Source organism: Erpetoichthys calabaricus, chromosome 9 (assembly GCF_900747795.2).
Source record: "Erpetoichthys calabaricus chromosome 9, fErpCal1.3, whole genome shotgun sequence".
Classification (NCBI taxonomy): domain Eukaryota; kingdom Metazoa; phylum Chordata; class Cladistia; order Polypteriformes; family Polypteridae; genus Erpetoichthys; species Erpetoichthys calabaricus.
The window spans coordinates 77,098,111-77,242,289 of record NC_041402.2 but is presented as its reverse complement, the minus strand read 5'-3'; the positions used below and the strand labels follow the sequence as shown (position 1 = coordinate 77,242,289).

At 39.1% G+C, this 144,179-nt stretch overlaps 1 protein-coding gene across 2 annotated transcripts; it reads right to left on the bottom strand.

Annotated features, from left to right (window-relative positions):
* Positions 1–74,664: 74,664 nt before the first annotated feature.
* Positions 74,665–143,938, bottom strand: crispld2 (cysteine-rich secretory protein LCCL domain containing 2). Of its 2 annotated transcripts, none has more exons than XM_051931526.1 (15): positions 143,460–143,938; positions 139,578–139,849; positions 125,112–125,230; positions 113,365–113,497; positions 107,073–107,188; positions 105,672–105,772; positions 104,005–104,160; positions 102,493–102,553; positions 102,232–102,298; positions 101,867–101,997; positions 100,333–100,376; positions 97,565–97,637; positions 94,931–95,006; positions 88,981–89,114; positions 74,665–76,829 (listed from the first exon to the last, which is right to left on the bottom strand). In XM_051931526.1, the coding sequence occupies exons 2-15, from the start codon at positions 139,824–139,826 to the stop codon at positions 76,778–76,780; spliced, it is 1,512 nt and encodes a 503-aa protein (XP_051787486.1). In that variant the 5' UTR covers positions 139,827–139,849; positions 143,460–143,938; the 3' UTR covers positions 74,665–76,777. The 2 variants fall into 2 exon arrangements, with proteins under 2 accessions (XP_051787486.1, XP_028665621.1); XM_028809788.2 differs by having other exon boundaries at positions 139,578–139,905; positions 143,460–143,937.
* Between the last annotated feature and the right edge of the window lie 241 nt (positions 143,939–144,179).

Sequence of the window (144,179 nt, the reverse complement as noted above, 5' to 3'; positions counted from 1 at the left end):
TTTTTTTCTTTCTAATGATGTATGTATCATTCAAGTGATTTGAAGTCTTAAAGGAATGAGTAATTTTCAGTTCTTCACTTTCTCTTTAGTTTCCTTTTGAGTACTTAAACAAAATAGTGAATGATGAATACACACAGGTGGAAATAGAGACAAGGTAGATGTAGAACTGCTGGTTACTTTGTAATTTGCATCTTGTTGCTACTAAGGAGCAGTTAAAATAATAAATGCAACTGTTTAAGACTAAAATAAGCAGTTAAAGGTTCAAAATCATAACAAGCGAGACAATTAAAATGAAGCAAAAAATGTCACTTGAGCAATACGTGCTTCATCGTCAATGAATAATTTTTTATGAAGCAAATGGGTTGGAACAAAAACCTCAAGCCACTGCGGCCCTCCAGGACTGACGTTGCTCAGACCTGATTTAACGGGTCTGTGTCTTAAATAGCAAATAAATTAAATAAAGTTAATTAGTAGCAAAAACTAGTCAGTAATTAAGAAAATAGCTAGAATGAAAACCTGTAGCCAACGTGACTCTCCAGGATCAGAGCTGGCCGCCCTTGACCTAAACCATAGTCACTGAGAGAATTTCTTTGATTTATCTACAAATCTGACAACTGCTGCTCAAAATGGTGCCGTGCATGAAAAACAAAATATCCCTTCTTCACCACCACTGCTGCTCTCAGTTATCAGAAGTCCATCTGCTACTCTGCACAAGTCATAGTAGCCTCTATCAGCTATTTTATTTATTGATCTCCTGATGACCATAAGATGGCCATTGACTGGGTGATATTTTGATAGTGATCTCACATGGTACTCTAAAACAAACTACCATGACATGTAGTTGAAGCAGAAACTTTGAAAACCTTTAAGAAGAATCTGGACGAGATATTGAGACCACGTAGCTATTAGCTAAACAAAGGGACTTGATGGACTGAATGGTTTCCTTTAGTTTCTCAAATTTCTTATGTTTCATTAAACCCGTAACACTGTTATACATATAAACCCCAGCAGGCATTATGATCTAAATATTGTTTTGCTTCCTGTGTCCACTTCCCCATATAAAGCTAATTAACTCTTTGATCTTGGATATCCTTCCTAAGAATATTCCATACCTAAAATGCTGTCATTGATATGGAAAAAGGAAGTATTTGTAAAAAGTGTTGATCTCTGTAAATATATTTGGCTGTAGCTATAAATGTCTTGAAAATGGTTATGTCTCACTATATTTGTGAGATTGTTCTTCTTTTCACAAATGGCCCACAGTTAAATTAAAACAGAGACAGCTTTACTGATGTAAAAATATTCAGAGTATGATGGCTGCACACCAATGAAAATATTATGCAAAATATGCTAAATTCTACCCAGCTGTTCTCTTATCATCTGCTATATGCACAAAACAGCCTGTGTTTCATGCATGGTAGTAAGATCTTGGAAGACCTCAGCGAACACTTTTCACCACTATAATTTAATTGTATGCATAACTGAAAAAAGTCTACTGTGGAATTTAAAGTAAAAATGTAATTTCTAGAAGACATGAATACTGCTTGGAAGAGTAGCAAGCTACTCCCAGATATCAAGAAAACTGATTGGCAGCATTATTTACTCATTTTGTTTGCGTAAAATGCAAGTTTCCTAGAAATGCACTTTTCCCCCTAATCAGATGGCCTTGCTAGGTTCAGGGCTTTCAGGTAAACACGAGAATCATTTCAGTCATGTTAGTTACTCTATCTATTATTTAATCTCTGTCAATTTCTCATGATGCACCTTCAAAATTGTAAGTGAATTTTTACCAGTTTACATTTTTTTTATATACATGTGCATGTTAAATACTTTACCTTTGAAGCAGAACACACTTTGTAGAGACTGTGTGCAACTGGTGTGCTCATGTAGGAAAAGCTTGGTGGAAAAAGGGCAACAAAAGGACAGAGGAGGGTGGAGTTCATTTTAGTTAAAATAAGAGCTGCTAATTCCAAGATGCACTGTATTTTGTTAATGGTATGCTAACAGTATAAGAGGCTTATCTTAAGGAATGAATTCCAGTAAGTTTCGTGTTTTGGAATAGACAGCATGCATTCACATTTTAAGATTGTACTTAACTGTCACATTTTATTTCTCTGACCGTAGGTCTCCATTGTGCTTCAACATGTAACATTTTCTGTGTAGCTTTAATTGTTTCCACATGTTTCCATCTGATGGAAGTGCAACCAGTTCCCTTCAAGACAGCTTGATACGTCAACTATGACTTATAACTGTGCCTCACAGGCAAAACTTGTTAAAGAACTTTTCAGAATTCTGCTCTGGGATGAATTTAGTAAGAAATGAAAGAATGTGACTGCAACGTGATAACCCCACTTCCAGCCTCCCTAGGATCCCTGGCCCAGCCTCCACAAATCCACTTCAACCACTTAGAGATGTCTCTGGTTTTCAGTGTTGTATTTTGTACTTGGTCAGTACAAGGATTAGAAAGAAGCCCTAGGATCCCACAGGTTCATTTTTCAGATCTCATACAGTATATTTATGCTATCTAGGTTGAAACAATTTATTCTTTAGGCAGTGTTTTGTTTTCTTTTTTGAACAAATAGTACATGTAATAGAAGCAAGCTGACATTTTTTAATGTGCACAGCTTATTTAATAAATAAAAAACTAAAGGTGAATTAGGGTATTATGTTCTCCTTATTTTACAGTATTTTCATAAAAGCCCAATGCAGATTAAATGCAGCTTTGATGTTAAACCAGTCAGCCGGAGATCAGTTGATACAAGAAACCTTCATGATCTGGTTAGACACCTGGATTAAAAAATGATGAGCTTTAAACATTTTCTTTGAACCATTTTTGGATGTGATGTAAGTACTGATAGTTATCTATAAGTGTATCCATCATTGACGTTGAATCTACTCTCTATATATAAAAAGATTAGCAAAATCTTGCAATGTTTTCATGTAATGTTTTCATGTGACGTTTTCATGCGATTCTCATTTTTCTTCAAAACCATAAGTCATATAGTATACATCTTGTGGTGGGCCGCCAGGTCCCTTGCCCGGCCGGGACGCCCCTTCTGCTTATGTTCCGGGCGAGCCATCATGGACTCTTCAGTACCTCCCCCTGGACGCTTGGTGGCAGCATCCCTGGTTGACGATGGTGCCTCAGTTTCCCGCAGGGTTCCATGGGAGATGGAGTTCTCTCCAACCCTGTGGGGACCTGGGGTGGCCACCAGGGGGCGTGGCAGAGATCGTTATGCCCAGCTGGTCTAATCATCGGCCCCACCCGGGAGTGCAATTGGAAACAGGTGAGCAAGCACCAGGAGCTCTTCCGGGAGGGCCATAAAAGGAGCCAGAAACCACCACTCGGGGCCAGATTCGGGAGGAGGAGGATGAGGTTACCTGGAAGGAGTGTTGGTGGTGCCAGAGGAAGAGTGTGATCTGTGACTAAAGTGTTTTGGGGACTGTGTTGGGACTGTGTTGTGGCTGGAGCGATTACGGGGAAGACGTGCCCTGCAGCTGAAGAAAAATAAAAGATTTCTGTTCCTTTGACACGTGCCTTTGTGTAAATCTGTGCTGGGTCGGGCACTATACGGCCCATACCACAATCTATATCTTCACTAGGTGAATAAAACAATGATAATCTCATATCAATACAACCACTTTAACATGCATATGTCAAACAAAATACCTTATATACATCCTCTCCGCTAAGAATAATAGTAGTTCAGTTGTGTCTTAGCAGTCGACAAATAAACCCTACGTAATGGCACACGCTTTCAAGCAGTAAAACTACATAAACATTCAAATGCTGACAAAATCATGACCCGTGACCATGCAGGAGAAGTCGTATTCCTTCCATGTATTAACTTAGATACTGGCGATCCTTCAGCAAGTAGATTACCATTCATCTCGCATAGATGACAATTTCCAATAGTTTTTAGTATTTGCTATAAATATAAATCAATCTCAGGGCCAGAGTTTTGACCATATTGGAATATACCCTGGGACCAATAGCAAGCAAAGCGAGCTATTGATGGAGGGCTTGGGCTGCCATAAGCGGCCAAGAGGGCACACCCCCCAGCACAGTATATGAAGATTATGTACAATAAAAATGCAATAATGTACAATTGTGTATGTTATTTGTTAAAGCAGTGTGTTTTTTTTCTATTATTAGTGAGAGTAAGTGACTCTTGCTGTAACTATTAATACCCAGAATAATATTACGGAAGCAAAAGATATACCAAATGATGTCTTTATTAAGAATATAAAACATACATGAAAGAGGAAGTACAACAAAAATGCAAGCTGTAACTAAATACACCAACAATAACTCTTCTTCCTGTTACGATCCACTTGTACAGGTGCTGGCCCCTCTCTATCAGGTGGGGTGGCTTTGCAACTTGGCGAACAAAAAAGTTCCTTCTCACCTCTCAGTCCTCAGCTCACTTTCCTCCAACTCTCTTCTCAATTCCAGGATAAATGAAAGTTCTGACTTGAGGACATTTTAATTTTCTCCTGACCAAATCCGAAAACAATTTCTGGAGACAGGGACCACCTTGTTTGTTACGAGGACACTAGCCTAGAACACCCTCTAATCGCTAGTAACATCCCTCCTAACCCGAGCCTTCATTTGTTAATAAAGGCCCCTCAGCTACCAGTGACATAAAAGTAGTAACATAAAACTCTTCTTTCTGCTCAGTGACAGCATGTTTCCTTTTTTGGCAAAAAGAGAGCCTTCCAATCCTTCCTGACATCACCCCAGTTTTCACACCTAGTGGCTACAAATTGGTGATACGGCTTTCCCGACTTCAGAAAGAAGGTCTGAAATCCTGGACACTGGCTTCTAGTGTTCTTGTAGGTCATTGAATCTTTCTGCCCAGCTACTTGACGCCCCACCCTGTTGCCCTGCTGGAACTTCCTCTACCAGCCTACGCTGGCATGCCTAGTTGTTGTTGCAGAGGTTTCCTGTGGGACTGTTTCCAACTCTGTGCCAACTTGGGGGTGTCTTGACTCACTGACGTGGCTAAAGCACATTTTATGCCTCACTAACCACTTCTTTTTAGAAAAAACATATGGGTGGAAAAGCCAACTACTTTCAAAATACTGATGCAATATCCTCCTTTCTGTTAAATCAAAAGGAAATTTAAATTTAGTGTTAACCTCCCTCACTTCACATTTTGTATAATTCTTTTCTTAAATATTCCAATATTATCACCACAGCTCTCTTACAAAAGTAATTTAGCCTGAAGCAACTTTGTTTCCTGAATTTGACTTTAGCGACATTCTAAATTATGTGGATTTTCTATACGTTTAAATGCGTGTGAAGACCCCCTATCAATCATTCTACTGGAATTCATGATAATTATGATGGAAGGCTGGGAGGGGGCGACGGGGGGGGGTATTCCTCAGTTTCAATTATATAAATAGGTATACACTGTAATGAGTAGGGGCTTGAATTATGCATAGATTCATTTAGCTACATTTTATATTGTTTTGTTGTTTATTTTATATAGTTATGCACAAACAATATTATATTTGTGACATCATCATTGCACCTACTTTTTGCTGTTGTTTCATTTATTGTTTAATGGCTAAGGACATATTGTTTATGTTTACAATGCTAGCTGTGAAAACATCATTCAGGTTGTGTGGTCCATCCAAGTTTTAGATTAAAAACTTCACAAAATCTATTTAATTTCTAGCAATTTAGACAGGAAAAGGCTATTAGACGGTGTTTTGGACTCTGATTTTAGTGACTTGTTTTCTACATTGGTGATTGGTGTTTTTTGCCTCTCCTGAAATTTTGATCTCAGGCCCGTCTCTTCATATGTTTTGGGTTAGCCCCTTGAAGCTTTTAATTTCTTGATCATTTTTGTTTCTTCCAGCTACAGCACTTCCATTTACTACAAAGTCCTTTCATAAACCCTCTGTCCAATGTTTAGGTGGACTGATGCATCTGCTAACTGACCTTTCTCTTGAATTTTTTTTAATCTTTTATTGAATTTATTAAAAGTATGTAACATTCCATGCAATTAAGTCAAATGTAACAAAACTAAATTCAATTCAATCCCCACGCATGAGAAAGAGAGGAAGGCCAACAGCCAGAGTAAAACTTTGAGAGTAGTAAAAAGGGAAAAAGGTTCTTCTCCCCAATATACAGTAAGTGTTTATTCTAAAATATTATTGATTAGATCCTGCCAGGTTTTAAAAAGTTTAAAACTCTAGGTGAGAATTAGATTTTTTTCCAGTTTCAAATAGAACATAACATCAGTTACCCACTGACTTAAAAGAGGTAGGTTAGTATTCTTCCAGTTAAGCAAGACAAGTCTATGTGTCAATAGTGAAGTAAAGACAATCACAGGTTGTTTGTCCTTCTCCACTTTAAGCCCATCATGGAGTACACCAAATTCAGCTATTAATGAATTAGAAGGGATTGTGACACCAAGGCTCTCTGATAGGCATTTAAAAATGTTTGTCCAGAATGTTGTTAATTTGGTTCACATGTGGCCCAATGAGGCTGGAGCTTGATTGCAGCGTTTGCAGGTTGGATCTTTTAGACAAGTTTAAATGAGACAAATGTACTTGATAGAAGATTTTAAATTGAATAATTGAATGCTTTGCGCATATGGAGCTAGAGTGAATTCTGAGCATGGCTGCCTTCCACTCCTTTTCTGAAATGTTTTGTTTCCCACTGTACTCTGGGATCTTTAAAAGGAAGGGACTTTAGAATGGTTTTATATTTTATAGAATTGTCTGAATCTTCAGGATTGATCAGTATTTCTTCTGGAATAGAAATAGGTGGGAGGTGATGAAAATTGGGCAGATTTGCTTAGCAAAGTTTCTAATTTGTGGAAAAATTGTGTTGATGAAAAGTTAAATTTGGAGTGTATTTGTTCGAAGGATGCAAAGACATTATTTATATACAAATCTCTAAATGATTTAATTTCGTATGTTTTCCAGCCATTTAAAACTGTAAGTTTGAGAGGGTGGAAAACGGTGGTTGTCATGTAGTGGCGCCACAGATAAATATTCTCTAACTTAAAGTGCTTCCTACATTGGTTCCATATTCTGAGTAAATGAAGGACAATTGGGTTGTTAGTATATTGACAATACCTTGTACTGTATTTACTAGTGTACAAAGCAAGGAATATAAAGAAGTACGGCAGGATTTAATTTCCATTACTGACCAAGCTAGTGTGTGTTCATCTATCTGAGTCAATGTCCAGGTTTTTATAGCTTGTATAATTATAATATAATTATGGAAGAAGATGATTCGCTGTGGCAACCCCAAACGGGAGCAGCCGAAAGAAGAAGAAGAGGAAGCTATTTGTAATATAATTGAAAATTAGGAAGAGCCATGCCACCTTCTGATTAAAGTTGTTGTAGGGTTGCCCTTTGAATGCATGGATATTTCAAAGTCCAAATAAATGAAGTTATGGTTGAATCTAATTTCTTAAAAAATGATTTTTTAATAGGGCAACATTAACAAATCAGTCAGTAATTTCCCAACCCGCTATATCCTAACACAGGGTCACGGGCGTCTGCTAGAGCCAATCCCAGCCAGCACAGGGCGCAAGGCAGGAACAAATCCCCGAGCAGTGCACCGGTCCACCGCAGGGCACACACACACACCAAGCACACACTAGGGACAATTTAGGATCGCCAATGCACCTAACCTGCATGTCTTTGGACTGTGGGAGGAAACCGGAGCACCCGGAGGAAACCCACTCAGACACGAAGGAGGCCAAAGCAAAGGTGAATGGATAAAGTAAAAGAAGATTTGAAGACAATAATTCGCATTTAGTTTTTGGAAGTATCATCCCCAGCTCGACTGTTAGTGGGTATTATTCTTAATCTGGAGTTCAAATTTGTCAGTCACATAAATTCAGTTTTCAGGGGCATCATCTGAAACTAATTTCTAAGCACAAGTAGTTTTTCTCCTTGAAGGATTTAGAGATAGTCATTCATGCCTTTACAACCTCCTGAAGGGATTATTGAAATGTACTTTACTTGGGTCTTAATTAGTTTGCGGTATCTCAGCTACATTTAGCGCAGTGTGCAGCGGCTTGGATGCTCACTAATACAGAGAAGAGACTCCATATTTTCCACTTTTAGCATTGCTCCATTGATTTCCTGCAAGGTACAAAATTCAAATTAAGTTTTTGCTTTTGGTTACAAGGCACTGCATAGTCTGGCTCTCTCCCATCACATGGAGATACTTTGTCTAGCATCAACCTCATGGTCTTTAAGGTCTGAAGGACAATCACTTCTGACTATTCCTCACTTTCATATGAAATTGAAGAGCGACCATGTCCTTTCAATAGTTACTCCGCAGCTTTGGAACAGTCTACTTCTGCTTTTTATGACTGCTTCTTCTGTTAGGGCCTTTAAGGCCCAGCTCAAGACTTATTTCTTTTTCAAGGCTTTTCTAGGTTCTTGAGCCCTTATATTTTTTATTAATTAATGTATTTTCTTTGCATGCATTTTGATTATTTTACTTTTATTCTCTTTAAATTCTATTTTTAGATTGCTAATGCATTTTGCTTTAACTTTGTTTATTTAAAGATGCTATAAAATAAATTGACATTGACATTAAGAACATAAGAAGTTTCACAAATGAGAAGTGACCAGTGATCTGTCCAAAACTGGTGGGATTTAGAATAAGCCTGACTAGTGCATGGTTCAATTAGTATAAATGACATAAAGCATGCCAATATCACATAACTCCATGTCTGTTTTCAGAATTCCCATCACAGCATATTCTTCCAACTTGATACTTGTAAATGTACCATTTCACATATCAAAAATATAGCTTACCACTTGTGACACCCATCTTTGTGATTGTTTCAGTTTTCCTGATTACAGAGTATAGCAATGCCAAGTAAAGTGTTTCATGAAATACAATAAAATATACTTAATATACATTGTAATAAATTTAAAAACTGGTTGAAAGCACTTTGCTAGACTTTGTATGACTTTTGAAGGTACCTGTATATGACATAACACTGATACAAGATCACAGTTCTATAAAGTTGTAGTTGAATTCAGAATACTTTTTTTTTAGAATACCATATTATATATGGGAACAAATAAAAGTATTTGCCATGAAAATCCTGAAAGTTTTTTTCTGATGGCTCAGCTGGTTTAGTTAAAAAAAGGCCATGCGTCATAGGACAACAATGCTTTGATGTCAGGTAAACACACTTGTTACATAATAATATTATATTACATTACATATCAAGCTTACATCAACAAAAGGAGGGGTACTAAAAAACAAATCTTAGGCTTTCACATTATTTAAAAACAAAACAAAAAGATAAAAAACAAACATTTATATATTTTTGAAAATCTAATGAGGTAAGTAACCTTTTAGTACAAAGTTCATAAAACACCTTCATTTCATATGTGGCAATAGCCATGAAAACTTTGAAGAATCTGCAGCTGGGTTAACCAGAAGAAAATGAAAACACATTGCAACAAAAGCAAAAATGCAATATTTTCTTCTATCCTCATGATGCAATGTCACCTTAAAAATTCTGGAAACTCTACAGATTTAAAGTGCAGCTCTGTTATTAACTGAGAAAACTTTCTGCACCTATCAGTACCTGTCTGTGCTGTATGCCTCATATACTGTGGACCTCATGTGCAAATGAGAGTCATTTGAGAACTTGTGATGCTAATTCTAGATGATATGAACCTCATGAAGAACATCTCTTTTATTTTTTGGCATCTTGAATATGGAACATTTGATTACAGATGTTTTCACACAAACACAATGCAAGATTTATGAAGGATAGACCTCAAGATGAAGCTCAGAAGTCACAGACCAAAATTGTGGTCAGGAAGAGGTAAAGTCAGGACCCTGGCGATCATAACATAACATTTTACTAAAACCAAAAACGAAGTCAAAATGTCAAAAAGAAAATTTCAAAACCAGAAGATCCAACCTCTGGCCTAACTACCAAAATTAATATATTTAGGTATGAGGTGAAGGTGCTGCCATCTTAAATACATTTCACACAATGACATCACATATTTTGACACCATCATGTGTTTACCAAGTGGTGTTGCAATTATAAAAAATATTGCAACAACAGTGATGGAAATGTAAACACAAAATGGTGATACAATCACAGCACCATCATAAGGAAAAAAAGAACTCAGAAACAGCAAAAACATTAATAATATTCCTAAGAGCAGATTTAGATGAGGGTTGGGGTAAACAAGATTATCACTCTCTCTACCAAGGATTTTTGCCTTAAGATATTATCAAATTCAAGGCAAAAAAAAGCCTTGAGAATGACAAGGGCACTCTTACACCATTCCCAAAAGCATAATGAATGCCAAAGAGGCGGCTAGTATAAATTAAGGCACACACATGAGAGATGGATATAAGGAGTATTAAAAATACATAAAAAGTAAAAACAACAAGCCATCATGCCCCTCTGTGCTTTCTTTTGCGGTTGGTTACCCATTCTACTTATTGGGATACTGTTTTATTTCCCTCCTTAGTACCCTATTAAGCAACACTCTTCTTCAACACATCCCATGTCTGTATCTGTGATTGTCTGGCTTCACCTCCCACCAGCCAACTTGTTAACTCACCTCATGACTCCTTCATCACTGGAGTATCGACCAGAAGAAGGGAAGAGAACATTTAAGACTCAGCCAGGAATCACTTCCAAGTGGAGCCTTCTAAGTTCTCCTTGGGCCAGAGTACACCTTATGGATCTCAAACTAGTCCTACATGTTCCCACAGCTCTGATCCTCAGATCTCCATTAAAGGGCTTGGCAAACTCAGATTGCCTGCCCATCACCCTGTATAGCAGGAACCCAACTGTCCTGTTTAGGATCTCCTGTTGCTGTCTAACAGCTACATCTCTGGGCACCTCGAGTAATTACGAGGGGGAGTCAAACTAAAGTTAGAAAATGGGATTATTAGAAAATGTAATGAACCTTAACAACACTGATAATGTCATTTCTCAATGTAGTCTCCACCTTTCTCAATGCACTTGAGCCACCTGCCTGGAAGTGCCTGGATTCCAGCAGAACAAAAGGTTTTGTCTTGTCCTTACAATCACTTGTGCACCCGAGTTATTGTCGAACACTTCATGCCAAGGGGTACTACAGTCACTCCCCCTTTTACGTCTAGTACAGGAATACAGGACATACTACTAAAGTATATACAGTTGGAATATAGGACATGCCATATTTAACCCACCATCTCAACACAATGTCTGTTGCTTTTTCAAGTGTTTCTATCTGCTTTTCTATCAGGGCTCTGTAATGATGCGGGTTCTGCTCCACACTCACATCTTGCTTTTGGGAGCCCTTGAAACTGACACTGTCAGTAATGTCACCGATGAGCTCGACAGTGAGGCACAACAAATGGACAAGGGGATGGTGTAAAAAAAAAAAGTACCAAGTACTTTTATTAAAACAATAACAAAAACAAAGTGTCCAAATAAATAAGTGCAGTGTCTCCAAAATCTTTTAAATAAATTATCCAATAAAAACAGAGATGAAATAGTGGAGATAAAAACAATAAATGAATCCTTTAAAACGAGGTTAAAAAAATGGCTGAAAGCAGTCCTTTAGAAACACAAAGCCCAGTGTCTTCTTTTACCTGGCGACTCCCCTACTTCTCCCATCAGGCTTCGCAACAGGAGAGTCGCCCTACTTGCAGCTGACCTTCTTTCCACTCCTGATCTGGAGGCTTCCCGATCACTGGCTTTGGTTTAGCACTCTCCAGACTGAGACTTAGGTTCCCCAACGGACAGGACGCTCACGCTGGGGAATCCATCTCCCAAGCCTCACGACTCCCGCTGTCTACCACGATGAGCCATCCTTCTGCTGGTCACTCCCGCTCTCCACAACGCTCAGTGGGAGCGAGCACTACCAACTGCCCTAGGTGTTGGCCAAACACCCCGCTGGGGCTCTCTGTCCAGCTGCCTACAAGCGCTCACTCACTCGCTCTCTCTCTCTCTCTTTCTCTCTCTTTCTCCCTCTCACTCATGCACTGGCTTTCTCCACACTGCTTCCTGCTTTCTGCAACCTCCATCTTTTTCTTTGATTTTCCTCCCCCTTTGCTAGCCACCTCGCGTTTCTATATATTACGGGGACGTGGATCAGCTGTGGCAATTAGCAGCTCCCGGGATCAATTACGGATGCAGACGACTCCTCACCTGTGCACTTAAGCGAGAATCACCCGCATCACGAATCACCCCGGGAACCGATCGGCCACGCTTACACGCCCCCCTCTCTAAGCCACGAGTGCGGCAATTATTTATTTAAAACTGGCCCTTTTGACATGAACTATGGACTCGCTATACCACAGGCTCTTCCTGCTATGTGTGTCCCAAGTATGTCACCCACCACAACCCCCTCATCTCTCTGGCTTTCTAGAAGTGCTCCTCTGCCATTAACAGTTTCAAATGGATTCTTTGATGTGCCCCATTCTCTCTAGGTTTTTCCCTATTTTTGGCATAATATTCTCTGTTTTTGATATCTGGTCTTTTTCATCTTTTTATTAGTGTCTGCCAAATGCATTTTTGTTTTGACTTGTAGTATGGTTTTAATTTTTCATTGTACCAAGAAATTTTTTTATATAATTTGTTATAATATTGCAATCTTGTTTGCTTTTTAAAGCATTTGGTGAAAGTGTATGCTTAGAATGCTTTTATAAAAATGAAGATTAATGGATTGAAAGGAATCCAGAGGATTTATGGTCGCATTTAAAAAAAAAAACGGTAACACTGAAAAAGCTGTATGAGTTTATGGATTTTGTAAAATTATGTAGCAGTTTATGTCATCTATTGGGAATTCTCTATGTGTTACTCAAAAAACTAGGATTAAATTAGCAGACCGTTGTTCACATGTCATGTTTCAAAAGCCCTTCTGGCTTTTAGTTTCTTACACTAAAGCTGGCATTATAGGAATAGGTTATACAGTAGAAATTGAAAGACTGCTAACAAATTCACCTCTAGTGCAACAAAATATTAAAATTCTCACTGTGGCACACGGCTGGTGTCCATGCCCAGCCGGGATGCCCCTGCACTGTATCTTCAGGGGGAGCAGCCCTGGACGGTGCAATACCTCCCCCTGGACGCTAGATGGCTGCCCCCCTGGGTTGAAGAGGTGCCTTGGGCACCCGTAGGGCTCCACGTGAGTTGGAGTTGGAGGCAGCCCTGTTGGGTCCCGCAGGCACCGCCAGGGGGTGCTCTAGCTGGGACTCCTGCGCCCCTGTGGGCCACGTATGCACCACACCCGGAAGTGCAGCTGGAACAAGCCAATCAAGCACCTGGAGCACTTCCGGGTGAATTATAAAAGGGGCCAGCAGTCACCACTCTGTGATCCAGAGTCGGGAGGTGGAGGACGAAGCTAGACGGGAGGAGTGGTGGTGCCAGAGGAGTGTTTGTCTTGTCTTTAGTTGAGTGCTTGTGGGACTGTGTATTGCCTGTGGGTTTCACGGGGAAGACGTGCCCCACAGGTGAAGAAAAGTAAAAGTCTTTGTGCCTTTACACTTGCCTCAGTGTGAGTCTGTGTCGGGTCAGGCGCAATATAGTGTCTTTTACCACATCACAAACAAAAAAATGCAGTTCAGTACAATGCTTTGATAGTTTATAAAAAACGACTTTTTTCAGCACACACTTTCCCCTCTGTGAGAGTTCAGGGCCTATCCCTTTTTTAGCAGAACCAGACACTGCCTCATAATCACTGAGAGCAGACGACTGCTATCAAAAGGTATTTCTCCTTGTTCTTCAGCAGACACAAGGGGACAGCTGGAACTGGAGCAGGCACACCTCCTTTTAATATCTGTCTCTTGGGCTTGCTGTACACTTAAAAAGTCTTCTTAATGCCTTCCACTTCTGTTGTTAGCTTACTAAATTTAGCTCTTTTAGGTCCCTTTGGTGTTTAAGGATGATAAAAAGAGAAGATTACATGTCACAGAATGCACATGAGAAAGAGAGTTTCAGAATGCAAAAGAAAATAAGTGGGCTATTAACCTCAATTTGAACATTGGAAACAAAGCAATTTAAAAGGGCATTTGTTTGTTTGAGCATTGTATCTGAAAAGTTTAGGGAGAATTTTGAGGCTTTCAAACAATGAGCGAGTCAGTATGAATTCATTTTGGTTTGTCACTGCAGTTTGTTTATGTAGGATAATCAGTAGAGTGACTTAGTTTTACCTTTATATTTCTATAGTGATCAGCTGGATCTGGAAGAGGATTCTGAATGTGAGAAGGAAGTAGTTGCTTATCTACATTAAAAGTACAGTACATACTTACAGTAATCAGGTACTAAGGGTAAAACATAAGAAACATAAAAACTTGACAAACGAAATGAGACCATTCAGTCCATCAAACCCATCTGCTTAACTAATATCTGTCCCAATATCTCATCCAGATTCTTCTCAAAGGTTGTCAAGGTTTCTGCTTCAACTGCATGTGTTGATAGTTTGTTCCAAAATCCCACAACTCTCTGCATAAAGAAGTACTTCCTGGCTACAGTCTTAAATGCACTCCCCCTTAATTTCCGCTGATGTCCTTGAGTATGCAATTCACCCTTAAGCTGAAAGAATTCTGCTGGACCAACTTTTTCAATGCCTTCACACTTCTGCTCGAGACTAAACAGGTTTACATCTCTCAGTTCTTGCTTCCTGGGATGCTCCTGGTTGGTCTCCTCTGTACAGCTTCAAGTGCTGCTATGTCTTTCTTGTAGTGTGGTGACCAAGCGGCACACAGTACTCCAGACGTGCTCTTACTAGTGGATAGTTTGAGCATAATATCCCTTGATACAAATTCAACTGTTTTTATGATATAACCTAACATTTTATTTGCCTTTTTAATCACTTCTGTACATTGCTTAGTCAATGAAAATGTGTCAACATAAACCCCTAAATCCTTTACAGAGGTCGCTTCCTCTAGGACAGTGCCCCCCATCTTGCATTTATAATTGATGTTTTTTTTGCACTTTGCACTTTTCTATATTAAAGTACATTTTCCAGGTGTTTGCCCTGTTCTGAAGCTTGTCATTTTAAATTCTTTTTGTTGTCTTCTCAGTGTCCGCAATCCCACCAGTTTTTTTAATGTTCAAAAAACAAAACATCTACGTATCTGAGATAGAAGGATAGCTTCAGACTTTTGGAATATAGTGGTGAAATTGTTCCAAAGATCTAAAACTCAAGGACCAAACTACATTCAAAGAATATTCTTATCTTTGTCTTTGTTTATCTGAAGATCATTTAAGTATAACATGTTGGGACTTTCTTGAAGTAGATGGGATATGTATGGGTTTTTATTTTTACAAGCACATTCAAAAGTGTCAGATGAGTTATTAAAGTGAATTTGCCCTCTTTCAACTTGACTTAGGTAGCATTTGTCTTCATTCACTGTCAGGAATATATAATAAAAAGTGCTATTACAGATCTCATTGAGACTACTACTGTATGATGTGACATAATAAATCTCTGGCTCAAGGACAGGCTGATTGCAGCACATTAATGTTTATGAAAAACACTGAACCTCATAAGTACTGACTTGGGATTCAGTCTGTGGGGGCCCAACTAAGATTTGCAGTTTCTGCTTTCATTCCAAGTATCACAAGGAGCTGAACTGAACATTGTTGATCTTTGCATAAAAAAGAAAAAAAGAAAAGCCAAACCTTTTCATTTTCCTTTTTGCTTCATTTTGTTATCAAAATCTAGATATGCCATTAGCATTGTGAGGTGTAATTTTATATACAGTATCTAATAAAGTAGTTTGATTGAATATGGAGATATTGAAATGAAGGATTAAGGGCTGAGGGTGTTTAGGAAGTCTCATATTGACCTACTGTCCATTTAATACTTATTCCTGCATGGTTATGTGAATATGAAGTTGCACATAAATGTTTGAATAATACAATAATTCTCTTATAAATCTCAACTCGAACCGCCACCTTATCGTGGTGGAGGGGTTTGCATGTCCCAATGATCCTAGGAGCTCTGTTGTCCGGGGCTTTATGCCCCTGGTAGGGCCACCCAAGGCAAACTGGTCCTAGGTGAGGGATGAGACAAAGTGTGGTTCAAAACAACCTCCTATGATGAATAAAAACTTTGGACGATGTTTTCCCTTGCCTGGATGTGGGTCACCGGGGTCCCCCTCTGGAGCCAGGCCTGGAGGTGGGGCTCGATGGCGAGCGCCTGGTGGCCGGGCTTGCACCCATGGGGCTCGGCCGGGCACAGCCCAAAGAGGCAACGTGGGTCCCCCTTCCCATGGGCTCACCACCTATGGGAGGGGCCAAGGAGTTCGGGTGCAGTGTGAGTTGGGTGGTGGCCGGAATGGCCCCCCCGATCTGAACCCAAGTGGTGTTTTGTTATTGGACTTCTGTGCTTGTCACGGATTGTCCATAACAAACACCATGTTCAAGCATAGGGGTGTTCGAAAGTGCACTTGGCACCAGGACACCCTAGGCCTCAGTTCGATGATCGACTTTGTGGTCGTGTCGTCGAACTTGCGGCCACATGTCTTGGACACTCGGGTGAAGAGAGGGGCGGAGCTGTCAACTGATCACCACCTGGTGGTGAGTTGGCTTCAATGGTGGGGGAGGATGCCGGTCAGGCCTGGTAGGCCCAAACGTGTTGTGAGGGTCTGCTGGGAACGTCTGGCAGAGCCCCCTGTCAGAAGTAGCTTCAACTCCCACCTCCGGCAGAACTTCGACCACGTCCCGAGGGAGGTGGGGGACATTGAGTCTGAATGGGCCATGTTCCGTGCCACTATTGTTGAGGCGGCTGACCGGAGCTGTGGCCGTAAGGTGGTCGGTGCCTGTCGTGGCAGCAATCCCCGAACCCGTTGGTGGACACCAGCGGTGAGGGATGCTGTCAAGCTGAAGAAGGAGTCCTACCGGTCCCTTTTGTCCTGTGGGACTCTGGAGGCAGCTAACAGGTACCGGCAGGCCAAGCGGAATGCAGCTTTGGTGGTTGCTGAGGCAAAAACTCGGGCATGGGAGGAGTTTGGGGAGGCCATGGAGAACGACTTTCGGACGGCTTCGAGGAGATTCTGGTCCACCATCCGGCGTCTCAGGAAGGGGAAGCAGTGCAGTGTCATATGGTGGGGATGGTGCGCTGCTGACCTCGACTTGGAACGTTGTGGGTCGGTGGGGGGAGTACTTCAAAGACCTCATCAATCCCACTAACATGCCTTCTAATGTGGAAGCAGAGCCTGGGGACTCAGAGGGGGGCTCCCCCATCTCTGGGACTGAGGTCACCGAGGTGGTCAAAAAACTCCTTGGTGGCAGGGCCCCGGGGGTGGATGAGATATGCCCGGAGTTCCTCAAAGCTCTGGATGTTGTAGGGCTGTCTTGGTTGACACATCTCTGCAACATCGCATGGACATCAGGGACAGTGCCTGGGTTGGCAGACCGGGGTGGTGGTCCCCCTCTTTAAGAAAGGGGACCGGAGGGTGTGTTCCAACTACAGAGGGATCACACTCCTCAGCCTCCCTGGAAAAGTCTATTCGGGGGTTCTGGAGAGGAGGGTCCGTCGGATAGTTGAACCTCGGATTCAGGAGGAACAGTGTGGTTTTCGTCCTGGTCGCGGAACAGTGGACCAGCTCTACACCCTTAGCAGAATCCTGGAGGGTGCATGGGAGTTTGCCCAACCAGTCTACATGTGTTTTGTGGACTTGGAAAAGGCATTCGACCGTGTCCCTCGGGGAATCCTGTGGGGGGTGCTCCGGGAGTATGGGGTACCGGACCCTGTACAACCGGTGTCAGAGCTTCGTCTGCATTGCCGGTAGTAAGTCGAACCCGTTTCCAGTGAGAGTTGGACTCCGCCAGGGCTGCCCTTTGTCACCGATTCTGTTCATAACTTTTATGGACAGAATTTCTAGGCACAGCCAGGGTGTTGAGGGGGTCCGGTTTGGTGGACTCAGGATTGGGTCACTGCTTTTTGCAGATGATGTTGTCCTGTTTGCTTCATCAGGCCGTGATCTTCAGCTCTCTCTGGATTGGTTCGCAGCTGAGTGTGAAGCGGCTGGGATGGGAATCAGCACCTCCAAATCCGAGACCATGGTCCTCAGCCGGAAAAGGGTGGAGTGCCCTCTCAGGGTTGGGAGCGAGATCCTGCCTCAAGTGGAGGAGTTCAAGTATCTCTGGGTCTTGTTCACGAGTGAGGGAAGAATGGAGCATGAGATCGACAGGCGGATCGGTGCGGGCTCTGCATCGGTCTGTCGTGGTGAAAAAGGAGCTGAGCCGTAAGGCAAAGCTCTCAATTTACCAGTCGATCTATGTTCCTACCCTCACCTATGGTCATGAGCTATGGGTAGTGACCGAAAGAACGAGATCGCGAATACAAGCGGCTGAAATGAGTTTCCTCCACAGGGTGTCTGGGCTCTCCCTTAAAGATAGGGTGAGAAGCCCAGTCATCCGGGAGGGGCTCAGAGTAGAACCGCTGCTCCTCCACATCGAGAGGAGTCAGATGAGGTGGCTCGGGCATCTGATCAGGATGCCTCCTGGACGTCTCCCTGGTGAGGTGTTCCGGGCACGTCCAACTGGGAGGAGGACCCAGGGAAGACCCAGGACACACTGGAGGGACTATGTCGCGGCTGGCCTGGGAACGCCTCGGGATTCTCCCGGAAGAGCTAGAAGAAGTGGCCGGGGAGAGGGAAGTCTGGGTATCTCTGCTCAAGCTGCTGCCCCCGCGACCCAACCTTGGATAAGCGGAAGAGGATGGATGGATGGATGGATCACAACTTGCAGGTAATTTGCAAATGTTAAGTTAATAGTTATTGAAATGCTTTGTCAGGATGAACAACCTGTTCTCATCAAAAGTTAATTATATTGTGATGGAGGGTGTAAATGGGTGGGTCTCCTGTCTGGCATGGGGCATAGAACAATACCTGGGCAGGAGACCAGTGTGATGCTGGGATGGGGAAACAACCTATCAGGACTGCATGCTCTCCCAATGCGCTAGGTGGCAGCAACCCTGGGCAACACTACCTGTAAGAATACACAAAAGGCATGCTGGGAATTGTAGTCCCATGGGGCAGCCTTGTTGGGTTCTGTGGATGCCACCAGGGGGTGCTGCTAGGTTACATTATCCCTACTTTGTGGGGCTTCCATTTGACCCAGAAGAACTTCCAAAAAGTTATGCCCTAGCACCGGAAGTACACCTGGGTCCAGGATGAAAGAAGCCACTCAACCTCATTCAGGCAAGATGGAGTCAGGTGAAAGAGGACAAAGCTTGCCTGGAGGAGTGGAAGGAAAAAGAAAAAGAGAGAAGAAGAGAATTTTGTCTATGTTTATAATTCCAAGAAGCTTTTTTGTAAGGTATTTGTATAAATAAACATATATTTGCACAGGGACTTATGTCTGTGAAGTTGTGTCTGTGGTTTGGGGTGCTGCAATGCGACCTACTGGTCACATCATGTATATACTGTACCACATTATATATTATTACTAGCAAAATACCCGCGCTTCGCAGCGGCGAAGTACTGCTTTAAAATTTTAAATAATAAACTGAGGGAAATTATACCAATAATTATTTATTAAGGATCTCTTTGTATACCATGTTGTCAGTTCGCCCCTCCGGTTGTAATATGACCAAGTTGTGCGCTGAGCTTACTCTTGAGCATGCAACGTATACTTGGCCATGTGAAAAGCAAATCAAGAACAGCAAGACCGCGCCAGCTGCAGAGCTCAGCTCGGAGCAAAATGAAGTGAATGAAATGAGGTGAATGGGAGGGGAGATGATCACGTGACTCCAACACCCGCCTTAACTCTCCATCCCTCCACAAACACACAAACACAGTCTCTCGGATCCCAACTCTCCTTTATATATATAGATAAATAGCAAAATACCCGCGCTTCGCAGCGGAGAAGTAGTGTGTTAAAGAGGTTATGAAAAAGAAAAGGAAACATTTTAAAAATAACGTAACATGATTGTCAATGTAACTGTGTTGTCATTGTTACGAGTGTTGCTGTCTTTTATATATATATAATATACACACACACACATATAAACATATACATACATATACATATATAAACATATCTACATATATATATATATACATATACACATCCACATATATATACATATATATATACACACATATATATATATACATACAGATATACAGTGATCCCTCGCTATATCGCGCTTCGCCTTTCGCGGCTTCACTCCATCGCGGATTTTATATGTAAGCATATTTAAATATATATCGCGGATTTTTCGCTGCTTCGCGGGTTTCTGCGGACAATAGGTCTTTTAATTTCTGGTACATGCTTCCTCAGTTGGTTTGCCCAGTTGATTTCATACAAGGGACGCTATTGGCAGATGGCTGAGAAGCTATCCAGCTTACTTTCTCTCTCTCTCTCTCTCTCTCTCTTGCGCTGACGTAGGGGGGTGTGAGCAGGGGGGCTGTGTGCAGCTGCTTCCTGAAGGACATGCTGCACGGAGCTTCGCATACTTAAAAGCTCAAAGGGCACGTATTGATTTTTTTTATCTGTCTCTCGCTATCTCTCTCTCTCTCTCTCTCTCCCTGTCTGCTCCTGACAGAGGGGGTGTGAGCTGCCGCCTTCAACAGCTTTGTACCGGCGGTGCTTCGCATACTTAAAAGCCAAAAAGCCGTATTGATTTTTTTTTTGACTGCTTGCTTTGCACTCCTTTGAAAAGGAAGATATGTTTGCATTCTTTTAATTGTGAGACAGAACTGTCATCTCTGTCTTGTCATGGAGCACAGTTTAAACTTTTGAAAAAGAGACAAATGTTTGTTTGCAGTGTTTGAATAACGTTCCTGTCTCTCTACAACCTCCTGTGTTTCTGCGCAAATCTGTGACCCAAGCATGACATTCTAAAAATAACCATATAAACATATGGTTTCTACTTCGCGGATTTTCCTATTTCACGGGTGGCTCTGGAACGCAACCCCCGCGATGGAGGGAGGGATTACTGTATATATATATATATATATATATATATATATATATATATATATATATATATATATATATATATAAATATATATACACACACATATATATATTCACATACAGATATATATATATATATATATATATATATATATATACACACACATACATATATATATACACATACAGATATATATATATATAGCAAAATACCCGCGCTTCGCAGCGGAGAAGTAGTGTGTTAAAGAGATTATGAAAAAGTAAAGGAAACATTTTAAAAATAACGTAACATGATTGTCAATGTAATTGTGTTGTCATTGTTATGAGTGTTGCTGTCATATATATATATATATATATTTACATTTTACATTTACATCATTTAGCAGACGCTCTTATCCAGAGTGACTTACAACAGTGTTTGTTAGTTTTTTTCGCATACCCCTTGGGGTCAGAGCGCAGGGTCATCCATTGTACAGCGCCCCCTGGAGCAATTACAGGTTAAGGGCCTTGCTCAAGGGCCCAGCAGAGTAGGATCTCTTTTTGGCACTGACGGGGATTCGAACCGGCAACCTTCGGGATACCAGCGCAGATCCTTAGCCTCAGAGCCACCACACCATTATATATATATATATATATATATATATATATATATATATATATATATATATATATATATATATATATATATATATATATATATATATATATATATATATATATATATATATATATATATATATAATATATGTGTATGTGTATATGTATATATATATGACAGCAACACTTATAACAATGACAACACAATTACATTGACAATCATGTTACGTTATTTTTAAAATGTTTCCTTTACTTTTTCATAACCTCTTTAACACACTACTTCTCCGCTGCGAAGCGCGGGTATTTTGCTAGTATATATATATATATATATATATATATATATATATATATATATATATATATATATATATATATACATACACACATACACATATATATATATATATATATATATATATATATATATATATATATATATATATATATATATATATATATACACATATATATGTATACACACACACACACACATATATATATATATAAATATATATATATATATATATATATACATACATATACACACATACATGCAGTTTCAATAACATAGAAATCAATATAAACAACATTAACATCATTATCATATGAGAATATGAAGTAATATATAAGAAGCACATTTCATATAAATATAAATTATTAAACAGTAAAATCTTCTTCTGTAATTTGCTACCGTAGCTATTCGTTTGTCTGTCCAGGATTTTAAATCACCTGTAGCTCGCAAACCGTTTCACCTATTGACTTGAAATCTGGTACACATATAGAACGTCACGTCTACTAACCGCTTTATGGGTGATGATTGTATTACTCTTTTTATCCATCCATCCATCCATTTTCCAACCCGCTGAATCCGAACACAGGGTCACGGGGGTCTGCTGGAGCCAATCCCAGCCAACACAGGGTACAAGGCAGGAAACAATCCTGGGTTTTTATCTTTATTTTATTTTATTGTAGAATCAACTCCTATCTGCGCACACCAGGGCGGCCGTGGGCGGATGCGTATGGTGTATTCACTCCACGTTATCGTGCATTGCGCTGTCACTGGTATTTTGATAAAAGAATTTGAACAACATATAAGAAGCGTATAAATTATTAAACAGTAAAACATTAACATTTAAGAAGTAAAGTTACATTAAGTACTACTGCAGTGCCTTCGGGTATACCTCATTTTTTGTTTGCCCATTACATGCTTAAATGTATACATTTTTTGGTGCACCTACCCGAGAACACGCGACATATAACCGAGCGTGGGAGAAGCATGGATTTTAAACACGCGTTGAGTTCATCTGCTGGTCTCCCTCGTGAAATAACTGGTAATGTTTGACTAAAATCTACAGCGAGTAAAACTACATTACCTCCTATTTTTTTTTTTTTACGATCTCTGAGATCTTGCTTTTTTCGGTTCAAGGCTTCATAAGCTCTTTTATGTTCTATGGTGTACTTATCCCAACCCATCATCTTTGAATGTTGCAAGACTTTCGCCTTGTATGTAGATCGGGGTAATTACATTCATTGCATTCCTAGTCTGAATCACAATCTGATTGTATGGGTGGTTACCTGGCACTGTAGGGTTGCCACCCGTCCTTTAAAATATGGAATCGTCCCGTATTTGAGAATGAAATTGCGCGTCCCGTTTTGAATCAAGACGGGACTTGTCCTGTATTTTTTTTATCATTTTTTTTAAAGCAGCGTCTCATGCAAATCATCCCACACGCATTTTATGAAGATGCCTCCTTTCCTACTTTTGATTGGGTAATACTTGATGTCATCGTTAGTTTGATTGGTCTTTTTAACTGTCCAGTGAGGAAGGCGGGTCTTTTAAGTAGAGTCTGCAAAGTGTTGGCACTGGGATGTGGCACCCGCTGCAGTATGCGTCCCTTATTTTTTTGTATTAAAAGTGGTAACCCTACCTGGCAGGTAACACTTATGTTTGGTCATGAAGTCGTCTAAAATCCGCCATGTGCCCTCTTTTAATTGTGAGAAGCAGATATATATAGCCAAATTCTCGCGCTTCGTTGCGGCGAAGTACTGCTTTTAATTTTTTAAGAAGAAAATAAAACCTTTTTAAACGGATCGAAAATATACCAATAACAATTTGTTAAGGATCTGTTTTTTTGTGAACCTCGCTTTTCACAGCTGTCCCGCTACGGCGTGTGTTTCGTTTATTTGACAGTATGTAGATCGTGGTAATTAAATTCATGGCATTCGTTTTCTGAATCACAATCTGACTGTATGGATGGTTACCTGCCAGGTTACGCTTGTGGTTGGTCAGGAAGTCGCCTTACATCCGCCACGTGCCCTCTTTCTGTTCCCAGAAGCTGATCATAGAATGGTTTTAATAGTTTACTTTCAAATAATGCAAAGAGTATGCGACACGTGTTTCTCCTTAATTCTGGGCTCATCAGGCATACACACTCACTAAATCCCCTCTCGAGAATCGAATATCGTCAGCACCAGAGTTGAAGCCCCTAACGTTGCGGTCAGCAAGTGGGCTAACATCCGCCATGTGCCGTCTTTCACTTGCGAGAAGCAGATCATAGAATGGTTGAAACTGTTGCCCCTAATGTTGCGCTACGGCGTGTGGTTCGTTTATACCTCGTGTCTTCTCATTAAACTTTTATCTCGCGAATATGTTATTGCAATCCGCAGCGGGAGCGTTTCTATAAACTTAATTTAAACTTACGTTTTACACCGTGGTTTGTTTCCCTTATGAACATGCTTGTATGCTTCACTCGCTTCCTTCTCAATTGTTTAATGAATTTTTTGTTCTTCGCTGTTTGCGGCTCCTCCTTCATTTGTCCCTACTGCGTTCACAGTCTTTTCACGTGATTACGTGGGAGGCATGATGACGTGACACTCAACTCCTCCTCCCACGGCCATCGAGCTGCCGTCCATTACAGTATATTGTGAAAAAAGAGGTTCCAGTTATGACCGTTACGCTTTGAATTTCGAAATGAAACCTGCCTAACTTTTGTAAGTAAGCTGTAAGGAATGAGCCTGCCAAATTTCAGCCTTCCACCTACACGGGAAGTTGGAGAATTAGTGATGAGTGTGTCAGTCAGTCAGTGAGTGAGTGAATCAGTCAGTGAGGGCTTTGCCTTTTATTATTATAGATATACTACAATATATACACAATATATACTGTATTTCAATATATAATATAAGGTAATATAATTATAGTATTACAGTTTATAAACCACATGTTCCTTTAACTGACTGACAAGAAATTTTTGGCTTATTTGCTGACTTCCAAAGAAAAAATAGTTTTCACTAATTTATCTGTGGCTTTAGCACTGAGGCCCATAAAAATTCAACCTCATTAAAATGTTATTTTAAATCAAAGAAAATCACAGTGATCTTTCACAAAGGTCAAAAAGGTTGATCTTAGTGTCTGTCTAAGGCAGTTGCAGAATAGCACAGATTACAGTATGCCTGACTGCAATTCTGTGGCATCAATGCTTAAGTCCTGCCTTTATTTTGATCTTATTTATTACATCTGGCCTGAAGAAAGGGCCTGAGTTGTCTCGAAAGCTTGTATATTGTAATGTTTTAAGTTAGCCAATAAAAGGTGTCATTTTGCTTGACTTCTCATTACATCCATAATGGCTAATACAATACAACACCCTAGTACTACTGCCTTTTATACAAAAATATGTGCAGATGAATTATTATCAACACTACTTAAGTAATTTCAAAAGTAAAAAAACTGCCTATTACCACAAAATATCTTATCATAGGAGCAATAAAAAAGATATGTGCAACAGTCTTCTCATGTATCCATGTTAAGATCTGCACTTATTTTATATTATTATGTTGATAGGAACTAGAAGTATAATGATATTTTTTGAATTCATTTGTGTGTTCCATTGTCATTTTCTGTGTTCTGTAATTTAAACTGATTATTCAAGAAATCAGCCCTCATCTACTGTATCTATCCCTGCAATGTCCATTATTAGTTTCTCTCTGTATGGTGCTCTGACTTGCTCCTTCCGAATTACTTAGCTGGGCATTTATGATACTCATGAAGTTCATAGGACCGTCTTTAGTTTTATTACCCAACCACAGCATTATCTAATATTACTTTATACTGATTCAGAAATTTAAAGTGATGGCTTCTGATGGGAGAGTGATTTATCAATAAATATTACTGATTGTACTTTATTATATATACATTTATGTTACAAACTAGGGGTTTTCCCCTGCTCGTTTCACTCGCCAACCAGCCTGCTCTACATGCCAGCCACTTCACATCTCTGCCACTCGCGTTGTGAAGAGGGGGACTGAAAGCACCCGAAGGAGACGCGGTCGCTCCTCCGAAACCCCCTCTTAAACGGTGATACAATGGGAAACAAATACAGTTTTTTTTTTAACTCCTCTCCTCAGCTGCTGGCTTGCTGCTGGCTTGCTGCTGCTGCTGCTGCTGTGCCATGTGATCTGCATCTTGCTTTGACAATGCGGGTTCGCTGCATGCTCCCATCGTCCATCCAGGAGCCCTTGAACCCGACACTGCCAATAATGTCACAGATGAGCTCGGCGGTGACGCACAAACATATGGAGCAAGGGGATGGTGTAAAAGTGCAAAAGTGCTTTTATTAAAATTCAACAAAACAATCAAAAACAAAGTGCAGTGCATTCAAAATATCTTCAATAAGTAAATAATCCATAAAACGAGTACTGAGTGGAGATTAAAACTAATAAATAGAAAAAAACAACAATCCTTAAAAACGAGGTTATAACAATGCTGGAAGCAGTCTCTTTAAAAACAACAAAAGCCCAACGTCTTCTTTACCTGGCGGCTCCCCTGCTTCTCTCATCTGGGTCCTGCAACAGGAGAGTCACTCTTCTGCAGTAGCTGACCTTCTCTCCGCTCATCTGGTCTGTAGGCCTCCCGATCCCTGGCTTCAGTCACACACTCTCCAGACCGAGACTTGGCTTCCCTAACGACCAGGACACACATGTCAGGGAGTTCACAGTCACAAGCCTCCCGACTCCCGTTGCCTTCTCTGCCTTACGCGGCCAGCCGTCCTACTGCCGGTCACTCCCGTTTCTCCATAAAATACTCAGCAGGAGCGACCTCTTCCAGCTGCCCTAGGTGTTGGCCTAGGGCTCACTGTCCAGCTGCTTGTCTGCCTGCGATCACTCACTCGCACCGACTTTTTCCTCCTGCTGCTTCCTGCTCTCCTGCAACCTCCGGCTCTTTTTCTTCCCCCAAACCACCTCGCTTTTCTATTTATGAAAAGGATGTGGCAGCTGTAGCAATCAGCAGCCCCCGGGATCAATTACGGATGTGGACGGTTTCTCACCTGTGCACATAAGGTGAGAAATGCCCACACCACGAATCCCCCCTGGAACTGCTTCAGCCACTCAACCACCATGCCCCCTCGCTTTAAAACTGGCCTCTTGATGTGAGCTGTGGACCCGCTATACCACATTCCACCCCCTATAAGCTTCCAGCTGCACGGCTCCATGCCACTGCCAACCCAGTGCAACTGGTGGCCCAGGTCCACAGCTCGGCCACACTACCACTACATTGCACTAAAATCACTAAAATAAAAGCAATAAAAAACAAATCCCACTATAAAAACAACCCAAGCCCCCCTTCGTAAAAACAGGACATTAAAAGAATAAGAACTTTAAAATGACAATAAAAACAATCAATAAATAAATGTCCATTAATAAAGCTCTGTCCATTAAAATGTCCTCCTCCGGCTTGGTCCGTGGGATCTTAAAAAGTATGGCACCAATTCTGCTTGCTGCTCTGTCTCCTCTTCTGACCCCACTGCCAGCTCGTCCCACCGCTTCCTGAGAGACTGGAGCCTCCAGCTCTTTTTCTTCCCCCAAACCGCCTCTTGCTTCTATTTATGAAGAGGACCTGGCAGCTGTAGCAATCAGTAGCCCCCGGGAACAATTACGGATGTGGACGGTTTCTCACCTGTGTACTTAGGTGAGAAACACCCACACCACGAATCCCCCTGGAACTGCTTCAGCCACTCAACCACCACACCCCCTCACTAAGCTGCAAGCATGGCGATTATTTATTTAAAACTGGCCTCTTGACGTGAGCTGTGGACGCGCTATACCACACTCACGTGGCACTTCAAACATTTAAAAGCCTGTACAGCAGCTGTCCTACTCTTTGTCTTTTATTTCCAGTGGTTAAATCTTTTGGCACAAAGTCTCATCTCGTGGGATGTGAGTTCTTGATATTTTTTAGTTTATAATTTAAAAACGGAATAAGAATCTGAAAATCTAACAACATCACATTAAAGTTAAATAAATTCTGAAAAGAATGATACCAAACATATATATGTAGGTTTTAAAATAAGCCCGATTTAAAGCATGACAAAAAAAGTGACATAAAAACATCACATGAAATCGTTGCACTTTTAGACTTAGGATTTTATATATATAGAGTAGATGACATTTAATATACTTCAAGAAAACAAATAAAAATACTCTTCAGATAAGCATGTATCTGGACTTATTTTAAACAGTAAACAGCACGCCGCTATGTTATGAACTGTACCAACTTGCATAGTAAGACCACCTCCACAATGTCACTCAATTTATTAGGCATTGGATCAATACAGGCCCCATTCAGCATTCCTGTAGAAATTCTGAAATTTTAACATAAGCTAGTAGGTATCACAGTATTCAACATTCTCCATCAAACTTGGGCATGGTTGTCATAAATTACATTCATAAAAAAGAATGACAGAGGATGGAATCATTTTCCGGCTAGTATTTCCTGGCAAAAACATTCATGCTTCCAATTGTAGCAGTAATCTCAACTAATCTAAACTATTTAAATTTCTGTGGAAAATAAAAACATTCCCTTCTAAAATTAAGCAAATCAGAGTCTTGTCATCAGCATATTTCAGCTGTTTAACTGATGGATACTTGGAGGTCTGATTGCGAGAAAACGCAGAGAAAAGAAACTGAAAAAAAGAACTAAAGTAACTCTGGGCTCCCAGTCAGGGACTCTGACTAAAGAACCAGAGATACGTACCATTTTATAATTCCATGTAAATTTACTACAGGAAATTTTTGGATTTACAGTTTCAAATGCAGTATTAAGACCTGAAATGACCTTCTTCAGTTGACGGATCATGTAAAAACATATCTAATATATCTAATTTAAAGGTGTTCAATACAAGAATTACACCCTTAAATGTTTTCCTTATCTTAGGAGTAAATGCCACCGGTCTTGTCATTAAGGCAGGAAATTAACTGTTTTTGTGGATAAAGATAATTGTGGTTGCCTTAAACAGACACTGCTTTTTATTAAACTATGGACTGTTTGAATATGTCTGTAAACACAGGTGGCTGCTCATCAACACAGTGTTTTAGTGTGACGACAGAGATATTATCTGGTCCAGCTGCTTTCTGACAGCTCTGATGCTGAAGCAATAAAAATAGAGGGCCTCTTGATCTCTGATGCAGAGTTGTAAGGAGGAAATGGGTGGATTTGGGAGACATCATGAGGTGTGCAGCCACATAAAGGTTACTAAGCGGTAGTGGGATGCTAACCCGGCCTGCAGTGAGGTCAGTCAAGTGCAGGGTAAAATTGCATGTATAGTAAGCAATATTTTTTGCAGATTCTTCTAGAGTGAGATTCAATCATTGATGGAACAGTGATAACCCATTTTTCATTGTGTAACCCCCTGTGTAATCTTTACATTTATATTGTGAGTCACAGTTTGTTTTAGTTGCATATAGCAATGACTTTACCTCAGAATCCACTTAACACAGTTCTTTGCTTCTGGATTGGTTGACATTCATTTTTTTTAAATGTAAAAATAAAAAAGTCTATCAAGAAAGTCTCTGCTAATTTTGTGAAAAAGAACCACTGTGTCCTCCACTGACAGTTTTTCCCCATTTACACCATGTTTCTGTACGGGGGTCTCATTACGAAGTGCGCATGAGAAGGGAAACTTTGTTCTGGCTTACAATAGTATCTTCTTGCAAATAATTACAATAAGCTGTCTAGCTTTGTCATGATCTTTGTATCAGCTCCAGGGGCACACCATCTGCACTCTAGATTGCTTCACATCTGTGCTGCTACACTTGTCTTTCTTGCCATTATTCAGAATCACAGGGCGACCACATCTATTTAATTAACAAACAGCATGAATCCATGTAACAGGCTGAACAGTAACTCCCCCTCACTGGTGCACCCAGTAGAGACACACTTGACTAAGCCATTTCCCAGGGGAGAGCTGCTGGTTTCAGGGGGAGCAGACCCTCAAAATGGGAAACTGGCCCAAAAACTAAAATTCCCAAAATAAATTTACAAATCCCCTTACAGGGAGTGGTAGACCTCTGGCTGAATGATAAACGACAGACAAAAAATCTTTATGAAAAACAAAGATTTATTTTACAAAATGCTTTGTAATTCCAAAATGTTCCAACGTGCACAAAAAGTCACAAAATGGATATGCCTGAGGCAACCCTATAGCAAACAAGGTCCCAAAAACAGAATGCAGAATAATTGTGGTCAAAAACAAAGCAGAAGTCAGAAATCCTGTAAATGATAAATCATTAAAGACAAGAGAACACACCACACCCAGCGTAAAATAAAAAACAGAAGGTCTAGCCCGCCTTTATAGGGCTGAAGGTGGCTCCACAGAGAGACAGACAGGTAGCCCCGCCTCTTGGGGGACCACCCACAATGCACAAGAGGCATAGCACAGCATGTGACAACACGTAGAAACTAAACTGCATAATAATTAAATAATATAAATGGAACATAAATAAGCCTGACAGACACATTAAACATACTTTAAATTACACAAAGAGGACATAAAAAAGGAATTTAAACTGAGAATAAAGAACACAATCAAGCCAAACCAGGACACCTTACATTAGATTTCAGTTGTTCAGCATTTACATGTCACTTTGTTTGAAGATGTCCTTTCTGGTTTCCACTTTATATGCCAGTGGTTTCCAGTCCCAATACTGGGTGGACCCTGCGGCTATAAGTTTTTGTTTCAAACAGTTTCACAATCAGTGAGCCATTTTACCTCAGACTGATGCCATTGTTTCTTTATTTAACAGATAATGTTTCTTGTCTTATTCTGCTTTGAGAAATGAAGAGTGGTTTGAGATAAAAATTCGTAATAAATATTTTTTTTTGTTTTGCCATATTCTTAAGTTATTAACTCCCTGCTGTCATTTTCTAATTAATTCGCCTTTTCCTGTGGAGTGTGCTCCATTAAATGTACCGTACTAACATGTACACCTCTGCCTCAGTGTCAGGCCCACTAGCATGATCACTAAGAAATAATATCTTAAATAACAAGAACAGCTGTAAAAGCAAAATAAGCTCATAGCAATAATCAGCTTAAAAACGAAGATACAAAAACACAGTTATCTCTGTGTAACATACATAAATATACATTCCAATAACATTTATGATTTGGAAATTTCAACTTGCCTAGCACCCAACTAAACTTCTATTTAAGTTTATTAAATGAAAAACAGAAAATCCAAAAAAGGAAACCAAAATACAACAAAAGCACAAATGAAAAACAAAAAATAAACTCAATCCTACAAAAAGCCAAGTCCAAATCCAAAAAACCCAAAAAATGCAAACATACAACAGAGCCAAACTGAAAAACAACCCCATAAAGATTCAAATTAAAATGCCCTAATGACCAACGGACTCACAGACGGAAAGCACAAAAGGACAAAGGAAGGAAGTGAGCAAGCACAGCTAAGCTACTGTAGGCAGCCATAAAGTTCAATTAATGTTCAATGCATCATTGTGGTATGTGCAGGGCCGGATGTTCCTATAGGCTAACTAGGCTTCAGCCTAGGGCCTCAAGATCAAGAGGGGCCTACATTCAAATTGTTAGCAAAATTTTATTATCTCTCATGTAATTTACAAACTTAAAAATGGAAGGTGAAAGGGCCTCATAAGTAGAATACTGTAGCCTAGGGCCTCTTTTCATATAAATCCGGCCCTGGGTATGTGTTTTCAATAAACTTTGCATTCAGATAACCAGCTTATGAAATATTATTCTTTCATCTACCATTTCTACTTATGACTATGCTACTTTGCTTGTTTATACTTTTTAATACATACCCAGGCTTTTGTTTTCATTATTATACTGTCAGACAACATTTCTTGGCATGTGCCAGGAGAAACACTGATAAGGTCCTCTGTTCCCAGAGATTTTTGTGGTAAATTAATAATCTCTTAGCCCAAGTCCACATTGCTATGTTTTCATTTTAAAACACAGACATTAACCTCCATTTTGGCCTTTCGTCCACACTAGCCCGCCATTTTAAATGCTAAATAATAAACACTTATGAAAATGTTCTCCAGAGCCATATACATCTGAAAATACTGCCTCCATGCTGTAATGTGGAGGGGTGAATATTTTTTTCTTCTTCTTTCGGCTGCTCCCGTTAGGACTTGGCTCAGCTGATCATCTTCTTCCATATCTTCCTGTCCTCTACATCTTGTAGATCATCTTACACCCATCACCTGCATGTCCTCTCTCACCACATCCATAAACCTTCTCTTAGGCCTTCCTCTTTTCCTCTTCCCTGGTAGCTCTGTCCCTAGCATCCTTCTCCCAATATACTCAGCATCTCTCCTTTGCACATGTCCAAACCAACGCAATCTCGCCTCTCTGACTTTGTCTCCAAACTGTCCAGCCTGAGCTGACCCTCTAATGTACTCATTCCTAATCCTATCCATCCTTTTCACACCCAATGAAAATCTTAGCATCTTTAACTCTTCCACCTCCAGCTGTGTCTCCTGTTTTTTGGTCAGTGCCACCGTCTACAACCTATATAACATAGCTGGTCTCACCATCCTGTAGACCTTCCCTTTCACTCTTTGTGATACCCGTCTGTCACAAATTACTCCTGACAATCTTCTCCACCCATTCCAACAGACTCTAATTGCAGTCTGAATTATTTATACTTATTATGTGGCCTTTCATTCCTGACTAGAAGGAACCAAAATCCAATACTCTGGACACAGAAGAGTTGCTTTCTATAGTGAAGCTAACACTCCCTCTTAGTGACAGCTAGCTAAAGCCACAGCAGGAAACTTTGACAGCAGGTGGTGTTACACCTTGAATGACCTAAGTGAGTGAGGTTAAAGAGGACTGGGCAAAATTACAAAGAAAACAGTAAATTTAATTGGGGACAAAAAGGGAGTGCAGTTTAATTACAAGAACCAGGAAAAATGAAAAATACCGTAACACTTAAACAAAAACGTATACAAAGTCCTGATGTAAAAATAACTAAAAGACACATAGAAAAGCCTAATAGTCAGGGAAAGACATAACATTTCATCCAGTGATATACTTGGCTCTCTATCCCCAAATAGTATCAAATGCTTATGGTACTCGGAACTGCACATCCAGCAAACAGGCTCACTTGAACTCTGCACAATATGCACATAATGTATTTTAATGTATATCCAATTATTTACATATTTGCTTTTTAAATTTCTTCTGTGTGCTCCCTACAGGATAAACCCCTAAATATTTTAGTGGATGTCCTGATAATGCTGGTTGTGTTGTGGGTTAAATGAAGTACAATTTGGAACTTCCTTTCTTTAACATCTTCGTGTACAGTATAAACTTTACTTATCAGCATTGCCTGCCTGTTGTCTGCGTATTAGGAATTTTAGTATCCATTTGCAAATGAGATTACACAAGCTCTGATCTGTACATCTCAGGACCAGCTTAAAGGAAGCAATTGTGCTGAAGGGGAGCTATAATCATGAAGAAGCATTTCAACAAAAGTTACCGTGCAAGCAGGTGATTCACTGACCTGTTTATCTTATATATAATATAGCAGATGTAGCCACACAAGTGCATCATACTACTACTCTATGTAACAGAGCATTTTGGAAGACATATTGCTTCTCTATACTAACAAAAAAGAATTTAGATTCTAACAGTACCCATACTCATGGTAGCAAAATGTTGCTGTTTGTAAGAACATAACATTCTAATACATTTGACAAATCAGACATAACTTTTCAGTTCATCAGGCTAATTTGCTTTGTTATTCCCTATATTATTTCCTACATTGTCCTAATATCTCATCCAGGTACTTTTTAAAGGTTTTCTCGCTTAGCAGCAACATGATTCTGTTGTCTGTTTTAGAGGCCCCAAACCACTTGTTTGAAGAAAATCCCATGCAATTCTATCTTGAATGTACATCCCCTTAATTTCAGCCTTAATTTATCTGGAAATGGCCTATGTGAGAGATGGTGTAAGAATGAAAGTGTCCTGCAATAGGAAAGATGTTCTCACCACTAATAGCTCCTAACTTGTCCCTTGCTTCCAGAAAAGACGATGATTCACTGTAAAAAAAAAAAAATGAAGAGACTATTACAAGAAATTGTACCACAATCCCCCACCCACCCATCCACCTACTTTTGGAAGCCTGTTCCAGCATTGAGTTCCCCAGAGATAATTGCCAGTATCAATGGGCACAACACAGGCATTTATTCTGATCGAAATGGCAGTTCACTGTAAATTACACAAACTCACACTCCCACTCTCAGTGCCAGTTTAGAGCCACCATTATAGCATATATTTGAATCATCCCAAACAAACACAGAGGGAGCATTTCTGGGAATCAGAGTTGGGTTGAAACTTTTTAAAACCAATACGACCTTCTATACAAAGTAGGCAAGGCAACCTAAAATGTAAGGAAATTTTGGTTTGAGCCAAGCCTAATATTTTAAGATAAAAGATATGTGTATTTTTAAACTTAGTATTAAAAATATAAATTGGGCCATTCAGCCCAACAAAGCTTGCCAGTCCTGTCCACTTAATTCATCTAAAAAACATCAAGTCTAGTTTTGAAAGTCCCTAACGTCTTACTGTCAAACACACTACTTGGTAGCTTATTCCAAGTGTCTATTACTCTCTGTGTAAAGACAAACTTCCCAATGTTTGTGTGAAATTTACCCTTAACAAGTTTCTAACTGTGTCCCTGAGTTCTTGATTACCTCATTTTAAAATAATCCACTGCACTAATTCATCATTTTAAACACTTAAATCATCCATCCATCCTCTTCCGCTTATCGAGATCGGGTCGCAGGGGACAGCACCTTGAGCAGAGATGCCCAGACTTCCCTCTCCCCAGCCACTTCTTCTAGCTCTTCTGGGAGAATCCCAAGGTGTTCCCAGGCCAGCCGAGAGACATAGTCCCTCCAGCGTGTCCTGGGTCTTCCCCCGGGCCTCCTCCTGGTTAGACGTGCCTGGAACACCTCACCAGGGAGGAGTCCAGGAGGCATCCTGATCAGATGCCCGAGCCACCTCATCTGACTCCTCTCGATGCGGAGGAGTAGCGGCTCTTCTCTGAGTTCCTTCCAGATGACTGACCTTCTCACCCTATCTTTAAGGGAAAGCCCAGACACACTGCGGAGGAAACTCATTTCAGCCGCTTGTATTTGCGATCTCGTTCTTTTGGTCACTACCCATAGCTCATGACCATAGGTGAGGGTAGGAACATAGAATGACTGGTAAATTGAGAGCTTTGCCTTACGGCTCAGCTCCTTTTTCACCATGACAGACTGATGCTGGGCCCGCATCACTGCGGATGCCGCCCCGATCCTCCTGTCGATCTCACGCTTCATTCTTCCCTCACTTGTGAACAAGATCCCGAGATGCTTAAACTCCTCTACTTGGGGCAGGTTCTCGCTCCCAACCCTGAGAGGGCATTCCATCCTTTTTCGGCTGAGGACCATGGTCTCGGATTTGGAGGTGCTGATTCCCATCCTAGCCGCTTTACACTTAGCTGTGAACTGATCCTGAGAGAGCTGAAGATCACGGCCAGATGAAGCAAACAGGACAACATCATCTGCAAAAAGCAGTGACCCAGTCCTGTGTCCACCAAACCGGACCCCCTCAATACCCTGGCTGCGGCTAGAAATTCTGTCCATAAAAGTTATGAACAGAATCGGTGACAAACGGCAGCCCTGGCGGAGTCCAACTCTCACTGGAAATGGGTTCGACTTACTGCCGGCAATGCGGACCAAGCTCTGACACCAATCGTACAGGGACCAAACAGCCCTTATCAGGGGGTCCGGTACCCCATACTCTCGGAGTACCCCCCACAGGATTCCCCAAGGGACACGGTCAAACACCTTTTCCAAGTCCACAAAACACATGTAGACTGGTTGGGCAAACTCCCATGCACCCTCCAGGACCCTGCTAAGGGTGTAGAGCTGGTCCACTGTTCCACGACCAGAACGAAAACCACACTGTTCCTCCTGAATCCGAGGTTTGACTATCCGACGGACCCTCCTCTCCAAGACCCCCAAATAGACTTTTCCAGGGAGGCTGAGGAGTGTGATCCCCACTTAAATCATGTCACCTCTTTATCTTCTTTTGCTTAAACTGACAAGGCTCAGCTCTTTTAATCTTTCTTCATAATTCATCCCCTGTAGCCCTGGAATCAGCCTAGTCACTTTTCTCTGGACCTTTTCTAGCGCTGTTGTCCCTTTTGTAGCTTGGAGACCAAAACTGCACACAGTACTCAAGATGAGGCCTCACCAGTGCATTATAAAGGTTGAGCAGAACCTCCTTGTACTTGTACTGCACACATCATGCTATAAAAAATAACATTCTGTTAGCCTTCTTAATGGCTTCTGAACACTACTGGAAAGTTGATAGCATAGAGTCCACTATGACTCCTAAATCCTTCTTATAAGGTGTACTCTCGATTTTCAGACCGCCCATTGTGTATTCAAACCTCACATTTTTACTTCTTATGTGTAATACTTTACATTTACTGACATTAAATTTCACCCGCAACAAATCTTCCCAAGCCTGTATGCTGTCCAAGTCTTTCTGTAATGATTTAACAGATTCCAAATTATCTGCCAATCCACCTATTTTGGCATCATCTGCAAACTTAACCAGCTTGTTACTTATATTCTTATTCTAAATCATTTATATATTTATTACAAATAGTAGCAGCCCTAGCACTGATCCCTGTGAAATATCACTCTTAACATCAGCCAATTCAGATAAGGCTCCTCATACCATCACCCTCTGATTCCTGCGTCTGAAAAAATATATATCAAAGGTTTATACATGTACAGTATATGTACTCGGTAACCTCCTTAAGAACTCAAGGGTAAATATTATCTGGTCTTGGTGATTTGTTTGATTTCAGCCTATTTAATCTGAGCAGTATTTCTCCCTCTACAATTTCGAAATTCTTCAATACCTTCTTAGTAGTCCTGTTTACCGCTGGGAGGTTATCCACTTCCTCACTTGTGAAGACCTCAGAAAGATGAAAATTTAGTGTCCGCTATTTCACTGTATGTATCTTTTAATTCCCTTTTACTATTTCTGATGCACTTAACCTCCTCCTTGATTGTTCTTTTACTACTAAAATACTGAAATAATCTCTTAGGGTCATCTTTTGCCTTATCTGCTACATTCCTCTCCAACTGTCTTTTAGCCTCTCTAATATCCTTCTAAATGGTTGTCCCATGTTCTCATACTCTCTATGATTAACTATGGAGTTATTAGTCTTATTTGCCTTATAAAGCTGTTTTTTTTTGTAGCTACTTTTGTTTAACTCTTTATTAACCCACTGTGGTGTTTTTTTTAATTTCCTATCAATTCCAAATTTAGGTATGTATCTGTCCTGCATTACATATAAAACATTTTTAAACCTGTTCAAATGCTCCTTGACTGTCTCCACACTTATAAGCTTATCCCAGTCTATCCACCTTAGACTTTGCCGCGTCCGCTCAAAAGTTTCCTTACCAAAGTTAAGCGTAACAATTTTAGTCTTTGCATCCTCACTATTACAAAACACTGAGAACTGTATTATATTATGGTCACTTGACCTTAGTGATTCAATCACCTCAATTCTATCCTGGTTATTTCAAAATACTAAACCTAGACAAGCTTCACCCTACATTGGTGCTTTAACATTCTGTGTTAAAAAACAGTCATTGACTACTTCTAAAAACTCCTGCTCTTATGCTTCTCCATTTGCAAGGTTATCCCAATTAATATTCAGTTAATTGAAGTCCCCCATGACTATAATATTCCCCTGTAAACTTGCCTTTTTAATATTACTAAAATGATGTGTGTTGAAATTTATGTCTGCCTTGGGTGGTCTATATCACACTCCTGAAATAAGGCCTTTCTAGGCGAAGCCATATTTCCTCACTAAGATGGGGCTCATTGTTCAACTGAGCAGGAGTTGCATATAAATTCTGTTTGACATAAACAACAACTCCACTTCCTTTTCTGTTCAGTCTATCCTTCCTAAAATGTGTACACCTCTATGTTATACTTATTCCCATCTTTGTTATTTGGCCAGGTTTCCATTATTGCTATATTATTATAATTATGCTCTGCTACATGCAGCTCCAACTTACTTGCGTTATTTTTGATACTTTAAGATAAGCTATTTTTAATGTGTTACTCTTTCTACATTTAAATGTTGGGTTAGAATTTACATTACTATGCATTTTTATTTCTACACCATTGTTTGTTCCTCCATGTATAGTTCTAAGCCTGGCCTGTTCTAAACTTCCTGCCCCCCAATTCCCTAGTTTAAACAATCCTCAACTACCCTACTCACATGCCTCCCCAATACATTGGTGTCCCTTAGGTTCAGATGTAATCAGTTGCGGCGGAACAGGTCCCATCTTTTCAAAAAGGAGTCTCAATGCCCCATAAACTTATACCCTTCTACCCTACACCAAGATTTGAGACACACATTAAGCCTTCTAATCTTCTTAATCTTACCTGGACTGGCGCTTGGCAAGGCAGAACTTCAGAGAAGACTACCTTGTCAGTCAGTTCTGCTCCCCAGCCTGGCACCTAACTCTTTGAATTTGGATTGCAGAACTGACGGATTACCCTTATGTAATGTCATTTGTTCCAACATGGACAATGACAACTGAATCCACCCCCACCCTGGCCAAGAGCCTATTCACCCTTCCAGGGAGGTCCTTCACCTATGCACCTGGAAGGCAACACACTGTGCGAGACTCTCTGTCTCTGGAGCAAACTTACCCCAACTATCACTACCTCTCTCTTTCTGAGAATTGTTTTTGAGGTGGCTTGTTGGGGCTCCTCATCCCTGCCTACCACCTCACAATCATCAGAGACACTGTCCAGCTCAGCAAGGACTTGAAAACAGTTAGACACTTCTAATTCTGGGGTTGATGTCCTCAGACAATAGCACCCTTTACCTTATGCCTTGTAACCATGGCCCACCTGTCTGGTCCGGAATCTCCTCCCGTACTGCCTTAGGGGTACATACTATCTCTCTAAAGGACACCTGGGTCGGATCCGCCAATTCTCTACTACAAAGCAGGGCAGCCAACTCCTCCTCCAGTTTATTGACCCTGAGCTGAAGGTATTGGATCAGCTGGCAACTCCTCCAGATTTAGCCCTCATAGATGACTGGCTATTCCAAGCCATTATCTAAAAAGTCCAACATTCGACTTGCATTTTACTGGCCTCGTTATTAAAGTTTGATTAGTTTAAGATTATGAATAACTGCCTTTATGTTTTCTTTTTTTTTAATTCAAATGAAATGATTTAACTTAAATGGTAAAAGTAAAAAATTTAAGCCAAATAAAATAGATTATAGAACTGCTACAGCTATTTTACACTTTCTGCCCCTATAGTCTCCTGTACTATTCTCCGTTTCAACTGCCTGCTGTTTGTTCTTCTATGACATTAACTTTACTTTTCTCTGTCTCTTTTTCTAACTATGTGGTCCTCTTATTTCTTACTTACGTATTCCTTGATTTCAGATAGGTGTACCTGACGTGTGAGTGCTACTTTAAATTAATTCTACTACATGAAGTAACAATTAGGAAGTTTATCTTGAATTGGATGGTGATTGGTAATTTCACACTTCCTTTTGCTATTTCCTCCCTAGTGCTTTTTTTAATTTAAAACTTTATTTTGATGGGCTTCTTCTTCATTATTCTGGGTTAAAACATACAGAGTACCAGCAGGTGGTCTATCACATTGGCTGCACTGAAGTAGGGTTTTATATAGCTTAATATAAACATTTCACTTTTTAGTGCAGCTATATATTTAACTTTTATTGCTTTAATGTTTGATCCATATGATATTATTTAAGAACTGTGTCACATAAATTGAAAAATTTTAATACTATACACCTGCACAAAAATGTACTTTAGTGGTTTTAACAACTGTAGCTCTTTTTATGCTAGGAAACTTAGCTATAAATAACATAGAATAAATAAACATATATAAATGTGAAGCTCCTTAAACAGATGAGTGGAAAAAGGGTAATAATCTAAGAACTAAAGGGACACTATCAGAAACTTTATAACAAGTCCAAACATGGCAGAGACACGGGATCAATTTGCTTTCAGAAGGTGCACAAATGAAGCAAAAAGCAATATTATGAGACAATGGGTTAATTATTGTTTGCTCTTCTGTATCTAATCTCCTTTCTGGGTCATTTTTTAATTGTCCAAGGAATCTGTTTATCTTATTAAATTTAGGTTTCAACATTTTGTTTGAATGTTATATTCTTATTTTGCATTGTTTCTTTTGCTATTTGTCTTTTCCCTGGAGTTGCTATTCTATGTACTCATCGTCTGGGATGTTGTTTATGGTAGCAGGAGATGTGGTTACATAATTCGTGACCCCTGTGCTAATTCATAATGAGGTAAAAGGTTGTCCTTTCTACATTTCCGCATCTAATTTTTGCGTGCAGTTTTGGTTTTTAAAAAAATCTCTTCAAAATTCCCAGTATCGATCAGGCCCGGATCTAGACTGCTCTGGGGGGGCAATAAGAAATTTTGAGTGGGCACCTTTTCACACAATTGACTGTATAAAAGCACAGTAGTGGCTTGTGACCAGAGAGTAGGGAACATGAACATATATATTTTTAATACTTTATTTTAATATTTTTAACATTGCATTATGCTCTCATTGTCATCTCCCCAATCAGGAAAGACATATTATTACTACTATTATTATTTACGATTTCTCTAAGGTGCTTTAGATAGATAGATAGATAGATAGATAGATAGATAGATAGATAGATAGATAGATAGATAGATAGATAGATAGATAGATAGATAGATAGATAGATAGATAGATAGATAGATAGTGATAATTAAACATAAACTTTGAATTATCTTGTGGTAAGCAGCCCAGACACAGACAGGCAGACACCGATGGTTTCATACTACACACATGTTTATTGTACACTATTTACAAAACAAAGTTCCAGCACACACGGCCCAGTGCCCCGGCACCAAGCACCCTCAGTCCAGGCCTCTCGCAAATGCCTCTCTCTTTACCGCCTCCACTCCTCTCCTCTGAGTTATGTCCTCTTCCATCCGACTCCAGCTGATGAATGGAGGGAGGTGGCCCCTTTTATCCTCACCCAGATGTGCTCCAGGTGCCTTCTAATGAACTTCCACACTCCGGGTGTCCCTGGTAATCCTTCAGGCATCTGGGCGCCCCCTGGCGATGACCACGGGCCCCTATAGGGTTGAGCTTCCATGCTTTGTTCCCGTGGTCCACATACCAACCAGGGTGGATGCCCTCTCGTGGTCTGGAGGATGCGTAGTCCCTCTCCAGGCATCCCGGCTGGGTACTGCACCCAGCCGCTCACCACAATCTACTGGCAAATTAGAGGTAAACTTGGAAGTCATACTCATGAGCTGATAAAAACATAACAATGGAACATGTAACATGAATAGTAATATAGTGGAGGGAATCCTCCCAAAAGAGGAAAAAAAAATTAAAATTTACCAAACCATAAACAAACTGGCTTTGAAAACAAAGGTGGAAACTTTGTTTTTTGATAAGCAAAAGTGGAAAAAATAGAAAGCTACTAATGATCCTGCTAGAACCTCTAACCAGTCACTTCATAGCACCAGTCTTCTGCTTTTTGGGCAAAAGCTCTAACAAACTCTTCCATGACTAGTCAGTCAGTCAGTCAGTCAGTCATTGTCCAACCTGCTATATCCTAATACAGGGTCATGGGGGTCTGCTGGAGCCAATCCCGGGCACAAGGCAGGAACAAACCCCAGGCAGGGCGCCAGCCAGGGCTCTTCCATAACAATTGTTATTCATTTTTAATGAGCCAAAATCACCTAATTCTTTTTCCTGTTATGTATCATGATGCAATGGAAAGAGGTCAGGACATGTGACAGTGTAGAGAATGAACTCTCACAAGCAACTGAGGATACACCCATCACCAATGCAGTTACATACATTGCATGAAGTTTACAAAATGCTTACTTATAGACCTGTATATGAAGGCGCACATTGAAAAGGTTACATACAGTAATTGTCAGAAGAGAATTTATTTGGCTTATGCTAGCGGAATTTCATGTTGCAGACTATTGGTTGAGGCATCCAGGGGGCCCAAGAGTGTCAAATCTAGACAAGGATTTGACTGAGGAAGGAGACAATTTACAGCTCTGATCAGGTCAAGGTTATAATAATAACTCAGTCCAGAATGTTCAGAAGATATTTTCTCAGTGACTGGTGTGAGTGCTTAAAGAATCCAAGACAGTCTGACCAAGTGTGGACAGAACAATGCTGTTTGTAAGCAATTTGGTCATGGTTCTCTTTCTTTTTGCATGGCAAGGTATCTGTTGATATTTCAAAATCATCCCATGAAACATCTCCTTGGATATCTTTCAATGCTTCCAGAGAAGCACTGATGACTTCCCTAGCATGGCACACATCTATAGACTGAGCTTGCAAAATGGAATTTACAGGCTTCAAAACACTAAGAGTTTTTTCAAGGAATTTTTCCAATCTCTTAAAAAATGATGCTTCCTTAACTGTACTAGAAGCCCCGCTGCCTCTGTGCAAGCCACCATCATAGCCTCACTGTCTTCAGAAACCTCAGACAAAATGTTCAGGATACCCTCCTGATTTTCAACAAGATCCCGATTGGCATCTCCCCAGGCAGACACGCAGTCCAGTCCCACCCTCTGAAAATGACCATTTATTTGTTGCAGCCAGGTGTTACATGGACGTCCCCTTGGCCTGGTCCAGTTGCAAAGGTAAGTAAACCTCTCAACGCAATCAACACTCTCTCTGCAAACAGACACACTACTGATAGCTGTGCCCAAGAGGTCATTAAAGGACTGGACCTTGTTTTTTTTTATCCAGGACACTCACAAGCCCAGACACTCAGACACTTCACTTGAGAGACCCAATCAGAGCCTCCATTGACTCACAACCCTGCTAAATACCCAGTCCATGCAAGCACTGAACAGGATAGGAGCAAGAACACACCCCTGACAAACCCCAAAATCAAATGGGAAGAATGCAGAGGTTATGCCTTCACTCTGCACAGCACTCACAGTACCAGTGTACAGACTGGCCATGACATTTAGCAACTTCGGGGGGATCCCACAAAGTCTCAGGATGTCCCACAGGGCAACTTGAGCAACTGTGTGGAACGCTTTACAAAAATCATCCAAGGTTGCAAAGAAACTCTGTTGATATACATATTTGCACTTGATGAGAACCCTCAGTGCCAGGATGTGATTGATGGTAGACTTCTTAGGTGTAAAACCAGACTTCTTTTTTTGCTGATAGGTGAGTAAGTGATCACAGATTCTATTGGAGATGACCGTAGCAAGGACCTTACCCCGCACCGAGAGCAGTGTAATCCAGGTGATCGCCCTTCCCTTTCCAGTCAGTTGGGATGACGCCCATCTCCCAGATGGAAGCAAAGGACGACAGCCTTTCCACCACCCTGGAAAGGCTCACCCTGGATACCACAGATCCCTGCAACCTTCCCTACCCTCAGCTGATTCACTGCCTGTGCAATCTCATTGAAATTGAGTGGTTCACAGCTAATTGTCTGACCAGCCTCAAGAAACCAGCATCTTGGGGGGTTGTCTTGATATAGAGCTCTATATTACTCTGCTTTCCCCTTATATATTCTTCAATGTGTAGCCTTGGTCAGAATGCCTCATATCTCATAGACTTACCACTGTTTATTAGGTATGGTACTTTATAACTTCTCCCCACCTTCCCATCTACATCTATAATCTGAGGCAATTACATAGACTAAAAGGACAAGCAGGAGTTAAGTTACAACTTAAATATCCATCCATCCATCCATTATCCACCGCTTATCCAAGGTTGGGTCGCGGGGGCAGCAGCCTAAGCAGGGAAGCCTAGACCTCCCTCTCCCCAGCCACCTCCTCCAGCGTCTCTGGGAGGACCCCGAGGCGTTCCATCGCCAGCCGGGAGATATAATCCCTCCAGCGTGTCCTGGGTCTGTCCCGTGGCCTTCTCCCAGTGGGGCATGCCCAGAACACCCCCCCAGGGAGGAGTCCAGGGGGCATCCTAACCAGATGCCCGAACCACCTCAACTGACTCCTCTCAATGTGGAGGAGCAGCTCTCTCTTCACCACAACGGACCGTTGCAGAGCCCGCATTACTGCAGATGCTGCACCGATCCGTCTGTCAACCTCCTGCTCCATTCTTCCCTCACTTGTGAACAAGACCCCGAGATACTTGAACTCCTCCACTTGAGGCAGCACTGTGCTCCCAACCCGGAGAGAGCATTCCACCCTTTTCCTGCTGAGAACCATGGCCTCAGATTTAGAGGTGCTGACTCTCATCCCCGCTGCTTCGCACTCGGCTGTGAACCGCTCCAGTGAGAGCTGGAGGTCACTGTCTGATGAAGCCAACAGAACCACGTCATCCGCAAATAGCAGAGACGAGATTCTGAGGTCACCAAACAAGACCCCCTCCACTCCTTGGCTGCACCTAGAAATTCTGTCCATATAACCATATAACCAAGGGCAGCCCTGGCGGAGTCCAACCTCAACAGGAAACGAGTCCGACTTATTACCGGCAATGCGGACCAAGCTCCTGCTCCTCCTGTACTGGGATTGAATGGCTTGTAGCAACAAGCCTTGTACCCCGTACTCTTGGAGCACACCCCACAGGATGCTTCGAGGGACACGGTCGAATGCCTTCTCCAAATCCACAAAACACATGTTGAATAATGTATTATTAATAATAATACATTATTCATAAAATAATAACAATAAGCAAAGTAAATTTGAATATTGGCAACCATACAACCTGATATATGCTGATGTGTAGTTTCGGGCGGCACACAGACTTATTAGTTACTTAAAATGTCTCTAGTTAAGTCATCATTTTCAGTCAGTTTTCTTCAGAACAGGCTGGATGCCTGACTCAATATGGCTGCTGAGTTGTGCTTCTGTGTGGTCTTTTTTCGGTTCATGGTGTGTGAGATGCTCCTTCATCATGATGGTGTGAGAGAGAGAGTTAGACATTCTTTGTCTAAATTCTTACACCAATAGGGTGTTGTACTATAGAATGGCCTCTGATTCAAACCAATACCAAGCAGCCATACTTCAGACCAGCAGGGGCACACAATACCTTTCACACCTGCCTCCAAAACCATTTGTTGAGCTGATGCTTGCCAGAGAGGTAATTTCTCTTTCCTGTGGGGGATGATTGAAAAAGAGTCCTGCAGAAAATCACTTGCCAAACTGGTTTTAGGCACTTTCCCCGACCCTGTCATAAAATTCACTATCCTGACTCAGTCTTAAAGGGGAGGGGGTGGTTAAACATCAAATCATTGCTGTTCTTATCAATGATATAACACTAATATTACATTGCTTAGTCTAAATTACAATTAAAGATATACAAAAAAATGTATCAACTTATATACAAAATGTCACACCACAACAGGGAAGATGTGGTTGCTGATCACTTCTTTTTTACTGGCAGCCTGGACAATGAAGCCCATTGAAATCACTTCACGGTTGGCCAAGGAGGTCTTGCTTCTTCTGTCTTATGGGCTATTTAAATACCAACAGCTCTGGACTTTGGCATTCATTTATGAACCGGATTCAAGAGAGAATGTAGCTCCAATAGGCATACGAAAAAAAGCCTAGGAAGAGACAGTATTATGTGAGCAATGTCTACCATTCCCTTCTTGCTTGTTTGGACCTTTTGATTTCCCTTCTCATACTTTGCCCCATTAAATGGGGTATCAACTTGTCACCAACTTTTTATCCTCTCCCCTTTATTTTCTCTTTATTACGTTCTACACATGCCGTTTTTTCCAAATTTGCTTGTCATCAACATTGCCAGTTACTAAATTGTAGTTCTTATATTGTTAACATTTAAGTAGCAAGAAAAAAGTAACAAATGCACTAAAATAAAATATGTATGCTAATAAATTAAACAAAAATACTGGCTCTTGTGAAAAACATGATTTTTGTTTTAAGAATTTGATTTTAAAGTAGTCTGCATCATTGAAGTGTAAAAGGTGCTGACAATGAAATTAACTGACGTCAAGACATAGAAAGGAGAAACTATGCTGTCTGCTTTATAACAGACCCATAATGCTTCCATAGCACTGTGTGTTTTCAGGTTCAAAAGAATATAAAACTGACCAATATGAAATAAAGGCCTATTCATGAATATAGGGAGTCTATAATGTTTTGTAGCACTGCACTGGTGCTTACCAGCTTTGATTTAATGGATTCTTGCTTTTTACATCACTCTTTCAGGTAGCTCCTTGTCCTTGGGAGGACAGCACCATTGCCACATTACCCATGCGACTCTGGAGTCTTCCCATTTTTATAGGCCCCCAATTAGCTGGCTCTGAAAGTGCAAAGGTGTACAAAAGAATTGCCAGTTTGCAATTCAGTGGTGGTGCCATCCGCAGGCTGATGTGCCATTACAGTATTTTGAGCACCGTAGTTGCCATTCATCACCAGGTTACAAAAACAACAAAGCAGCCATAAAGGATGTGCATCTTTAGAGATAAAAGGGTATACCCTGGTCTGACAAGCCAAGAGAATTAAACATCTTTACTCTTGAACAGACAACACTAAGTAAGGCAGGTTCTTAATATTCTGAGACAGATAAATGCAGTTAGAATTTTTTATTTAAAATGATTGTTAATTTTACACCTAAAGATTTACATCCAAGTTAAACTGTGCAGTATAAGAACACATATCTATGTATCTAAAAGCCTTGCTGAGAAAACACATTGTTCTTCTGAGAAAACACATTGTTCTTCTAAATATATTTAAAAGAAATTATGATTTTACAAAATACAGTTATCCATCCACCCATCCAGAAAGTACGTAGTTATATATATTAGATTTGTCCAAATGACCATGTAACTTCTGTCAAACTATTTATTTAACACTAGTATGACTTCATTTTGAAACATCCTCTGCTAATTCCTAGGAAATCCCAGCATGCTTTACTGAAAATATGAACAAACTTCTCACAAATCCTGATGAGATCTCTTGCATTCTCAGAAGCTGACTTCGGATTTTCATTTATTGATCTTCATTGGGGACATCAGGTGACTTCCTCGGGGAAAGCAAATATTCAAAAAATGCTCTCAAATGAACCAGACATTTTGTACATTGGGTTATTAATGTATTTGGTATATCAAAATTCACTTTTCTCTCATTTACATTCATTTTGAGAATAATAAAACATCATAAAATATGTTTTTAATTCCGAAAGTACAGTGCCACTTTGTGTACTTAGGCAACATTTTGATTGGAATCCAAGCTTTGCAGGAGATTTCCACATGATTTATTAAGCAGTTCTGGTCTTTCTGCAAAACAGCCCCCTGTGGAGTTTTGCTTCCTTCCATTTTGAATTAAGGGTCCCAAGTGGTTTCCTAGTCCTAGACTCAGACATTCTGTTTGTGTCCTTTTCCTCCTTGTACACTCGCACAAATGGGTTTAACACTGCGTCAGATGTCGACTTTTAAAATATCAGTTAAATGTTAAAATAATAATTATAATAATATCAGGTACCCCTTCTGATATAGGGACTTGTTGAACCTCCAACTCTGGCATACCTTGTTCTACATGCTATCGTTATTTATAATCATGCAATAAAAACTGTTGAATGTTCATTTACATTTTCCTTCCTCCTTTCTATGAATTCGTACTTGAATTGGGGGTTTTCCACTACAAGGATTCTGGTGTTGACCAGGTTTGTTCCTCACCTTCTAGTTTAGTTTTGTTTTTATAATATTATTTGGGGCCATGTTAGCCATTGTTGTGATTATTTACCAGCAGCGTCATTTTGAGACTCTATTGTCAGGGCATGTCCCACAAGTTTGTGAACCATTAGTCAAAACGTGTTGGGATAAAAGTTCACCTTCAAAGACTCATTTCCTCAACCGATTTCATAGATTCAAATCAAAACCTTTGCCTTTGTTAAATCCCTTTTCCTAATGATCTTTCTGGTGAGGAACTTCAGTTCTTGCTTTTCTACTTAGATTTTTGCTGTTTCCTGAGCTGCTGATCTTGCTGTTTTCAACTCATCTTTGTCTTTTGACGTCATCTTTTCTCCTGGTTATTTTGAAAACCCAACATGCTCTCCATTACAGCACAACATCTAAGCTACTGTGATAATCTCTTTCTCTCTTATAACCCTAAACTACATCCATAATTCAAAATATTTTGTATAAAAAGCTTAAATCCCAAATTTATATTAATAAATGCCTAGTTACAATTGAAAGGGGCAAATCATTAACCATTCAAAGAGCAAAACAGACTGATAGGCAGATACAGTATAATTATAGGGTCATTATTGTCATATAAACCAAACTTCAAGCTTGCAAGTGCTAATTAACAGGTAACATTGCTACAATCCGGCATCATGATTACTGAGCATAACAACCTTACCTCAAAGCGTCTGCCTTTCTTACCTGAAAAATTTTAGAACACAATTTACAACACTACAGTATCTATCATTAAGAGACATAGTGATTTAGTAATTTTTTTAAATGATTATGTACTGACAGTAGTAGAGGTAAATATGCACATTAACCACTCAAACCTAACACATTTTTAAAGAAGATGTAGTTACACAATATCTGCCAACATGGATCCTGAAGCTACCCTATGAATTCAGCATTTGGAGTATGGATTGACAGTCTAGACATTATCCTCTTTGAGTTTTATATTTAAATTATAAATTCATTTATATTTGCACAAGCCTAATATCGTTTTTTATTTTTGTACCGTTGACAGTGCAGTTTTTTCCTGTCAGAAAGTTACAAAATGTAGGCTTATGTTTAACTGGAAATCATCTCAAACAGGCAACTCACTCTTGCTTAAACATTTACACAATAGAGACTGAGACATTTATTTTAGAGAAAGTATTTCATCACACACTGCTGAATTGTTTTGGGGGATTGAGATGCAAAGACACTCTGCTTCTAAATACAAAAGCAATTACTTTGAAAACCTTTCCAAAGTCTCAAGGTTAGCTGAGATCATGCAAAGCCAGCCAGTGCCTTAACATACATTGTAGTGTGGAATCGAAACAGAGCTCAAGCACTGTGTTTACCAACAGCTACCACAAACACTTGAAACTGTAATAGGATACAATGACAATCTTGGAAATTAAAAGTGGTCCAGTTTAAATCTTCTCCTTTTCACAATGCATGTATAATGGTGGATTGTGATATAAAAAAAATTAAAAAGTATGATCGTAACATTTTAAAACCAGTACAGAGTAAACTAAGGGAGACGCAGAGGCCCACTGCTTATCTTGCCTCACTCTTCAACAGTCAGTGTGTTTGCACAATCTCCCCGTACTGGAATGGATCCTCATCAGGGGTTCTGCTTTTCCATCAGATGTGAAGTTGAGTTGATATCCTGTTCAGAATCCTCTCTGTAGGTTTTGCTGTGTGCCCCAGTCAACACTAATTACTGCCAATTTACCAGCAACCCAGTAGTCAACCATTTACTACAGGTATGGATGAAGTCTAGGACAGATCTTAAGGCAGAGCAGCTCTTATGTGTAGCCTCTGTGCCCTCTAATGTCCCATTTCAGTCTTCAGTCTCGACATTTATAGCACAAGGCAGCAGTAAGACAGGGGTATCATGGTTACAAAAGTAAAGCAGAATGGGGTCAGGATCAGAATGATACTTTTATAGTGCCAGAGAAACATTTAAAAACCTGTTTATTGTACAATTTTAGATTAAAGAGCAGTGAGTGAGTGTTTAAGAAGCACAATCTTGCCTGTTTTACTTAATGATGATACAATCAAAAGATTCAGAAAGAAAAGCTTTGCTGCAAGCTGCAAAGTATTAGTTCTGTGGTTAGTTAGTTGTGTGCTGTGCATAGTTTTTACTTAGCATTTTGTTTACTAAAACATCAGTGGATTTAAAAATAAATTTGTCATGAGAATGAGAAATAACGATGAACTTAGCCAAGTTAATATGTGGAAATGTAAAAATGCTTGGTGAGGAAATATCAGTCATCTTGCCTTAAATTTGACCCAATATAAATAACATTTGTAAAACTCACTAGTCATACATGATTCACTAACAACAGAAATCTTTAAGAATTTTGTTCAAATCTGAGAAATTAGTCCTAAATCAAAACACCAAACATTAAATGTAAACCAGAAATTCTTATTTAAAACAGAAGCAAGAAATGCCACCTTACTTGATGGATTCATAAAGTCTTAACAATAACAACATTTTTATTTCTATAGGATGTTTTCATGCACAAGGATGTAGCTCAAAGTTTTTTACAAGAAATCAAAGAAAAACAAACGTAAAATAGATACAAAAAGGAATTAATAAATGGCATACCTAAAATATTAAACAGGAATGCACATTTACTGTTGTGAGATATGCCCGGACACCATCAGACTGACACCACATCTTTATAAAACACACGTTTATTTGCCTTTCTGCACAACAGTTCCGCACAGCACACTGTGCTCTCAGCACCAATCACCTCTACTCTGGGCTTTTCTCTCACTGTCCGTGGGCCGCCTTTCCTCTCTCCACGGGAGCTTTGTCCTGCTACCACACCCGACTCCAGCTCTCTGATTGGAGGGAGGCGGCCCCTTTTATTCTCACCCGGATGTGTTCCAGGTGCTTGATGTTCTTCCAGCAGCACTTCCTGGTGTGGTGGAAGTGCTGCTCTTGCACCCGGAAGTACTCCGAGCGTCCCTGACAGGATCATCCTCCATCTTCCCGGGTGTGGCGTAAGTACACGTTCCCCGGGCTCCCTGAGGCTCGGGGCTCCACCTGGCGGTGGCCACGGGCCCCAGTGGGCTTGAACCTCCTTACTCCTCTCCCGTGGTCCTCTCCCGATCCAGGGAAGTTGCCCCCTCATGGCCCGGAGGACGAATATGCCACCTCCCGGTCCTTCCAGGCGTCCTGGCCAGGTCTGTCCCCCAGCCTCCTGCGACACTGTACATAACACAGGTCTAAAAGTATTAGGTAAATTACAGTTTTTATCATTAGAGACATAAAAAACAAATCTATAAATAAGTCAAATGTTATGGTCACATGACCAGGGAGGACAGAAAAAAAAATACTCCAGAGATGAGATATTGGATAAAAAATAAATAAATCTGCAAGGGTTCCAAAGCCAAAAGGCTTTCTGTGTAAGGAGGGACGCATAAATTACCAGAAACAGTCAATGGCATTCAGGTGAAGTTATTAATAACCCCACTAGGTATCAACTTCCAAAAGTCTTGTTAAACAGTCAGTAAAGTGGTATTGTGCTAAGTTGATCGAGATGTGTGTTTCTGACGTTTATTCTACAGTCACGCAGTTGACTTTCTTGATTTTTTTTTTTGAAGAAAAAAAAAAACACGTCCGGTCATATCAAACATCAAGACAATGGTGATCACATTTTTTAACATTAATGGACTTGTTTATAAAAAGTTTCCAAGTGAACAAACTGTCAATCAACAACATTACACTAAACTGCTGAGGTGTCTGTTGGAAAGCATCAGGAAAAAAAAACCTGCATTCTGCAGCCATGACAGTGCACCTACGCACACCAAGTTGTCAGTCAAAGAGTGTTTGACCAAAAACAATGTGGTTGTTTTTGCACCCAGTGAATTCACAAGAATTATTTTTTGTTCTCGAAGTTAAAATTGAGACTGAAGGGCAGATGATTTGCTACTGTAGAAGAAATCCAGGAAAAAAATCACAGGAGGTGCTAGACACGGTAACAAGAGATGAGCACAGGAAATGTTTCCAGGAATGGATGAAGCGCTGGGACAAGTGTATTGCATCTTGAGATGTGTATTTTGATGCCGACTAAGGTGGAACTGCTGTACATTGTATAGAAAAGGTTTTCTTTTTTCATTTAAGGGAGTTTTTGGGTCCCCTCCTCAAAAAGGACTATTTTTCAAGCTTTGTCTTAAAAGATTCAGTGTATCCCACCGACAGCTTTCATTCGAACATCATAGCAGCTGCACTGTACTTTGATCAATTGGTGGTGATGTTGATAAAACTGAAAAAGAAAACAGAAAAGTAGAGATTATTAATAATTGCAAATGGTATTTGTATGCGTATAAGATATTACAAATAGGATTAAAATATTGCCATGATAATGAAAACTAAAAAAAAGAGAGTTGTCTTTAATTTTGTAAAAATTTTAACATTCAGCTCCAGTTTATTTATCGTCACAAAATTGAAATGACATGGTTTGACTTTTGGGACCACACCTTGATCAAGCCATAGAAGCCATGACATGGTGACGATCACCAACAAAAAAAATAGCAACACAATTTTTTAAAGACATAACATTAAAAAATGAACAATTTTTAAAACAGCATAAAGTAACAAATCAAAATACCAATACATTCCCTGACATTTACAGTAAAACCTTTATAAAGCTGAGATTAAAGATTGGAAAAAATATGTAAAGCTCAGAAAAAATTAACAATTGTAACAATATTCTTGAGTTACCAAAACACAAAACCCAGCAATTGGTGAAGTATTTAAAATATTAATGACATGTATTTGCCTAGAAACCTAGAGAACTGAAAGAGTGGTGAAGAAATCCTTCTGTCCTCACCTCAGTGATGGTCCCAACATTACAGATTGTATGGAAAGAAGTCACTAGAAGTTGATGCTGCAAATATTGTTGTAACTGTTGTGAGTTGCCAACTCACTAAACTCAAAAAGGTCTTCACTGCAAAAAGTAGGCTTTAGAGCTCTAGTGAGGCCTAGCTACAAAGTGAACCCTGCCTTAAACTTGAGATGCAGGCTTACTCAGGCCAGAACAAGGGTTAAGGCTTATTTGCAAACTAACGGCAAAAAAGCAAGAAGTGAGTCATTGGTACCTCTCTGGCCCAAGAACAAAACATAGTTTATTCAATATTTCATTCAAATAATATTCAAAAAATATAAATGAGAAAAGTATTAAAAATGGAAAAGGTAAAATAGAAATCTGAAAACCAGTTACCAAATCCAAAATGAAGAGTAGAAGTCCATAAACCAAAAAAAAATCAAAATGAGAGCTTGCAATAATCACAAACCAAAACTCCAGCCAGAACACTCCTAAACTGTTTGTAATGTTGTTTACTGTTATTATTCAATGGCACTATTAGAATCTAAGAATTTTAGCAGGGAGCAGTTTAGAAAATTGCTGTCAGGCTCAGTTTTCAGGAAGTTTCAGCTAAACACTGAATAAAGAGTAATGCTCATAACACACTGGGGAGAAAAACAACAGAATTTTTACTGGAAGTCACTGCCTCTTCCTCTGGAATTAGCCATGAGTGAAGCAGCGAGCTTAAAAACTATGCAGTCTTCACTGACCTGGTCAAGTAGCACCCTGAGCTGTATGTGTTTATTTTTTTTTAACAGTCAGCCAAGTGGTATTGTGCTAAGTTGATCGAGATGCATGTTTCTGTTTTTTATTCTACAGTCACACAGTTCCCTTTGATTTTTTTTAACTTGAATCAAACATCAAGACAATGGTATTTTTTAACATTAATGGATTTGTGTATAAAGAGTTTCTAAGTGAACAAACTGTTAATCAACAACATTACACTAAACTGCTGAGGTGTCTGTTGGAAAGCATCAGGAAAAAAACATCTGCATTCTGTAACCATGACGGCGCACCTACACACACCGAGTTGTCAGTCAAAGAGTGTTTGACCAAATAACAATGTGGTTGTTACTTTGCATCCGCTGAATTCACGAGATCTATGTTTTGTTCTCGAAATTAAATTTTTTTAGCAACATAACCCAATAAGTACATTTGGATTGGATGCTGTATTATCTCAGGTTGTTGAAGTTCAGGAACACCCAGGGAATGTAGTCATTCCATTATTAAAAAGGAATGTCTGGCAATACAATGGGCAGTTGAAGTACTCCGCTATTGGAGTAACCAATCACATGCCACTACAACAACTTCTTAGACAAAAAGACACAAATTCAAGACTCACTAGATGATTTATTCAGTTGCGGATTTTTCATTTTTATGTTTAACACCATCCCAATAGACAACATGAATGCTAATTTCCTCTCCTAACTCATGGATCTTGTGTTAGAAAGTCACTTCATTAAAGAAGTGAATGAAGCTGAGGGGGAGGTTGTGACGTATCGGGCTGTACTCTCACTTTCTAGAGCCAGTTCAGTTACAGAGAACTCACACTGGCACCCAGACATAAGCCAGAGAAATGCTGGATTAACTGTGGTTGTGCACAAGTCTCACATCTGACTCTAATAAAACTTTTATAAGTGATTGAATGCCTAATGCAATCAGTTCTTGAAGCAGCTCTTCCCTTTGCTAGGTTTCTCGTGTCTTGCAGACCACTCATGGAGCTTGCGGCTCCACCACTATGCAGCTGAACAGCTCTGAAGATGACACCTTTAAATTTTTATACTTTTAGGATAAAACAGACAAGGAGTTAAAATTCTCTTGAAGTTTATTAAATTTGCTGTTTTCTTTTGAAAGACTCTAATATTGTTTCTATAAGTTGTGATTGAAAGGACTATTTAAAGATTTATATGAGCAACTCTCAACCCAAAATAAGATACATAACTTCACACAAGAAACTGATGACACCTCCTCTTTAATACTGTGATCACCAGGATTAAAAGCTGTAACAAAGAGACAAAAGGAGATGATAAATCGTAGGGCCCCATGAAGACTAACCCCTTATCTATACTAATAAAAGGCAAAGCCCTCACTGACTCACTGACTGACTGACTGACTGACTGACTGACTCATCACTAATTGTCCAACTTCCCGTGTAGGTGGAAGGCTGAAATTTGGCAGGCTCATTCCTTACAGCTTACTTACAAAAGTTAGGCAGGTTTCATTTCGAAATTCTACGCGTAATGGTCATAACTGGAACCTCTTTTTTGTCCATATACTGTAATGCAAGAGGCGGAGTCACGTATCGCGTCATCACGCCTCCTACGTAATCACGTGAACTGAAAACAAGGAAGAGCCCCAAAGAGCGATGAAGAAAACATTCATTACACAATTGAGAAGGCACAAGAGAGCGGCTTACGTGAACTGACTGAATGCAGCACGAGTGATCACTTCGATACTGCGGAAACAAAGCACAGTGTAAAACGTAAGTTTAAATTAAGTATATAGAAACGCTACCGCTGCCGTTTGCAATACCATATTTGCGAGATACAAGTTTAATGAGAAACGCTCCCGCTGCCGTTTGCAATACCATATTCGCGAGATACAAGTTTAATGAGAAGACACGAGGTATAAACAAGACTTTCGATGACTTTGTAACGGATTAAAAATTGCTGTAGCGAGAAACTTTTAAGTGCCGGGTCTTAGCTAATAGCACGTAGAACACAGCACGTCGGAAACAAAGCACCGTGTAAACCTAAAGTTTAAATTAAGTTCATAGACCTACAGAAGGTTGCCATTGATTTGAGGCATTATTGCTTTTCTCCTGTACAACTATACGTTGCATTCTCAAGAGTGTGCTTACACAGCTTGGTCATATTACAACCGGAGTGCTGAACTGACAACGTGGTATACAAACAGAACCATAACAATCGTAATAAACGAACAAAAAAACAGCGGACAACCCGTAGATTAAATAAAAAGGCTGCTTCCGTTGACGAAGCAAGGACAAAGGAAGACCTTATATGGCGTTCGTTTATAAAACAGCGGAGAGGGTGTGTGAAGGCAGCTTCACAAAAAAACAGATCCTTAACAAATTGTTATTGGTATATTTTTCCTCAATTTAAAAAGGTTTTCTTTTCTTCCTAATAAAAATTTAAAAGCAGTACTTCGCCGGTGCAAAGCGCGGGGATTTGAGCGACTGACGCATACAGACATATTCATGAGTGCAAGTGAGTGTGTACGCCTGATGAGCCAAGAATTACGGCAAAACACGTGTCGCGTACTGTTTGCATTATTTGACAGTAAACTATTTTCAACCATTCTATGATCTGCTTCTCACAACTGAAGGCACCGTGGCTGATGTTAGCTGACTTGCTGGCCAACCATAAGCGTTACCTGGTAGGTAACCACCCATACAATCAGATTGTGAATCAGACTACAAATGCCGTGAATGTAATTACCCCGATCTACATGCTGTCAAATAAACGAACCACATGCCGTGGCGCAATTTTAGGAGCTTCACCTCTAGCCCTGATGTCCGAGGTTCGATTCCCGTAAGGGAGTGCAGTGAGTGGGTGGTTACCTACCAGGTAACGCAAGTCAGCTCGAAGTTATCACTCGTGTGAAGGCAGCTTCACAAAAAAACATCCTTAACAAATTGTTATTGGTATATTTTCCCTCAATTTAAAAAGGTTTTCTTTTCTTCTTAATAAAAATTTAAAAGCAGTACTTCGCCGGTGCGAAGCGCGGGGATTTGAGCGACTGACGCATACAGACATATTCATGAGTGCAGGTACTTCGGAAATAAAGCACCTTGTGAACCTAAAGTTTAAATTAACTTCATAGACCTACAAAAGGTTGCCATTAATTTGAGGCAAGATTGCTTTTCTCCTGTACAACTATACGTTGCATTCTTAACAGTAAGCTTGCACGGCTTGGTCATATTACAACCGGAGTGCTGAACTGACAACGTGGTATACACAGAACTATAACAATCGTAAAAAAAGAAAAAAAAAAGCTAACAACCCATGGATTAAATAAAAAGGCTCCTTCCTTGGCGAAGCAAGGAAAAAGGAAGACCTTATATGGCGTTCGTTTATAAAACAGCGGAAAAGCTGTGTTAAGGCTGCTTCACAAAAAAACAGATCCTTAACAAATTGTTATTGGTATATTTTCCCTCAATTTAAAAAGGTTTTCTTTTATTATTATTTTATTGTATCAGTATGCTGCTGCTGGATAAAATGAATTTCCCATTGGGATTAATAAAGTATCTATCTATCTATCTATCTATCTATCTATCTATCTATCTATCTATCTATCTATCTATCTATCTATCTATCTATCTATCTATCTATGTAAAACTCTCAATGACATCGACACAAAGACCAGACTGCTTTTTCATGTGTCACACTGTAGAAGGAAATATAAAATTTTAATAACTCAAAACTTCTTAAATATGTAACAGTTTTTAACACTAGAATCCCTGAAGCCTATGAAAAAACTTGTATTCCTGGCCCACCTTAAATCCCTTTACACCTCTCCATCAGCGTCTTTTGTTTTGTAAACGTTCTGCACAAGAAGCAAGCAGCCTGCTATTCCATTCCCCCCTGTAACAACCCCCTACCCCCCCCCCCCCCCCCCCCCCCCCACACACACACACACACACACACCGTCGCAGTCAACTAGGGCAAAAAGTTCTCCCAGCTCAATGCCAAGGCTCCTTATCTGCACTGGAGGAGCCTGGAGGTCTATAGGGTAAATAATATAGTATATAGTGATATCTTTTACAAGTAGCAAAACTTTACACTGGCTGTTACAGACTGAAATCAAAGGCTTCTTTTTCTTGGGCGCATACACCATCAGCAAGACACTACCAGATCTAAACACTAGTGTGCCAAATTGCTTGTGTACTAAAGTGACTTTAGCTGCAGGTGTAAATCCCATTTTACTTTATGGTGCCAAACAGACTTGCGTTTTGGAGCAGCACTCTATTAGCCAGCGAAAGCTCTGTGAAGAAGCTGTCTGTTGTTATGGTCCTGCCTTTGTCCAGTATGATAGTGGCCACAGGACATTGTATCTTTGATTGCTGGTACAACAAATAGTTCTGAGCAGGCATCAGCCACAGTACCAACTGTGGTCATTGCTGCTCTTGTGAAAAGAATGGAGATAAACGGCATCAACTCAGAGAGGGAGAGGCAAGTTTGTTGTACCACGTAAACGTCACTGAGAGAATAAAACTAAATAATGAAAAAAGCTCTAACTTTTACAAGTAGCCAAAATTTACAACGGGTGTTACAGACTCAAGTTAAATGTATGTTTTTATTATATTATAGTAATAATAATAATAGCAGCTCACTACTCAAAACACAGAGCACCGGGGCTCAAACCTGCAACATCTTGGTTATAAGGCAGCAGCTCATACCTCTGCACCATCCAGGAATACGTGTGAACTTTCTGTCAATTGACATTTGAGCTTGGGTTTGTAACTCATTGACAGCAACATGTAAATTGAACAATTTTTTTTTTACTTTGATTATATTCTTGAAAAAAAGCGCAACGTGTTTATTTGACATTTGGACTAAAGTCTTCACACATTATACACTTCATGTCATTATCAGTATAACATGGAAAAAGTTTCTGCTTTAGGTATATGTTCCGCATTTCTTGCCTTGCATTTATTTTCTTTCATCCTACACTTACCCAGGTCTTTGTAGACACAGAACACACACAAAATGCATGTGTTCCAAATAAAGATATACTGTGTTATTTACCACATACACCTCCAGGCACCTCACATGCAGATTAGGAGCCTTGGCTTTAGCTGGGAGATGTTGTTGCCCGCGAGCTGAGCTCTGTCAAGGGGGGTGATGGGACAGCAGACTGCTTGCTGCTTGTGCTGATTGACACATTTACAAAACAAAAGACGCTGATGGAGGGGTGTGAAGGAATTTAAGGTGGGCCGGGATTACGAGTTTTTGCATAGGCTTTAGGGATTCTGGTGTTAATGGTGATTCCTGTTGCAACATATGAATTTTACTGAATGGTGGAAAAAGACAAAGACAGAAAAGTTAGGCATTGTAACTGCTGGTTCTGTTCAGTACAAAATGACAATAAAATGGTATTCATGTATGATTAATGTTAATTATATTATAATGGTAATAATCATTAACTTATGAGTTTGTTTGCTCTTTGTGACTGACATACATATTTAGTTTTAATCAGTATAGTATGTCTGTGTTGTCATGCTTGATTTCACTGAGAGCTTAGGCAGTTCCACCCTGTAAAAGTGTGTTTTTCATTTAATTATGTCTTTGCTCAGAAAATTACACAATCATTCAGAAATGTTACAGATGTGGATTACAAAACAATTAAAAAATATTTATTATTATAAATTATCTTTCAGAATAAGTGTAAATGATGATTATTGCTAAATAATTTATTTTGCAAAAATACTAGTGAGGAATCTTATAACAGTCATTCTATCTTAATTTCATAAATAGAGCGGCATGATTACTCAGGGGTCATCAATGGCATGAATGCTTACCTTATTTATACTCTCACTGCTGTTTTTGTCCTAATAAAGTGATGACTAAAGCCAATGTTAATTTTAGAGAGAAGGGATGTCAAGCTTGATGACCACAGTTGCTGATCCTGAGTATGTCGATTTATATAAAGAGAGAGAAAGAGAGAGATAGAACTGTATTCGTCCCCAGGGGTAAATTTGGCTTTTTACAGATACTCTTTAAATAAATAAATAGATAGATAGATAAGTAAGTAAAATAAATAAATATACACACACATTTTTTGTCTGAACACACACTGGAATGACTATAAAGCAAGAAAATTCAAAAGAAAAAAATTACGTGACTGTGTGCCAATTTACCAACCTTGTTTCTAATTTTGAAGTATCACTGAGATTTTCAATTATTGCAACCTCAAAACTTTATTGCCCAAGTTTCATCAAAACATCTCTTGTGCTGCAAGAGGCGATAGAATATTGCAACAAGTGTCAACAAATATTGCTGAGGCATACAAGGCCCTTTCGTTCTATCATCTTGGACAATCGGATTACTTCTCCCTGCTCCTGCTCCCCAAATACACATCATCAGATATGGGAGACCTTCAGTGAGGATGGTGAAAGTCAGGCCTGAAGAGGCAGTCTCTGCTCTACAGCAGAAGTTCAGGATACTGACTAGAGCATGTTTGTCACTAATACCACTCTGAACTCTGAAATGGACATTGAAAGATTCACTTCTTCTGTTCTAGATTACATTAATACAAGCATTAAGTCACAATGCACAGGAAAATTAAGACCTTCCCTAACCAGAAGCATTGGATGAATAGGGAGGTTAGACCCCTGCTGAAATCAGGCAATGCCACTTTCAGATCTGGTGACACTGAGAGCTACAGCTCATCCAGGACCAATCTGAAAAAGGGCATCAAAAGAGTCAAACAGAAATACAACCAACAAATTGAGGATCATTTCAAGAACTCTGACCCCAGACGCATGTGGCAAGGCATCCAGATCATCACAGATTACAGGAAAGTGAATATAACCTCAACAACAAATAATGTCTCCCTTCCTGACAAGTTAAACAAATTTTATGCTCATTTTGATTGGGACCAATAAAACACTTGCAACCAAAACTGCCCCTTCCCAAGTCAACCAGCCCCTTAGACTTACCACCTTCGCTGTACAATCTACACTGAGTAAAGTGAATGCACACAGGGCTGCTGGTCCTGGTGGCATAACCGGGAGTGTGCTTAAAGCCTGCGCTGGGCAGCTTTCTGAGGTCTTCAGTAACATCTTCAATCTGTCTTTGGCCCAGGCTGTCGTCCCTGCATGCCTTAAGTCCACAGCGATTGTACCAGTGCCTAAACTATCCTCTCCAGGGAACCTGAATAACTACTACCCTGTTGCACTTACCCCTATTATCACCAAGTACTTTAAGAGACTGGTTTAGGCATACCTAAAATTCACCCTACCTCCAATACTAGATCCCTACCAGTTTGCCTATTGTCCCAGTAGGTCAGTATGTGGATGCCATATCATCGGCTCTTCACTCTGCCCAGATGCACCTGGACAACAACTCCTACATTAGGATGTTATTTGCTGATTTTAGCTCTGCATTTAACACTGCCATCCCCTCCAATCTGGTAACTAAACTCAGAGAAGTCGGCATCAGCACCTCTCTTTGTAATTGGACACTGGACTTTCTAACCAACAGACCCCAGTCTGTCGGGTTAAACAACCACACCTCCTCTACCCTGATCCTGAATACTCCCTCTTCACCCATGAGTGTGTCCCTTTATATGGCTCCAACTCCATCATAAAGTTTGCAGATGATACAACTGTAATAGATTTGATCAGTGACAGCTTACAGAGACGAGGTTCAGCACCTGGCAACATGGTGTGCTGACAACAACCTCACCCTCAACACCAAGAAGACCAAACAGCTCATTGTAGATTACTGGAAAGCTAAAGGCCACAGACACCCTCTATACATATTCTCATTTGTATGCTGTATATTGCACCATACTCTACTATTTGCACTTTCTGACTGGATGCTAAAATGCATTTCATTGTACTTGTACAATGACAATAACGTTGGATCTAATCTAATCTTATTTTAAATACCACGAGTCGTCTCCCAATTATGATGTTTTTGTGGACATAGTGGCATAGATGACTCGTGCTCAAATGTATCAATAAGGGCATGTGTGCCATTTTGGAGGGCAAATGCGTTCACATTACAGTTACATGTAGATACAGGACACTTGTACTTAATGTGAACCATCAAGACAGACAGTTCCAATCTGTGCAAAACATTGGATTTAAGTAATAATTCTTGTAATGTGAATATAGTCCTATTCAGTGGGCTTCCATCATATTCAGTAGCAGTCTATTTCACTTTTCAAACTTTCATTGATTCGTAATGGAATATATAGAATTTTTTTAACTTTTAAAGAGGAAGTTTAAAACTAGCCAAGAGTGCCTTTGCAGTGTCACCAAGAGACTTGAGATGAAATAACAAGACCCATATTGCAATATTTAACAATATTGTACATGATGAACAAGATCAACTGGACTACTCATGATGCAGGATGATATTATTGAAAGTGCAATTATCACCTGCCTCCAGTGTGCTAACTGAGTGGAAGTAAAAGAAAAAAAAACACAATTATAATTACAAAAGCGGTACAAACAATCAATAATGTATATCGAGATTTCTGGACTACTTGTATAGTGTGTGGCTTCTTAATAAGGTGGCTTAAACGCATTTCTGTTTTCTGTTTCTGAGGAATTGAAATGGTAAATGTTTTCAGCGTATGTGAGTGCTGTCTCTAATAATACAACACAGGTTTAGTGATGGAGTTGGTGCTACAGAACAGAAGAGTTCCTGTGTTGAGCCGGTAAAGCTGTGCTCGTTGTACATCAAAACTTAATCAATAATTAAAAATATTACAATTTGTAGATATGCCACATCAGTAACATCTCTCAGTGTTTCCTGGAAGCCCGTGGCATTGAAACTGGGGGAAAATTGTTGTTTAACTGCAACTTTCTGCCTTCTCATTCTGGCTCTAATAGTATTTGTTTTGGGCCATTTGTGGTGTTAAAGAAGAGATTTGTGTCAATGTGCAATAAAGCAAAGATAAAAATGTCAGAAGTTAATTCTCTTTTTTACTTAACTAATCCTTTGCAGAGGAGATGAATTCAGCTGCAAGCTTTTCTCTCTTAACTACTAGCTTAAAAACCTGGAGTGCTTCCAGAAATATTGCTTCCATTAACAATTTGGACTGTTGTTCGGGAAGGCTACATTTTTAAACAAGAGATGGTCCCTAAGGGATTCTTTTATTTTATCGAATCATTTAGAAGTATAACATTATGGCACTACTCATAGCTGTGGTTCGGCAATCCTGAACTGCACTCCATGTAACATATATAAATTATTATTATTTCTTTATTGTCCCAGAGTCTTCAGGCTATGACATCCACTTAAGTATAACATGTCTCAGTCACAAAATTCCATTACATATGATGTCCATAGTCATAAAACAGAGTGATAAATGTTGATCTTCCACCAGAGGCCCTTGTGTTAGTAATTTGGTTCCTATAAAATCACATTACAAAAATAAAAACATCAAAATTAAATTAAAACTACACCCAAAAATGTTGTCTACATGCATAACCAGCAGACTCAGTTAATTCAGTGCAGGGCTTTACTTGGTAAATGGAGTTCACTCAACATGCAGAGGTAAGGATCAGAGCAAGAACAAAGTAGGTGGTGCTGCAGTGTGGTCTCATGTGGAAAGTGTTGAACCACAGAGCGAATCTTAATGCCTACAGCTGACCCTCTGAGACTCTCGCTAAGTCATTTCATTCGCCTGTTCTTCAAATGTAATATACAGCTACAGTGAAGCTCTGTCTTTTGTAAGAGCCTCTGAATGGTGATCACACCATTTGGACACTACAAAACAAAGGGCATTTACACCTTTATTTGCAATACTGTGTGCAAATAAATGACCTAGCAGTTATTTATAACACGAAATAACTGATATTTTAAAATTTAATATAATATTTTAGTGGTAGTACAAAAACTAAGACTGCTGCTTCAGAAAAGAAAGAAATGAACACGTGCCATAATTTTTTCCATTGTGCTTATAGTTCGCAATGGTCTTACATTACCAACTGTAGCTTTTATTAATTTATTAATTACATGTAAGAAAATTCTATTTGTGATAGTTCATGAAATTCAAAGCTAAGACACAGTTCTGTTTTTCTGTCTGCTGATCTTCCAGCTCATCGTCCTTCTGCTACAGTGCTTGGAGCTGACACTAATCCCAAAATCCCAATACTCTAAAGAAATGAGAAAAATATTGGTACAACTTGTGAGATTACTTTAAATACTATCATTCATTTAAATGTGCTTAAAATCCTGTTAGGAAAATTTTGTATTAAGGGGAATTGTAATTTTGGGAAAGGGTTAAGGCCAGGTCAAAAAGCTTTGCAAACTGTAAAAAAAACTTTATTTTTAGCCAACTGTTTTATAGGAATAAATTTAATAATAATAGAGAACTATTCATCTACTGAAATTGTGGTATCTACGGTTGGTCAGAAAAACTCATGGCAAAGTGTTTTCATTGATTCAAAATGCTGATTCCTACACTCTTGCTCTGTTTTGTCACTTACTTCAGTCTTACTGCACTGAATGAGATTTCCATATTTAGAGGTCAAGCTTTTGGGGTGGGTATATTGCAATCCCATTTGCCATTTTGCACTAAACCTTTCCACTGTTATTGCTGAGAATATTCAAGTTGTTTGTGTATGGCTGCAGCTCTTTAACGTAATTAACCCTTTAACCGCCAACTCCCTAAATATTCCCCACGCCAGGCGAAATCTGAACAATTTTCGTTTTTTTACGTTTTTAAATTTATTCAAGCAGTATTTACCACTAAATGTTGTGCAAGTTCTAGAAATGGGCAAACGCGTAATAAAACACAAAAATTTACATTTTCTCAGGCTTCTGGATTTAGTGTCTACTACAAAACAGAACAGTCAAAAGCTACCGAAGTAGTTTGGTCAATCATAGTTTCATTCCCAGTATTTGAGTTTGCTGTGCCACAGGCCAAAGCAGGGAACTGCACAAAGTCCTGGATTGCTGGGACACTTTAAGCAGAAGGTCTTGACGTCTCTACGCTGACCCTTCTTTGAACATACACGACAGCGTGCCTGTGGCTTGGTCCAAGTTGTTGTTGGTTCGAGTTTGTCCAGAAAGTGACGTTCTGTGAGCCTCACCACTGCCTCTACTCTATCTGCATGTTGTTCCTCACCAGAGAAAATGAAGTCTGCAATGACGTCATGTTCAAACTGCAGAAATGTTTTTGTGCCTCCATTTTTCTGGTACAGAATGTGAGCATTCAGCATTGCCATTTGGAGCAGATGAACTGATAACTTTTTATACCACGTCATAGTTTTTCTTGCAGCCGAATAGGGTTCCAATACTTGGTCCTGCTTGTCAACAGCACCCATGTTGCTGTTATATTCAATGATGCATTGTGGCTTGTAACGGACATCAGTAGGTGATGGGCGTCCTCTTCTGCGGGGAGCCTCCTGCACAGACTCATTGTGCTGAGTTGTTAGCATGTGAACATCTTTCTTGTCTCGAAATTTCAGGCACAGCAATGGGCCACTGCGGTATGCAATGTGCTGACCCGGTGCTGGCGCTGAATTGCGAACTTCTGGAGGGACCCTGTTAGAACAAATTGTGCCACATGCTGTAGTTTTACGATGATGAAGGTAATGGAACAGCCTACAACTGGAGTACCAGTTATCCATCCAAATGGTGTACCCATTGTCCAATAGTGGTAGGGCAAGGTACACAACAATTTTCCCTGAATGTCCAAAGTCCTTACATTCATCTGGCAACACTGCTGAAATACTACTCATAGGATCCTCTTTGCCAGTGTATACACGAAATCTATAAATGTAACCTGAATTCTCAGCTAACCAAAACATCTTGATACCAAACCGTGCTCTTTTCAATGGTAGATACTGTCAAAACTGTAAGCGGCCCTTCCACAACAATAAACCTTCATCAACTGCAACTGACAGGCCTGGTACGTAGGGCAACTGAAATGTTTCAAATAAATGGTCAATCAAAGGACGTAGCTTGAACAAGCGGTCACGGTTTGGATCTTTCTTATCTGGCTCATTGCTATTGTCATTCAAATGAAAGAATTTCAGCAGCAAAGAGAATCGGTTACGTTTCATGATAGCTGCAAAAATAGGTGTTGCATGCATAGGATCTGTAGATCAGTACATCTCAATATCTGGTTTTCTGATTATTCCCATCAACATCAAAATCCCAATGAATTTTTTCATTTCGTTTTCATCAGTGTCTACCCAAGCATGAACACGGGAATGTGGAGGTAAACTGGGATTTTTCTCAATAAACTGTGCTGCATACAGATTTGTTTGATGAACAAAATGTCTGATCAAGTCAGGTGACACAAACAGCTCATAAAACTGCTCAGCAGTGTAATTGTTTACATCAACAGTAAATCCACACGTTGCCTCAAACGGATGCAGAAATGGTAGTTCACCACAGGCAGCAGTCCAGATGAGATGTTGGGGATACACCCACTCATCGCCATCATCCGATGCGTTGTCATTCACAGTATCATGCAGTGCACATTGCTGATCATCATTGTCGTTAAAATTTTCTTCAGAATTGCTAAAATCATGATCAGAATTATTGTCCAAAATCGCCTGCAAAACCTCACTTGAAGTCAGTTTACGTTTCGCCATATTCACAACTTTCACTTCCGAATCACAAAGTAAACAATGGTTATCACGTGACCAGCAAAGAAAAATTTTTCGGCCAATACAACCACAGAGTTGTCGAAATACAATGTAGTAATAATACCCACGCCAAACCGTCAGTTATACTACGTGCCAGGCATTCACATAACCATAGGCAAATGTGCCGGATAATTCCGGCAGTATGGTGTCAGCAATAACGCTACGATGCCGGATATATCCGGCACAGGGCGGTTAAGAGGTTAAAATTAAGTCAAGCTGGAGAAGAAGTCTTCAAAATTGACTTGATTTGTATATATTAAGAAAGCCATAAAACTAGCCACTTAAGGGCATTGATGTGAGTAAACCAACCATAAACTTCTTGGGCAATGACGTATAAAAGTCTGTGAAATGGGTTTATTGTTTTCTAAAATTAATTTTGTTTGTTTTGAGAAAATTAGACTGATTCCGAAATACTTTCCATGAAAGCCAAGGAAATTGTTGAGCCCAGTTGCTATTAGATGTAGGGAATTAAATCAGTCGCGACAGAGTTGCCAACAAATTTAAAGAGATTCTGTAACTTGAAACAAGAATGAAAAAATGCCAAAATCAACACAATAAATAGAAATCACACTTTGAACAACAGCAACAATCTTTGTCCCTAAATATGTTTAGAACATTGTTAAATTTTTCGAAGAGAAAGTCTTTGTTTACTTTGGAAGTTAAGCAATGCATGCCGCCATCTTAAATAGTAGCAGCACAATGACATTATGAGCAAAACAAGGTGTGAGCCCCATGACTGGCATTGAGCATCACAAAAACCCACACAAAAAGTAGCAGTAACCACAACTAAACTGACCACAAAAAGGCACAGTCAAAATAAATATTCATTTTTTCACAAACAGTCATGGAAAACAGTCCCATCTAACTGTAACACCTGACATAATAATATGAAATTTCTTCACGGTGAAGTCAAGTGAAGTGGCTCAATTTTCATACTGTCCATATACAGTATTGCAGCATACAGTGGCACAAGGTAACGTTCTCTAGGACCACGCAACATGTGACTTCACGAACAGTAAAAATGTATATACTGTATATTTGTAGTTGCAAATCCACAAAGGGAGAAAGTGAGTCACGTTATCTTAAAATAGTTTTTTATCCCTAAGCTTTCAGGAGTTGTCATCAGAGCAAAATGATTTGACAGACAGGAATTCAAGGCAATATATAGCAAATAAGGAGGGGAGGGTAGGTGAATTTAGGGAGGTGGGGGAATAATGAGGTGGGGTACAGAGGGTGTTGGTCATAAAGTGTTAATGGCGTTTTATTGGATAGCCAAAATTCAGCCAATTCTCTGGCACATTTAAATGGAACTCATTGCAAGTAAAATTCAAGGCTAATACTAAATGTGCCACAGCTATCCCATCACAAGCTTGTAGGTGGGAGTAGGATGTGGTCATATCTGCTCAGGTGTAGAGCAGGTTTGCATCTAAAGACATTGACATTAAAAGAGAGCAAATCCAACTTGTGTTGTCCACAAATCCAACACGCTAATTGAAGTTTGTTCATTCTGATGCCCAACCCGGTTAAGGCAGAAGAATTCTAGGGTCAGAATTATTCATTCATTAGATATATTAGTACATAGTGAATCATTTCTGTTCCCGAGTTAATAAACATAAATCAGGATGACTTAACTTATTTCCCTAGGCAGTAACATGGGCCAACTGAGTCAGTATCTAAGTGACTAGATAACACATTTTTGTTTTAATTGTAATGTACTCACTTTTTTACCAGTACTCATTCACTCATTTCCAGTTTAGTCTAACAAGAGTTAGCAAGATCTCTGAAAGCTCTGTTGCTGCTGGAATATATTAATGTTGGTCAAATGGCAAAGATGTCATAGTGATACTGGTTTCATAATTTCTGTTTGATTTTTTGGAATAGTATAAGAAAGCACTTTCTCAGGTCTACAGGAATGTTGGTCAGAACCTTCGTATCATTCATAAAAAGAGAAACTGGCCTGTGGGTGCAGGCTCTATTTTTTTTTTTTTTTTTTGAGAAAAAAGTAATTTATTCTTGTTACATTGTCCAACCCATTCTATCTTCAACCTTGGCTGATGTTCATTATTTAAAAAGGTCTGCTGTAAGAAGGCCATCTCTGACTTAAATAAAAGAAGACATGATAGCAGTTTTTCCTTTTCTTTCTAATTCATTGTTCAGTTCCTTAACGTTCCAACATATTACGAGTTGAAAACTTTCACATGCTGAACCCTACAACCACTGATATCTGAAACCAGCTACATAATGAATGGCTTTCCCTCTTTAGCCTTCCCAGATGAGCTTAATTGTCCTGGACCTTTGACATAACACACAAAATGGCACAACAGGAACAGTTAGGTCTCTACTTCAACAATATAATGATGAAAACCATCTAGAATGGCATTAGTAAAGTTACTTTTCGTCACATAAGGAAACAGGGTACAGCTAAAATGTTAATATTTGGTAATATTTCAGTATCACTAATGTGTAAAAAATGTAGCTGATTATTTTGTATAGTGATCATTTCTCACTGATATATAAACAGAAGTGAAAATAATAAAATAGCCATATTCTAATACAATCTTAGTAATATCGATTAGATTAATTGCTATAGTATATCAAAAATATACAACACAAATTAAAATTATGCTGCTTCCCACATTTGCAAAAGAGAAACAGGTTATTATAAAATATTAATGCTCATAAAAATACTGTCAATGATAGCACAGTCATCATAAAACGTCAGTGTGAGTGTTTGCGCAGTTGAGTGGGCCCTATGATGGTGTAATTGTTTTGAGACACAGGGTCTCCTGAGATTATTATGAAGAAAAATGAGCTGGGAGATGAAAACACAAGTCAACATCATAGTCAGGGAACAGACAAAAAAACATCATGTTAGCAAAATCAAACTGTTAAACCCAAAATGAAAGTCCAAGTCAAAAAAGGAGTCCAAAAGCCTAGCGCTAGGCCCTACTTGAAACTGAAGCTAGCTAAGAATTGCATATGCATCCATGGATGGATTACAAGTGTTGTGACCTCCGCTGTGTTTTATTGGGTCTCTTTCTGTGATGTAAGAAATGCAACCAAAACAGTCACTTGATGCCACTCAGAACGACGCATAAACAGTAAGGACAGGATGCGGGAAATCCTCAGATGTGATGACTGCTCAGCACTGAGATGTTTTATTTTTTAATTTAATCTATTTAAAAATGTCCACTGCTTGAATTAATAATGCTTCACCGAATCTATCAACCTGTGGAGATCAGCTGCTGATGCATTAAAAGCCTATATATAGCTTCTCTTTTCCTTTTTATTTTTGCACCTTGACTGTCATGATTTTGTTAAATTAGTTTTTTTTATGGTGTAATTTTATGCTCAGGTTGAGATGGTTATTATTTTTTGTACTACATTGCTATCACATTTGTTATTTGAAACATTTGTTCATTTTTGGAAAATAGATACAAATTTTACCACAAAGAAAAAAGTTGTCAAAATGAGTTACAATAAAAAAACAGACTTCAAATGTGCAAAAAACATAAAACATAAAATGAAATACGCCTATAAAATGCCATGTCTCAGTGTATCTCAAGGCACTGCACTGCATTAAACATGTTTGAGAATGCTCTTTTCTAATCATCATTATTGGCTTCTATTTTCTTATTGTGAAACTGCAAAGGTGTATAGTACATATGTGCTGTATACTCTCATTCTGTAGCCCTAAATGACATAGTATCAACACAGAGGAGAGACTATACTATTATTTATTTGTAATATCAGTAAAATAGTATTAGTTTAATTTTCTTCTTTTAGCTGCTCCCATTAGGGGTTGTCACAGCAGATCATCTTGTTCTATATTTTCTGCCTGCATGTCCTTTCTCACCACATCCATAAACCTTCTCTTAGGCCTTCTTCTTTTCCTCTTGACTGGCAGCTCTATCCTTAACATTCTTCTCCCAATATACCCAGCATCTCTCCTCTGCACATGTCCAAACCAGCACAATCTTGCCTGCCTAGTTTTGTCTCCAAACTGTACTCATTTCTAATCCTATCCATCCTTGTCACACCCAATGCAAATCTTAGCATCTTTAACTCTGCAACCTCCATCTCTGTCACCTGTTTTTTGGTCAGTGCCACCATCTCCAACCCATATAACAAAGCTGGTGTCACTACCATCCTGTAGACCTTCCCTTTCACTCTTGCTGGTCCCCGTCTGTCACAAATCACTCCTGACACTCTTCTATACCCATTCCACCCTGCCTGCACTCTCTATTTCACCTCTCTTCCATAATCCCCATTACTCTGTACTGTTGATCGCAAGTATTTAAACTCCTCCACCTTTGCCAACTCTACTCCTTGCATCCTCACCATTCCTCTGAACTCCCTCTCATTCACACACATGTATTCTGTTTTGTTCCTACTGACCTTCATTCCTCTCCTCCCTGTAGCATATCTCCACCACTCCAGGGTCTCCTCAACCTGCTCCTTACTATTGCTACAGATCACAATGTCATCAGCAAACATCATAGTCCACGGGAACTCCTGTCTAATCTCATCTGTTAACATGTCCACCACCATTGCAAATACGAAAGGGCTCAGAGGTGATCCCTGATGTAATCCCACCTCCACATTGAATGTATGTGTCAACTCCTACTGCAGACCTCACCATTGTCACACTTCCCTCGTACATATCCTGTACAACTCTTACATACTTCTCTGCCACTCCCAACTTCCTCATACAATACCACAGCTCCTCTCGAGGCACCCTGTCATATGCTTTCTCCAGGTCCACAAAGACGCAATGCAACTCCTTCTGGCTTTCTCTATACTTCTCCATCAACACTCACAGAGCAAACATCACATCTGTGGTGCTCTTTCCTGGCATGAAACCATACTGCTACTCACTAATCATCACCTCACTTCTTAACCTAGCTTTCACTACTCTTTCACATAACTTCATGCTGTGGCTCATCAATTTTATTCCTCTGTAGTTATTACAGCTCTGCACATCCCCCTTATTCTTAAAAATCAATACCAGTACATTTCTTCTCCAATCCTCAGGCATCCTCTCACTTTCCAAGATTGCATTAAACAATCTAGTTAAAAACTCCAGTGCCATCTCTCCTAAACATCTCCATGCTTCCACAGGTGTATCATCTGGACCATTCTTCATCCTCTTCAGAGCTGTCCTTACTTCCTCCTTGCTAATCTGTTGCACTTCCTGATTCACTATCACCACATAATGTTAAAATATAGTGTTGATAATGTTCATGGTACTCCATATATAGCAATGCCATTCTATCATGAAGGAAATGTCTACAGCTTATTTCAATATGATGATTCACATACACAGTATAATTCCATCAGTCTGCATGAAGAGTTTTCAAGGCCATCTCAGGCACATTAAACACATTTGTCGTCACTTTTAGTGTAGTTTGATACGTAAGGCCACATTGAACTACTGACTTATGTAACCGTGGCATCATACCATTTCAAGACTATCCTTTCTATGATCCCAGTGTTGAAATTTTAACTTTCAACATAAGCAGCTCTTTTCCCTCACTATTACGAAAAACAGATGTTTTTGCCGGAAATTTTAGGTGTTTAACAATATAGACTCTCAGAAACCTCAAGCACTGAGCAAATGGCTTAGAGTTTACAGTTATTTCCAGATCATATCTTTGTTACCTTTTGTTTTATGATCTGGAGACATATCATACCCAGTTGCATCTGATGATGAGACATGAGTCACTGTTAAGCTTCTCCATGTGGACGAACCATGGCAGCCAACCAGGCAAGCAGTCAGCTAGAACCAGGACGTGAACTTCTTACACAAATCTCTTCTGCCTGCATCAAGGCCTGTATTCATTTCCAGGTTCAGTGTATGTTCTTATTTCCTTTACTCAAAGCCATTGTGCATCTGAGTATGGACTGTATATGCAGGGTGCTCCTCAGATTCATTCCTGAAGGGCTGCAGTGTCTGTAGACTTCTACTCAGGCCCAGTTTCTCAATTAGAAGCTCTGATAACAGAATTTATCATTCGATTCTGTGCCTTTCCTTCTGCCACATCATCTTATTCTTATGTTGCAGATTTTTTGTTTCTGAGAATATCATCTAAATGATGATGAAGCTGATTAGTAATTCTCTGTCCTTTTTCTGCCATTTCACTTCAGATATTTTATTAAATCAAATCCTTCATGATGAACACACTAGGGTGTAAATGGAACAGAGTTTGATGGTGAATGGTTGCTTCCTTTGTTATTTATACCTCATTGAAAATTGGCAAATACGCAAGAAGCAGTTAAAACCGTGTGTTTTATGACTGAAGAGGCTACAGTGACGTGCAGATCTGTCTGTTTAGGATTGTTGATTTGTTTTTGGGTTGGATGGAATGGCAGGTTGTTACACTGGGACATATGTGGAATAGCATCGTCAGCACGCTTACTTGGAAAACCAAGTTTTCTGTCATGTTCCTGTGGGCTCTCTGCCTTCATCTTTCATGTTGGCCCTAACAGCTGCAGAACACAGCAGCATTTTTTTCCAATGTCTTTCGTGATTAAAGAATTGACAGAAGATGACAGCCTTTCCCCAGCAGTTAGTACTGAAATATGAACATGGATTGTGAAGTGCTGATTTTGTTTTAACGTACATTTTATGGGATGTTACATTTTGTACTTTTGATTGAATTGTGTTGTGTCTGTTGCGGATGTAATTTTAAGCTTAATAATTCTTAATTAAAAAAATAAATGTGGGACCACAGTAAGCTCTTCAATAATACGGGCTTTACCATCTGGACCTCAAGTTCCCATTGCACTATCCCAGCCATCACACCACTGCCTCACATTCATTTATTAATGATGAGCTCAGCCATAACAAATCGGCTGATAAGAACCGAATGTTCATGGGAAGGTATTTAATAGAACAGAGCTTAATTTAGAGGCTTTCCAACATAAACACACACTATGCACCTTAGGATATCAATTCATTTTTATTTCCAGTAGAATATCACAATTGGGACACTCTTTCACTGATAAATGATCATTTTTGACAAAAAAAAGAAAAATTTGCATCTTAATTTTTGTCTTTTCCTGGCAGAGTTCCCCTTAATAGAAGATATTCCTTATGTTCGCTGGGAATATATCCAATATAAATCTGGTTTTGAAACCATTTCATACTTATAAGAGAGAATTTCATAAATTCACACTCATTTTTCTAATTACAGTATGCCAAAACCAGTAATGACTCAGGGCACCCAAGATCCTCTCTTCTGCAGTCACCCATTGTTATTCGAAATACTTTAAACTCAGATATAACATCAGTATGGAACCCAAGCAGAGTGTGAGATTCCATGTCTTGGAATCATCTGTGAGCACCATGTCAAGAGAGTGATGATTCAGATAAAAGAAAGTCACTGGAAATGGCCGTAGCAGATGTCAGTGAGCACATGTAGTTGTCTGCTTCCACCACATTTCCAAAGTCACTGACCGAGAAGAAGATCTGTGACCCTCCCTCCCAACTAGCCCTGCCTACCTCTCCACCTTCTGCTACTCCCACATCAATCTGCAATGGGCTCAAGAAACTCAGAATGGGTGATGTCTTCAATCATTCAACCTGGCATTTCTTAGCCGGGACCCCAACTCTTTCAAAGCCTTTCCTGTCTTCATATTTACCTTGTTCAGTTTTGTGTAGACACGCCATATGGTACTGCCAGGGTAAGCAAAAATACGAGTTTAAGAAAAACTCAGTTTCACATGGGGCAGCACAATTGCCCCATAGTTAGATTCATCATGCTGTCATTATTTCAAATCATGTCACTTCATTCTAATATCTGAAGAAGATGTGGATGTGTAATCCTGGGCCTGGTCCTTGCAAGTATTTCCAGCATCTGGACATATTTTTTTACCGTGGGTTAATCCCCAGAGATGCCAATGTTAGGGCATTAGAAATGTGATTTATATACATGGGTGTGTACGTGAGCCTGCCAGTGGACTGGTGTCCCGTTGAGGGTTGGGTGCAGCCTGTTGGCAGAACGGGCTCCATCCCTCAGTCACTCTGAATTGGTCTAAGCACTTTAATGTCCACCATGATACTATTGTCTTGATTTGATTAACTTCTCTTTAGCCTAATATCTGGAAAAGGATTAACAGTCAAAACTGGATTATGAATGACCTGAAAGGTAGAACAGTATGTGTAGAAAGTCAGATTTGGAAACAGTTGTACTGTCAGCTTCATGTAAAGTCTTTAACTTTAGCATTCATGCATTCTATCATTTTCTCAATCAATTTACTCCAGTACAGTATCACAAAGTGTGCAAGGTATGACTGTAGATGAGGCACCGGTCCACCACTGGGCAAACCCATTGGCACATTCATAACGAGCAAATTTAGAATCACCAGTAAAATTCAAAATTCAAGTATTGGGGATATGAGAGAGAAAACCAAAATGCAAAAGGGCAGAATGTGCACACTGAGGGTTAGGATTCTGAAGCTGTGAGGTTCTGTGTGATATTTAATATTGTTGTGATAAGTCAGAGAAGCAAGGCAGAGCAAGAATTATCACCACAGTCACTGAGGTTGAGTCCCAGTCACTAGATTGTAAATATTGTACTTACTGCCCAGGGTCACATGAACTTTCTTTACATATTATGGCTCCCTTTCACACATTAGTCATTAGTATATCAAAATGACCCACAGTGTTAGTGTATGAATGAGCGCGCCCTATGAGAGACCAGCATCACTAGAATGACTTGCACTTTAGGCCTGTGGCTTAACAGAATCATGTAATAGTCAAAAAGGGTTAAAAAATGAATTGATGTTTTAATTAAAGAAACAAAATATCAGGAATGCTTTACTGAAAATATAGAGTGACGGTATATAAATAACATAGGGTGTGAGTTATGAAGCATTCAATGACAGTAACAAAAGGTTATTTTTAAAAAAACTTTATTTCCAAATCGCATACAAAGATATTAAAAACCTTGCATATAAATATCTTACACATAAAAAACATTCAGACAAGCCTATTAAAGCAGTATAAATTAAGGATGGTCATGCAAAAATTAAAATATATTTACATAAAGAGATAAGTGCTGTACAGAAATCACAAAAATGTTCCTAAATTACTTAATCCCTTTTGTAACAGAAGAAAGAAGGAAAATAACCACCGACAAACACAGATGGTGCTCGATCCAAATGGAGGATCTGAAACAAGCACTCGACTGTGAATGGCTACAAACTGATTCAAATGAAAGCTGTGCTCACCTCCTGACAGCTTCCATGGCTAGAGGACTAGGACTTTTATACATAAAAAGTCAGTGCTGCAAAGCCGAAGAAGCAGGAAAACATTCTGTCTGCCTTTAATAACTTTCATTATAGCACACTGCCTGCAAATTTAATAAATCCAAAAGGCTACATTCATCTTTTATTCAATCGTGAAGACAGGAAGTGCTACAGAGTGTGGACAGCTCAAAGATGACTTAAAAGACATTCGTCTAAGAAGGTTGAAACTTCTCTGCTGATTTTTAAAAGTTTGAATTTTGCAAACTATCAAGAAAAATGGTACCAAGTATCCTAAAAACTAAAATTAATATTTTGGTCATACTTTAAGGGTAATAAAGGTGTGTTTGAAATTAAGTTTAAAAATGCATTAATAAAATAGAAAATGGATAAGAAAACAGTAATGAAATGATTTAGGCTCTGGAAATATTGGTGAAAATAGCAAAACATTGTATCTGTTCAAACCTAAATTCAATAGAGTATTAAGCCCTAGATTTATCATGGGTTTAGCAAAGTTGACAAATTTGCAAAAAAAAATAAGATTTGAAATTATATTGAATACTGTATACTATAATCTTTTAACAAGCAGGTAGCCACCCATATTATCATATCTAAATGGAACATATCAGTGCAAACATAACCACATCCTGACTACTACGCTCTTAGCGCCATAATGTAGCGAATCTTGTACAGACAGCCTCGTGCTCTCATATATACTGTCCTACTGGGAATTGATTTGGACCAATGCACAGTTTCTGCGGTACATTAATAATAAATATTAAATGTGTGACTGAAAAGCGGACTATAGATTGTGTTCTGCCAGTTTACATTTCAGTACTGGATGTTAAGCCAGCTCCTCTGAATTAGACGGTCCAAAGAGCATTGAAGGAAAGGCGCTGAGATGAGGGAAGATGGGAGTCAATATCTGCCATCAACATCAACCTTCTCCCAGATTACAGTCGACCAGGAGGAGGCAGATGTGCGTGAAAAAGCAGTGATTGCTTGCCTATGACAGAGTGTCACCATTGTATTTTTGTTTTATGTTAAGAGCTCTAGGAAACATTAGCTATGTGAGCAGCTAGTTAAAAAAGAAGATAAGTTACGATTCACGGCCTAATTGAAAATGAGTTACTAATGTTGTAGAATGCAACTAATATAGTTAAAAAAAGTAACACATGCTCCATAAAAGCACCATTCATTACCACAAAAAAGTATCTTTTAACCCCAACAACCTGTACAAAAATACAAAATAAAACCAACTGGAAGACAATATTAAGTAATGGGAAAACATCTCTTAAAAAATGTAAACATTTATATAATATTATTCTTTCATTTTGTCAAATGCCTCAATGCATAATCATTTAGCTATAATCAGCACTGCTGTTAAAGCATAAACATAACCATAACAATTGTGATTTTCATATTATACAGTATTAGTCATATATTTCTCATTATAAAAAGAAATTAACAACTGCTGTTCAAATAATGTTGTGAACTAAATGCCCTGAAATTTCTGATATTGTTTTTTTGCTTAATATTGGTACTGTAGTACATTGCTGCTGCTGCTGCTGCTGCGATGAGATGTCTGGGAATGAGCTGTAAGTTTTTATCATTGCTTTTGTTGCTCCTTAGAGAGGCTGAAAAGGAAATGATGACTATGGCTACCATACTGAATGGCTAGGGCACCTTTCATCATTGCTCACCATCTTACGGCAATTCAAGCATCTTCTTGAAACTTTTCTGCCTCTTCCAGGTACTCAATCATTTCACACCCTCACTGCAAAAAGCTGGAATGAATGGCCTTCTGGATTTTTCTTGCTGTTGAGAAAACAACATAAATAATAACATTCAAATTTAGCCTAAAATATCAGTAAAGTCCTTACTTATGTTCATAAGTGATGGATACAGGCCGCCAAAGAGTACGTGTGGGCCCATACACTGGTGACTTACTAATTTAACTCATGATGGTGATTTAAGGTTGAAATTTAAGTTAAATGAGTTGCAAGACTCTCAGATTCAATTACCTGGCCTAGCACTGAAATTGTTATCTTTACCAAAGTTCATCCATCCATCCATCCATCCTTAATCCAACCTGCTACATCCTAACTACAGGGTCATGGGGGTCTGCTGGAGCCAATCCCAGCCAACATAGGGTACAAGGCAGGACAAACACACACACACACACACACCAAGCAGACACTAGAGATAATTTAGGATTGCCAATGCACCTAACCTGCATGTCTTTGGACCGTGGGAGGAAACCCACGCAGACACGGGGAGAACATGCAAACTCCACGCAGGGAGGACCCGGGAAGCGAACCTGTGTCTCCTAACTGCGAGGCTTACCAAAGTTTGGTGTAGTGATTCTTGAGAATAGTTGATTGGGTCTAATATGTAAATTTGGATTTAGCATGTATATTTTTGTGAGCTTAAAAAGAGCTTTAATTATTTATTATTGTTTAAAACGTTGTTTTGTTTATTCAGTAAAAGTTGTAATTTAAGTTCATTTGCATACCCTATCTTTGTTATTAATAACTTGTAAGTGTATGTTTGGTTTGAACTAAAGCCCTGTAGTTAACTGTGTAAGTTATACAGTTACTCCCTAACACATTTCGTAACAGGAGAGGATCAATATATCTTTAAATTCGTTAGACATGGGAGAAGAAACTCAGGGCCCTATTCCCAGGTTACCCTTAGGCAGCAGTAACACATCATTTAGGAGGGAAGGGGTTTTGCATTTATTACATATTGCGATGTCTTTATGAAGAAGGAAATGGCTTGTAAACAACACTGAAACTCAGACTTGCAACTTGCAATACCCTGTCATAAACAGCATGGGTTTACACGACTTGTCAACAAATGTCTAAAATTATGAAATGTATAAAGCTATAAAAAAAAGACAAATAGAATTAAAATGATTTCAATGATTTAGGCAAACAGCTCAAAGAAGTACTTCCCTATGTGGTAATGACATGTTTGGAAAAACTAACAATGGCTTACTTTGATCGCAGAGTTCTGTGCATCCTAGGCACAGCCCCATCTGCCAACTAAAATGAACAGGTCGATGGATGGTCATGTCTCTGGCTCTGCACATTGATTGACCTTGACAATCAGGGCACTGTTTATTAATTAGTTTGCAGTTCAACATAATTGCTGCCTTTAATCTGATCTCCAGTTGCAAATGGGTATTGACAAAGGCGCTAATAGTCACAACAAGCTGATGTTCTTATAGATTATAAAACCTTGAGGGCTACTGTCTCCGTCCAAGATTGTTCTTACTCCTTATCAATTACTATTAAGCCAATATAGTAAATGATGCATCATCAAATACAATGCTGGGTCTACCTATGGGAATTAATGGCCATCGGTGGTGCTACAACAGCAACATTTTAAAAGGACAAAGAAACTCGCTGTGGACTTAAGACATATAATAACATCTTCTATTTATGAGGGTGCAGCCCCTTCACCACCTAATAGTTAATGTGTGGTGAACGTGCTGGTTCAATATTTGCTGCCGTCACTTCATTCAGGTGGGTGCTACACACTGGTGGTGGTTGAAGTGGTTCCCCTCTGTCTATGTAAAGCACTTTACGTAGAAAGAAAAGCACTATATAAATTTAATTAATTAGTATTATTATGTAGTATAGTAGTTTTATTTTCCTTTTTATTTGTTCAGAAAGAACAAATACAACTCAAATTTCCAAAGTACAATTTACATGAACTGAGCTTTTGCACCTGCTATTAATAAATTGAACAGCATAAGTTGTCTCTTTTCATGAGTTTGAGGGTAACTACAATTCCCTAACTGGGTGGTGTATTGGCGTCCCCATCAAAGCTAAACAAATCACTGGTTAAAACAAGTTAACTATCAGTCCATGTGGACAGCACAACTTTAACATACAGAATAAGCAACAACTTCTTCATGCCAAGAAGTGCTACAGTGAAGGTGATGACTTTGTAGTAGCTTCCATCCCAGGTACAGCAACAGCTGACTAAAATTCAACTTGTCATTGCGGTATTTGAACAGAAAAAAGCGTGAAATCACACACAAGGAAAACGTTAACACGTCAGCAATCTGTGGCACATCATTTCAGAACATGTTGGTAAATTCTACACACATGTATATAAGTAGAAGGAGTGAGTCATTATTTGGTTTAACACACCAACACTTCAAATTACTGCGATGGAAATACTCAAACCTAGACCATGTGGTCAAAAGCCAACCATCTGGCAACCTCACAGTGTATAAATGCAGGACAGTTATAAATATAAATAAAAATCATCTAATGTGCTGACAGGCCGCATGGTCAAACTGCTATTGGCAATGACCGCTAGACTTGCATCGCTAAGAACTGAAATGGCCATCTCTTTATTTAAACATCAGTGACTCACAACCACCAAACCAACTAATAATAATATTTAAACATCACTGAGTCACATTCTCCCACCCATCTAATAATTATAGCAACAATTCTGGAAAAAGCAGATGTATTAAGCAAACCATATTGTGCAGTGGTTTTAAGCAGGTAGTATAGTAGACTTGAGCATGTTTTTAGGCAAAATTTCAGATCCGTTTGTTTTTTTAAGTGGAGAGTTCAGTCTAGAGAAGGCGTGTTTGTCAGGGACTTCTAGACTCTGGTGATGAGCACGGATTGTTGAAACGGGACATGATCTGAACAGAATCTAAATGGTTTTCAAACTAATTCCTGCTAATTTACATTTCTATATGTGTTCTTAATATGGTGCACCTCTAAATACATAAGCATATAGGATACCAAAGAGGGCAATGTGAAACATATATAGAATGGTCATTTCCAAAAGCATACCTGCAGTAATTAGTTTTTTCAAGTTTCAGTAATACTCATTTATTTATGAGACAGTTTATAGTCCCATGAATGGATCTGAAAAACTGAAAAAGCTTAAATGAAAACTAACTTTAGCACCTAGAACATTTTCTTTTACCTTTGACACATTATTAAAATATTTTTTTCTTATAATTCATTGACTTGTAAGACTTGTAAATGTTATAAAGAATTTGAAATGCTGTTTTAACAATTCTTAATGTAATGTTTGCTTGTAAATATTTAAAAGAACCTTCCTCTGAAGCACACTTGTGTATAACTAATAGTTATTATTGACTGTTATTTATTGTGTTTGGATGCATGATAAGAAAACTAAGAATTGCAACATAAAGCAAGGCCAGGTCATAATATTAAATTTAATTTTTTTTTACTTCAAAAATGTCTGGTATTTGTTACCATACACAATCAGGTCCAAATGAGCAGATGCGTTGTCAGTTGTATAGGCATCAGAGCCACTTAAGTGCAAGGAAATGTGCACAATCGAAATAAAACCTCTCTTTTAGCTAACACCTCAATAAACATCTGCACAAAGCTTGTGAAAGTTTACAGCAGGCTCCAGTTTTAGAAACGGTGCCCTACAGCATTGACCGCATGCCAAAACTGAAGAAACTATTTAGATGAGTGAAGAACAAATGTTGTTGCTGTAAACTGTTTCTAACTAGACTGTAATTCCAAATGCCATATAAGCAGCATATCCAACAAGCAAGAATGAAACCTCTCATTAAATTAAGTTTAACTCGATTTAGCTTGCAAAAAGAAGATAGAAAACATTCTTTGTTTTCATTTCACCTTTGTTTTAAAATGGATATGTATGCTAAAGTATTTCAGAAATGTGAAGCAATTTTCTCTACTTCGCTATATTAAATACTTCATATATTTTATATTCGTGTTAACTTTGTTTGTTCTCACCATCACTATGTAGACATTCCTTCAGGCACTCAAGTTTTCCTCCAACACCAAAAAAGACAAAACTAGCAACTCCAAATTGTCCCTTTGTTGGCTCTGCAATGGCTTTGTACCCATTGTTTCTGGGATATGCTGTGATCCTCTTGTTAATGACTAAGATCAGAAAATAATAGCCTGACTCATTTTAACTAACCAAAAGGCAACACCAAATGCACCAAAGGTAGGACATCAAGGCCAATTGACTACAGCATCAAAAGACCACACTGTGTTCCACTTCTGCCAGCTAAAAACAGGAGGACGAGGTTATATTGGCCAGGAAGTCACACAAAATGAATGACTGAAGATTGGAAAATGTTGCTTCATCTGGCAAATCTTGAACTCTGCTGTGATGTGCAGATGGAAGTGTCAGAATTTAGAATAAACAGCACGATTGTATAGATTAATCCTGCCTTGTGTCTATGGCAGGATGGCTGTGGTAGTTTACTGAAAGAGTGAGGGGGATGTTTTATTTGCACACATTAGGCCTCTTAATATCAACAGCGAACCACTTTAATTCTACAGACTACCTAGGCATGGTCGTTATGTGCATCTCTTTACTGTCAGAGTTTATGCTTTTTGAAACAAATATAGAACCTCTAACAGAATAATGCATTATGTCACAAACCTAGCCCCATCTGAAGACTTCCACCAATATGGCAGTTGCTTTAGTTCTTTAATACCTTACATGGTCTTCAGATGCATCAGAGTAGTTTTGAGATGAGTGAGAACAAGAGGTTTGCAACATGAATATGTGGTTAAAAATGTACATGACCTATAAAATTCTATTACGTCAACAAAGACCAAAATCCCTAAAGAATGTTTTTCAGCATCTTGGATGAAGGACAAATTGGGCATACACTGTCAGAGCCTACATAGGTGTATGTAACAAAGCTAGTATGCATACAGTATGCAGTATATACAGGGTGGGTTTAAGTCCAAATTCCAACTGCCCAAGGTCATGGTCATTACCTGAAACTGGAAAAATAGAGGAAATTTCCATGAATATGGGGAAAATTTCTATATCCATGGAAAGTTCTACCATTGGCAATAAAACTTAGTCTGCTACTAGGAGGCATCAATTCACTGTGCTCCAAAATTACTGAATGCATCAAGTGCAAATAATCATTTTGTTCAATACATTTCATTACTATTATTTTTAAAGTAATAAAATTGTTTTACTTCAATAAGTATGCATGATTTGATACAGACTTAAGTAAAATCTTTCGTGTTAAACTTTCAAACAAAGGCAATAGTTGTTTCCAAGTCTCATCTAATCTGCATTTCTTTAGGCTCTTTCCCACTGCAGGAACTTTGTTTTCAGGAACCAATGAGTTCCTGTACGATGTAGGTCCTGGGACACTTCTGAACCCTGACCATTTTCATGTATTGCATTCCTACCACACAACTGGAACTGTAACCTTTATGCAAAATATGTGATGTGCAAAGGTTGAACTGTAGATATTTCAATACACAGCAGTACCACCACAACAATGGAGAACAAGGTGTTGTTAGTTCTTGCGCTGTATGTTATCACAAATGCATTTATTGCTATTGCAGAGAATCAATTTAAGGAACTAGTCAAAAGGGTTAAAAAACAAAGGAAAGCTAAGGCACAAAAGAGAAGATTTAAAGAGAAGATGGCTTTTAATTTGCATTTCAGAGATTTAAAATTTTGAGGCAGAAATAAGATGCAAGGAAAAAAGGCAATGTTAACGTTATTCATTACACATACATTCATTGGTACTGACATGAATTTCAGATTGAAAAATAGATGGCACCAGTACTTATGCTCAAACAATCAGCACAATTATTTTTTCCAAGCCATGATAGTTCCTTGTTGAACACTGAAGTAGGAGCTAAAAAAAAAAAACTCTACTAGGAACCATAACTGGCCCAAGTTCCTCCATTGGGGATGCTACAAAACGTCTTGATTTTTAAAAAAGTCCCTGGTTCCTGAAAAGTTTCCTGTGCTGAGAATGCACCCTTTGTTTTCAATATGGTCTAAAAGACTGATATGACATTTTTAGGCTGTCCTGAATTTCTTTAAACACTTAATCAATCTCCTAAATCCACCTTTTCCATTACATACTCAGAGGGTACTACAGGTTTTCCCCATACCATGGGGCATGGCATAGCTGTCCTTTGCAAGTCTCACTTCCGCACATACTGAAAGTAATTCAGTCTGTGATGAACAGCTAAAATCAATATTACATCTAAAATTTAAATGTACTTTGGCAAACATACACATGGTGTGTGTGTTAAATGTTAAATACTTAAGATTTTTATCTTGTTTATTTATTTATTTACTTTGCAATACAAAATAACTATCCATCCATCCATTATCCGACCCGCTATATCCTAACTACAGGGTCACGGGGATCTGCTGGAGCCAATCCCAGCCAACACAGGGCACAAGGCAGGAAACAAACCCCGGGCAGGGCGCCAACCCACCACAGGGCACACACACACACACACCAAGCACACACTAGGGACAATTTAGGATCACCAATGCACCTAACCTGCATGTCTTTGGACTGTGGGAGGAAACCGGAGTACCCGGAGGAAACCCACGCAGACACGGGGAGAACATGCAAACTCCATGCAGGGAGGACCCGGGAAGTGAACCCGGGTCTCCTATCTGCGCTACCCAGTGCGCCACCGTGCCGCCCACATGATAACTATATCAAAATAATTGGCTCAAACTAAATCATGCTTGGAAATAACTGTCATACGTTCAGCTATTTAAAAACTGTTTGTGAGTCTGTTAAAATAGATATAATATTGCCTTTTACATAAATTTATCCATCAACTGTCCAGTTTCCTTGGACCTAGATTTCCCAATGAGAGTTTCCGTGAGTTAATCCTAGCAGCAAATAATGCAACATACAATAGGAACCAAGCCTGGATGTACACCAGACCAATTTCAGATCGACACTCAAACTATCAGATTGTAGCAGAAAATTAGATTTGTTGACAAAACCTCAGAAGAAGCTTGAAACTCCACACTGAGAGCACATTGATTAGGAATCAAACCGTGTCCAGGAGATGCAGCACCACTTCAAAGTGCCACCATACTGGGAATAAAAAACTTTTTACTGTATATCTGGCAATTTCAAGTTTTTTTCTAAGTGTCAAATTAAATCGGTGTGTTTATCTTAATATTACAATAAAAAAATGAAAACTACTGGTGGTATGACAGTAGCAAGAATACTAGTGTTAACTAAACACACTCTCATACACTTGGAAGGCTCTCTGTATATCCGACAAATTTGTGTTCACTTTTTCTTTCCTTAGACAACTTCAGGATTAATTTTGAATTTAACGAGTTTCTTAATGACAACTGACATTCTGTGGTAATATGCTGTCAAAGTATCAAGAGCAGAAGGCCACTAAATGACAAACATCATTAACAAAATGTTTAATAGAAAAAATCTGAAAAATTAATTTCTGTTTCATTTGATTGAATAGCACAACAAACCAGTAATATGGGGAGTTGCTAAAATGTTATCTCGTCTTTACAAATGCATATGCAAGCATTCAAAGCCATGGCACTATCACTGCCTTGATAACTTCAGCAACATTGCTCTTCTCCATAATGGAAGACTGTTTATTTTATTTGCTGCATGCTGTCAAAAAGTGTTGATCACCTTTCCTCACTATAGGCCCAGAGTCATGGCAGCGTGTTAATTCGTTTCCTCCTGTCAACACAGGCAAAGCGGCCCCAGAGGTCAACTAAAAAGAATGTGTGAGAAATCTGATCGTTGAAAATTCTGCTGCAAGTACATCCAGTTTTAATCCCCAATGCTGAGCTATCAAGCAGTTAAAAGTGATACCATGCTAATTATCAGACTTGGCATTTTAAATATTTAATCTTATTTCTAAAAACCACTGGCACAGACAAGAAAAATATTTATCAACAGCTCCTTAATGTAACTTCTAAATTAATATCATTTACATTTCTAGGATTGAGGTGTAATACGACCAAGTGAACGCCTAAAGGAAAAGTTATCTGAATGATGTTATTAAATTTTAGAAAAAAATAAAGGAAGAAAACAAATATTGCAAAAATACTTTTTTCAGTTTATTTAGTACCACAAGATTCCATTAGGTATTCTAGTATCACCACTGTTTTCCATTTTGTATTGTTTTGGTCAACAAGCCCTCCCTAAACCATTGTCAACCACCATATTTATATAATCTATCTATCCTTTCTTCTTCTTTTTCTAGATACACTGTGTCTCAGCAGTGGTCTCTGGAATCTCTCAAATTATAGTCCACATCACTTTTTATTTCCTCATTTGGAAATCATGAATGTTCAAATAGAAGGAACAAGAAAGGCGCTTACCATAATAACTGATAGCCATAAAGCAGTTGAAAGAAAGGTTCTTCTAGGTCTCTTACCAACACTGTACCCTTGCTAAAAATGGTAAATCCATTTAAACTTTCAGTGTTCTAACCTTTCCAACCATACCTTGAAATAATTGAGTGTCCTTTTAAAGATATCTTAAAATGCATTTTAGATATCTTGAAATACAATTTTAGATATCTTGAAATACATTGTTAGATATCTGAAATAGAGCAGAGACCCATTTTAAGATATCATGAAATTAATTTTAGATATCTAAAAATGTATTTCAGATTACCATCTTCAGGATCAGACTGGATTAAACCTGGGGGCCCTTGCTGTAAGGCTAAGTTTCATAAAAAAAACAACTGAAGAAAAAACATTCTAGAATATGTGCATATCATTTATTGTTTTACATGCACATTATTATGGACTACATGGAACTAGCAGCCGTATAAATTATCTAAATTCAAAACCCAAACCAGCCACAGTCAGTGTGGAGTCTATACTTTCTACTTGTGTTCACAGGGGCTTTTCTCTTACGTGCAAAATTGTTTGTTTGTAATGTCTACACTGGCCCAGTGAGTGGGCTACAATGGAGTGGCACTTTGACATCTGCATTCCCAAAGACATTAGCAAAATATAACATTCTGCAAACTGCAGACTTGAAAAGAATAATCTTCACCAGCATCTGTATCATTTCCTTGCCTATCTTGCAATAAGACTCTGACATTTAGACTTTTCAAATGTATTTACGGAGTGGCACGGTGGTGCAGTGGTAGCGCTGCTAAGGAGTAAGGAGACTCAGGTTTGCTTCTCAGGTCCTCCCTGCGTGAGTTTGCATGTTCTCCCCGTGTCTGCGTGGGTTTCCTCCGGGTGCTCCGGTTTCCTCCCACAGTCCGAAGACATGCAGGTTTGGTCGATTGGCGATTCTAAATTGGCCTTAATGTGTGCTTGGTGTGTGGGTGTGTGTGTGTCCTGCGGTGGGTTGGCACCCTGCCTGGGATTGGTTCCCTGCCTTGCACCCTGTGTCGGCTGGGATTGGCTCCAGCAGACCCCCGTGACCCTGTGTTTGGATTCAGCGGGTTGGAAAATGGATGGATGGATGGAAATATATTTACTAGTTTTGCTACCATCAGGTTTACTGTGTTTTATTATTTTTTCTTTACAGTAATACTGATTTTATATTGTGTGAATTGGTGAAGTTACTGTATATTATTTAAAGAGCAACTGGTGTGGGTGTTTGTTGTATTCCTACAGGGGTTAGCAGCAGAAAAAAAGATGCTTTCAATAGAAAGTAACGCATTGAGTAGGCACCTGCTTTGGGGATTGAGCAAGTGTAGCTCTGGTCTGAAGACAACTGTTTGGCCTGCCATGCCAAGCAAGTAAGTCTCTTTGCTTAAAACATCTGTTCACATGCAGATAAAGCTGTACTGTATATGTGTAGTGCTATAAAGCAGCTATATTAAAGTACAGATATATTTCCATGATAAACACATGGTTATCTTGGAAGCCTAGGGTGTCCTGATTATCAAAACTATAAACAGAATACATTAACAATATAAGCAACCAAAGATCCATCCTTTAGTTTATATAGTGCCTTTCCATAGTAAACAGCATTCCAAGTTATAGGTACAGGAATGCAGTTTAATCACTCTTTTTCTTTGTTTTAATGATCTTCTAGATATGAATTTGTCTGTAATGGCCATCACTAATATTAATCTGCTGAATGCATTCCATACCTACTTCTTATTAAAAGAACACTTTCCTTGACAGACCAAGTCCAAGTAGGAGCAGGGGACAGAGTGAGAGCCAACCTGATGACGCACACACAGAAGTGTACTGCTGCAGTTTATAAGTTGCCCCATCCATAGAAGAGGGGGAATTCTGCCTTTATTGCTCAACAACACAGGACAGTATTTTTGAAACCCAAAGGTCACAGGTGTGTGACTGGCAAGTAGCGCTTGGCAGCAAAATTACAGAGTAAATTCCTGGGCTGAGACAACACCTAATCTCTTTTTTGAAATACAGGATGCTTAAACTAACCCACAGCTCACATTGCCATAATAAAGCATAATGTAACTGGGAGGTTTCCATCAGATGATGATCTCAGTATCTTGATTTTCCAGGAGCCAGAACTAGCTGATTATATGTGTCCCGGGTTTCAGATATCTTATGTGGGTTGTACTGGGTAATACAACAATGATGCTTTTCTGCGACTGTTGCATCAAATACAATCTGCTAGAAAAGAGAAGAAAATCAAGTCAACAGCTACACAATCAGAAGGTGTTTCAACTATCCTTGTTCTTTTTTGATATAATAAGTAAACCTATAGTGGAAAGTGAAATCGTTTCATCCCCTCAGATTGTGTCTAAACTGAATTGACTTGTGAGTCCACATAAGGAATATTGAGGACCATTTCAGTCTCTATTTTACAAAAATGATGTGGTAAGAAATATCTAGCAAAGAGCTCCTAGATTCATTCCAGCACTGCAGGGTTTACACTTAAGTAAACTGAATAAGAGATGACATGACACATATTAAAAATACGAAGGGAGAAAGTAAAGTGAATGCCAAGTATTACTCTAAAACCAGATGTTCAATAATTTTAATTCTGTTTTAAATGTATTTTTTTAAGCTCATAACTATGTAAAATCTCAGCACACTAGTTATTCATCTCCGTGCAGTGTGGCACACTGTGACCTGTGGATGTGCTGGTAAGATTACCTGTGAATATGAAGAATTCCCAAGTCTTTGACTGAAGTATAAATATCTAAAAGAAATACACCTTAGTTAAGCTACCTCTGACCATTCCAAAGTCAAGTTATTTTAGTATGCCACACTGCACAGAGATGAATAACCACAGTACTGATGCTTTGTGAGTATTATTAAGACCGACAGAGGTCTTTGATTAGGTCTTGTTACATAACGGTACTATATGACTAAGTGATGCATTTTTGCAGTACCTAAACCAATGTGTTACCAAATATAATTATATGTCTGAGTATATACATACTCACTGGCCATAGTATATAGTAATAGTGATATCCAATCATGTGGATGTAACTTAATAGACAGATATAGCCAAGAGGTCAAGTTTTTGTTCAAACACTAGAAAAGGCCAGATGTGTGATTTATATAATGTTGAGCATAGTATGATTGTTGGTGCCAGAAAGTTGCCTAGCGTTGCAAAGGAAAGCACCATCTCAGGGAACCATCAAATCTAAACTTGCTTTTTTTCACACATTATGTGAACAGAAAGCATTTTTTGGTAAACATTAGGCGTTTATAATCTTTATGCTAAATAACGCTTTCACAGTGATATTTTGTGAATATCTTAGTATAAAATAGCAAATACAATGTAACACTCCATATCTAGCTAATTTAGTAATAATAGCACTATTATTCATTTCTGCTGGAAATCCCAACAGTTGAGCACCTGCAGTAATGCTTGTTAGTCATTAAAGAGAAATGCAATGGAAAATAAATCCTAATTTAATTTAATTTGCCAGTCTACTCCAGCTGAATCTGGTGAACATCAGATTAAACACATCAAGATATTTAGCTTCTGCTATAATCTTACCAAAAAAAAACAAAACAGAAATCAATGATATTAATAATCGTAGCATGGAGCTGGGTGACAGTTTGGTTGTCAACTTAAGTTCCAGAACATTGCATACTCCTTAAAAACTGAGAAAAAATTTTTTTCTTATGACACAAATATCTCGACAGTGAGGTAATGGCCTTATGTACAAATGGCTCATACTTCTGTCCAAAACACACAAAAACATATTAAAAATAGTAGATACTGTGGTACCTTTCAGATTGGATGTCATTCCTTAATGTTCCCACATAATGCTTCTTCTTCTCTAAGGGCAAAATATCCACGTAGCCACCATCAAAGCCAGTGATGATTCCAGCGTGGATTGCAGACCGACAAATACTGGAACTCTGCGATTAAAAGAAACAAAAAAACAAAGTAGTCAGTTAACTCCAGGACCTGACAAAACATTTATGAGTTACATTAGAATTATTATACTTATAAGGATGATGCCTGTTATTTTATTTTTGTTTCTATTGTATTTAATATTAGACCAACATGTTTGTTTTTTGAAGCTACAGAGATTTTTGCAAGGTGTTTTTGCAAAAAAATTTGAAGCAGTCTTTAGCTTTAAAATAACGTTTTACTCAGGATTACCAAATACCTATTTCAAATTTACCATTAGGCTAAAATTAAAACAATTAATTATAGGCCCACTAACAGGTCTGCTCCATACAAGGTGCACATTTTAGCCACTATTTATCCAAATTAGGATAGAAAATCAAACTTATGTTAAATTTTGTACTGTGGTTTATAATGGAAAGTGTTGACTTTGAAAAGGTCATGGGAAAGAAGTGTCCCTTGCTTCTGCACCATGCCATCTGTGTGCCCATACAAACTCAGGGTTTAATGAAATCTAGATTCTCATAAGTTGGCATTCAGCCTGCTGCATAGCTTCACAAGGATAGAAAGTCTCAAGTTTATAAGAAGATGCACAAAAAAAGATTCTTAACGTGTTGTTTAGCATAGTCATACAGCTTTGTATTAGATGGTCCTTGACAGTATATAGCAATTTCTCTTTTTATATATAGCATCTTTTTTAGAAAAGCAGCATAGTCTAATGATATATCACTTATAAAATACTATCCTTGTCCTTATTTTAGGCATTTCCTTCAACCAACAAACACATGCTCTTATTCCTTAGCTAAATAAGAAGTCAGAAAGATGAAAAATCTCTAAAGATGTATGATTGCTTTGGGATTTAAATACCTCGGCCCACAAAACAGTACCACATTTTGTAGAGTAATAGCTTGCTAGATTCCCACAAGTAAATTTCAAATTTTCCTAATTTCAGATAATAAAGCACGTCTTGAAGCCATTGCTAAATGGGGGAGTGGTCCTGGATTCTTCCAGATGAGCAAAATTAGGTGGTGAAGTACTGATGTAATATCAGACCGATCATTGAGGGAAGTGATTCTTTCTGGGAAATATCCAAAGAGGGCAATTAGTGAATGGGGGTCCATGGAGACTCCAAGGGTATCCAAAGGGAAAAATATATGTCCACTACATTCTGAATCAAGTAAAAAAAACAAAATATTTGGCTAGGCAAAGATGATGTTTTTGCAGCACATCCAAGTTATCTCTCATCCTGGGCAGATTCTAGTCTAAGTTATCAGATTTACATCAAGTTTAATCTATGTCTACCACAAACTAATGAAGAGTGTAGCCTTTGGGATGTGACTTTCCATTATTTGTGAGAGAATTTTATAGTTCTAGTGATGATTCAAAAAGTCTAAAGGCAACATGTACAGGTAAGGCTGTTAAAATGCAGTTTTTGTAAAGTAGACCAGTGCTTCCCAAAGTCAGTCCTGGAGAATTGAACATGTTGTTATTTTGTTGTTTCTACATTTAATGTGACAATTTACATATGCCAGTTTAGAATTCTCTTTTTCAGATTTATGTGTTTTGTTCACTGGAATGATTCTTAACACAAACCTGTTTGTTAAAAATGTACTCCTTTGTTTTCTTCTGTTAATATTCTATTAGTATTTTGAGTAGCAAAATAAAGATATTAATAAAGATATAGATATTCAAGATAAAGAGTAGTAATACAAGAATAAAGATATTAATGCTACTTGGTGTTAATTACCTGTTAATTCTCACTCCAAAAGGAAAGCATTCCAAACAACTGAGGAAATAAAAAAACTATGAACAAGAATGTTCTCAAAATTAAAATCATGTAAATGTTATGTGTTTCCCGCTTTCCTAAATTTCCAAAATAAAACTCATTGCTGCATGTGCAGTGCTGTTATTTGTTTTATTTTTGTTTCTTGGTAAGAATAGAATGATTTTATTGTCAAAAGAGCTCTTCACTAAATATTCTTTATGAAATGGTCTGCAGCACTCTAATAACGTGTTTCATTATTGTCACAATGACAGGACAAGTTCTGTAAATGTTTACATCTGAACAGTAGCTTCTGTCCTAAAACTGAAATACTGCATTATTATTTTTAATCTTTCTTTTCTTATCGAAACCATAGCTTTCATTTTAGTGCATTTCTCTTTTTTGTATTTTTTTCCTTATTTGTAACCATCATGCTCCTTTCCCATTTTAAGCAGACACTGTGAATTAGTTGCATCTATGTGGACATTTGTGATTAGTTGGCATTTATTTTAGATGCAGAAAGGGACCATCCACTTCACAATACTTCTAAGTATTACTATCATCTCTCTCTGATTCAATTTATTATATAATCTAAATATTTTAGAGGCAATAGGAGCACATTGTAGAAATTCACCTCAAATAGGTCATCAGCTCATTGCATTGATCATATTCTTAAGAACCCAAATTCACTCACGTAATTTAGAGGTGTCAGTAAACCCTTGCATTCTCTCGATCTGAGCATAAAAATATTGCCATTGCAAAATATATTTTATGAGGTTAATCATTTTTAACAGATGGGTCTAGTGCAGACTGTAAGTAAACATTTCAAGTGAAGCATACTGCAAAAGATCAGAAGAGCTTAAAAAACCCTACCTACAGAGCTGCATAATTCAAAAAAGACATAGAGAAAATCATCAGAAACTTCATTTATGTATTTTTGTGCAATGCCCGGAAAGTAATGTCAACACTCTTTGCAGCAGAGTCAAAAATCTTCTGTATTGAAAGAATTCAGTCAGCATCACACCACCATTTTCATCCGAACTTAAGCAGTCTTTCATTGCCTTGGGATTTGGCGAGAACTGCTTCCCACAGGACAGCTGACCTAACAGCTGTCCTGATCTGAAATTATTCTAGGAAAATGTACTGAGCAAAACCACAGAAATAACCTTGTCTTACTTAATACTGTAAAATCAACAGGCTTCCTGGGAAATATTCAGACGTCACATTATGTGGTATATTGCTGACATAACTTAAGTGTTCTAACCTTCACTAGTTGTGAATACAGTGAGTTCCAACACCCCACTTTACCTTTTCTTTCATCATTTTTTTTAAATATTCACAGATGCTAATGTTTTCACAAAAATGTATCTTATCATAGTGACACTCTGAAAAGACCAGACATTTCTCCACTATGGTCCCTCGTGTTCATTGATATGTGACCACAGAAATACACCTTCCTAAGCACCACAGGATCGAGAATAGAACTGAAGCACATGTTTAAATTGCACATTAAATGAAAAAACACAATATTTTTAGAAACATCACTTAAGTTCATACAATAGACTGAAACATATGAAGAAATTTTTTGCAGCATATCAGTTGCTGGTCAATGAATGCTTCTGGAACAGCACCCCTTGAAACATAAAGGACTACAAAGTGCTACTTTCAATAACTCTACTAGGTAACTGATTTTGTACTATAGCTACAACTTTTTGCTTGAAATCATTTTCCTTATATTTGTGTTAAATGATTTTCAGTGCTGTGGTTACCACTGCTGTCTTTCATCCCCAGAGTCCCAAGTTAATCTCCCAGTCCAGGCACTGACTATGTGCAGTTCCTCAATGTGTCTGTAGTTTTTTTTCTTACAACTGTACTTTATGACTCACACGATGCATACTGGAGAATTTCATCCAGTATCTTGTTTGGTTTTTGAGGAAGCAGGCTCTGAACACTGTTGAATCCATATTAATGACAAATCTTGAGAAAGCATCACACCGGCTTTGGATGATGACAGCATATCTATGGAATGCTGCTAGAGCACAGGCCAGGAACTGATCACTGGGAGTGACCCAATGACGGCAGGTAGCATCACTGATGATGCGCCCTAGAGAAGCATCAACTGATTTTTCAAGAATAAAAAAAGTTATATAAAATGATCTGGACATACTGGAGCTTCATTTATAGCTTATCATAATTCTAGGATTTTCAGCGCTCTTGCAGTGTATGTCACCCTAGTTTTTCCAAAGTCATGCTTCATGGTTGACTGGTGCTCCCAAATTCATCTCCAATGAGTGAGATTGAGTGCACACTGCAATAAGTGGTTTCCCATCCAACCTCCTGGTTCCACCCAAATTCTTGAATGTGGGTTCATGGTCCCAACCACCATGACGAGAAATTGAAAATGGATTGAGGAGAAAACAAAAATGGAAATGCAGTGATGTCTTTTCTGCCACTGGGAATTAGCATATATAAAGTCAATAGCAGTTGTGGGAGTTGTTGATTCACGATCACATTATATTCTATAATATGTCTGAATTATTATAAAGTCAGTATCATTCACCAAGTAACTGTACAATACAGTATATTAATATATATTTTCCAGATGTACAAGTTTCTGTTTTTGTGCTCTAACTTACATCTGGGTAATTAAAACATCTCATTAATCATCTTCTGGTCTGGCTCCTTTGCTTGCGTGTTAAATGGAGTCCTATATTACACATACAGTGTCAGTCTTCAAACTCTCTTGCATTCTAATTTATCCAGATGGCTTCACTCATAAATGATTTATGTCCTGCTTACAGCAATTTATTTATGAGAACTTTGCCTACAGTACCACCCACCTGCCTCTTCCATATTACTCACTTACACTACGATCATACTCTTTGTAATCGTTTATTAAAATTTAGTCAATCTAATGTTTTTAATTCAATTATCCTTGAAGTTAGAAAAAATGCAGATGCTACATAGCTAAATTAGATAGATAGATAGATAGATAGATAGATAGATAGATAGATAGATAGATAGATAGATAGATAGATAGATAGATAGATAGATAGATAGATAGATAGATAGATAGATAGATAGATAGATAGATAGATAGATAGATAGATAGATACTTTGTTAATCTCAAGGGGAAATTCACATACTCCAGCAGCAGCATACTGATGAGGAAACAATATTAAATTAAAGAGTGATAAAAAAAAATGCAGGTATAACAGTCAATAATATTGTATAATGTTACTGTTAACCCCCCCCCCCCCCTAATTGAAGAGTCACATAGTGTGGGGGAGGAACGATCTCCTCAGTCTGTCAGTGGAGCAGGACATTAACAGCAGTCTGTCGCTGAAGCTGCTCCTCTGCCTGGAGATGATACTATTTAGTGGATGCAGTGGATTCTCCATGATTGACAGGAGCCTGCTCAGTGCCCGTCGCTCTGCCTTTAACTTAACCTTTAATAATGCCGTACATGTTCACTGTAGCTTCTTCTTGAGTTGAAAAGAAACTTCCACTCAAAATTGACCAGCAGTGCTAAGGATGTACTGTGTAAAATCAGGATTAAAACATCAAAATGAGTGAAAAATGTCATCAGCTAGCCAAAACAGAGAAGAAGCACCTCACAAAAACATCCAAAATCAACTTGAAGGAAGTTTTCGTAACAGTTAAACACATGTCATCTTAAGGGCCCAGCAGAGCCCCATCTTTTACTGTAGAATGTGTGTGTGCACTAGTTTGATATTTCAATGAAATTCAAAAAAAAAAAAGCAAAAACAATGTCCCCAGACTGTTAGACCTGGCAATGTAACAATGTGTAGGAATCCCAAGCAAAAATGCTTTTGAACAAACCAAAGAGAGGCAGTCACTGGAGATCAAAGTACAAACATTTGTTACTTCCTTTCCTTGTTTCCTGTCTCTACCTGTTCAAAGAATGAGTGATTACAAACATTTTGAGAACATGAGTGAGAGGAAGACTACAAGGCAGATGTGTAGTTAGAAACTCTAAAAATATCCAAGGCAAATTTTACTTTAATAACAGAAACCACGAAATAAGTGTGTGATACTTACATCAGAGTAAATGTCTGTGCCATAGACCGGAGCCCAATATGATGGTTCATCTTTACAACTCATGGCGCAGTACACCCTGCATGGACGAAAGCAAACCAGTAAAGGCAAAGTACAAAAAAACTCCTATGTAAAGCACTATGGTGACAGCTGCACTATCACTAAATTGTTCAATAATTCTTAGATATAAACAAGAAAAATCACTAGCTACTACACTATTTTGCTTTTTTATTTTAGGTTTCTAAAAAGGGTTCAATAACAGATTATCCATCCATCCATTTTCTAACCCACTGAATCCGAACACAGGGTCACGGGGGTCTGCTGGAGCCAATCCCAGCCAACACAGGGCACAAGGCAGGAACTAATCCTGGGCAGGGTGCCAACCCACCGCAGATAACAGATTATTCATAATGCAATTGTTGTAGACCTGATCATTATATCATTGTCTTCCAGACATATGATTCCGAGTCTCATCGAGATGAGAAATAAATACAGGTTGATGCAATTGGCTTGCTTGAAGCTGGACATAAACCATATTAATTTTAATAAGGGCATTTTAATAGAACTTCTTTCCTATTTTTATGTATTCATCCATTGTTTGTTAAAAATGTCAGGTTTACTTTTTTGTTTTTGTTACTCTTTTATGTAATTCATTCTGTTTTATTGGTTATTCTGAGTATTTCTCAAACAGATGATATTCTTTAAATTCCAATTGTTCTGTAATTTGTAAGCCCTCCAGAGAATGTGACGTAATAATGTCAAAGCTGCTTAATCCAATTCAGATTCTCTTGGGGGTATCACAGTACCACTGTGGTACTTTTGAGCCCAAAGTACCACTCTAATGCAGGGTTTCCTCATCAACACACCCACAACAATGCTGGGCAATTTAGAATGGCCAACTACCCCAATTTATACATTATTTTGCGTGTGGGATTAAAATTACAGTAATCAGAGAACACACATCCATCCATCCATTTTCCAACCCGCTGAATCCGAACACAGGGTCACGGGGGTCTGCTGGAGCCAATCCCAGCCAACACTGGGCACAAAGCAGGAACCAATCCTGGGCAGGGTGCCAACCCACCACAGGGAGAACACACATGCACACTCAAAATGATATTTTGATATCTGTCATACAAAAAATATACAGAGAATCTACCTAACAAATGAGGTCAATTATGATGCTGAAATAAACTGATAAACTACACAAGCACAGGTGTTATAACTCCACATACTGTATACTGTACACAAACACCACCTTTTATGTAAGGTCACATACAAGTTTACACTAAAATGACTAGCTATGTGCACAGCTAAATTAATAACATAAGTTGCAGCTGAATGTATATTATGCGCACAGCTGCTGTAACTAAACCAGACGTTTTACTCTACTGCTGAATCCTGAATTGTTTACACCTTTTCACATGAAAGGAAATACCCACAAAAGAAGCAAACAGTTATTATTTTAAATAACATCCCTTCTGAACCCATTTTCTCCTTTGCGAGGTATCCCAGTAGTGTCAGGCACAATGAAGACATGCTAATGCATGTCAGTGAACACTTGGAAAATCTGATGTCCCAGCAGGCATTGGGAATGATGGGAGAAAAATGTGTTCAGTGAACACCTGCAGGCATAAAATGGACATATAAACTCCAGACAAATTGTGACTGAGCTGAGACATAAATCCAGACTCCTAGAGCAGCGCAGCTACTGCACTGACCATGTGTCACTCTAACTAATGGTACTGTTCAAAACTCACATTTTGCTTTTCTACAATTTATGTACAGGAAGGTTAAGGCACTTTCTAAGCATGATACACAAATACATAAGATGTAAGAAGCTATCCTGTGATAGTGTGGACCAAATGGTAATTTCTAGTATCATTATTAACAGAAAAAGTATGATGACTGTTAAAGGTAAAGTTTTTAAGACAGTAGTAAGATTAAGATTACATCTTGCCTGAAGAAGGGGCCTGAGTTGCCTCGAAAAGCTTGCATATTGTAATCTTTTTAGTTAGCCAATAAAAGGTGTCATTTTGCTTGGCTTTTCTCTAAAGACAGTAGTAAGAAAGTCAAAGATGTAAGGAGCTGAGACATGGGCAATAAAGGGAGTGCAGCAGAAGAAGTTAGATTAGGCAGAAAAGAGACTGTTGAGATGGATGTGTGAAAAAGGACAGGAGAATAAATAAGACAATCAGAGGTACAACAAAAGTGGAAGACATATCTAAGAAAGTACAGGAAATTAGGTTAAAGATATATGGACATGTGATGAGTAGAAACAATGAATATGTGAGCAAAAGAGTGATGCGGAGGGAAGTACAGGGTAAGAGAAAGTGAGGGAGGCCAAAGTGGAGGTGGATGGATGAAGTAAAAGAAAATCAGAAGGAAGAGTTTGAGTTGGTAGTAGGTGCAGGACTGAGCTGTTTTGAGAAGGTCGATCAAATACATCAACCCCACATAGAAGTGGGAAAAGGTGAAGTGGAAGAAATGAAAAATATTAACAGAAAATAATAAAGCACATTTTAAAAAGGATGACCATATATGAAGTCCTCCTTATGGGCTTTTTATACCATAAATTAGATCCAGTCTAGCGACTGATAAGGTTTTTGCTTTCCCCATATACAGTATAAACATTACCTTGGGCAATGAGCAGCAGGTTTTCTGAAGGGGCAGAGCTCAGCAACAGTAGCATAGCAGTCCACGTTTTGCACTGTAATCAAAAACAAAGTAAGACATTGAGAATACAGTACAGAGTTGATGGATAAGAGTTTCTAGTACAGAATGACGTGGCAAAATGTATATCCTGATTATAAGATAGTCAACAACACAGAAGCATAATACCAACCATATAAAATACACTAAGCTAAAAATGAACTGTACGGTAACACTGATTCATCATGAGCAGGCATTTTATCTTTTCAAAAGATCTGTTCACACTTTCCATGTCCATTTTCAAATTTTCTTATATCAATTAAATAAAACACTCAAGTTTCAATCATAAGAATATTAAGTTTGCATCAACACATTTTGTATAGTAAGTGCTACTCTACAGTAACACACTTTATTTAACATTACTTAATTGCTGTCACTCACTGAAAGGTTTTTGAGCCATGAGAAAACTATACTAAGTCATTCATCCATTCTCTAAACTTGTTGAGTCCATTTATAAGATCACAGTGGACAGACATAGTAATGCTCTCTTTCAGAGAAACCAAGAGGAAAACCCCTTTTGATAGAAAATTTTAAATCAAGATATAAAGATTAAAGAGGATCCTAGGGCACTGTTATTTGACTGGGATTTTGTTGTTTTATGACTTTCTACTGTTCATTTAAGAATTGCTTTGATACTTTGTAAATAACAGTGCTGGAATACAGATTTTTATAAAGTATGTACAGATGTAATATCTTGTAAATGTGTGTTTTTCAAAGTATTGATACAGCCCCTTATTTACCAAAGTTTAATTGCTTTCTGTCATGCTCTGCTTACTTTTTGATATTTATAAAATAGTCAAAAATGTTGCCCTGGATTTGTGCCTTGTGCTTTTGTTGGCAGAATTGGCTCTAGCTTTCATGGCTCTGAATTAGACTAACTGGGTTCAATAATGAGTGAATGGGTAAAAAATGTAATAAGAGACTGAAAAATGATACTAAATGTTCAGAATCTTTGCTGAAATTCCTAAATTTTAAGTTGCACTGTGTCACACATGCGTGGCAGAGGGTCATCTTCCGGGCTCGTCAGAGATAAGCACTACTACCCCCGGACATTAGAGGGTGTTGTCGATGACAGTGATGTCTCTTTTTCCACTCATAGTTTTGAGAAGATGGCCAATGAAGGCAACTGACTCTGCCCCGTCCAGTCAAGGGAATATAATACCTAGCTGCTCCCAGAAGGTGGTACTGGGAAACAGCAGACCACTGGACGGAGCTCGTACCTAACTTGACCACTCTACAGAGAAACTCTGCTGTTGTTACTAGGCCTCTACAGCCTACCTACTGCTTTTGGTTCTTGTTTGCACAATTGTGTGCCTGTTTATTTTGACTTGCTTGCACCGATATTAAAAGGGGTAATCTGGCTGGCATTCCAACATTTCTTTTTTGCACTTGTGTGCACCCACTGTTGATGACATCTGTAAACAAATATTTCCAGTTCAAGGTTAGTTTTAGAAAATAAAGAGCTTTTATAAATCTGCTTTATATGCTACACCAAGATGGGCTGGCAAAGCACTAATGACACAAGATTAGAAGTTACACTCTAGTGTCAGTGTCATTGCAGAATGCAAAAAGCACAAATAGAATTCAATGTTACCAAATATTTAATTCCCAGACATCAAAGAACAAGAGTTATAAGAAAAAGTACTCCGTGTACTGAACAACATTAGATTTCTGCCATTTCTCATACTAAGCAGTTTAAGTAGACACCTAACAATTATTAAACACTGATGATGAAATATCCCAAACTGATGCCAAAAAATAAACTTAAAACATATACATTTAGTGTTCATAATGATAGTTGGGTTGCAGGTTTTCCACTTTTATGAATGGAAGTGTGACAGTTTACCGTCATTTCTTCAGCATTTTCTTAAACTTCCCCACTGTCAGGTGAGGGTGAGGCTGCTAAAAAAACAGCAACCATCCTTAAACATCTGTTAATTAGTTAAAAAACTTGAGGTTCATCAAAAGATTCACTGAATACAGTTGCTGCGGTGGGTTGGCACCCTGCCCGGGATTGGTTCCTGCCTTGTGCCCTGTGTTGGCTGGGATTGGCTCCAGCAGACCCCCGTGACCCTGTGTTCGGATTCAGCGGGTTGGAAAATGGATGGCTGGATGGATGAATTCAGTTGTAAAGTGCCGTATAGCCCAAAAAAAACAACATGTGAGAGCTGTTTTACCAAAAGTAAATTTTGCCAGGCTGCCCATAGTATTCAGTTTTACAGAGTCATTAAGACAGTGAATGTAGACATTAGAACAGAGCTTTTTATATATCACATTTTTTTAATTAATTTTTTTTTGCTTTTTTTCCACACAACAGAATAAGCAGAAATTTTCCTCTACAGGAAATTAACTTTCTGGCTTTTTAACAAGACATAAATTAATCATGTTGTACTGTTATTTTTTTAACTGTGCCTCTATCTTAGTGGAAATTATATCTTCATATTTGGTTTAAAAATGCTCATCTCTGCCTTCAGATTATTCCTCAAATTAAGATATACAAACAGTGCATAGCTTTGCAGACTGAAGCAATTTAGGGAAATATCTAACATTTAGTTAACCTTAGCCATCTTTATGAAAGTATATAAACAGACAACAGTTATGTTCTTCAGTAACATTGAAGCACATACTATACTTCAGTCGATGGCCTTACTTAGACACACTCAGTTACTCAGAGACAAGCAATGTTTTCTTACCTTCCACTTTTGACACAGTAAATGCATTTGCCTTTTTATATTTGCTGTAAAGAGAAGGAAAGAAAAAAGATTTATTTCTCATCCTGTACTTTAAAAAAATGAATTATTAATATAAATAATATTGCAAGGTTAAATTAATGAATGCCTTATATGTACTTAATATTAAATCTGAGAAAATTAGTTTACACAAAGTTAATGTTAATTCCATAATATAACAGAGAAAAGGTAGAATGTTCAGATATGTATTATTATATTGCATGTCTTTGTGATATGAGAGGTAAACCAGAGCACCCAGAGAAAAAATAAACAAGCAGATATGAGAATAACTCTACACTGACACTAACCAGCTGGAACCTGAAAAGAGTTTTCTGGAGCCATGAGGCGACAGTGCTAACCATTGTGTCACTGGCATATTTTAGGTATTCTAGGTTACATTAGATATTATAAAAAGTGTGTCTCTGCAGGACTGCTGAAACCATAGCCTAGCTCTCATTGTTGACTGCTCCTTAGGACTATTCAACAAATAAGTAATAAAAATTACATTTAAAAAGTACAATGACATTTTGATATGCATTTATAAAGAAATGAAAAACAGTCCATGTTTTTGCACAATTATTTACTACATATAAGTCTGCAATGTTATTTAATGAAGTACTGTCATTTTATGAGAAAGAGACATTCTATAGACATAAAAGAAAGAAAGCAGTCAATTAACAACATGCCAATAATGCTGAGAAATAAATTACTAGTAAACTTATCTCCAGTCATACATCCATCATCCAGCCACTTCTTGATTATGGAGTAGGAGATAAAAAACAAAACTCTTGTGGCATTTTCTGAAATGTAAACCAGATGGAGTGCAGCATTATCGGCATTCCTAACCACATCCCAATTAGAGTACCGCACTTCAATGTGGATGTGATGTTTTTCTCATTAAAACATGCTTAAGAGACTTGAGGAACATAAAAAAAGATGTTGAAATAATAGCAGGTGATTCAGCCAAGTATAATTTGTTAATTCCTATTCAGCAAATGTCAAGTCAAGATGTAAAGGTCCCAAATGTGCTGTTTTAAACTATTCTACAGGGTCACATCCTCAATGTGTCTGTCTTTTTATAAGAGTAAATTGGCACTATATGTACTGTATCAAGTAAAGAAGAAATGAAAATAAAACAAGCCTAAAATCTTCCAATGCTCCTGACAAGTCTTTGAGTTTAAAAATAGGTAAAAGCAAAGGGTTAGCCACAGCTAAAGACTCCCTAAAGACTGCTGTAAAATTACTATACTAACATGGCCCACCATCCCTCAAAGATTATAATAAAGTCAAAATGGAAAAAAATCTGCTTTTCTTCAGTAGGGATAATTTCCAGATGCCCCGTGCCCCTACTCTGGTTGTTAAGAAAATGAATGGATGAATATTAATAAGTTATATTGGTCTTCGAAGACAACCCATTGGAGACTTTGGCATGTAGGCATTGTGGGTATTTTAAATTAAATAAACTCCTTTAAAACTACACGCATTTGAAAGCACTTACCTCAAAGACTCCACTCCATTCCTTGTTGACTTCACAAACAAGGGCATCTGACCTTTTCGTGTGATATCAACCAGGCCTCCACTGTTATCAATCACTCCAAAATGCAATGCAGCTCTGCATAAACTGGATTGCTGAAAGTAAAACAATAAAGCATGGGTCACAATAAAACAGCTTCTATAAAAAAGCAGGTTTATATCTCTGTGTAAGTAAGTTCAATATAACCCAAAACATTTCATCTATAAACAGCAACAACAAACAACTACCGTAAAGTAGAGCAGGTGCTCCTTAGAAATATGGATACAGATAAATATATATAAGTCAGTATTTGGCAGAAGAAGGCACAACACGATGTTGTGGTTCCTTACCGTGTCATAAAAGAGGGTCCCCCAAATTTTGCCTTTTGCATTCTGGCAGTTTGCAGGACATTCATACCTATTAAAATGTTAAGTAAGAATGAAGATTTTGCTTTTCTTGTCAGTATTATTTTTATCTAGTTCTCAACTTACGGAATAAAATCAACCATTTTTGCATTGTGCAAGGAATTAAACAATAGATTTAACAAAAATACACACACTACACAGTAGACTCTATATAAAAATATGTATATTCTTATATATCCACCATACCTGTTACATGTTGACCCCCTGCACTTATCTCTCATCTTGGTGTCGCACTTTATTACTTGAGCTGGAAGGCAAAGTTAGATATTTAATGACACATTAGTGTGACTGATTTACTCAGAAAAGTCTTACACTGCAGTATTAAAACCAAGTTTTCCTTTTAAATGCAAATGGTCCCAATATCCAATAAACTTAAGGACAGAAACCCCTAGTATTCAAATTCAAGTGGTTAGGAAATGTTTTTGCAGTCATGAAGAGTCTGTGGTGTATGATGTGGTGTATTTAATGTGTCTAGACTCTCAGCATCAACATCTATTCCAATAAGCTTTGCTACTTGACAATGAATGTACAGTATATTTAATTCTTGTATATGCTGTTATTACTTGTACATTATAAATATCCTAAATAATATAGCAGTGTTTCCAATCTCGGTCCTGGGGGCATGCTGTGGCTGCAGGTTTTTGTTCCAACCAGTTTCTGTTTTTATTGGACTCCTGGGCTAATTAAGTGATGTGTTATTTCACAAGTTCTGTGTTTTGGGAACAATACAGAAATTAGAAAACTAAGTTTGGTAAAAAAAAATACATATATATTAAAATGTAGAAAGAGAAAGGGCAAAATATAATGAAATCAACAAAATAGAGTTAAGCAATTAAATCTATTGCAAAAGCAGAAATATTTCTAAATGTCTTATAAATGTAAAAATTATGCTGCTGTGCTTTTCTGAATGTAGAATAAAAGATAAATAATACCAGCTAATCAAGTGAGCTCAGTGTTATCATGTGTTGTCACTGATTAGGAATCTGTTTGGAACAAAAACCTGCAGCCACTGTGTGCCCCCAGGACCGAGGTAGGGAAACACTGTAATATAGGATGTTACACATCATGAAATAGAATTCCTTATATTCCTGGGACACTGTTCACTTGTACACTATATTTACTGACTCCCCTCAGTCATGCTGTTTTATTTATTATTCTAAAGCAAGGGTGTCAAACTAAATTTCCTGAATGAAAGTGGTAGATCCGACCAGTTTCTTAATTAGAAGCTGCTTTTAATGAGACATGTTATTTAATAATGTGGTTTTCTGGTGCTCTCATTCTACCATGTCAATGTTTTCTAATATTATAAATAACTCTTATTCTGAGAACATCATCAAATTATTTTGAGGACTATAGCAGGCAATTCTCAGTCCTCTACATTTTTGTATATCAATGAAATATGTTATGATGAACACATGAGGGTTAAAGTATCTGATCAAGCTATGGTTCATTTGTTATTCACTTGCCCCTCATTGATAACTGGCAGCTAGTTATCAATAGCAACATAGAAGGAATTAAAATCAGTTAATGAATTTAATAGTAAAAGATGCATTTAAGAGTTCTGAATCTTAACAAGTGAATCAATTCAAGGAATGTTTATTTAGTAGCAATAATCAGCTTTTAAACAAGAAACTGGCTGGGAAAGAACCTTCCAGGCACTGGGATTGACATTTCTGAAGCCAAATGCGGCATCCTTACTCATGTATTTTTTGCTGGTCTCTTTCTTTTTAGGAGTTTCTTTAGCAGGGGTGGTGCGTGGTCGAGGACGAGGCCATATATCAGGTTTCTCAGGTACCAGTGCTGTTTCTACCTCATTCATGTCCTCTGTCTCAGGAGGATGAGGCATCTGTGTGTCTGAAGCAAAAAGAGAAATCCAGGAATCAAGTTAGATACCAAACAAAGTCAATGGACTGTCAGTGAATTTAGTATATTAACAAACACCATGGGCTCTTTATCTGTTTTTCTGACAGTATTGTTTTGTCATGATATTTTTCAAGCTTTGTTTGTCATTTACTTTAAATATGGAAATTTAAGACTTAATTTGGATATATTGCCTCTAGCATTATTTTGTGAATAGGTTGCTGCTTAGGATAGATAGATAGATAGATAGATAGATAGATAGATAGATAGATAGATAGATAGATAGATAGATAGATAGATAGATAGATAGATAGATAGATAGATAGATAGATAGATAGATAGATAGATAGATAGATAGATAGATAGATAGATAGATAGAAGGCTCTATGAGACATCCTGTGGGTGGAGCCATGGACCACAGGGACTTGAGCCTGGCAGCAGGAGTCAGAGGCTCAGGGATGGCGACCTGCCGGGAGCTTCAGATGGCTATATGGGCCCAAGACTAGGAGCAGCGCAGAAGGTTGGATGAACTGCCAGTTAGGGTCCTCCATGGCTACAAGGACCACTTAGGTTTAAGCAAGGAGGCATCAGCGGTTAAAGGGTTGCATTAGGGCTCATGTTTTTATGGACAACTTCCAGCCAAGTAATTTTAATTTTAATAATTGTTTTTAACCTCCACCAATTCACTTCTTTTTATGGATTATTTATTTATTATTTGAACTTCTGAACTGCACTTTTGAACACTGTTGGGTTTTGATTGTTTTCAATAAAAGCACTTTTGCACTTTTATGCACCTACCCTTTGCTCTGTGAGAGTGTCCTTATCTGTTGGCTCGCCTCGAGTATGTTATTGACGGTAGCAAGTTCAACAGGCTCCTGGGATATAACCCGTAGCAAGGGGCCAACCACACCATCACATAGCCTCAAGACAAATGTATTCATGTTTTTATTTCCTTTGCCCTACTACTGTTCATCACGTTCATTGCAATGAGCTCTCAGTAACTAAATGAAATTATGTTCACATCACAGTGTGTCATTACAGGTAGTACAGAATAGGGCTGACAATCACAAAACGCATGGTTCAATGAGATTATGAAATAAAGAAATAATTCTGGATTTATCTAATGCATTCGATTTTTGACTTAAAAACAAGACTAAATATCTTTTCACTGTGACAAGTTCTTACTTTAAAAACAAGACTATAATTCATCTTGGAAAATAACATTTTAATTTTAAACATTTTATTTTTGATACTTTTAGTATTAAAGCAAGCAATTTGCTTATTCTACTTTGCCTCTTTTACTTTGGGTTAGAAATTAGGTTACTATGAATACTTGTTATGACACTACTGTTGTTCCCTTAATGTGAAGTTCTGAACCTGGTTTGTGCTAAACTCCTTGCTCTCAACTTTTAAAAAGTTGTCTATTTTGTTCTATTCAAGTACATCTAAATATGGCTAAATAATGATTTGTCTTTAATTCCAAGAACCAAACTAAGATCACATACCTTTGTAACACAGGTTGTTCTTGCAGCCTCCTCCAAAACTAGGAGGGCACTGAGAACAGGGTCTGCCACTTTGATATGGGGCCTCCCCGATCCAGTTACCCCTGAAGGTTAAAACCAGAAACAGAAGAAAAAGGGGGCACAGTCAGAATATCAGTTATGTACCAGGTATTTACTAGCTACTGTACATGCTTTGTAATCATAAAGATTTACAACTTTGACATTTAAACTGCTCTGAGAACAATAGGACTCTAATGGCATGACAAGTGCAGGTACTTGCAAACTAGAGTTTTGAGTCACTAAATTATTATTTTTTTTATTCTAATTTTGTTTTCCTTTTTTTAACCTATCACTACTAGTGTTTGTTTTTTGAAGATACATTAAACACAGCTTTCACAAAATGGCAGAGAAAGAATTGTAGGCTTTAGGAAGGTGCCTGAATTCTGACAGCATAAGTCCCAAGGAGATGCATGGCTTGGGGAAACCATATCCAAAACAGAAACATTGGTTTTCAGTGCAGAGATATAACAACATTCTCATAAACAGGAACACCAAGCTGGACCCCAAATGTTATCAATACTCCACACCTCCCTATTCTGGTAATTCTCATACCATTTGTGCAGATAACCCATGAGCTGACAAAGATCACATCTGCATAATATATATTTCCTTATTTTTTCTGTCTGTTAATGGCAACCATATTCTAAGATTTTTATAGGTAAGAAAGACACAAGTTTCAGTATAAGGAAAATCTACTGAATAATCATGGTGCCAGGGAGTGGTGACATATTGCATGTTGATTAGCAAGTCCGAATTTCACTGTACACTGTACATGTGTTTATGATGACCCTATGTTGCACTGAGCCAGAAGTTGCAGATTGGGTAAATATTGAAGCAGGTACACCATGGTCTAACAACTGAAAATTCTAGGAGCATTATAGGCTACAAGAATAATTTTAGCTTAACTGGATGTGAACTAGGTTATATGCTTAAAGCACAAGATTTCTGTTTCTAAACCTAGAGGTAAAAATAATTACTCCAGGATGTTGTTCAAATAAAAAAACAAAAATTTTATTCCATCATGAGTCATTTCGCTGTGGTAGGATTCTCATTACTTGCAATCTGAGGAATTGACAGACTGAACTGCCAAGCATGTTTACTGTACACAGCAACTGGTCAAGATGGGATCTACTGGTTAGAGGGATAGAATATTTTACTACAGCCCCACAAGACCACTATACTACTGTTAGGTAGCCAGGTTAGCTAAGAGAAGCTGTTATAAGGCTCTAAAGTAATACTCAATATTTAGTTCATGACTATATTTGCAATATCACCTTTTGTCTTGTTGGATTAACCAGTTACTCTCACAAAGTATAAAATAAATAATAGGTGAATGCCTCTTACTTAGGGGAGTAGTTGCAAACAAGGTAGATTGCATTTTCCCAGATCTCTCCCCAAACGTTCATTCTGTTACAGGCATGTACTGCACAGCCCACTTTGCTGGTTGTAGCCCACACAATCTAAGGTCAAACAAACACAACAGAAAAATCAGGAATGTTATTGAGAATAAACAGAAAAACACTCAGCCTCATTTTTATTTACACCAGAAATCAGAAGAGACATTACAAAGGAAAAGTCACATTGAAGTAAAACTTTACAGATAACATTGTCTTATTCATGAACTTTAATGCACATTTTATAGGGCTAAAGGATGATAGAAAGACTACCAAGCGAACTTATTCTGGTGAACAGCTAGAAAATAGAAATTATTAAATATCATATCATTAACATAACATAATATTCTCAAGCACACTCAATTCAACTCAAGTTGGCCCTATTCTGGCATGAGGCAGCACCAGTTCATCATAGGGCCCACTTATAAACACAAGCATACTCACTTAGGTCATCGTACAATCACCAACAAACCTGACATAGACTAACTACTTATATTCTCTAAATTAGCTTGTATTAATTTATCTGTTTCTGTATAATATCTTATTATTATTTATTAATCATTTATTTACCTACCAGTATCTATTTATTGATTATTTAAACTCCCATGAGTTTGTATCTTTGTTTTTTTTAGATTTTCTCTGCTGTATGAATCTAAATTTCCCCTTGGGATTAATAAAGTTTAGTGAATGTAGGAGAGCATTTGATCTCAAGTAACTACTTCTCATAATAACATTTATAAATCAAACTACTTACATACTAAATATTAATTCCTAAACAGAATTCTTACTTTGATTGTCCATGTAAAATACTGCTCAGGACAGGACTATCGAAATCAAAGCTGTTCGTAATCAAAGTTATTCAATAAGCAATCATCGATCTTGAATCTCTTGCGCATTTGTAATGATGGTGCTGACTTTCTGGTGAAAGATAATGTTAGCTATTTTTTAAGCCATATAAAATAATTATTACTAGCCACGCCGCATAACCAGGCCGCTTTTTTAATGATTTTTAAGCACAGGGAAAAAATTAACATTTGAAAAATCCGTAATTTAATAAACCACCAAGAAAAGTAACATTGTAACAATGCACGGTACGAACCAACATACAATTGTCCGTGACTGAAAACTGGAGGACCGCCGTCGCGCCTTCTCCTCCCGCTCGGGCGCGGAGGGCAGAACGGGAGGAGAGGGGAAGGACGCCCATTCCGCCCCCTCCGTCATGCTAGTCTGCTGATTTCTCGTTCAGTATGCACTGCCTGCTCATGTGCCCACACCCAACTCGTCACCTGAGTCGTTTTCATCTTTGCACATTCTACGTGCACCTATGAGTCACGTTGACTGTTCATTTTCCAAACAGCGCCTCATTCGCTTTTGTCTCTGGTACAGTCCAAATGCACCTCTGCGCCACGTAGACTTTTCATTGTTCTATGCGGTTCTGGCTGCTTTTCTATATATAATCCACCAAATCACCCGACCATTGTAGTAGCAGGGGGAGTGTACAAAGGGCAGGGACGTAATCTGTGTGAGCGTATGACCCGCACTTACTGGGAAGTCCTCGTTCGTGGGGAACAATTGCAAGCCCCGGTTTCCAGCACGAATGGCGTTCAACGGCTTACCCACGCCTCTCTGCGCCGGGTAGACACACGTTGATCCATTCAGTGTAGCGCACGTGCAATTACCTGATGCAGGAATCTGTATAACATTGAAAGAAGTGTTGTTTCCATGAAATACATTTGAAGCAGTGGCAATGGAGGGCAAATGTACAGTCAACGTGGCTCACAGCTGGATTTGGACCGCAGCACAGACCAAAGCGAGTGAGTATGTGTTTGATGAGCTGTTCGAGTTGGCGGGCAGTGCTCTGAGGTGCGTTCCCTATCACGTGGGAGGAGGGGTAGAGTTTCTGGGCGGGGCTTCGTTGTTTCTTTCCCATGGTTTTCGATGGTGGACGCGGTCGGGTGTCGTGACCGAAAACAATAATGAAAAGTCAACGTGGCTCAGAGGTGCATGTGGACTCCTAGCACAGACGAAAGCGACTTACGGGGTGGTCGGTGAGTTGTAGCGTCCGGGCACATGAGCAGGCAGTGTGAATGCCTAGAGAGCGAGGGTGGACGCGGGCTGGGGAATAAGGAGTGTTGGTGGGCGGGGAAACGTTTTCCGTGTTCCTGCAGGACCATCTAAGAAGACGCATGTTTGTCGCAGATGCGAATTGCTGTATGTAGTATGTAAAACAGTTTGCGATGGTGCACGCGGTCGTGCGTCGTAACTGAAAAGTCAACGTGGCTCAGAGGTGCATGTGGACTGTAGCTCAAACGAACATAAATGACGGCGTGTTTTCTGAGGCGTCGCGTCCAAGTTGGTGGGCGTGGCTCTGTGAGTTGTCGGCGTATCCAATGGTCTTAGAGTTGGTGGGCGTGGCTGTCTTGCGTGCTTTCCATGGGTGGCTACTTGTCGGCGGCTTAGTGAATTATATATATACGGTGTGTTTTCCGAGGCATCGCATCTGAGTTGGTGGGCGTGGCTCTGCGAGTTGTCGTTGTATCCAATGGTCTTAGAGTTGGTGGGCGTGGCTGTCTTGCGTGCTTTCCATGGGTGGCTACTTGTCGGCGGCTTAGTGAATTATATATATAGATTGTAAGGGAAAAGAAAAAAAAAGTGCTTGAAATTTCCTGTCTGTTAAGCTTGAACGCTCTGACTTCATTTGTACCAGCACATTTTGGATTAGAAAATGAGATCATATAAAACATTTAACTTTATGATTTGTTCTGTGATAACAGTTTACATATAAGAAGTCTTAGTTCTTATATTTAAGACATTTAATATGTTTAACTAGTTTGGGAACTTTACACAATGTTTAATTCAAAGGTGTGTTTCTGGAGTATTCCATTTATTTGAAGATGATTGGTGAAAATTAAAATATATTGAAATGTGCTACCTAAATGAACTTAACTGATAAAGGAAGCTTTCTGTTAAGAGTTTTTTAGTCTGCCATGACGCTTTGAAGAAGCATTTATTTAGTATTTCCCGCAATACTTATACAGACATAAACACATACATTGTCAAATACACTAAATACAATCTAATTTATAATCTTTAATTCATTCTGTTTTGTATATTGTAAAAAAATATTTATTGAATTTGTGCGCCTTATTTTATTCTATAATGTTTAATTTTGACAACTCTCAATTTTTAGTTAGTAGGACAAATGGAGCTGGAGCTTGTGCATGATGTACAGTATGCACACCACGCTCGTTCTGGAACCCGATTGCATGACTGGAGTGGCATCTGCTCTATTATAGATTTGCCCTATTGGGAAAGACCCAACACTGGGTTGAAATTTGGACTGATGGATGAGAGGGTTGCCTCAATATGATTTCAAGTTGCAGATAATAAAATTGTGACTGTTATCGTGCATATGTTTCAGGTGTACGCTGAACAGACACACTTCGTACTCTTTGTAGAGTCTGCACATTTTCCCCGTGCCTGCATGGATTTTCCCCTAACATCATCGAGGACATGCTGTTTGGGCTGACTGGCAATTCCAAATTTGTCCATCATGAGTGTCGGTGCGCACATGACTGTGCCTTGAGATGGACTGGCATCCAGTCCAGCATGGTTACTTCCCTTAGATTAAGCGAGCTTCAGAAAGTATGAATAATTTCAAATAAAATGTATTATTATTATTATTAGATGACTGCAAATCTACTAAGATCAACCTTCTGGCTATTACTGCCTTTTAATTTTCTCTGTCTATATTTAATAGCAGTTTCCAGAGAGTTTCAATCAGATATACTGTACAATTCCCCCCAGGCCAAACTGGAATTGGATTAAGTGGGTTTGAGAATGATTGACAAACTGGCTGATCTGATTTTTTTATAGTAGTTTTAAAAACAGCACTACTTAATGTTAATTTTAACAATGACTAAATTTGCAACAGTTTTTGTCTATTTTATTCTTTTAGTTTTTGACAGGTATGTACATATTCAATCTCTGTGCTGTGAGTTTCATATTTATAATAACACACAGTACCATAGAGACCTAGAAAAACTATTATGTTTCTTCATAAAAAGAGGAAAGGAAAATGGTGCAATTGTTAGAAAAAAAAACAACACCTCAGTATTAACAGGCAAGGTTATCTAAACAATGTTAGCACAGAATGAAGATTTGTCAGGGGAGCCATTTTTTTCACAAGAGAGGGAAAAATAAATAAAGCTTTACATTATTTGAAAAGCAGTTTGACTTATTAGCACTTTAAATAATTTAGTTGATATTTGGTTGTGTCATATCTGTAAGTTACCAGTTCAGTTTATTTTTATATAGTGCCATTCAAAAAAGTGAGTAAAGTAATATTCCAGGTTGTTGTACTCTCTTCTGGGACTCTGTCTGGCATCCTGACTTTCCAGTTCACTTGATTTAGAATAGTACAGAGCCAAGTTACAGAATAAACCCGCAGAAGAAAGACTATGCAGTGGTTAAAATCTAATTGAACTCTTAGGTAATTAATAACATTTTGGCAGTGATTTGTTACTTATTTCAGTTGCCATTAAATTTGTGCCTCCCAAAGGTACTTTGCCTTTACAGTTCCAAGCTAGAAATAAAAGAAAATATTAAATTAACCTGGTCATCAAATAGGAGAAATCTCCCTGATGCCACAGGGCTCATCATTCCTGGCATTTCTCAGTATTGGCTTAGGCTTCCAGATTAGAGATGTGTTCAGGGAAAGCAGTCAGACTTGAACACCCTTGTTTACCCATGCAGCCCTGGGCAGCTGTCTTTCAGGTCTCCAGCACTCTGGCTGACACTGTTTAGATCACTTAAATAATTCCATGCATGTCCACAGGCAATTCCTGCTCGCAAATTACACTGCTGTTCTGCAGCTGGAAATCGGCAAATTACTCCTCCCCCTGACAGTGGTCTGACCCCACATTGTCCTGCAGGAGGCAACTATATACAGCTGGGAATAAGTTGCTTTTTTTTTTTACTTGAGAGACATAAAAGGTACACTTTTGAAGTTTGTTATTTTTTTTACTGTGTTGACACTTAATATTAAAGATATTATTAAAAACAGTTGTTGACCTAGCATTAGTCTAGCAGTTCAAGGCAGCCCAACTTGCAGTTACTAATGCTATATCCACCTTAATAAAAGTACAAGTGTCTGTGTGTCCATTTGGTTGGTATGTCTATGCTATCCAACAGATGGCACATCACAAATCATAGCAACCGGATGGACACACTGTACATCAAATGTTAATGTTAAAGACTAAGATAATTACTTACATTTCAACCTATCTTAGAGAGAGAGAAGTTAGGAGCATGTGCTGATACAGCACATTGCGGCACCCACCACATGACAAATCAACTCAGGATCCCCAGATTGCAATGCAATGGGTGACACCTCAGCACCACACTAGTTCAGATGGAATGGAACAGTGTGAGGTTTTTTATGGTAGCTGGAGTGCCAATCCTGCCACCAACCCCCAGGTTTTTCCCTGAAGATTGGAGGGTCTACATGCAGGGCTGGAGGCAGATTAACGTCATACCCAGGATGGAGCAATTGCAGGTTAAAGGCCTTGCTCAAGGACCTAACAGAGCAGAGTCCCTTCTGGCATTTACGGGACTCGGACCGGCAACCTTCTGATTGCCAGTGCAGATCCCCTACCTTAGACAGGTATTTATAAAATACTGCAGTCTTAAACTAAGTCAGGCTTTCAAGCCATAACAAAGTGTTTTCAGAAAGCACAAAAGATGAAAGAAAGATATTGAGGCTATTCTGTGAAACAGTCCATTTTAACTTTGCAATAAATATACAGTCCTGAAAATAAGAGTTTGGGTCTGCAAAAGGGATGCTCCCACAATATAGATCAACCCTGCCAGCAGGCTGAAAGTCTGGTGTTTCACAGCTGGAATGAGGATAACCCCCTCCTCCTACACATACACACAACGCCAGAGATGTCAGTGGATGTGGAGGGGTAAAAGGACTGCTGCAAATGACTTAAACAGGCAGAAAATCTGCTGCTGGATGTCAACAAGTTAACTTTCTGCTTTTACAGAAGCCAAGGGTCACGCTGAGTTTCCAGATGACTGAACACCTCAGCATCACCCAAAATAATCAACACTATGAAGTCTCAACTTTCTGAAGGAATTAACTCTGCTGCTTCAATGAACTAAATGAATGAATTTCTTTAGAGAAAGATAACATGTTAATAGCTGGAATAAATATAAAAATAAAATTTATCAGGACCTACCTGAGTATAATGGGTGCACATTGGCCCAGAACAGTGTTCAGGACACCAGGGGTTACACTCATGAGGCATTGGGTAAGTATAATCTTTGACTTCATCATACCACGCTTGAACATGGTAGGCAGGTGTACGGTACCTGTTAAATCAACAGACCCCATGTCAGTTGTGTCCCACCACACCACCACCATCCTGTTACAATGACACTGCTCATAAACAGCACTGGTTGCATGCTTCACACTACAATGTCAAGTTTTCTGATTCTAAAATTTCAGTTCTCTAGCACTTACTGCCAACTAGATTGGCACACCTGCACATACTGTGGCCCTAGTCATCTATCCATTCCTTATCTAAAACAGGGTCATTAAAGGGTGAAACAAAGCAGGAACTAAACCTAGTTGGGATAATAGTTCATGACAGAGCCCAGTCTCACATACACAGCCATTTAACTTAACACTTAGAAGCTAAACTCAAGATTACAACCACACCATCATGCTACACTGACCCTAACTTTACATTAAAAAAATATTTTAAAATAGTCATGCATGGGAAGTGATATTTGAAAACATAAGTAATTTGTGAAACAAGATCATTTAGTCCATTGAACTGGTTAATGCATTACCAGCCATTTAAGAGATTGTCCATGAAAGACTTTTTAGCAAGCATATTCATTGTTAATAACTTCTTTTTTTTTCTTGATTTTGCAACTTATACTAGAATTAAATATAACACACTGAATACATGACAAGTACTGGAGGCATTTTTCTAACTTCATTAACATGCCAGGTTACAGCCACTTAAGGTAAACCCTCTTAATGGCCACTGGATCAGGATGTGGTCAAGAATAATGTTGTGGCCCCGTCTTCTTCCTGTCTGTTGACTCTCTGGTGTCAGTGTCAGACACGGATGTTTTTTGAATTGAAGTGTGGTTTTGAGAGTGAGCAGATCTATGACTCGATATTTTTAAATTACAAACACATATGTGAGGAACTTACTTGAGCTCACTGCCTTAGTGTAGAACACCCCTCTCTATGAACCATATACTGTATTTAGGCTTTAATTTTTTGCTGAGCTATGATTTTTCTAACCTTAAAGATACAAGAGCTCAAGGATGGACATTGTTCCAGGCATATGTCCATTAATATGCACATTATTCACCTTTATTTTATCAGTCTTTATTTTATGTAGTATCTTTCATGGTGGACACCGTGCCAAATTACCATTACATATTTGTATCAGGTGTTTGTCCTCTGGTATCCTCTATGTTCCAAAATCATGTTGTCAGGCTTATTACTATCTGTAAATGTTTAAGTTTGTGTATATGTTTGTTTTATAAGAAAGTTTCACTTATGAGGTACAGCATGGTAACTGAACCAGGAACAAAATAGAGCAAGGGGTTTGAAAGATGACAAGCTTGAGCTATAAATTGGATTTGGGCACCTTTTAAGTTCTAAGTCAACTCCACAGACAGTAGACTACATTGTTAAATTTCATAGCTTACTTTAATGGATTGTTCTGCAAGAATGTTTGTGTGGATTTCTAAGCACATTATAAATGCTCAAATTAATGACTCCACTAATGCTATCCATTCATTTTCTGAACAAGATCTCTCCGTTATTGAATTCACTTTTATTATGGACTGAAATGAATAAAAGTCACCTAAAGAAGGACAAAAATAGGAACAAGATAACAAGATAAACAGTGACATGAAAATTCAATAAATGTTAATAAACTAGCATAGGCAAGAACTGAAAAGGTCAAAACAATTTCATACATAAAACTAAAATGTTGATCAAAACCCAGAGGTCAAAAAAAAGAAAGACAAGATCCTAAATGCCTAAATATTCCTTTCCCTAAATATATTAAGATTTTGCACATAAATATTTGAATAACCAAATATATGCACCACTGGTTCATGTACCAACTACAAGTGATATAAGGCAACATAAGGTCTTACATGCCAAGCAACAGGCATAAAAACTACAAAGAAGATGACATGCTCTTGAGAAAATCTAAACTCATAGAGTGATTACTGAAACAATTAAATGTTTCTAAACAGTTTCTAAACATAATAATTAAGTTAACCCAGCCACAGGGGATGCACAAACCAGTGTGTTTCTTCGTGCCAGTCACAAGCCCGGATAAATGGGGAGGGTTACGTCAGGAAGGGCATCCGGTATAAAATTTTGCCAAATCAATATGTGAACAACAATACAAATTTCCATACCGGATCGGTCGAGCCCCGGGTTAACAATGACCGCCACCAGTACTGTTAGCCAACAGGGTACTGGAGGAAATTGGACTACTGTTGGCTAAAGAGGAAGGAGAAGAAGAGGGGGGAGACGTGTCCGGAGGCAGGAGGAGAGGAGGAAAGTAAAGAAAGTGGAACTGAGGGTAGGAACTTTGAATGTTGGCAGTATGACTGGTAAGGGGAGAGAGTTAGCAGATATGATGGAGAGAATGAAGGTTGATATGTTGTGCGTGCAAGAGACTAAATGGAAGGGGAGTAAGGCCAGGTGGATCGGAGGTGGATTCAAATTGTTCCATCATGGTGTGGATGGGAGGAGAAATGGGGTAGGAGTTATTCTGAAGGAACAGTATGTCAAGAGTGTTTTGGAGGTGAATAGAGTGTCAGGCAGAGTAATGATTATGAAGCTGGAAATTGGAGGTGTGATGATGAATGTTGTTAGTGCATATGCACCGCAAGTTGGGTGTGCAAAGGGTGAGAAAGAAGATTTTTGGAGTGAGTTGGATGAAGTGATGAACAGTGTACCCAAGGGACAGAAAGTGGTGATTGGAGCGGATTTCAATGGGCATGTTGGTGAAGGGAACAATGGAGATGAGGAGGTGATGGGTAGGTATGGTGTCAAGGAGAGGAATGAAGAAGGTCAGAGGACAGTGGATTTTGCCAAAGGGATGGACATGGCTGTGGTGAATATGTATTTTAAGAAGAGGGAGGAACATAGAGTTACGTACAAGAGTGGAGGAAGATGCACACAGGTAGATTACATCCTATGCAGAAGAGTTGATCTGAAGGAGATTGAAGATTGCAAAGTGGTGGCAGGGGAAAGTGCAGTTAAGCAGCATAGGATGGTGGTCTGTAGGATGACATTGGAGATCAAGAAGAGGAAGAGAGTGAGGGCAGAGCCAAGGATCAAATGGTGGAAGTTGAAAAAGGAAGACTGCAAGGTTGAGTTTAGGGAGAAGGTGAGACAGGCACTGGGTGGCAGTGAAGAGTTACCAGACAGCTGGGAAACTACAGCAGATGTAGTAAGGGTGACAGCAAGAAGGGTGCTTGGCGTGACATCTGGAAAGAGGAAGAAGGAAAAGGAAACCTGGTGGTGGAATGAGGAAATACAGAAGAGTATACAGAGGAAGAGGATGGCAAAGAAGAAGTGGGATACTCAGAGAGATGCAGAAAGTAGACAGGAGTACAAGGAGATAAGGCACAAGGTGAAGGTTAAGGAAAAGACGTATGATGAGTTGTATGAGAGGTGGGACACTAAGGAGGGAGAAAAGGACCTGTACCGATTGGCTAGACAAAGGGACCGAGCTGGGAAAGATGTGCAGCAGGTTAGGGTGATAAAGGATCAAGATGGAAACATACTCACAAGCGAGGAGAGTGTGTTGAGCAGATGGAAAGAGTACTTTGAGAGGCTGATGAATGAAGAGAACGAGAGAGAGAAGAGGTTGGATGATGTGGAGATAGTGAATCAGGAAGTGCAATGGATTAGCAAGGAGGAAGTAAGGACAGCTATAAAGAGAATGAAAAATGGAAAGGCTGTTGGTCCAGATGACATACCTATGGAAGCATGGAGGTGTTCAGGAGAGATGGTAGTGGAGTTTTTAACCAGATTGTTTAATGGAATCTTGGAAAGTGAGAGGATGCCTGAGGAGTAGAGAAGAAGTGTACTGGTGTCGATATTTAAGAATAAGGGGGATGTGCAGGACTGCAGTAACTACAGGGGAATAAAATTGATGAGCCACAGCATGAAGTTATGGGAAAGACTAGTGGAAGCTAGGTTAAGAAGTGAGGTGATGATTAGTGAGCAGCAGTATGGTTTCATGCCAAGAAAGAGCACCACAGATGCAATGTTTGCTCTGAGGATGTTGATAGAGAAGTTTAGAGAAGGCCAGAAGGAGTTGCATTGCGTCTTTGTGGACCTGGAGAAAGCATATGACAGGGTGCCTCAAGAGGAGCTGTGGTATTGTATAAGGAAGTCGGGAGTGGCAGAGAAGTACATAAGAGTTGTATAGGATATGTATGAGGGAAGTGTGAGAGTGGTGAGGTCTGTGGTAGGAGTGACAGATGCATTCAAAGTGGAGGTGGGATTACATCAGGGATCGTCTCTGTGCCCTTTCTTATTTGCAATGGTGATGGACAGGTTGACAGACGAGATCAGACAGGAGTCCCCGTGGACTATGATGTTTGCTGATGACATTGTGATCTGTAGCGATTGTAGGGAGCAGGTTGAGGAGACCCTGGACAGGTGGAGATATGCTCTAGAGAGGAGAGGAATGAAGGTCAGTAGGAACAAGACAGAATACATGTGTGTGAATGAGAGGGAGGTCAGTGGAATGGTGAAGATGTAGGGAATAGAGTTGGCAAAGGTGGATGAGTTTAAATACTTGGGATCAACAGTACAGAGTAATGGGGATTGTGGAAGAGAGGTGAAAAAGAGAGTGCAGGCAGAGTGGAATGGGTGGAGAAGAGTATCAGGAGTGATTTGTGACAGACGGATATCAGCAAGAGTGAAAGGGAAGGTCTACAGGACGGTAGTGAGACCAGCTATGTTATATGGGTTGGAGACGGTGGCACTGACCAGAAAGCAGGAGACAGAGCTGGAGGCAGCAGAGTTAAAGATGCTAAGATTTGCACTGGGTGTGACGAGGATGGATAGGATTAGAAATGAGTACATTAGAGGGTCAGCTCAAGTTGGACATTTGGGAGACAAAGTCAGAGAGGTGAGATTGCATTGGTTTGGACATGTACAGAGGAGAGATGCTGGGTATATTGGGAGAAGGATGCTAAGGATAGAGCTGCAGGGAACAGGAAAAGAGGAAGGCCTTAGCGAAGGTTTATGGATATGGTGAGAGAGGACATGCAGGTGATGGGTGTAACAGAGCAAGATGCAGAGGACAGAAAGATATGGAAGAAGATGATCCACTGTGGCAACCCCTAACGGGAGCAGCTGAAAGAAGAAGAAGAAGAAACATAATAATTAAGTCAAATATAACCACAATATAGGGAGTCCATGACAACAATCAAGGCAGCTCCAGGCATGAATCAGCACTTAAAAGCACGCTAATCCATAGTTTTTTAAACTAAGGAAATGGGTTGCAGGTTGCCACCTTTTGGGTCATACAGACTCATGAATCTCCATTGTATTCAATGGCAAAGGGTCGCATACAGTTTGGGTATGGCAATGGTTCACTGCTGGCATTTTAAGCAATCAACATTGTATTGCTTTGACTGTTGGCAGCGATTCTCCAAGGGGGAACTATCTGACAGTTATTATGGAATGGGTCTCACTAGGTCTGGAAGGCACTAAGGATGGCAAGACTGGGTTGTGAGAAAAAAAAAAGTTTAAGAAACTGCTCCATTCCATTGGGATGCACACTGCAGACTTTCCATTTTTTTAACTTTCTTTCATCATCCCACTTCTTCCTGTGCCACACGGATTAAACCCAATATACGAGAGTCGTTCAAATATAAACAGGAATTTATGAGTTACATATTATTTAATTAATACAATCAAACAACTTATACACTATTTTTCTATGTAGTCTCCTGCTACTGCAATTCACTTGTTCCAGCACTCAGGAAGCTTCATAATCCCACAAGTGTATTTTGACTGCATGTTCACCCATTCTTGCACAGATCAATAACCTCGTCATTCAACTTGAATATCTTCCCTCCTTAAAATTCCTTAAGTGGACATAAGAGATGATAGTCACCCTCTGAATGACTTGCAATAATCACATACTCTAGACTGAGAGAGACACTCATCTCCAAACTGATTTTTAAGTCTTGAATAAATCTGAAATGGAATGATGTCTTCATCTGTCAAAAATTTAATAATAATTTGCTGTGCAACACTACTGTGTACCTCCTGTTCCAACACGTTGATTACAACTAACAGGAAGAGGGGAAAGAGCAGCTACCATTACTAACGACAAGTTCATACATCCATGTGTTTGTCCAATGAGTCATGTCTACCTTGCACTCTTTATAAGAACAGAGTATGTAAATTCCTGTTTATAACTGAACGCCCCTCATATTTATCAACAAACACTTGCAGCAGACAAAGCCAAAAACAGGTAGCAAACAACTAATGAAGCCCATGCTTCCAAATGCTTGACAAAAGCGTGTGCAAAGGTGTGGGGTTGAAGGCAAACATGGAAAAGTCTGTCAATGACCTACTTATGGGTATTTTTAAACATTTGAATCATAGTTTCTAGACAAAGTGAGCAAGCACAGAAACAGAACAGATATTATGCTTGGCATTAATATAGGAACACCTGCAGTGCAACACTGCCATACCAGGATACAAAAAGAGCAAGGTCCAGCCCCGTCCGTTCCTGTGTGAAAAATGTTGATTTCAGTTTTGCTTGTCACCAGACAAATTAATGTCGTACATATTCCAATAAATATCCACCCATCCATCCACTTTCCAACCCGCTGAATCCGAACACAGGGTCACGGGGGTCTGCTGGAGCCAATCCCAGCCAACACAGGGCACAAGGCAGGAAACAATCCTGGGCAGGGTGCCAACCCACCGCAGGACACACACAAACACACCCACACACCAAGCACACACTAGGGCCAATTTAGAATCACCAATCCACCTAACCTGCATGTCTTTGGACTGTGGGAGGAAACCGGAGCGCCCGGAGGAAACCCACGCAGACACGGGGAGAACATGCAAACTCCACGCAGGGAGGACCAGGGAAGCGAACCCAGGTCCCCAGATCTCCCAACTGCGAGGCAGCAGCGCTACCCACTGCGCCACCGTGCCGCCCTCCAATAAATATGTGTTCAGGTATTTTTTTCAGCTCAAAATCTTGCTCGTGATAAGAGAAAAAATTAATGGTCTAAAGCCCCATGTACAAAACACAAGACACATGGAAGAAATAAGAAAAAAGACATAACAACATCGAAGCAGCATCTTTGACTTTATCTACAACCGGAACCCTAGATGTCCTTATGAAATAGAGATATTGCTCATTGTGAGGATGCAGTCACTAGATGGGGTGGACTTGGGTCTACTGTCATCACAATGGCTATGATCTGTAAAACGCCTATGCTGAGAGCTGGTACTTCCATGTGTGCAATCTAGATAGCTTCCTCTGTTGCCTGAGAAACTTCCTAGCTCCATATTTGTGCACCCCAACTTGTACAGGACTGTAAAAAAGAGCATGTAAGAAATCTAATCTCTTAGTAACATAAAATACATCCATAGATGTGATTGGGTTCATGAGAGTGCCGCCATTGCTCCTTTTCAAAGCTCTTCAACAATATATTTATCATTATTGCACATGCTAACCTGTCTTGGTACTGCACTACGGAACTATTACATAGAGCATTTGTGGCACTAACTGATGATGTAACTGTACTCTGGCTGATAATGTTTTGTTTGTCGCAATGTCCAACTATATGTTTCCTGCTCAGGGAAGAGAGACGCATGACACCTAATCTTACATTTTAAATGATGTCATAGTAGATTTCAAGAACACACTCCTCCGCCAAACTGAGGATGAAAATGAGACGACCTTTAAATAAACGACTATGCTGGCAGTGTTCCACCTTGTTCTCATAAGGAACTCCACTTCTGGAATCTGCATATTAAAATCTAGTGGTGTCAGTGCATCAAAGGGTACATACATGCCCATATTCACTCACAATGGAGCAGGTTAGAAACGGACCAGGATTTGAACGAAATGCTCAAGAGATGTCAGGTGACATTGCTAGCCACTGTTGCCAATCAGATTGAATTAAGATATACATATGTTCATATGCGCAGTGGGTAGCGCTGCTGCCTCGCAGCTGGGAGACCTGGGGACCTGGGTTCGCTTCCCGGGTCCTCCCTGCGTGGAGTTTGCATGTTCTCCCCGTGTCTGCGTGGGTTTCCTCCGGGCGCTCTGGTTTCCTCCCACGGTCCAAAGACATGCCGGTTAGGTGGATTGGCAATTCTAAATTGGCCCTAGTGTGTGCTTGGTGTGTGGGTGTATTTGTGTGTGACCTGCGGTGGGTTGGCACCCTGCCCGGGATTGGTTCCTGCCTTGTGCCCTGTGTTGGCTGGGATTGGCTCCAGCAGACCCCCGTGACCCTGTGTTCGGATTCAGCGGGTTGGATAATGGATGGATGGATATGTTCATATGTTCATAATTATGCTACTGCATGTGAGTGAGGAGTTACTGCTACTTTGGAAGCAGTTTCTCAAGTTAATATAAGATGATGCACTGCACATCTCTTAGAAGGAGTCCGGTGTTGCTTTATTACTGCATAGGCGGAAAAGAGGTGCACATCTAGGAGGATAAGAGAGAGAAGGAAAGTAGAGGGGCAACAAAAAAGATTCAGCAGAAAGGCAGAAAAGAAAACAAGACAAGCAACAGTAGGTGGAGAAAAGCAGGCGCGAAGAAGTAGTCAGTGTTAGAGAGTCAAGTGAGAGTTACGTTTTTATTTTACAAGTGTGTCTTATGACCCAGAACAGCATATTATGGATAGGTGAATTGTTATTTCATCCTTAGAGTGTTTAAATAAAAGTGGCATTTGTTGACTGCTACATTACAAAGCCCTGTTGTCTAACTGTCATTAGTCACTATATTGAAGCATAATATACATTAAAAAATGTTACTATTTATTACCCAGAATGCACTCAATATTTGTGCACTTAATAGATTTCTCAACTTCACATGACCCTAGTTTGCTTCATAGATAAGTGGCCTAGGAGTTGCTGAGTAGTGGGCTGACAAGCACAACTCTTTTTAGTCATACAACTCTATCTGTGCAAGACTCTCAGTTTTACAATTGATTACGACATATCCTCCATTATCACCTTTATCTACAGTGAAATCTCATGCAACATATGGGCTAGACATTTACAGCATTCTTTCACATCAGCAGTCAAGCACACTGTTAACTATGTCCTTTTTGCTTCTTGTTTACCGCCATGTTAAATAAACATGCTATTCCCCCCATCATCAATCAAGCTCCAGCAGCACTGACATCTTTAAAGTTATTCAAATAAGGTATAAAACAGTTGTACAATCTGGGTAAAAACAGATGTCAGCAACCTCTTCTTGAGCTTTCCTCAGATACCTAAACATATAAGCAGCAGCAAAATGTGCAGAAAGCACAAAGAGTGCATGTGTGCCTTTAAATAGAGTTGGCTGAACAGTATAGATGAAGGAATTTCAGCTTTTAAGTCATAATTTAGTAAAGTTCACTTGTTTCTTGACTTCATATAAACTTACTTGAATTGAGAGCAGTCAAAGATTAAATCATACTCTATGATGTGGCCTAAAGAGGATACTTTGAGCAGTCCTCAACCAAAAAAAAGCTAAATAAACTAAGGAGTACAAAAATGGGTGTGTTATCAACAAACTAAAATTATATGGAAGGGGATAACGCATGGAGGTTCTAAAATAAAACAATAAACAAAGAAAACCAAAGCCTAACTGCCCTGCTGAGCCTAGCTAAATAGAAGATGGGGTCCATACTCATTATGCAGGACTCCCACTGCAGTTGACCATCTTAAATACACTGCATCTTCCATGCATTTTTTATCGCAGCTCTGATATTCTTCCTTTCTACCAGTTGAGTGCTTTCCAAACTCTTGTCCATAACTCAAAATTAAAACAGCCAAATGAACAGAACTGGCTTCTAATGTCTGGCCAGGGATGGCTACTATGGAACATCCAGAGATTACTTCAGGAATGTTCCAGAGTATTCCTGCGACTGTGCTCCTAGAGCTCCACCAAATGTAGCCTGGCAATCCTGCAGACATAAACCTCAAAATGCTCTTAATGTCGTTTAATGTCAAAATTCCCCATGTCACTTGACCATTATAATAAGGAGTACAAGTAGAAGAGCCCAACCAACCTGGGTGTTACAGACTCCTATTCCAGCCTCTGCTGCTGTTCCAAGTCTTTCATCCAGATATAAACCTTAGAGTAATTATCCCTTGGGATCCATCTATAATAGTGCCCTCTTATTGGTGATCTATCAGTGATGATGGAAATGTCATCACTTTGGTTACACAACTCACCATGGTATCTTACATCTCATCTCCTATTTGTACTGTGGGAAAACTATTGCAATTGTGATTCTCACCAGCCCCTTCATCCCAAAGTTTGATAAATATGCAATTCTCTTACTCACTTTCAATTATGCAATATATTTAGTTGTAAAAAGTCAAAAGTCACACCATGTTGCTGTCCTCCTTTCTTAAGGCCCTGTCACAAAACTTGATTTTTCCAACCATTTTCAGTAGATAACTTCTGTTCTCATAACATTGTTGTGTAGTTTGACAGCCACAGCAACTTAGTCCTACTAGTCTGTGACACTCCCTACCAAAATTAAACAGGTTTGATCTTGTCTTATATTGCAGTGATATGCTCAAGTTTGTGAGAGCTGACAACCAATGAGTACTTACCCAGATGTACAATGCATCTAATGTAGCTAGGAGGAACAAGGAACTGAGGTGTTTTAGACCTCAGAAACTGACCACAGGTTTGTCTGTCTGATATTTCAAGCTTGATGTACCACAACAAAATGGAAGCAAGAAAAAAATAGGGCAGGATTGAGACTGACATCATCATACCTGAAAAGCTTTCAAACAACACTGACCATGAGATAAAATTTTATTGGCTGCTAGAAAAAAAGGCAAAGCTCTTAATATTTTGGAAATGTGAAACTGTGCTGAAAAAGTCATCATAGAGATATCCCTGCAATTTCTAGTCGCATAATCTGCCATCCTCAGAGAACAAGATCAGCAATTGCAGTGGTCAAGTCTGACACACCCTCTGACTAGAATTCTTGTAATGAGTCACCAGCTTTAGAATATCATAGTGGTCACCATATCTGCTTTTGTTCTACTATTGTAAAACTATGTGGCACACTCCAGCTAAGAGAAGGATAGGGTGATGATTCTTTAGATTGCTTACATTTGTGTTGTCAAATAAACTGACCTTACACCGGTGTATTCAACACAAACACTCAAAACTGTCACTTATTAACATAACAAAATTTAAACAAACTTGTAATTCTCAGAGTAACACAGTAACACAATGGCTGGTACTGTTGCCTCTCAGCTCCAGAGTCCTGAATTCAAATCCCTACTTGGTCACTATCTGTGTGGAATTTGCACATCCTACCTGTAGACGTATGGCTCTTTCTCCAGTTTTCCATTGGTATCCGAAAGAAATGAATGGCAGGTTTTTTGGCATGGTTTAAGAAAATGTACCCTATGATGGACTATTGGTTCCCAGAAAAGCTTCAAATCCCCATGTCTTGAAAGGGATGCTGAATGGTGTGATTGTGTGATGCATTAAAAATCCTCAAAGTATTATTCATAGTAAATGCTATGTCTGTATTTGAAAATCAGTACAACTAATGTCTTCTGTTCAGATGTGTCGCTGATATTGCTAAATGTAAATGATGCTGCATACCATTAACAGCTGTTGTAACATTTCCCATGCATGCATATTTGTGTACACTGTAAATGACACAAAAAGGACATGGCACTCACCTTCCCCAGTGTACAGCCAGGTTCTGTCCTATGGACATCAGCAGGTCTTTCGGGCCATGTTCCCAGATACACTGATGTGCCCATTCAGTGGCTGATCGCTCCAGCTCTTCATCCCAAACCTGCAGTGAAATGAGAAAAGCAGACACCATTACTTTCTGCAAAGTGGGGACAAACACTGTAATTGTAAAGCCAAGAAACCCCACAATTCTGTTTTATTTAGGTAGAAAGCAAAACGTTGGTAGATTTCATGTAGTGTTTTTTTGTTTAACTGGTGCTCAAACACTTAAAAAGTCATATTTTTGTTGTATTTTTTGTAATATAATCAGAGTGTGCAGTTTGAAACCTGGTGCTGCCATAGACCTCATTACTGAAGACAATCTCCAGCTTTAGAGGACAGTGACAAACTTCCTCTACTGCTGTTAAGTAAATATGACTTAATTTACTGGGTAATCAAGAGCAGGTCAGAGATTACTCAACTGGCAACAAGTTGTCAAGGATGGAAGAGGTGCCAGAGTAGAATGGTTGGGAAAGAGTGTGGTAAGGTCAGTAAATGAGCACTTTAAGTAGTTATGCTTAGTTAAGTTGGCTCGTAAGTATATGCATCCATGCTCTTTGTATCATGCTTAGTCCATCGTTAATTCCGTCAAAAGACAGAAAGAAGCAGAATAAACATCGAACAGACACACAACATAGATGCAAGTTTAGTATTAGAAGAGGAATATGCTTATTAATAATATAAGAAAAGGCCAGAAAATAGGTAAGAAAGGCCAAAAACCAGCAAAGGCAGCTGAAAAACCACGGAATGAACAGTAGTGGCAGGAATAAGTTGAAGTGACATTCTTCTTTGACACTTCAGCTGGGATACTGAGCAGAAATTAAGATTCAGAGGCATAGTGTGAACCAGTAAGCATTAGAACATGACTATGGGATACTTGAAGTTATTACACATCTCCTCATGTTGCTGGCCCTGGCGTTTAGGATGGGGACTTTTTTAAAAGCCAAATACCCATTAAATATTGAGATGGGAGATGCGTCAAGACATGATGAAATATATGATGATATGAAAGAACAAGACAATTGAGGAAATGATTGTTGTGGGCTTTGTTATGTGGACAATTGGACAAGCCATCTCACTGGTAAGAAAACTGACTTCTGTAAGGCAGCACAACTTTATTCATTAAGACACTAATTTATTTTCATAGAACTTTTTAATTTTGTTTTCACAGTCTTTCTGTTTTCACTAATCTTATCAACACATTGACAGGTGCTGCCTCCAAAAAGGAAACCTGTAGTAAATTAACATCCTAGGCTACTAAAATCCTAAAAATCTATTCTGTGTAGTTTATGGGCTCACTTTGTGCTTTGTGGCTTTCATTTAATAACACTAATAGAGTGACCCCAGTTATCAAATATTGCACTTTCATGGCACCCCAGTAGGTGGTGCTGTACAGAGCTCTACACTGAGAAATTAATAAATTCATCATCTGTTGGTATCTACAACCATTCAGAATACCTCAGAGCATTTGTGTCTTAAGAGCTTATCTAATCATTTAGCTAGAAGTAGATATCCTTATGTTTGGATACTAGCATTAAAGCTAGATGTCAGAAAACTGCTGTCTCCCTTTCTCCCATGATTTATTCCAACATCACATGATATGTAATTGGCTATGCAATGAATTTGAGTATGTCTGGATTTTTTTGTTTTGTATATAAATGCAGTTGCACAGCTAGACTCCATACTACATAGTATTTAAAAAAATGCCAGGTTTGGCAAAATCATTCCCTATGAATAATTTAGAACATGGACAAGTATACTAGACAGGGAAACTTCTCTTGATCTTCCATAATCTCAGCTACTAGAAGTGTAAATGCTATGTGCATATACAGTATACAAGTAAAACCTTGTTACATACTGAGCAGAAATAATAAATTACACAGCTATTACAAAAGGACATACTGTACGCCAAGTTCTTTACTAGTACCAGATTGTTTAGTGTTTCAGTTTTGCATTTCCATGAATGAAGGATTGTTTATTACAGCCAAATGCTGAATATTGACTTGTTTTGAATATAAAATCTAATTTAGTGATACAAAATATAGACTGTATTAGTTTAGTTTCAGTCTCATAAAAATGAGTCAATTAGGTTAACAACAAATTGTACTGTCAATTTTCATTAAACTTAATCTGTATTTATTATTATTGTATGTTTGGCTGACAGGCAGTACAGTGGTGCAATGGCAAGGACTACCGCATCGCAAATTTGACATCCTTGGTTTGATTCTCATGCCTACTAATTGATGATTAGAGTTTTTAAATATCCCCCCAGTCATTTCTAGAAAGTGATGCATTAAGAGCAGCAAAACAGGCAAGTTTAAGGATCTAAGCGACTTAGACAAGGGCCAAATTGTGATGGCTAAACGATTGGGTCAGAACATCTCCAAAACAAAAGGTCTTGTGGGGTGTTCCTGGTATGCAATGGTCAGTACCTACTAAAAGTGGTCGAAGGAAGGACAACTGGTGAACTAGTAACAGGGTCATGGGCGCCCAAGGCTCATTGATATGTGTGGGGAGCGAAGGCTAGCCATCTTGTCTGATCCCACAGAAGGACTATTGTAGCATATATTGCCGAAAAACTTAATGCTGGCCATGAGAGAGTAGTGTCAAAACACACACTGCATATGCAGCTGTATAGTCACGGAAAGGTCATAGTGCCTAAGCTGACCCCCGTCCACCACCAAAAGCACCTACAATGGGCTGGATCATCGAACAATTAAAGAAGGTGGCCTGGTCTTATGAATCATGTTTTCTTGAACGCCATGTTGCTGGCTGGGAGTGTGTGTGTATTGTCTATGTGGGGAAAAGATGGCAAATGGATGCACTACAAAAAGAAAAGCAAGCCAGAGGAGGCCAGGTGATGTTCTGGGAAATGTTCTGCTGGGAAACCTTGGGCTCTGGAATTCATGTAGATGTTACTTTGACACAAACCACCTACGTAAAGATTACTGCGGACCACATACACACCTTAATGACAATGGTATTACCTGATGGCAGTAGCATCTTTAAGCAGGATACAAAAATTGTTCAGGAATAATTTGTGGAGCATGACAAAAACTTCTAGGCATTCACTTGGCCTCTAATTCCCCAGATCTCAACCCGATCAAGAATTTGTGGGATATGCTGGAAAAACAAGTCCGATTCATGGAGGCCCCACCTCACAACTTACAAGACTTAAAGGATCCGCCGCTAGTTTCTTGATGCCAGATACCACAGGACACCTTCAGAGGCCTTGTGGAGTCCAGGCCTCAATGGGTCACAGCTGTTTTGACAGCATGAGGGGGGCCTACACAAAATTAGGCAGGTGGTTTTAATGTTGTGGCTGATCAGTGTGTATAATTTTCTTTTTATTTGCATATTTGTGGTGCTGTCTGCATTTTTGTGGTAACTGATCAAAACCTAGTTTCAGAAGACACTGTGATATTTTTCCAGATGGTGAGGATGCCCTCAGCTCACTTTTAACTGTGGACATGTTTCCAAGGTAAATAATATTCTCAGGTACAAAAAGACAGTTATTTTTTTCATTTTGCACATAACTGATTATTAAAGCGGTCTTTCATGAAAAGTGCGTGTTGCAGTTACCGTGGATGGACCCCTGAGCAGAGAACACCTCAGCACATTAAATCATTTTCAGATTTAACATCTGTAGGGATCTATCTCACATACTCAAATTGATTTAGATTAGATTAAAGGGCACAGGGCATTGTCTCAGGATAAAGGATAAGTCAAGGCCCGTTTATACTCTGTGCAGTCGAATTGTTGTGAAGGTCCGCTAGGGTAGGTGTGAAGCAAATTTCATTAGCAGTTATGGAGCATGGACTCTCATGTTGACAAACGTGTGTGCTTTAGAATTTTGTGACTGCATGGTCCTTTGTGCATCAACTGCATGTGAGTTTGACAAAAAAATATTGGCTCATTTGTGTGAAGTGATTTGTCACTACCTGCACCTTGTCACACACATTAATGGCTTAAGCAGGGGTGTCGAACTCCGGTCCTGGAGGGATGCAGTGGGTGCAGGTTTTCATTCTAGCCATCTCCTTAATTAGTGATCAGTTTTTGCTGCTAATTAATTTCTTTTGCCTTTGTTTCAATTGATGTGACTCAGACCCCTTAGTTGTTTCTTTGTCCTTAATTAGCAGCCAAACAATTAATGAGACACAAAACAAGAAGCCACATGACCAGCTCCCCTGTGCCCATCACACAATAGCTGAAAATAAAGAAGGGTGAAGGTCTCAGTAAAACAGACAATCAACAGTTTTGGAAATGTCTGCTGTGGCAGAACGAGAGCAGCAACAAGCCATGGAATTAAATGACGGGTTCAATTAACAACAAGAAACAGCATCTCATTAAGAAACTGGTTGGAGTGAAATTGGTTGGAGTTTGAATCCCCAGTTTAATTGATCATCTTTTGGCTTGTTTCACGTCTAATTTCTGTTTGGCTGTCAGTTAATGAAGAAAATAATCAATTCACGGGGACTGAATCCTTAAAACAGGGCTAAAGAAAAGAAGTTAATTAGCAGTGAAAACGGGTCACTTGTTATGAAAAAGGTTAGAATGAAAACCTGCAGCCACTGCGGCCCTCCAGGCCTGGAGTTTGACACCTGTAGCTTAGGGCATATATGACTGTAATTCTTCTCAGGGACATACTGTAAGGAGGCACTATACAATAATGTTCCCTCTTCTCCTCTCCCCTCTGCAGAAAGGAATATTGACACAATTCCACCTATGACATCAATACCAGGGTCAGAATGCCTTAAAACCGGCAGCAACGCCATCTTGGGCGCTTAACACGTATTTATTTTTGACATCTTTTGTGTTTAACAATGTACGGGGTTGGCCTTCAAGGTGCCCCAAAACACTTTCTTTGTGCTTTGTCTCATTAAACCTATGCAATCTAACATTATTAGCACATAGAGACAGCCAAATGTGCACAGATTAATGGCAAGAAATTGTCTAGTCCCTGGGCAAAGATGAACATTTGTGCAGGTAGAAATGGAAATATCTGCAAGATCGACATGTTAAGGCAAAGAAAAAATTTCAGGGGAAAAGTTGTTATTATTGTTATTATTGTCATAGGACTTTAGGATCTCAAAAAGTATAAATTCTAGAGACTTAAAGATGTACAGTGAAACAAAGTTTACTTTATCATTAAAGTAGATCATCGTAAACATCTTAAAACCGACTCTGTTGTTAATCACTACGTGCTTCTGGGGTTTCCTCCTGAACTGACAACAGAGACAAGCAGCAATAGATCACCACACAGCACACATTACAGTAAATATTCCAGCTCTCTGCACATTTAGAATCCTTAGATTTATACTTGATATCATTTTCATGATAAAATGCATTAAAGTATGTATGTTAAATTGTACAGATAAATCATTAACTTTGTTTAAATAATGAATACTGTTAATAATTACACACATGGGGGTGACATGGTGGTGGAGGGGTAGCACTGCTGCCTCACAGGGAGTCACGTTGCTGGGTTTCCACACTGTGCTCCGGTTTCCTTTCAAAGATATGCAGATTTGGGGATTTGGTGACACTAAAATCACGCTAGTGTATGTGAGTGCTTGTATTCACCTTGTGATGAGCTGATGCCCCGTCCAGGGATTGTTTCTGCCTTGTGCCCAATGCTAGCTGAAATAGGCGCATCCCTGGATTGATGGATTTAATCATTAATCCTTTTCAGAGATATTGCGGCAAGGTATCCTCGGAATTTAATGGATGTTTCAGGCAATTCACAACACAGCAAAGCTGAATGTTTTCTCACCGTGATGATATCTCGCACTGCCACCTGGTGGTATCTTCCAGATTTATGTAAAGTACGCACAAGTATGAACAGTGCAGTAGCAGTACTGCAGTGAACAGTAGCGTCCACTGGAGCATGCTTCACGTGAAGCATAAACCTGGCCTTATACTAAAAGCCATCTCAGTTTCAATGATTTACACTGTGGTAATTGCAGATGGTCATCTGCAAACCAATAATGTCCAGATTACCACAGTCTTCAGAAATAATGTCTTCTCAGCCTAAATTTATAGGAGACTCTCCCTTATTGCACGACTCCACCACAACACACTCTACCCTTTCACAGTGTAAAACCATCTGACTACGCTAAATGTATTGTTGTATACTCACACCACAAGCCATCAAAACTTGTAGATTTGTACTGTGGTAACTGCTGGTGGCCTGATACAAACCCGTGATATCATGGATTACAATGTCTCTTATCAGCCTGAGCTAATCAAAGACTTCCAGCCTTGGGCAAGCACATACTGCTCGTCAACACTATGGACTGAGTGTTTCCTGGTGACATCTGCTGAGTTCTCTCTTTCTCGCTCACTGACGTTACGGCATATCTCTGCCATGTCACACTCTAACCCTTCACAGTGCAAAACCAGCTTATTACTACAAGTGTATCACTGTCAACTTACACCACAAGTCAATTTAGTTCATAGATTTGTTCTGTGGTAGCTGCCAGAGGGCAGATGCAAACCTATGATGTCTGGATTACAACATCTCTTACCAGCCTGAGCTAATATACAGTAAGACTTCCAGCCTTGGCTAAACAGATACTGCTTATCAACAATGTGAGGTGAGTGCTTCCTGATGACACCATCTGAGCTTGAGCTTTCTCACTGAGCTTCCACATTCCACCCCTCCTCAGTGCAAAACCAAATGACTACGCCAAAATAATTACTGTGGACTCTGCAACACCACTCAGATTTATGGAAAATGGACATGGGGCTCTGAAAGGAGAAAACAAAAGAAAATTCTGACAGAACAGGCACACGAGTTTATTTAGTGACCACACACAAACTGATGGGTTTGTTAGCTGGAGGTGAGAGGTTCTGAAGGTTGTTCTATTTTTTACATCTAGTTGTTTTGTCAAAGGGAAAGCATGGAGAATTAGTAGGTAACATTGCTGCCTCTTAGCTCTCTGTTTTAGAATGTCAGAGATTGCACGTTCTCCTCCAGTCTGGATTAGCTTTTCATCGCAGACTTTGCTTATCCTCTCCTATTCTATAAACAATCATATTAAATTCCTGAAAGCACTGATGCAATGTACATCCAAGGTTGGTTAATGTCTAGTAATGAAACTGGACACTACAACATATTATTCATTTTTTAATACAAAAAAATTCAGCAATGTTTTTATGAGAAGGCTGGCTTAACTACACTAAGCCCTGCACTTCAGGAGTGCAGAGACAAGACTGCATTCTTCACCTGCTGAACAAGCATACAAACACACACACTATTCATCCATCTCACGCCTATGCATATATACACAGCTAACTTCATTGGGAGCGTAAGCCTCTACCTCACAGTAAATTTCCAAGGTTCTGGATGTACCAAGATCCGTCCCCATCTCACCCTCAAAATCCGGAACTTGCCCTATGCAGCCGCTTGCTCTCATGAAAACCTTGTCTGTGCGTCTTTGGCAAAAATAGCCTTTCCGCACTGGCAGAGGATTAGCCTCTGCTTACATAGCGTAACTGGCTGACTGACACACACCAAGCTCCTCGTGGCTTCCCACTTTACTTCAATGCAATCTTTCACTCACCAGGCCTTTGGCTAGCCTACAACCTGTGAATCAAATTGTAATTACCCTCAAATGCCAGCTTTGAAGGTGCTGTCTGATTCCAAGACAAACTGTCTTGTTAGGAAACAAAAAAGGTGAATAGTAACAAAATGTTTCAGCCAAGCCCTAAAAAACAATTACACAGTCAGCATCCAAAATAGTCAGCTTTTGCAGGGAGCATGGCGTCTTCTTCACATATCATTTTACCAGGTCTTTTTTCACAAGGCTCTTTTTATCTTCCAATCATTCTCACCAACCATGTCTGGAAATAATTTGCAAACATGACATTTTCCCTTGTCTAATATTTGAGTTGGTGCAGAAGATGACAGTAAATGAGTTTAGAGTAAAAACTTCTCTTTGTTGAATCTCATGGGGCTCGATTAAAGTCTATTGTTAATGAAAGCCATACAGTAGGACATCCAGCAATCGAGCTACATGCTGCAGGCACTGCCTACATCACAGAATGCATTTCCTACTTGATCTCATTTTGCATTAAGCTGGAAACAATTATTTGGACAGGAAGTGTGGCACAGTAGTTTGGAAGGTGGGATGAAAACCACACTTGTGCAAGGTTCAGCTCTCCCAATAGCAAGATGATATATCTGACTGAAAAGACTGTGCTTTGAAGTACTTAGTTGTCTACAAAGACATTTAATTGTTAAAGAAATTTCCTGAATTTTTTTCTCCACTGAAGAGCTGAGAGCTGCTTGAGCTTACCTCAACAGTACTGGCTGCAAGACATTGGGCAACCATGGGTAACACTTTAGTTTAGGTGCAGAAATGCTGTAGAAATGCATCTGTTACTCACAGTTACAATTATGTAACAAGAACTTAATATACACTTCTCTGGATCTTCATAATACTTACAAAGCATCAGTAAAGTGTTTATTCATCTCTGCAATGTGAACTACTAACAAAATTTCACTTTATAGTGGTCTGTGGTGACTTAGCTGAGACACATTTCTGTTCATATTACATATTAAGTATGAGACCTGTGAATCCTTCGTATTAACAAGTCATTTTACCATCATGACAACATGCCACACTGCACAGAGATGAATAAGCCATCTACCAATGTTTTATAAGTGTTATGAAGACCAAAAGAAGTCCTTGTTAAAGTCTTGTTACATAAGAGTAAATGAGTAATAAATGCATTTTTGCAGTACCTAAACTGAAGTGTTACCCATGGATCAAGTGCCAGTCTATCACAGGCCATATTCACTCACATCCCACACTCTCACTCCTACAAAGGCCAATCCAGATGGCATGCCTTTTGGTGGTTAGGTGTAACCCAAGCACATGAGGAAAACTTAGCTGGACATGTGTAAAGTCTACAGAGAGCAGAAGAGCAAGTCACGAGCTTCCATTCACAGTGTCAGACTTGCGGGTTTAGTGAGCATGACATGGAACGTTGTGTGAAGTAAAATAAAGGAAGGGAGCAAGGGATGCATTGTCTTTTCCTCTAAATCCTTAAAGTGAGAAGAAGTTACCCGAAAACAATTGATATCTGTTCCAGTCCTGACCCTTCTAGGAGCGCCATATTCAACAGCCACCACCACTGGAAGTAGGTGTCTATTGCTGGAGCACATCTCCACCTAAATCTGGGAAGCTACATTTTTTTTTTTTTTTTTCAAAACACCTTGCCAACCAGAGGTTATTCTTAGCTGGGACCCCAAATCTTTGACACACTCTGTGTATTTTTTTACGTAAGGAAAATTAAGCCTGGATTGTTGGCATTATACATCCACCAAGAGAAACACAATGAATGATGCCAAGGTCATACTGCATGTCACAGGTCTGTACATGGCAGCATAATAATTTACAACTGGGTGGACTGCTGTAACACAACACAGAAGCCGTAACTTGTCACATCATCCGCTTTGAGGTTATCGACTCATGTGTAAATTTTGATTTTCTGGTTTGTATAAGAAAGATGAATCAGGCTTTACTTAACAGTGCACAGATCATACAGATATTTTGACTCTTATCAAAAATCCTCCACTCTGTTTCTCATATGCTACTCCACTCCAGACCAGACAAACTACAATATTTCAGTCCTGCATTGCATGCTGTACAGTATATCCATCCATCCATCCATTTTCCAACCCGCTGAATCCGAACACAGGGTCACGGGGGTCCGCTGGAGCCAATCCCAGCCAACACAGGGCACAAGGCAGGAAACAATCCCGGGCAGGGTGCCAACCCACCGCAGGTACAGTATATCTGATTTTTAAAATTGTTCACCTTTTTCATTTGTACTAAAGCACAAGCACAAATCTCCAATACCAGAAAAAAGTCTGAACATATAAACTCAAATAAAATAAGCTTAAACGTAAGCCTTGGGTTCAGTAAGCTTGCATAAGCTACAAGGTAGCAACATTTGACTATTTAATTAGGTTTGATGTATAAATTAATAATTATATTTGCATATTATTTCTATTACAATAACTCACATAAAATATCTCCATGGGAAGTAAGCACTTTAATATTTGGTTGGGGTGCTAGCATCCCATGGGGTGCTGAGATTCTTCCAAAGGTTGACTGGCATCATCTCAGATGTGATGACTTGGCTTTTTAAGCAGAACAGGTACTTCCCTTTCAAATATTACTATCAAAGCAGGCTTTGGTGCCTGCTGAATCGGCTGAGGTAAGTAGGCTCGGCTAAGAAAATGGACTTCTACAGTGCATCCGGAAAGTATTCACAGCACATCACTTTTCCCACATTTTGTTATGTTATAGCTTTATTCCAAAATGGATTAAATTCATTTTTTTCCTCAGAATTCTACACACAACACCCCATAATGATAACTTGAAAAAAGTTTACTTGAGATTTTTGCAAATTTATTAAAAATAAAAAAATTGAGAAAGCACATGTACATAAGTATTCACAGCCTTTGCCATGAAGCTCGAAATTGAACTCCTGGTGCATCCTGTTTCCCCTGATCATCCTTGAGATGTTTCTGCAGCTTAATTGGAGTCCACCTGTGGTAAATTCAGTTGATTGGACATGATTTGGAAAGGCACACACCTGTCTATATAAGGTCCCACAGTTGGCAGTTCATATCAGAGCACAAACCAAGCAAGAAGTCAAAGGAATTGTCTGTAGACCTCCAAGATAGGATTGTCTCGAGGCACAAATCTGGGGAAGGTTACAGAAAATTTTCTGCTGCTTTAAAGGTCCCAATGAGCACTGTGGCCTCCATCATCCGTAAGTGGAAGAAGTTCGAAACCACCAGGACTGTTCCTAGAGCTGGCCGGCCATCTAAACTGAGCGATCGGGGGAGAAGGGCCTTAGTCAGGGAGGTGACCAAGAACCCGATGGTCACTCTGTCAGAGCTCCAGAGGTCCTCTATGGAGAGAGGAGAACCTTCCAGAAGGACAACCATCTCTGCAGCAATCCACCAATCAGGCCTGTATGGTAGAGTGGCCAGACGGAAGCCACTCCTTAGTAAAAGGCACATGGCAGCCCACCTGGAGTTTGCCAAAACGCACCTGAAGGACTCTCAGACCATGAGAAAGAAAATTCTCTGGTCTGATGAGACACAGATTGAACTCTTTGGTGTGAATGCCAGGCATCACGTTTGGAGGAAACCAGTCACCGCTCATCACCAGGCCAATACCATCCCTACAGTGAAGCATGGTGGTGGCAGCATCATGCTGTGGGAATGTTTTTCAGCGGCAGGGACTGGGAGACTAGTCAGGATAAAGGGAAAGATGACTGCAGCAATGTACAGAGACATCCTGGATGAAAACCTGCTCCAGAGCGCTCTTGGCCTCAGACTGAGGCGACGGTTCATCTTTCAGCAGGACAACGACCCCTAAGCACACAGCCAAGATATCAAAGCAGTGGCTTCAGGACAACTCTGTGAATGTCCTTGAGTGGCCCAGCCAGAGCCCAGACTTGAATCCGATTGAACATCTCTGGAGAGATCTTAAAATGGCTGTGCACCGACGCTTCCCATCCAACCTGATGGAACTTGAGAGGTGCTGCAAAGAGGAATGGGCAAAACTGGCCAAGGATGGAAGTGCCAAGCTTGTGGCATCATATTCAAAAAGACTTGAGGCTGTAATGGCTGCCAAAGGTGCATCGACAAAGTATTGATCAAAAGCTGTGAATACTTATGTACATGTGATTTCTCAGTTTTTTTATTTTTAATAAATTTGCAAAAACCTCAAGTAAACTTTTTTCACATTGTCATTATGGGGTGTTGTGTGTAGAATTCTGAGGAAAAAAATGAATTTAATCCATTTTGGAATAAGGCTGTAACATAACAAAATGTGGCAAAAGTGATGCGCTGTGAATACTTTCCAGATGCACTGTAGGTCTCAGTATCCATTTGAAGGCCTGTTTGTTAAGAAATGACAGAACACACACCTGCTCCAGATGTGTAGGAAGATTACAAAGTTTGGACATGAGTTTAATAAACAACAATTTCATTGAATGGAAACATTTCCACCACCTTTAACCTACAAGACTGGATCTCAAATTGGTAAACTGACAGGAGGCAAAGACTACAGCTAAGAGGAGAATGCTCCACGTGGAGTGATGTTATCAGTGGAGTCCCTCAGGGGACTGTCCTTGGACCACTACTTTTTCTGATTTATATTAATGACATGGATTCTGGTATTGTTAATAAACTTCTAAAGTTCACAGATGACACTAAAACTAGAGGAATGGCAGACACTGATGAGGCAACAAAAATAATTCAAAAAGCTCTGGACAAGCTTCTTGAACTGGGCAATTACATGGAAAATGCAGTTTAATGTAGAAAAGTGCAAAGTGCTATACGTGGGCAAAAGGAATATCAATTACAAATACAAAATGGGAGACGCTGTTAAAAAGGTTTATGTTGACACAATGTTTATATTGTCTATGAAATGTGCAGAAGCAATTAAAAAGGCAAATAAAATGTTAGGTTAGGTTATATATCATTAAAACCCTTAAATATTTGCTACTCCCAGACTATATAATGCACTATTGAGGCTGTATCTGGAGTATTGTGTGCAGTTCTGGTTACCACAATATAAGAAAGACAGCAGCACTTGAAGCTGTACAGGGGACAGCAATCAAGTGATTTCCAGGACTTAAAGACATGTCCTGCTCTAACAGATCTGGAGAATTAAACATGTTTAGTCTCGAGCAGAAGAGATTGTGTGGAGACCCAATCTAGGGCTTCACAATCCTCAAAGACATTGATAAAGTAGATCCAGCCAAATTCTTTAGCTTAAGAGTGAATCCTATGGAAATTAAGGGGAAGTGAATTTAGGACTAAATCCAGGAAACACTTCTTTACGCAAAGAGTTGTGGGAAATTGGAACAAGTTATCGAGATATGTAGTTGAAGCTGAAACCTTGACAACCTTTAAGAAGTATCTGGATGAGATATTGGGACAAAGGAAATTGATGAAGTAAATGGTCTTCTCTCATTTGTCAAATTTCTTATGTTCTATGTTCTTTTTTAAAGCCTGTAAAAGAGCAGCATATACGTAGAATGTGAAAGCAATCTAACCCTCAGACCTATGAACATACCTGTTTAGAAATGATGTGTGATACTGAATGAACTATTAGCCATAACTTTGTCCAAAATAGGGACATTTCTGAAAAGGCAACAGATTTAATGTTTTGAGAAAGACAGGAAGTTATGCGTCTGATGTGTTTGCATCTTATGAAATGACTACATAAATGGTGGCATCTTCCACAGGGACAGCTATTCTGTCCATTTTATATGTACCTGACTGTCTACTGACTTTTAATCATCAAATGGCACGCTATCTTTCAGAGGTAAAAGAAGATGTTCTTCAGGCACTTGAAGGTATAAATTAAGATGTATTGGCCCATCTAGCCTTGGTCCTGATGCTGTCAGGAAAGAATCCATTCTCTTCCTCAACACTGAACGGGATTATGTAGGATTGGAAATGGAAATAATGTTGCGTTGATGTATGGCATGTGGATTAGAACATGCAAGTAAGAACTTAACTGTACTCTCTATAAGTCACAACATCGACCCTATAAGTGTACTGAAGTATGGATACCTAAAAATGATATTTGCTGGAAGGCTTGACTGGATGAACCTCAACAATAATTCAATCCTCACAATCCAAAATCCTGAACTTATACTCAGTAACCTTTGACCTGTAATCATAAAGAGCAGGAGTGACCCTTCACCTTTAAGAGACCCATATTCTTTGCCCTATTCTATCATCTTGCTTGCTGTACCTCAATCCTGAGCTCAATCATACATTTGTGATATCAAAAAATTATTTCTGATATATATATAATGCACTGGTTAAACCTCTCCTGTAGTACTGTGTGCAGTTTTCATCTCCCATCAACAAAAAGCACATAGCAGTGCTAGATAAAGTCCAAAGAAGAGTGACTAGCCTGATTCCAGGACTGCAGGGGCTGAGTTAAAAGGAGAGATTGAGAGAGTTTAATCTTTTCAGTTTATGCAAGGCACAGTAAGAGATGACATGACTATATTATTTAAAATTTTGAAGGGAATTAGAATAGTGGATCAAGACTGTTATTTAAAAATGAGTTTAACAAGAACATAGATTCACAGCTGGACAATGGTTAAGTGTAAATTTTGCAAAACATTAGTAAGTTTTACTTCTTATTGAGAGCCATAGAGTCATTGAATAGGTTACCAGATAGTGTGGTGGAGAAAAGGATTTTAGGGACATTAAAAACCTGACATTATATTGTTTTGGTGGAAGTAAGTGGATAGGACCGGCGAGCTTTATTGGGCAAAATATTTTTGTTAATGTTCTAATGTTCAAAATGTACCCATCTTATAAAGAAAAACATATTCAGTCTGGGGGTACTCACCATGTATTCCATGTTGGAGGAGGGTGGATGCACATTCCCTCGTAACTTGTTATGTAGATTCACTATCTCCTCACGATCAGACCACTGGATTGCACGGCGGACCCGGGAATGAGTAAAATTTTGGGCGTCGTGGTACTTGCTCAGCAGACGCTCCAGGATCGTGGAGTTTGACAGGAACAGAGCATCTCCATGCAAGGAAAGGTAGTGTGTCAATATAGGGATGCAGAGCCAGGACAGGACCGCTTTCATTATGCCTGCTTCACAGATCTCCACTGTAGAATATAAGACAAACTCTGTTTCACTTCCCAGGAAACTCACTTCACCGTATCTGAAAGAAAACATGCTCTGTTAGCTGCTGAGTCGCTCTGACGGACGTGAAAGAAGGAAATGCAGCTTAAGAGACAGAAAGCTGCCAGCAGGCATCCTGAATTACAGGCCATTGGGCCCAGTTGGGCCTCTCTCTGACTTTCAGCCATACATGAATATCACCCCAGCCTGCAACCATTCATCATCATTATTTTACAGAATCTAAGTACTAACAAGTTTGATTTATGCGTTAATATTTTATGGAGTTTGTGGATTTTGTCCCTTTAAAGATTGTTGGAAGAAGTTCAGAACATTTCACAACATTCTATAGGTAGGATGCTATAGTATGAAAATGTGGACATAATTTTCAGGTGGCCACTCCAAATGACCACAGTTGTCCTCACCATTGTTAAACTTAATAGTGGAGTATCAAAATGCATTTTGCTAGATGCGGGAGATACAGATTTATTATGATAAAATGAAGTTGGAAAGCAAAAGAGATACTCCCTCCACTCTACAATAAGAAGCACATAAAACAGAGCAGATGAGGTGCATTTGAAGCAAAAAATTTTTGAGAAAAATATTTGTATGGCTGATTAACGGCAGCATGGGCTTAACATCACAAACTGAGGTAAGAGTAGGATTTGAACCTCAAAGTCTGTTTGCTTTGGTAAAAGGGCAGCATCTACATGCACCGTTTTTAATGTCCTTACTCCAAGCACCCTGACAGCAATTTGTTAATCACCCATCCATGTTCTGGACCCCCTTAGTCCAATAATAGGGTTGTGTGTGAAGAAACTATTCTGACATCATCGTAACACAAGGCAGGAGTCGGGGCAAAACTCTATCACAGGCCATATAATTACAGACACACGTGCACATGCTAGGTCATATTACGTCTAACACCTTCCTCGCAAGCATTAAGAGTGGGCATCCGAATAAAAACTATTTATTGGTTGCAATGCTCTTCAATATAAAAAAAAACATTAAACAACATACAGCAATTTAAAAAAGATGTAAAAGAAGCGGGACATGCAATGACTGCACATCTCACCTCACTCCAGCTTCTCCTTAAGAAGCTGCTGGTTTTGGGTGGTCGGCTTTACAAGCTTCTGCCACAGCCCCTTGGCATGCCTTGTCCATTTCAAGCACCGTGTTGGCTCTAAGAGACTCCCTTGTTCAGGACATGTTTAGCTTGGCAGTGGCCAAGGGTTCCACAAAGAATCACCCCTGCAGTTTGTCAGTTCCTCTTTGGGAAATCAAAATAGTGGTGTGGAGGGGGAACTGCCATTAGACAGGAATAATAAATAGAAACCTCTGACTTTAACATCGCAGCTGAGTGTGAAAGAATGAGAAAGAAAAAAAAGGAAAAAATGTGTGCAATGGTGTTGATTTTAAACCACATTTCAGTCTCTCCTTTAATCATACAGTCTGGAAAACACAGGGGATCTCAATCAAAGACACACATGCCAGCTCACAAATAGAAGAGGCTACGGCCGGAGAATCTAACAGAAAAAGTCTACTGGAGCCTGGATGAGCACAAAACTAAAACAGTAATAACAATGTATAGTATGTGTGGTGGCGCGGTCTGACTGTATTATAAATTATACAAGAAAGATCAAAGGTACCTTCAGTTTTGAAGAGTGATTAATTTTTAAACATATTATTTTAATAAAGAAACAGTTGGGAGCTTGTTGGTTCATCTGTTGTGCAGCTGGAGCTGATTGAGTTGAAAATAATAAGCAGAAAGACAAGCAGGGTTTCCCTGACCTGTTGACTACACAATTGCTTTTTGCACCATGCCCTCTATTTTCTTTTGGTTACCTACTGCATGAGTTAACAACTTCACTTTTTTGGGGGGGGGGGGGGGGTTAAGCTCCACCCACCAGCATACTGCTTCTGTGCCCCACTTTTTTAATTTCAAGTGGAGTCCATTATTTAGCAGAGTTTTCTCTTAGCTGTGTCAACATGCCAGCAGCAGTGTGACAGTCTGAATAATGTAACCACAGCTCATGTAGAGCAGTCTCTGGATCATTGGGTATTATAGCCAATCCGAGAAGCATGAAGTACAAGGTAGGAACAAACACTAGACAGAACACTAGGGCTACTCATTCATTCTTGTCCAATTTGGAATTACCAATTACTCTAACCTGAAAATTTTTGGGACATGGCAGGGGAAACAACACGGAAAAGGGGATAACACGCAAACTCCACACAGGCAATAATCAGCTATGGGATTCAAACCCAGGGCATCTGCACTAAATACTGTGTCAGCCGAAAAGCTGTAAACTGTTGATTTCATTTTTAATTGTGATGGAATATCTCATTAAGTTAACTGAAATTATGACAATTTCCACTTTTCAAAAGCATAAAACTACTGCAGTAGAGCATTGTGCTCATTAATAAAATTTGGCCATACTCTCTGATATTTTACTTCTTAGTGACATGCTTTTGGTGACAATCCTTGTTAAGGAAAACGCTTGATATTTCAAGCTTCGAGTAAAGACAGCACTGCTTCATGTGAAAGTGGACCATGGGCTCTTCTCTCTGGTCTTCCAACTAAACTCTTTGAGCGAGCCAGCAGACATCAGTGGCTGGATTTGCACATTTTCACAGAGATGTCAAGCAGTGCTGCTGTTAACTCGATGTGCTGCAAACCAGACCCCATCCACAGAAAACCACTCGTAAAGTACACACAGTTGTCAGCGTTCTCCAGTTCTGGGAACTGTTGGATGTCTGACACATGGCTTGCGTCAGCACATCAGCCTTTTTGTCTGGCTGCCCAGTGAAGCAAATGTGGCCTTCTAAAACAAATGTTGCCATCTTCAGGTTCTAAAGGCAAGAAACAGCTGGAGGAATAGATGTGCCTCCACTTAAAATATAACGCTTAGGTGAAGCAGCCTGCAAAATCACCTACCAGGGGAGCCCACGCCACCCTCTGTTCACCACTTAATACAAGACTGGTTTGGAAAATGGGGGGAAAAATGTGGTTGTTAGTAAACAGTGAATTGATTATGGGGGGGGGGGGGATTTAAGCAAACTTATCCAAGGTAGAATAAACATGTATATGTCAAAATAACTATACAAAAAAATGGATTTTCTCCAGAAAGAAAATGTTAAAACAAACACTTTAACTTTAGATCACAGACCAGTATGGGCATTAAACACTCAGATTTGCTACCTTGAAAAAATGGGACTTAAGGCAAAATCACTGTTTAACCATGATTATGTGTTTTAAGGTATTATTAATAGATAGATAGATAGATAGATAGATAGATAGATAGATAGATAGATAGATAGATAGATAGATAGATAGATAGATAGATAGATAGATAGATAGATAGATAGATTCAAGAGGATGATAAGCAATTACACAATATCTGAGGATGTCTTTGTGCTAAGCTATCTAAAAATGAGAAATTTTATAAATGTTAATGGACAGAAAGCGAATGCACAGTAATTTTTAGGATGCAGAGTATCAACTCCTTCAAAACGAGCAGTTATCATAGATTGCTAATTACAGGGTTGCATAGACGTTCCACTTTATTTAACCAGTCACATAAATAAATGTCTTACCTTGTTCACTGATTACCAGAAAATGAATGACACGCAGCCTCAGCTTCTCTTTTATTAGCGAATCCTCACTTTATAAACTGGGTTCTCCTCACGTACCCCTCTTCTGCTGGAATGTCCCGTGTTCACCGTCCGCTGAACTGACTGAATTATTAAGCTGCAGCCTTTTATAGCTTCTTCGAGAAAAAAAACGGAACGTAGAAGGGTAGGGGGGGGGATAAGGTTTAAAAAAAAGACCCCATCGCCCACGTCCTACTTCGCTCCCACTGAGAGATGGCGCTGCCGGCGCGGGGCTGGTCGTGCGCTCCGTGACGAGGATCGCCGTGGGAATCTGCCAGACTTAACGGAATTTTCAGATAAAAGCACTCACAGTTAGTCGCGAACGTACTGAACACGCTGATCACTTTGAACCTTTCCTCTTAACGAGATTCATTCCGTGACTCAGCTGAGATTTGTGCTATTCGTTGTAAAAACAAAAGTAGCAATTAAAACCTAAACAATTCGTCGTATTATCAGTGTTGAAAGAACGAAATGTGTTTGAAACAGGAAAGACGGTGGAAAAGGAAAAAATGAGACGTGGTCAACTAATGCATCACTCAGATGTTACATAATTTTATAAAATCTTTCTCGTTGTTGTAATCAACTGTCATTCCTAATTAAAAAATGTACGGTACGCGGGATGCTAAATTTAATGTTCAGCTTTTTAACATTCTACTTAGACTC

Excerpts from the sequence above, each read along its gene's own strand:
- crispld2 (XM_051931526.1), bottom strand. The coding sequence starts at position 139,826 with ATGAAAGCGGTCCTGTCCTGGCTCTGCATCCCTATATTGACACACTAC. Across the intron at positions 107,189-113,364 it reads TGTGCACCCATTATACTCAG|ATTGTGTGGGCTACAACCAG; the intron begins GTAGGTCCTGAT and ends GTTTGACCTTAG. Across the intron at positions 101,998-102,231 it reads GGACCCTCTTTTATGACACG|CAATCCAGTTTATGCAGAGC; the intron begins GTAAGGAACCAC and ends TTTTACTTTCAG.